Raw genomic sequence first — 102,284 nt, 5'->3', positions numbered from 1 at the left:
GAACCCATGGGTGGATAGTTAGAAACCCAACTAAAATAAAAGTAAACATGACAGCACAGACCCAGGGCTATCCAATCAGTAGGTTCCCAAAAGCTCATAGGCTAAGTAATTACCAATGTATCATGACGTCATTGGACGTCGGCATGAGTGATGGATGAAGAAAAGAAGGGTGAAAAACAACTGTCCAACTTACAGGTGAACTCTTGGGTGGATAGTTAGAAACCCAGTTAAAAACAAAAGTAAAACATGACAACGCAGAAACCCGGGGCTATCCAACCAGTAGGTTTCCGAAGAGTTCATAGGCTAAGTAATTACTAAGGTGTAATGCATCATTGGACGTCGACATGAGTGATAGGATGAAGAAAAGGGTGAAAAAACAAGTATCCAACTTACAGGTGAACCCATGGGTGGATAGTAAGAAACCCAGTTAAGACAAAATAAAACTTGACGACACAAGACCAAGAGCTACCCAACCAGTAGGTTTGCATGGGATCATAGGCTAAGATTATTACCAGTGTATCATGACGTCATTAGACGTCGCCAGGAATAATAGAATGAAAAACAAAAAAGGCCAGGTGAAAAAAAAAAGAAGGAAAAGAAAAAACTGCCCAATTTACAGGTGAACCCATGGGTGGCTAGTTAGAAACCCAGTTAAAAACAAAAGTATAACATGACAACACAAAGGTCTCCAAAAGTTCATAGGCTAAATAATTACCAATGCATCATGACGTCATTGGACGTCAACAGGAATGATAGGATGAAGAAAAGAGTGGTGAAAAACAAATGCCTAACTTAAAGTGAACTTATGGGTGGATAGTGAGAAACCCAGTTAAAAACAAAAGGTGAAACTAGCACATAAGCCCAGGGCTATCCAACCAGTAGATTTCCGAAAGGTACATTTAAGCTGAAATAATTACCAATGTATCAACCAACACCAATGGATATATCAACGGGGATTAAAGAAGGGAGAACAAATGGGGTGAAAAACAACTGCCCGACTTGACATATGAACCCATGGGTGGATAGTTAAAAGCCCCAGTTAAAAACAAAAAGGTAAAAGATGATAACGCATGAAACCCAGGGCTATCATCAACCAAGGCTTCCAAAGGTACGTAGGCTAGAATAATGAAATGGCTAATGTATCAACGTCATTGGATGTTACCAGGGATTAAAAGGAAGGGAAAAAACAACATAGGGTGAAAACAACTGCCCGACTTACGATGTATGAACCCATGGGTGGATAGTTAGAAGCCCCCCCAGAGAAATGAAAGACAAAAATTGCAACTTGAAACCAACAAAGCAAGGGTACGCAAACCTAATGTGGTTCCTTTCCACGACTAAGATTGCCCATGTGCCATGACCAGCAAAACAAACTCAGGGACGTACACGTACCATCAAAGTAGACCATGAAAGATACCAAGATTTGATTATGTTGGAGAGGGGGGAGGATGAGAATAGAAATTTGAACTTACAAGACTGTTCACTTAACTTTCCATTTTGTTGAAAGACCATCCAATGAAGAGAATGAAGACAAGTGCATCTGGGACTGTGACTTCGAGGAGAACGAGTACGCAAGTAACAAACGTGTGTGGATGGGAGCTTCTTGGATATTTGGTTGTCATCAGTCAGCAATCCAATGTTTATTGTTTTTGAAGGAATTCAGCAGTAGAATAGCCAACAGCAATCATAGAGTGTAAGGTAAGGACCAGCAGAGCAAACATCCATTGAGAGTTATTGATTTATTTAATTAACTATCCAGACTTTTCTTTGACACTTGAAAACATGGTCTTGGGTCTGCTGCACATGTCGTCCCAACAAATTGAAAACACAAGAGTAAGAAAGACTAAGCGTGGTTTCACTCCCGTATAAATAGTGATACTGGGATTTGAGCAATGGCTTCTACAGTGCGTAGAATGATGGCGGAAGGGTGTATTGCGGGCGTTAATTTGTCTTCCTTAAAATTAACCTAACCTAACTAAAGTTAGCTCTAAATCAAACTCTATTCTGTACTTTATCAAAAGTGCGCAGATGTGAACACAGAAAGAAAATGAGTGGTGGCAACGCAAGATGGCGGACGTTTAACTGTCAATCTTGTGAAAATTATTTTTGAACATTGAAAAATTTGATCACGCAACGAATTGCTGAAAAAGAATCAAGTACAAAAATGTTCAAAAGCTGATTTAGAAGAAAACCATGATTGCAGAAGCCGGTGATCCCGCCACAGTAAACAGTACGCATCAAGACGAACCGTCTGTTCCATGTGTAAAGTGTGGAAAACTGTTCCGTACTGCTAGAGGTGCTCTTCAACATCAAAGACAATGCAAAATAGTCACAGATCGAGTCCAGTTACCACCAGAACCAGAAGCAGAACCAGAACCGCAACCTCAAAACAACATCGAGCGAATCCCAGAGAGATTTTACTGGGGAGATATCAAAGGAACTGACTTTGAGAGACTGATAAACAATAGTTATGAAAAGATAGTTTATTGGCGAAAAAATCTTTTCAAGTTACCGAGTGGACGTACAGGCAAAGATTTCATCCGAGAAGTGACAAGGCTACTCAATGCATGGATCGAAGATAGTCCTCTCGGAGTTGTATCGATGAAAGCTGTCCATATAATGCCAGCTTTGCTTCTTCAGAAACCAAGCAAAACTTCCAAAGCCCACGATCACGTCGAAGCATTAGAGAGGAGACTGCTCCAATGGCGAAGAGGAGATATCGAAGCCCTTGTCAAAGAGGCCGAGACGCTTCAATCGAGATTGCCAAAGCCGGTCGAAAAGAAAACTATTGAAGCTCTATCGAAGCAATTTAAGATGAAAATGGAAAAAGGCGATGTTAACGGGGCAATCAAACTACTCACCAACAACATGAGTGGAGGCGTGCTACCACTGGACGATCAAACGATCAATCTCCTTCGACAAAAACATCCTGAAGGTCGCGATACCAATGAAAACAACCTGCTCAATGGTCCAATTCAGCATATAGATCCGATTGTTTTTGAGTGTATTGATGAAGAGATGGTATCGAAAGCAGCCTTATCGACACAAGGTGGATCGGGACCATCGGGTATGGACGCAGATGGATGGCGTAAACCACTTACATCGAAAGTTTACGGCGATTGTGGAAAGGATCTTCGAAAATCGATCGCAAAGCTAACGCGAAAACTTTGCACCCAAGAAACTAACGATGAATCATTACAGGGTTTCTTAGCTGCACGACTAGTCCCGCTTGATAAACAACCAGGAGTACGACCAATCGGCGTAGGAGAGGTTTTGAGGCGCATCAGTGGGAAGCTCGTAATGGCAGTCGTTAAAGAGGACGTTATCGTCGGTGGCAGTAGAGTACAGATGTGTTCCGGCCAGAAAGGTGGCAGTGAAGCAGCAATCCACGCGATGCGATCTGTATTTGAAAACGAAGCAGCCGAAGCAGTAATACTAGTTGATGCTGCTAACGCTTTTAATAACATTAACCGGAAAGCTCTACTTCACAACGTCCAGGTGCTATATCCAATATTTGCTCGCTATGTAAATAACTGCTATCGCTCTCCAGCTAGACTTTTCGTTATCGGTGGTGTCGAGCTTAAGTCAAATGAAGGAACCACTCAAGGAGATCCGATCGGTATGGCAGTGTACGCAATTGGAATAACACCTCTTTTGAATATAATGCTATCAATAATTGCAGATATCCCCGATAAAATGGCAGCATTCGCTGACGATATAACTTCTGTTGGAAAGCTTCTCTCGTTAAAACGCTGGTGGTCACGAATTACAACCGTTGGTCCTCACTTCGGCTACTTTCCACAGCCGACTAAATCGTGGCTTATCGTTAAAGAGGAATACCTAGACGAGGCTGAAGAAATTTTCCGGGAAACGAACATCCAGGTTTCAAAAGACGGTGAAAGGCATCTCGGTGCAGTTATTGGTAGTATAAACTTTAAAGACCATTACTGTAAAGAAATTGTTGATAAATGGTGCAAGGAACTTACTCTTCTTTCAGAAATAGCGGTGACTCAACCACAATCAGCATACACGTGTTACACCAGCGGTTACCAGCATCGTTTTTCGTATTTTTTAAGAACAATTCCAGAAATGGAAAACTACTTAACACCCATCGAAACAATCGTCAGACACCAACTCATTCCAGCCATTACAGGGGGTAAAATTGTAAATGACTTAGAAAGAGACTTGTTATCATTACCACCTAGACTGGGAGGCCTCGGTCTCAAAAACGTATGCGAGATCGCACCCATCGAACACGAAAACTCGAGACAATTCACCAAACATCTACAAAACCAAATCTTGAACCTCCAACCACCAAATGACAATGAAACAAAAACAAAAGCAGCGATCAAAACTGAGAAAACCCGAAGAAATCAAGACAAACAAGATCGTATCAGGGCGGAAATGACTGATGATCAAAAACGAATCCACGAAGCCAATTGCTATACCGGAGCATCGAACTGGTTGACCAACCTTCCAATCAGAGATCAAGGCTATGATCTTAACAAGGAACAGTTTCACGATGCACTGCGAATTCGTTATGACTGGAGTATCCCTCGTCTACCAAGTGAATGTGTCTGTGGTAATCGTTTTGATATCAGCCATGCTCTGTCCTGCAAGAAAGGAGGCTACGTTACTCTTAGACATAACGAGGTACGAGATATCACTGCTAAACTTTTGGATGAGGTATGCGTCAACGTACGAAACGAGCCGAGACTAATCACCCTTGACGGCGAAGGACTGACGCACAAAACCGCGAATACGTCCGAAGGAGCACGACTTGACGTTAGCGCAACTGGGTTCTGGACACCTGGCCAAAGAGCATTTTTTGATATTAGGGTCTTTGACCTAAGCGCTCGAAGGTACAGGGGTTTGGAGCTCAGCAAGTGCTTCCAAAGAAACGAAAATGAGAAAAAGAGACATTACAATGAACGTGTGAACAGTGTCGAAAATGGTACCTTCACCCCATTAGTATTTTCTACAAACGGAGGTATGGGACGTGAATGCCAAACATTCTACAAAAGATTGGCCGTGATGCTTGCTGAAAAACGTGGTGTACGTCTCCATGAATCAATTTCGTTTATTCGATCAAAAATATCATTCAGCTTGTTGAGATCATCTTTGTTATGTATTCGTGGATCCCGTTCCATTTGGAGTAGAGAACTGAATACAAATGATATTGAACTGACTAACTCTCGTTCAAGAGTTAGCAATAATTAATGTTTCTTAATTAATTTTTTTTTTTATAAATTTTATTGAGTTTTTATGAAATTTTCAAGTTTCTGTTTCTTTACAGCCCGGCGCAACTACTTAGTTGTGCTATTACATTCTTTTTCAATCGGTCATTTTCGTTAGATCCTAGGTTAGACTCATTGTTACTTGCTGCTAGCTACAGTCTAGTGCCACTAGCGGTTATTGTTTTCAATTATTATTTTATTTATTTATCAAACCAAATTTACTCTAATTTATTGCCCCTATTGTAAGTATATCTGAAATATAATATTCACGGATGTGAACACAGATATATATTTTCCAATGGATAAATGAAATCTGTGCTGCGGGCAGAAAGTATCTCGAGGGAAATTACGTAAAATCTCCAGCCAAAATCAGAAACTGTCTGAAATGTAGGCTCAGGTAATGCTTAGCATTAGTTTAATTTTTTTGGGGAATTTTTTTGCCAAATCTGAGCATAGAGATGGATATACTTGTAAGTGTGCTTACAAAAAACATGTAAAGTGGAGCGTCAACCTCGTCCCCGTGTATCCCAGGCTTTATTTACGTTACTAATTGACGCCAGAGAATCCCTGGTGTTGGCTGATGCGAGTTCCCCCTCTCAGAGGGGGAACTTCTCAAAACAATACGTCATAAAATATTCTGACGTTACAAAGTTACACTGCAATGCAACGACTTCAAAAAAGAAGAACGAATGAAATCTGACGTTTTGTTTTTGAATTACGTAATCTTTCGCGTTCGAAAACCAGCCAATGCCAGGGTATTATCTAGCGCTATCAGTAAGAATCAAAAATAGCTGATAATACGCAGGGATCGAGGTTGGTGGAGCGTATAAATAATCTTGCAAATTTGAAGTACCTTTGATTGTGAAAAATTACAAAAAAATCGCGAATTTTATATAGAGGGGTAGGCTGCACACATCCCCCTTCTGATAATCATCCCCTCTATATCAAAACTAATTTGGGGAAGCATGCAGCCTAGAGCAGGGGGTGTACTTTTACGGTGTGACGGGATTGGGCCTTTTTTAGTACGGTATTTTAAAATCAGACAGTGACGGTATTTGGCCTTATTTTTTGTCATTATGTCGGTATTTGAACCTATACAAACCGGTGTGACGGTGTTATAATTGTTTTCAATTTTCGGGATTCCGCAAAAACTTTGACGGGAAAACGGTATTTCGAACCCCTACAACCCCCCCCCCTATAGCTATAGAACCTTTCTCCCCTAGCTCCCAATAAAAAACTGAAAGTACTGAAACCGAAACTTCTAGATCTCACAAGGCTCAACTTCAGTAAAACTCATTATTATTAAAGATCGTTTTGGCAAAAAAAGCCCCCCAGATATTCACCCAAGGACAAGTGTGCCAAATCCGAACAAATTGGGACATGCACATACATATTCTAGCTCAACTGAAGTTGAGAATTTGCTGCTTTATTACTTTAGGCGTACAACTTTCGCGAAAGTAAATATCCTTAAAAAACCTAGGAAAAATGCTCGCGAAAATTCTTGACAGAATACACTCATTTTATTTATTTTATAAGCATACGGTAAATTTCGGCTGAAGCTCACTATGCTTTAAGTTAAGTAAAGCTCAATTTTGTGCCTCGACTATGCTTAACCCTATGCTTGGTAAAAAAACTCGGGGGGGGTACTAGGTTTGCGAGGTGACGGGTATGTCCGAGCCGAAAATCGAAAATCGACCCTTTGAGAGACAAATTTTGGTGATTTTGGGACCCTTTGAGAGACTTTTTCCTAAATTTTGGTCCATTTTTTCCAAATTTTGGTTTGATTTTCACCAAATTTGGTCAAAATTTTTGGAAGTCGTGACCCTTTGAGAGAAAATTTTTAGATTTTTGTGATTTTGGGACCCTTTCAGAGACTAACTTTTGAATTTGTACCCCTTTGAGAGACTTTTGAGGAATGAGAAAAGGTACCCTTATGGCTCGCACATACCCGGCACCCATTTAGCCAGGAAACCCTCAGCCCTCGCGAGCCAGCGAAGCTGAGGGCTGAGGGTTTCCTGGCTAGCACCCATTTTGCCTAAGTACCCCCCCCCCCGGGTAAAAAAAATATGAAGGGGGGGGGGTAAAAAATTAATCTTGAGAGAAATGAAGACATTCTTGTTTTCGAATGTTTACCATATGATTTCGAATCTTTATAGTGTTGTGTTCATGTTTCAAAAACAGACTGCTACACTTTCTCTCTTGAATTGGTGCTTTTTGATATTTTATAGTATATAGGGATTAATTTGGATTCTGTATAATACAGTACTAATAGTAATACCAGTTTTGATATGCATTATACATGTTTGTTCTACAGGGTGTCCCTAATTAAAGTATCGAGTCGAAACACAACTATGAGTAGAAAGTTTTATGTGCGTGTTCACAAAATTGTATTTTAAGCTCTCCCTCTTTTTTCTTTGTCATTACACGATTAATTTATACGTTGTAACGACAGATATCTGTAAAGCCCGAAGGGCTAGATTTGCGGCTTTTATCAAAAAGTGAAGCTCATCTTTGGAAGGATTTCCTACCAGAGTCACGTGACTAAAATATGCAATTTCACCGGTTTGAGAGATGTGAAATAGCGTTTGTCGCCTACGTTTTTTGATCTCGCGCTCCGAAAACAATTAAAATGCTAGATCCTATCCATCGGCACGAAATTTAAAAAGTCAAATTTTTGCTTCACTTTTTTTCGCTGGAGAAAGCTTAAAGTTGCAAATCTAGCCCTTCGGGCTTAGATATCTGTGGTTGTAACTACCTTTTGTAATAAGCCTGTGTGATGGAGAACGTTCTTATATTTTAGCGATAACACACACAAACTTTTCTACTCATGTTCAAACTCGATACTTTAATTAGGGACACCCTGTATATATTTTTCTTTGGCTGAGCCTTAATACCGTATTGTATAAGGGTTGCGAGGTCAAGTTTTCAAAGAGAAAATATTAACCTCTGAGGACAAGGTTGGGTTTTCTAATCGGAAGGCGCTGCATTGCAAAACGTTCGAAAATTGTCAATCGAATTTTGTTTTTAAAATGCAGAACACAATTACGTCACTCAAGAAAGAAAAATAACACAAAAATCGAATCAAAACAAAAAGAATTTCGAATGAAAAAAATAAACGTGATGATCAAACTGATTAAAAAGTTTTCTTGTCATATATCTATCCTGGCTGATCCGAAATATGGGATCTATCAATAGAAGAATAGCTACTGTCAGTTGCTGAAATTCAGAAGTGCTGCTGTGCTGCTAGTGCTAGACAAAAATATTTGGCTGGATATTTTGTTGTGGATTGGAGAATAAATTAAGGCAAAGACTTTGAGAAAGTCTAAATCTTTGGGGAGGGTGAATACTTCTAATGACACCCATAGCCCTGATGCAAAATGTTTCACTTGATCCAAATACTCAAAATTTGCTTTGGACCTGGAGGAGTTGGAGAGGAAATGTTTTAGATTCGATTCCAAACTTATTACTCCTTGACACTACAGTACAGTTTGCGATAAAGAAGTTAGAATATTTACTTCCAGTAATAGTGATCCATTCTTGGCTTGTTTGCTGTGTGTGTCAGGAACGATGAAGTCTTGCAAAAAAGGGTAAGTCGTTTAATATTTCAGAATTACAGCTGGCATGAATGAATAAAATCGCCCAGCTTTTTTTATCACAAATGGAATGAAACTTTTCTCCGTTTGAAGAATTTCTATGGGCCCTATTCCTAGGGAATAAAACACTCAATTTGTGTGCCATAATAGGGTATTTTCTTTTCTGAAGTTGAGAAAAACTACCAGAGAGTTTGTTTTGCGATAGTTGTTTCAATTTGACTCATCTATTAAGACAAGGTGAAGCGTGACGCTGCAGATCAAATCTGTGTTTTGACTGAACTCACCAACCTTTTAAAGGTACAGTCTGTTTATCGCAACAACTCGTGCTAAATTTAAAACCCAATTAGTGTGCTCCATCTTGCTTCATAATAAAATTGTTTCTTTAAACTTTTATGCTGTTCATTTAAAAAAATGAAAAATAGGGACGGTTCACTCTTCATCCTTGAAAGATAATCTGGAGATATTTTTTATGAAGAGAAGGAGTATAAAACGATAAAAAGGTTTTCTCGTTTGTGGTTTAAAAGAGCCTGGTATCTCGGGGTCTTTTGTCTTTATCATAAAGTATGAAAATGTTATCAAAAGGGACTGAAAAATTGCCCTCACTGATCTGACCCGTACGTCAGTTAGGTACAGTTGCAAGGAAAATCTAGTTGAGTTAGCAAGCTATCGCAAAGTTCCCTACTGACATAATCGTTCCGCCTTTCATTTCTCACGATTTTTCTGAAAAAGCAAATCAGACATGATCCGCAACCTCCTCTAAGCCAAACGAATCCAAAATGTGAAAAATATCTACTTTGCGAGCGTTTTTCTACAAGATCTTGTATTAAAAAAAAACTTTGTCTTCACAGCTCGAATTTATTCGCGCTGTGATACTCACGGTAGAGCCTTAAGGTATGCTTAATTTTTCTGGAAATTTGAGCTTCAGTATGCTTATAAAGGCCTATAAAACAAAACGAGTGTAGAAAATCTGTAAAACTTTAAACTTTGAATAAAATGTAACTTTTAAAGGCCGCTACCCACTCAGCATTTTATGGTCGCCGAACAAAGTGCACGGCTCGAGCTCTTTGTTCGCTGAGCGCTTTTCTCATTCCACTCTGCAGCACATTTTTTCTCTTTTCTTTTGTTCATCATCTTTTGCACATGATACACATCTTTTGCACACGATACAAGAAGAAAATACTCTTTTCTGATTGGTTGATTTTAGAAAAACAAAGGATGAGCTGTACAGCTTCGCGAAAAAAGTTAAAAAGTTTCAACTCTTGTTGCGCTCAAAGCGACAGCCTTTGAATGCTTGATTTATGTAATTTATGCAATAATTAAGCCATGCGCCTTGTTCGACGACCATAAAATGCTGAGTGGGTAGCGGCCTTATAGTCCAGGGAAAGTGTGCTAAAAATGAATACAATTGTGCATTTTTGACTAGAAAGCATGAAATTTGGTACAGTGGTACCTTAGGGGGTAAGAAACATTGATTCTAAAAAACATCACAACATATGTCTGAAAATGGACTGGGTCCGAGGTAATGGGCCACGGAAGTAATTTACAGACCAGTCTGCATGCCCGAAAAAAATTTTTATTTTTGTTCCAAAACATGTCATATCATATACCGTTGGAAAGGATTTTTCATAGCGATTCTAAAAATCATCATGATATGCATCTCAAAATGGACTGAGTCCGTGAAATAAGCCATAGGAGTAATTTACAGACCAGGACGGCATACAGACTGGTCTGTAAATTACTTCTGTAGCTCATAACTCGGACCCAGTCCATTTTCAGATATATGTTGTGATGTTTTTTAGAATCAGTGTGAGAAAACCTTTCCAACGATATATCATATGACATGCTTTGAAGATAAAAGTTTTTTTTCTTGCGTGGTAGGCATTCTGGTCTGTAAAATACACAAACAGGTGTTTCGGAAGTGGGTCAGAGGCTTAAAATGTTTCTTACCCCCTAAGGTACCACTGTATCAAATTTCATGCTTTCTAGTCAAAAACGCACAATTGATGCACACTTTCCCTGGACTGGCACTTTTTAGCCTGCTAAAAGACTAATAAGTCAAAGGACAAATGCCAATCCAAGAAGTATTTGTCCCTCTAAGCCATTTTTTTTCATGTGAAAATTCTCAATGTTTCGCGAAAGTTTATGCTCGCGTTATTTTTTCGCAAAAGTACAGTCGTGAATTTTGCCCTCGCGAAAGTTTGTTGTACGCCTAAAGTGTCTAATCGCACGATGGGTTATTTTTTCTTATTTGGCACTCCCTCAAAGAGAGCAATTAATCGTTAATCACACTCTCCAATGCGGCGCCAATGTTTACAAAATTGATTTTAATGTTTTTTCTTACATTTTTTTTGCATCGAACGTTTTAATTGCATTCGAAATTTATTTTGTGAGAAAGAAAATCAAAAAACAACATTAAAAGAAAGACACAAAGAGAAAGAGATACAACTCTCAGTGTAATTTCTGTAATTTACTTTCCTAACTGGGAAAAAGTAGTGACAGTCATTGTGCGATTAGCTCGTAATCACATAATAACTCGTACAATTCGAAAATTGCACTCGTGATTTTTTCGTTTCAAATTTTCCTCGTCCTTTCGGACTCGGCAAATTAATAACAAAAAAATCACTCGTGCAATTATATTCGAATTGCACTCGTTATCATGTGATTAGTACTAGTAATCGTCAGCCGTGCAAAATTACTCGAATCTGATTGGTTTAGAGGAGTGCGATTAATCGTTAATTGCACTATTACCACTTTTTGCACTCTTCGGCGGGGGGACACTTTTGTCCCCTTATTCTTTTTGCTCCCAAGTCCTGTGTCAGAGACTTTTTTTTACTATATAATAAAAAACAAAGACATTTTTTTTCTTCAATATAAAAAAGAACAAAGAAATTTTACGTTACAATAGCTTCTTTTAATTGAAAACAAAGAAATATTTCACTGCAATGTTTTCTTTTTAAACAAAAGAAAAAAAGGAGGTTTTCGAATGTTTACTGACGATTACCTCGGAATCGTATGTTTTGTCGTGCAATTAACGATTAATCACTCGTAACAAAGGAGAAAATACCGTAATTTGCACTCGTCCTTCGGACTCGTGCAAATTACTATTTTCTCCTTTGTTACTCGTGATTAATCGTTAATTGCACTCCAAACCATACGATTACTAGTACTAATCGTATGGTTTGGAGTGCAATTAACGATTAATCACGAGTAACAAAGGAGAAAATAGTATTTGCACGAGTCCGAAGGACGAGTGCAAATTACGGTATTTTCTCCTTTGTTACGAGTGATTAATCGTTAATTGCACGACAAAACATACGATTCCGAGGTAATCGTCAGTAAATAGTTTTGAAAAAGAATCTTTTTCTAACTTTTATATTTTTGTAAACATTCGAAAACCTCCTTTTTTTCTTTTGTTTAAAAAGAAAACATTGCAGTGTAATTTTTCTTTGTTTTCAATTAAAAGAAGCTATTGTAACGTAAAATTTCTTTGTTTTTTATCATATAGTTAAAAAAAGTCTCTGACACAGGACTTGGGAGAGAAAAGAATAAGGGGACAAAAGTGTCCCCCCGCCGAAGAGTGCAAAAAGTGGTAATAGTGCAATTAACGATTAATTGCACTCCTCTAAACCAATCAGATTCGAGTAATTTTGCACGGCTGACGATTACATATATTAATTATCGAAATTTCTGGATTTAAATTTAATTTCGTGAAAACAACCGAAAAATAGCAATTTTTTTGCCACGAATAGACTTTTGGACAGGTTACTAAGTGAAAATGCAATGAATTTTGTAGTAACTATTTAATTTTGCTAGTCAGTAATCTCACGTGTTTTGGCAAGTTGATTCGTTTTCTATGCTAAAAGTTAAAAACAACAAAACCAATGAATTTTATCAAATCAATATGTGATGAAAACATAAAAAGCCTCCCATATATGAAAGAAAAAGGTCTTTAGATCCGAGTTTTATTTTTTTTCTCAAGAAAGTTTCCTTGCTTTAAATCAAGTTTTAAAACCTCCAAGGATCAACCCTGCCAACCTTCATGCTCTCATCATTATCTGAAGTATTCTTACGTTTTTGTGTGTTATCAGACCTCCCATTAAAATCGTTAGAAAGCAAAGTTCAGTAGACTCTAACCTAGTTGTTCCCAGGATTACAGCATAAAACTGAGATTATAGTGTGTGTATCTGGAGACATGAAAGAAAACAATCTTTTGTTGTCTTAAATAAAGATCTTTAATTTATTCATTATCATCGTCGTCTTCCTCTTCATCATTGTTGATTTGGAAGTATCTCAATTCGTAGTCGGTGTGTGTTGAAGCCACAACTCGAAGCCAGTCACGAAGGTTGTTTTTCTTCAAGTATTTCTTGGTCAAGTACTTCAAGTAACTAAAAAGGAATAAAAACATGTCTAACGAGAAAGTCTTCAAAAGTAATCTGCTAACAAGCCTCTTTTGTCAAATTTAGGCAAAGTTGTTTAAATGATCAGTTGGTGGTGCATGAACTCTGTCCACATGGATATTCGGAACAGGTCTGTGGTTCATGAAATCATCATCTCACTTTTTAATTAAAGACATATAGGCTCAATTTGCTTGATAGTTGTAAAAGACAGAGTGAAAAACTTTTGAAAAATGGGGAGGGGGTAGGTACCTGAGAATAGGTTTTGTGAATTTGGTCAGAAACCTAAGGATTAGATGGTCATTTGAATCAAAAACCCTCTTACTGGCAGGACGGAAATGATATATTTGTATCCATCTACAAATAAAACTTCCCCGGACCTTATTAGGACTCCCCGTTTATTAATTTTTGAAAAAATTTTAAGCTACCAAAAGGAAAGTTCCTCGTTTTACTCTAAAAAGCCTAAAATTTTGTCTATTGACCCCTTTCTAGGGCTTTTTAAGGTCGATTTCCAACCTCCAGTACATTTAATTTGAAACATTTTTCCAACCCCGTTTATTTGGCACCTAAGAGTGAATTATATGCTTTCAGTGAAGTTTGTGGACGGAATAAGAAAGAAATGACTGAAAAGATGTCCCAATACTTGTTTTTTTTTATCATTATGTTTTTGGACCCCACCCCTGTATCAGCCCAATGCCAATAAAAAAAATGTTTTTGTCAAGGTTTCCTTAAAAGTCTTTCCTTATTTTAGCAGATTCAGAAAATAGCATAATCCAGCCCTCTTACTGCCCAGTAAGGTATTTCATACCAATCAGTCTTATTTTAAACAGGAAATTCAATTTGTTTCGTTGTCAGAACTATGTGATCAGTTGGTGGTGCATGAACTCTGTCCACACGGAAATTCAGAACAGGTCTGTGGTTCATGAAATCATCATCTCACATGAATTAAGCCCAGGATATATAATACTTGCTTCTGTAGAAATAGAAATAGTTTTCCTTATGAATAAAATTCATCTTACCGTTTTGAAAATTGTCGGTCAGCAGTAATGGTAACTTTGTTTTTATTGACATCTAAACTGATTTGTTCTAAGTTGTTCAATTTTCCTTCAACTTTAATCTTGCTCGACAAGAAGGTTTTCTAAAATAAAAGAAATGGCGAGTGCCATATTTCTTAGGGAAGGTGACCCTAAGATGAAAATGTTTAGAATAGTCTGCTCATGATTAAGCAGAGAAAGGCAGTATGTGCATGTAGTGGTACAGTGACATTGTGGTCAGCCTCCTCCTTGATTCCCAACAAAGTAGACTTTAAAAGTCATGCAAAAACCATTTGATTTTCCCCATAACCACTAAATCAAAGCCTTTTTGAAAAGCTTCAGAAAGTGCAGTTTTCAAATTCAAAATACACACTTATAATGTAAACTTACCAAGTCATCAACTTTCATGATTCCATCTTCAACTGGAAGGGAGCAATCAATGTTGAAGATGAGAGTAGACTTCTTCTTGGATTTTCTTGGCTTCTAAACAGGAAAAACATTTCTTTACAACCACCTCATATAAACAACATGGTTCCAGAGAACAAAATAATATCAAGAAATTGCCTCAGTTGCTTTTCTCATCAGAATGTTCTCAGAGAGCTGGGATTAGCAAATCTAGCCTGTGCTAGTCATCATTGGCAACACTAAAATTAAATCAATACAATATGCAGTTTTTCTTATAAAGCAAGAAACCTACTTGAATCTTACTTGTCCATTCTAAAGATAACCCGTAGATGATGGCATGTTTTGCTGAAAAGTGTGCCGTGGTTGGGTGAGAGCTCCTATCTAAGTCACATGACATTGCAATTTCAGCGCTTGACCAATAAGAAGTTTTACAAGTTTTCAAAAACCTAGCAATCATTATTCACTTCCTTTTGCTTGGAAGAGCTTAACGCACGAAGACAAAAAATCTATGGTTTGTTCAGGAAGATTGTTGTCTTGCTCGAGTGTATAATCCAACATTAACATGACCGAACAAACTAAGACCTAAATTTATGTCATGGATGGATCAGAAAAGTTGGCTTTTTATTACAGCATTAATCAGCTTAGTCGATAAGCTGGGGAAAAAAGATAAGACATCATATCCACTCAAGAATGGAAAAGTAAAGTTCTTGAAACTTAGGTGACAGGATCAGAATATCTGGCTTATAATTCAGCAATGTTTTTCACCACAGTCGATAAGATGGGGAAAAAAGAATATTCATCACATCCTAAACAATTCCAAACAAATTTCAAGGTATGTTAATCAAAGAGAAAATTTGGCTTTTTATTACAGCATTAATCAGCATAATCGATAAGCTGGGGAAAAAGATAAGACATCATATCCACTCAAGAATGGAAAAGTAAAGCTCTTGAAACTTAGGTGACAGGATCAGAATATCTGGCTTATAATTCAGCAATGTTTTTCACCACAGTCGATAAGATGGGGAAAAAAGAATATTCATCACATCCTAAACAAATTTCAAGGTATGTTAATCAAAGAGAAAATGCTGGAAGTTAACTTACTTGTGCGACCATTTTGAGAACTTTGGAGCTTTCGTGGCTGCTCTTCTCTGCGATGGTTTGGTGAAAGGAATGATTTCACAATTTATGACATGCTTTACGCCGATCGAAAGTTTCTTAGACGGGGGTAAAAACTACTCAATTACTTTAGAATAAATCGTTTATTTATGTCTAAAATTTATATTATTTCCAAAAATCCTAATTTTATTCAATTTATAAGAAAAGAAATAATAATATATTCCTTAGATAAAAGATTCATTAAAAGCTTTTTTCCCAAATAACGATATTGATAGACCCCCTGGTTTACCAAACTCGACCGAGATCTCTATGGCACTCTCTGGTCCTGGCACTGCCGGGACGTTATAAGCGGATATATCGGTCACATCGGACCCTATAGCAAGTTTGTTTTTCAGCGACGGAGACGGTAAGGTTCTAATTTGAGTAGACCCTGACCAGCTGAGGACCTCGCTTTTGCGGGGCGGAATTGCGGGTTTTTCCAAATCGCTTCAGTCACTCTACCGTCCTCAAAAGTGCAAATACATAAACTCGGTTATTTTGCCGACGAAACGGTACACCCATTGAGTTTAATAAGCCCGAAGAGCTAGAGTTCAATCTCTAACCTTTCTCAGGCAAGAAAAAGTGAAGCTTTAAAAAATGCGCCGTATTTTGGACGACAGATTGAATCTAGCAATTCCTTTGTTTACGATTGATATTTTTTTCGAAATTTAGCGGTAAATTTTAGTTTCAATCTGTCATTTGGGTAAAAACCAGGCGAGCCGCTCAAGGCCGCGCAACTTTGGTAGGACTTATTGGCTTCAAACCCTATTGGGTACACCACCACGATGAAGCTGCCTACCCTGAGTATCAGAGGTCAAGTTTTCAAAGAGAAAATATTAACCTCTGAGGACGAGGTTGGGTTTTCCAATCGAATTTATTCGCGCTGTGATACTTCACGGTAGAAGCCGCCCACGTACACCCTCTAGCGTCTACACATTAAAGTGGGCGGAAAAGCGAAAACTACTAGAGTTGTGTGTTTGTGTTCACAGACGACAGAGGGATCCCTGCTGCAAAAAACTTTGACAACTTTTTCCGGCTAAACTACGTCATCCAAACCTTCCAGATGTTTGAAAAATTCTCCAACCTATTCAGAAATCCTTGGTGTATTCCATCATGATTCCATTAATTGGAAAATTCAAAACTCGAGTCGAGAGATATAAAAATATTTTTCTGGCGAGCAAAGTCCGCTACAAGCAACAAAAGCCCCTGCGGGGCAATAAACTCAGGCGAGTTACGTTACCGTGAGTATCACAGCTCTCGCTTCATTTTTGTCACTCAAAATTTTTTCGACTTCTGTGTTCTGGGTTTTATTTAAAAATAAAATTCGATTGACAATTTTCGAACGTTTTGCAATGCAGTACATTCCGATTGAAAAACCCCTACTCGTCTTCAGAGGTTAATATTTTCACTTTGAAAACTTGGCCTCTGTTACACAGGGTAAGTTACGGCATGTCCAACTCCAATGCAAACTAATAGCACTAATTTTAGGGTACTCATTCATACATCAAAAAAGAAGCGTATTCCAACGTACATTAACAAAATTGCTGTGTTGGAATTATTTTTTGCAACCAAAAAAAGTTATTATCCAAAAACATGGTTTTTGACATCATAACGATGACGTCATAAAAATTTAAAATTTAATATCTCGAGAAATACTCATCAAAATCACTTCAAATTTTCACAGAAAAATAGTATCGATTATTCGATAAACTTTTTCGATTGATATGATTTGTTTGATATTAAAAATTTTCAAAATTTTTGATTACGTCATCAGAAATTTAAATTTCTCATATTTTTTTATTTTTTGCTAACGTCCCAAAAATTTGCTGTATGAACAAGAGCAGCGCTGTATATATATGCATGTTTTTTGTTTAAAACTACTACCAATATCACCAAAGGAGTCTTATATTGAACAAATTAGACTGAGTGAGATTCCACAGTAGTAAGATTTCAAGTATGGATAAGACCAACGGCAAGCAAAACAATTCTCCAAAACTACGTCAGAAAGGTCGATTAACTTTAACTATAAGGCAAGCTCTTAAGCTGAGAACGCGGTCAAAACATCAGCCTGTAGGATGTAGGATTTGCAAAATCAAAGCGGGGATACTTAACTTTAATTAAGACTCCGCAACTAAATAAATAAACTTAAACTGGTTTGAACCCCAGGGTTTATTTATGCTAGTTACTGCATCAACAAAAAGCTGATAATACGCAGGGAACAAGGTTGTTGGGGTTTCGGTCGAGTTTTTCAATGTTTCTATAATTTAGGCGTCGTTTTACTACTTCTTACCTCAAACTCGTACCCAGGGCCTAATTCTCACTTTTTTTTTAATTTTGATATTTATATTTTTGATTGTGAGAGTCAATTTGCTACATCCTATATGAAAAGTAATTCGTCATGGGGACGAGGTTGGCCTTTACCTCCCTTTGCTTCGAGTATAAAAGTCATATTCCTACTCCTACTAGTAGACGCCTAAAGTTTTAATATACCGAATTAAAGCCCAGTACGGCGTGCACGTTCGACTATTCGCTTTGGGCGTCTGATCCTGTCGATATCTTCAAGTGTAAAACTGTAGACTTCAAAAAAGAAACAATAACAAACAAACAAAATCACATTTTTCACCACTATCTTTTGTCTGAAAATCATCATTATAATAAACTTAAAATGGATGTAATATAAAAGGGCAGGACACCCATAAATAATAAAACTGATCATATAAAAAATTTGCATAAAATATAAATCCAAAAAAAAAAATATTAAAATTGTATTAAAAAATCCAAAAATCAAAAAAAGGGTAAACCCTCTTAAATATGCCTATTCATAAAAATCCTTTTCAATCAGCTTCGAGTTCCATGACATCTTTCATGATGCTTTCCATAGCATTCATTTCTTCAATGTCCACATCATAAAGACTGATGTCCAACGATCGAAAGTTCTGTGATATGTGTTTTGGGTTTGATGACCTGCTCATAGAAAAATAGAAAACTGTGGTTAGTTTCAAAACATATACGACAATATGGTTCTGGTTGGAAAGACAGGACCCACCGATGAGGAAATCTTTTACATTTTAATCAATAACGCTTATACATTAGAGTCACCATAACTCGAACACGCACGGGGAACAAAATTTTTTAGAGTTTTGGAGTAAGGTATAGAGTAATTCATTTTTAACTGAAGGGTTCATAAAACTCGTTCAAGTTTAGGAGGCATTCGAGTTGTAAAGTTGCGAGTTAAAGAGACTCTACTGTAATACAATAACGCATTTTGATAACACTATAATAGGGCATCTAAAGCCATAGATGAATCATGAGTGGTAAAATAATGCCAGCAGTGTAGCACATGCAATACAACGAAGAAGTAACAAAAACAACTTAGAAATCTTTTTAGATCAAGGTAAAGCAAATCAGAGCGAAAACTTTTTATGTATTGCAACAGGCCTTTTCATAAATTATTTTAAGTGCAACTACAATCAGTGACAAGATACTTGGCACAAACGGGAAATTCACCGGGAAGTTTTGAAACCACAATCGATTTGTAAGTGCTCTAAAGTAGGTTCGAAGGGTAGAGTTTTAACTCTGAGTTTTAACGCTAGACTTAAGACTAAAGTTCAAAAAATGGTCCAGGAGGGCTTGAAATATAGCCTAGAAACCAATAAATCCCTCCCAGATCGAAATAATCGATGAAATCAAGTTGAAGGCCTGAAATTGACATTCTCGCTCGAACTTCAATTTTCGTAAAATGGTAAATTAGCCAAAAGTGCCAATATGTTATGACACTGATTGTAGAGTCCCGTTTTGAAACCATTAACAAGTTTATATTTATATCACTTGAGACTTAAAGTTTAACTTTTTAAATGGAGTGAGCTTCTTATTAACTCCTCTGGGAAACAATAACCATAGCAATATTTTGAAGAACGGGGTAAGCGTTGCTCCTAACGTAATTTATCAAAAGGTCTATAGTAAGGGGAAATGTTAGACGATGTTATCGTCCGTTACACGGAAAGTAAAGGCGGAAAATATTATACGCGCGAAGTTTACAGCCGTATGGCGGTAGACGGGGAAAAATCGGCAGTAGAGTTTCGAAGAAACTGGCAAACCCTACCGGCTGTAAGCTCTTTCGGCAAAAAAAACCGTAAGCGAATTTTCTCCGGCTTTTGGCTTATTTCTTAGAAAGTGATTTGTCTTAGACTATAGCATAGTCTAGGGTAATACAAGCAGCTGAATAACTTGTATATAAAATGTTTAATAGAACTCAAAAAGTGTTCACCTGGGAATAACGGTAACGTTAACATGGATGGCCCATCTTAAGATGACATGTGACACAACATAATCGTAATGACCGGCTAACCCGGTGATCGTGTCAGATTCTAAGATAGGGTTGTAGCTCAATCCTAATAACTTCCAACGGGAACCTGAAAAAGAAGAAAGACGTTTTTAATAAAGATTAAGCAGTAGCACCCTTCTAACTCGATTAATAAGTGACCATGTAATATATACAGTGTCTCCGGAAAAAAGCGGAGCGAATCTTATACGTTTAATTTCCCGGGTAACTAAAGATGTTTGATAAAACGAAATCAAGCGATGAAATCGTCAAAATTGAGGTAGACGATGAGATTACAATATATTCTCTCTAATTCGATCTTCAAGGGGTCAAGAATATTCTTCGAATTGGTGAAAGATTCGAATTAGAGAAAGTATTTTATACTAATTCATAGCTGAGGGGACCAATATTTTAGTTCGAATTATAGAAAGATTCGAATAGTAGAAGTTCGAATTGTAGAGAGTTGTCTGTATTATAAATGCATCTTTATATCCCTCCATTTTTTCGGACGCATCGTTTTTTTATCATTTAAGGATAAATGGACGCTGAGAAATAGCGTAAAATATCATAATCCTCAAACCCTAGATTGTGTATACCACAAAATGCCACAGCCAAAAAACCCAACCCCAATATAGGATAAAATAAAGAGTGAACAAAATGTTACCTAGCGTTGAGAATCCCATGTATCTGATATTATATTCGGTACAAATCTCACGCGTATCTCGATCTTGGTTTAAAGGGTCAAACCAGTTCTGGATGACAGAAACAGGTTCCGCTGACCAATTCAACAACTCGTAAATTTCATCATGATAAATATTGGAGAATCCTAAACTTCGAATCTTTCCATCGCGAACAGCTTGCTCCATAGCACGCCAACTATCTTTCCAATCACCTTTTGGTTCGCCTGCAAAAATAACAAAGACTCTTTGTTCACTATAGACTTTCGAATACCTTCAGGTTCAAAAATACAAACGGAAAGTTGACAAACTGAATTCTAGCCAAAAAAACTTTCTCTTTTCTTTTGTTTTTCTGGTACAATCTCCGCCGAAATATATTGACACTTTTGGGTATATTACCGTTTTTCAGAAATCAAAGCTCGGGCGAGACTTGCGATTTTAGTACTTCCACTTTGTTTGGACTATTCGATTTGGACGGAGTTAAGTGGCTTCAAGGCTATACTCTCAGCCTTATTGGAACATTTTTCCAAACGTACTTAAAAGGACTTAAAAATCTATTGCGGTTTTAAAATCCGGAGGGAATTCTCATTCAGTGCCAAATATTACGGTGGCGAAAAAGTTGTGGAATTCATGTTGAATAGGAAACTAAACAGAGAGATACAGGTACGCAACTAAGCCCCTGTAACAAATTTACCTTCTTCACAAGCCAACAAGTATTCATCGCATTCTTTTGAATGAACCAAATACAGATCGATGTAGGAAATATTGAGACTCTCCAAAGATAGATCGATCGCTTTCAACGTTTCGTTGTATCCCAAGAACCGTGGATGGAGTTTGGTAACTACGAACACCTCATCACGTGCAACATCACTCTCTGCCATGGCTTTCGCGAAACTAACTTCTGCTAATGGATAGCCGTAAGCCAAGTCGAATAACCTGAAGAAAAGTAAAGAAAAATCTGTCAGTCAAGAAACGTAGAAATTGAAAAAGATTTGGCCATAAATTGATGTATAGGGGGCAGGGCACAACATGTCCATTCTTAGAAATAAAACGGTTTTAAAGATTTGAAGCGACGCTAGCATAAAAGGTCTCAAAAAATTCGATCATGCGATTGTTTTTATCCGGTAAAACGCCTTTAAATTTATACACCAAATCTGAATAATGCGATACTCTTAAAACGATTGAAAAAGGTTCCAGGTTCATATTGTTAAGGGCTTACAATATACTGTCAGACAATATATAGGATATTGTCAGAAAATTATATAGGAAAAGTGTTCGCATTATATTGTCAGCTCGATATGAAATATGCCAAAAATATAGAAAGATTTTCATACAGAAAAAAAATTCCTTTTTAAAATAGAGTACCTATTAGTTTACTCCGGCATTACGGTCCGCAAACCATATTATCGAATATTAATCGTCAATATATTGTGTAGTCTAAGAAGCTCTTGAGGAAAGGAAATTAGTAAATTTTCGGATTAATATCACTTTTGACAGCACTCTATATACCTGTATCCAACTTGAAGAGCATACTTGATCGAATCGTAGGTGGTTTCGTTCAGTAAAGCCGTTCCCAGCCCAAGCACTGGCACTAAAAAGCAAATATTATTGTAAACAAGGTGCAATCAGAAATTACCATTAAAACAAGTGATACTTTTATGAACCTACCTGGTTATGCATTTAACACATAATTAATATCTACGTGAGCGTGACCATTAAACCATTCAGAACACAAATAGTGACGATCTATTAAAATTAGTCGTTTGTTTCTTATAAAAAAGTTTTATTGACAATCGAATCATGATTGATGGTGGGAATTGCTATCAATGATGTTTTTTTTTTGAGAAAAATAAAGAAATGTAAGGAAAAAGCCCAATGAAAATCTGCAGAACGGCGATATCCGGCATATTTCCGGCATTTTCGGCCGGAAAAAAAAATGTTCTCAAAAAATCGAACTCTGTCATGTTTTGAGCATTGCGAATACGCATCTTTCTGCAAAAAATCAGATGAAACTAAAGATGAAAATTCGAGAAAATGTCAAAAAAATGGTTTTCCGGCATATTTCCGGCATTTTCGGCCGGAAAAAAATGTTTTTCGAAAATCGGGCTCCGTCACATTTTAGGTATTGTCATTTTGCATCAGTGTACAAAATTTCATAACAAAATATAAAGTACAGCTTGAGAAATTCAAGAAATACTGTCTTTCTGGCGAAAATAGGTTGTTCCGGCGATTTTTTAATAGTTCCGGATTCAAAAATCAATTTTATTGAAAATTGAAACATGCTTGATGGTGGGCATTGCTATTAAAATGTTTTTGAATGAAAAAACGACCAATCATAAGGAAAAAGTCTAATGAAAATCGAGAAAAAAGGTGATTTCCGGCATATTTCCGGCATTTTCGGCCGGAAAAAATTTTTTCTCAAAAATAGGACTCGGCCATGTTTTGGGCATTGTTAATACGCATCTTTAAGCAAAAAATCAGAAAAAACTAATGATGAAATCGCGAGAAAATGTCAAAAAACCGGTTTTTCCTGTATATTTCCGGCATTTTCGGCCGGAAAATGTTTTTTCTCTCGAAAATCAGGCTCCGTCACTTTTTGGGTATTGCCATTTTGCATCTTTGTGCTAAAAATCAGAAAGAACTAATGAGCTAATCTCGAGAAAAGCTGGTAACAGACGGACGGACGGACGGACGAACAAAGGTTAATTTATAGGACCTCCAGGTAGGTCCAAAAAGTCATTCATATCCCCGCCTAAAAAGATGCTTTTTTCTGAACTTAAACCTTAATCAACTTAATTTCCATACTTGAATCTCTTTTTTTCAATTGAGGACCTGCATAAGATTAGTTGCACGGTCATAACCAATACCATATCCGTAAAGCGATGTATTTGGTCAAATCATTACTGGACAGATTCAGAGCCGCATAATCCATCTTACTAAGGAAAGTTTATTTATTATAATTTATTTAATAAGACCCCTGATTTTTCAGGATCACAAAGTTCGAAATATTTGAACCCCCTCACTTTGACATAAAATCACAAACAGACAAAAAGAAGATTTTAAATGAAAAGGATACCTACTTTTATATCCACTAGCTAGCTTCACATCTTCCGGTTTCTTATTACGCCTTGGTATGCGAAGGTGCATAATCTTTTCGAAATTCTTCAAATCGATTTTCAGGATATCTCGGATGGGTATTCTATTGTTTTTGCACGTGACTTGAGAAGCATCTTGGTGAGCAAGGAAATCTTTGTAAACCTTAATTTCCTGGTTAGATGCAAAGGAATAAAATGAAAATTAAGCAAAGTTACTGAAAATTTTTTTATTTTATTTATATTGGAATTCCTGAAATTTAGCTATCAAAGAAAGTGGTAAGGGGTACTCGAAAACTAATGGGATTAAGGTGAATTAAAAAAGCCAGAATGCTGATTAGACCTACCGGATAATCGGATACACGTTTTTTTTTATAAGAACGTCAAAAATTTTTGAAGCCTTCGGATGTTCTTAGTTTTTTGGATTTGAAGCCTGAAAATGTTCTTAAAATGTTCTTATTTTCAGCATTTTTTGAGCATTTTGATGTAATTTCTTAAGAAAATGCATGTTTTTAAGTCTCCAAAGCCTTAGAATGTTCTTAGAATGTTCTTAAATTTTTGGGCCTCGAAGCCTTATGTTCTTATATAGTTTGTTCTTATAAAAAAAAACGTGTAAGTTACATGAACACATAACATCGAAAAAATGATTGAATCTTGAGAAAATTGTTAAAACTGGTTTTCCGGCATATTTCCAGCAACCCCGGCCGGCCCGCCGGCAAGATATTTTTTCAAAAATCGGGCTCCCTTACATTTTAGGTATTGCCATTTTGCACCAATGTGCAAAATTTCATGACAAATAGACGAGTACAACTCGAGAAATTCAAGAAAAAAGCATTTTTTTCCGTCGAATCTCGGCTGTTCTGGCGATATTTAGAAAAACCGACTACCAGAATCAGTTTCTTTGAAAAATGAACCATGCATAATCGTGGGCATTCTTACAAATTAAGTTTTTGTTTGAAAAACTAAAGATAACATAAACTGGAGTCGTTTATAATGCATGTAATACTAATAATACCAATACTAATAATAATACGGGATTTAGTTTGTATAAACGACTGGAAGAGTCCGGTGTTCCAGCCTTATAGATACCCCGGCTAGCTACGCAGAAACTTGCGTAGCGAGAAAACAATTTTTCAAGCAACAACAAACTCTCAAAACGAAATCAACTCAAATGAAAAACTTTCAATACACAAATCCACACACATTTTTTTTCTCAAGAATTATTTTGAGCGGGAAAAAATTATAATTGCAATATTGACACTTTTCTTTTGTTTGGAGTTAGTGCACAAAGGTTTCTAGACGACTAAAATTGTTCCCTTCATTACTTTTTGCTTTATTTCTACTATATATGAATTAGTCGTCTAGCTTGCTAGACTAAAGATAACAAGGATATAAAACGAAAAAATTCAAATCTGCAAAAACGGCGATTCCAGGCATATTTCCGTCATTTTCGGCCGGAAAAAATCTTTTCTCGGAAATCGAACTAGGTCATATTTAGGCATTTACATCTTTGTGCAAAAGTTCAGAATAAACTAATGATAAAATCTGTAGAAAATATCGAAAAACAAGTTTTTCCAGCACATTCCCGGAATTTTTGGCCGGAATTATTTTTTTCTCAAAAATCATCAGTGAAATGAAAAAAATATAACGAAAAACTCGAGAGATTCAAGAAAACCTGTTTTTCCGGCGATTATCGGCTGTTCCGGCGACTTTTAAGTGACAAATGATGAAGCATGCTTGATGGTGATGCACTGTTATCAATAATGTTTTTGTATGAAAAAATTGTATGAAAAAACAAAGAAATTATATATGTACAAAATTATAAAATAATAATAATTAACAATAATAAAAATAATAATAATAACAACATAATAAATACACCTACAAGAAATAAGTCCAATAAAAATCATCGCCATCCGCCATCGGAATATCAGTCAGAACAATGTCGATCAAAGTCAAACTCAGACGCAAGTAGGTAACCTTTGAGACAAGGCACACTTATTTGTAGTAACCAGTACCATGCTTTTACATCCAGCAAACAAAAAATTATTTTCATTAAGTTAATATTTAGTTGAATAATTTTTTCCTTGTTTAGGTCTAGACAGGTCTTTTGATATTGCCCAGCTCATGGGGCGTTTTATTTTATTGTTTTCGAGATCTGTTAACCTTATTTGGAGATTGCTCTATTATGACACAAGGGAGGGTTATTGTCATGCAAATGAAGCCCATTCTTTCTCACTGCAAATGAAATTTAGATAGTAAATAGGGAACCTTTGAATTTTTTAACATCAGTTTTCACTAATTCAGTAAGTGATTCAGCTGTTATCAAAATGATCAGAATTGTACTGCTTGTGGTATTTCTTGTCATTGCTTCTGGTAAGTTCATACGACTTTTGAAACTATTTGGCATTTTCAACGGATACGATCTAATATCCATCCTAATCATCTGACGAGTACACGTTTTGTTTATAAGAACAATTTTATAAAAACACGAGGCTGAAAATTGGTCAAAATCTTAGAAATAGTCGAACGTGCGCAACGCACTGGGCTCAACTTCAGTGGCTTCAAATCATTCATAGGACCGATTGTAGCAAAACAAACTAACTTTAAAACTCATTATTGAAGTCACAAAAGATAATTCCACAAAGATTATAACAGTAAATATTTGTCAATGCTAGTTTTAATTAAATCATACAATTCTAATCCGAGCTGAAAGAATATGAGATGGAGAAAACCAAGCAAGCATACTATCAGAAAATTTACATGTAACTCCAACTTTAAAATCAATGTTAGTACCTTAAAAGAATTTATTTTCCCAAGAACTAAAATATTTTTGAATAGCCAAAATCCAAAGAAAATTCTTCACTGAGAACTTAGTTTAAGCAATTTGACGACTTTTAGGTTTTTTTGTCAAAGTAGAAAAAAAAATTATTTGAGCTATAAAACTAGTAGTGTTCGGCAAATCAATTCATTTTAAGTATTAAAAAATGGTTAACAGCCAAGTCATTCAAACATCTTTACAGAGGTCTCTGTTTTTAAAATCTTCCATCATTGCTTTGCAGTCGCTATCCATGGGGAGATTCAAAATATTTTGGTTGAATGGTCTAAGGATTGTCAAATCAGACAATCTTCTAATCCTACTTAAAGGGACATAGACAAAACTAAGATCGATCCTCTTCATCCCCTTTGGAGGAATTAAGTCAATGACAATACTGCTCAAAGTTTGCCCTTGACTTTTATGAGCTGTGCAAGCAAAGGCAGGGACGAGCGGAAAGTGATTCCTTTTGATTGTGAGACTTTTCGCTCCCGGTTTGATAGTAAACGATCCATGCGCAGGGAAGACTGGAACATGATTGCTATCCAATCCCGTTAGCCCATGTAAATTGATACGATTAAACTCCACAACAAGATAAGGTAATGGTTCGTTTAAAACTACAACTCCAGCATGGTGAGAATTTGTTTGATTTTTGGGAGTTGGAATTGACCTGATGACTCCTGTGGCGCCGTTTGTCAAGCCAAGCTCAGTTGATATATTCCTCGTAAGAAAGACAGGCATTCCTTGATACAATGGAAGTTGACCAAGAAGACCATCAGTTTTAGTGCTTGGTAGCGATTTTAATGTGGATATCTCATTTTCATCTAGCTCTTTTTTTGTGACATCGACAGACTTTGAAACATAGACTGTATTTGATTTTGCATAGTCATCAATAAAAAAATTATTGATTTCTCGAACTAGCTGATTGCCAGGAACAATAATTGGATCTTTGGTAGGAGTAACGGGGCTTGAATTGCATCCAATCACCCTGGACGATAACACCATGTAATCCTCGAGTGTAGATTTCCCTAAAAAAAAGAAAACATCCGCGGAAGAAAGAAGATCATGAAACAAATATTTCATATGACAAAACATTCCAAGTGTTATCGGTTATTAGTAATTATTGAAGAAGGGATAGTTCTTTTTAAATGATATTAATGGTCAATTTTATGCAAAATATAAAAATTAGGCGAGATTTGGCTTTTAATGCTTACCTGTTCGTAGGCGGTCCAACAATTCTTGGTAAGCTTTGTCGGTAATCCTCATCTGCTGATCAAGAAGGACAATATGAGTTAGTTGTTTCCAAATTGATCTGCCCAATTCTCTTTGAATAGATGACTGGCTAGTTGAAGAAGGTATTTCATTGCTGTTGTATCTCCAAAACAGAGGTGTATCCAAGACAGGTGGGAACTGGGTGAAATCCCCAAAATAAATAATGTCGATTCCACCAAAAGGGATATCTGGATTACTGTGTTTTGCACGTGTGACGTTGCTGCTAAATTTAGCCAAAAGCCGACAACCAACCATCGAAACTTCGTCAAGCAATACTGTCTGAACATGCTCCCACTTATCCTCAAGTTTTGCTATTTTGGTGTTTCTTAGTCCTGCCAAAGAGGTTATTGTGCTACCACCAATATTATTTGCTGCAGTCCCCATGAAGGCGCATAAACGAAGTTGATGTCTTATCTTTAATTCATCATGAAAATAAACGATGGCCTTAATGACTTGGCTTTTTCCTGTGCCCCCAGGTCCTCCAACATACGCCATAACTTGTTCGGTATCTTCATTGCGTATTCTTTTGACGATGTTAGACGTTGCAAGTCGAAAAACTCTTTCTTGTTTCTCGTTAAGAGAAAACTCTAGCACAACATCATCGATGACATTTTCAATATCTGTTTCTTGACGTTCAACATTGAAGAGTATAGAGTTCTCGCGTGTCCGGTTTGAAGCATCTACATCCAGTGTGGTATCTTCACAAGTATTTGCAAACATGCTTTCCATTTCTTGTTCATTGAGAGACTTAATTTCCTTCTTCCAATGAAGTTGCTGTGATGTTGAAGCGATAAATTCATCGAGTGAAGAAGATTCGTGCGATGATTGCGACTGACTGGCCCACCCACTAGATTCAATGATATCCAAAGCTTGGGATGTTAGCATGTCTAATTCCTGTGATCGAATAAGTGTAATTTCATTTCGAGTCTCCTCAAGAGTGAAATCGATTTCTTCTTCGTTATCATGGTTTCCTTCAAAAACATCAGGGCTACGCACTTGAATGCTTTCTTCTTTTTCTTTCATACCAATATGCATTTCTTTGATGTTCCAAATAAAACCAATACTTTCCTTAAAGTCAGTGTTCATATAAGTTTCTTCCCAGCTAATTCCATTGTATAGCTGATCAAAATTCGAGAAAGGTTTGAAGAGTAACAACATACAAGTGTAAAATTTTTCCTTGTCACCATCTTCACTGGGTGGTAGGAGTGATAGGGCTGGGATGACTGCTTCTGCCCTTTCAATTTGTAAATGGGTTTCTGATTGAGGGTGACCTTCGGCAAAAAGGTATCGTGGCTGCGGTTTGCGTCCCCTGCCTCCTGTCTTTTTGGAAAGTTTTCTCTTTTCTTCATCTGATAATTTAGCTTTGTAAATTTTGGAGCAGTAATTATAGAGACAAATATCGGATAGCTCTGACCCTCTATTGATGTAGTCAACCATTAGATTAACCAAAACCAACCCCTCATTTCCAAGTGTTATGTTATAGCCCACTTGTGTTTGTTGTTCTTCATCTTCCTCGTTTTCGAATACTTCGTCAAGACAATCGAATCGTCGCATTTCTTCGTGCACCCATGCTAAACTGGAATGCAAGTTCAATCGGACAAAAGAATGAGACGTCTTCTTGTCGGAATTTCCCAATAAAAAGTGACAAACGTGCGACCCTGATATCTCTACTTCTGTAGTTATCCTATTAAGGCATTTTGTAATCAACATCTTGGAACGGCTTATATAATCACCTGGTACATTAGCGATATCCATTTTTTTCCTTGAAGCTGCAATAAGCGGAAGCATTTGGTGGGTTGAGAGTTGCGACTTGGTGGCATAATCAGTCATATAAAACACACAAGCCTTACCGTCCTTTCCACTAGGGATAAACTTGATGTCGTGGTTGCTTCTGATGCATGTCATGACGATCGGGTTGTAATTGTTTATAATTGGGCTCGTTCTTTTTAATTTGATTTCGTTCTCGGTTATAACCGTTTCAGGGTAAAGGTCACGTGGAAACCCAAACCTGCATTCTCGTGATTTACCATACTTGTAACAGGTGAATGTATGTCTGTGCGTATTTGCGACTTTTACAAGCTTATTGACATCATTGGCAAGTTCTTCAGCAAATTCTTCTGTCGAGGGGTTCACGGGTCTCCGCAATGATATTTCAGAAACTTCTACTTGAGGTACTGTTTGAACATCGTCCATGTAGCCTTCTTTGATGATCGATTCTAAATAATTCACCAAATCGTTCTTGAAAATATCATTCTGTAGCTCAGTCTCTAGATCAGTAATTGCTTTAAAACCTACCAGCCAGACCAGCATGTGAATATGTAACGTGCCAGTTCCTTGCTCCTCTATGCAACCATAGTATGCTGATGATGTCCCAAAGATACCACCACCTGATTGGTGATATCCTAACAAATACGAAGTGAAAGCATTTACAACGATATTGAAATATCTAGCAGCAGAGACAGGGTCATTTGCTACGTATCTTGCTCTATCAATAGTGGATGGTAGATCTGACGCTGATATCCTGCTGAAATCGATTTCATTCCCATTTAAAGAGAGGAAAATTGGTGAATGGACAACTGCGGGGCTTATTGTTATCCATAATGGTGGCGTCCCATAACGTATCATCAAACCAAAGATTTCCCTCCTGTAGCTTTGCTTGCAAAAAGGTGAACCTCGAATGTGTGATCCAGTTGAAGAAAGACTTTTCATGAGTGTTTTAATGTTTGGATCTGTAATTGTCGTTTTATTCTCAAAAGATTGCAACATCTGTACCAAATTTCCTTGCGTGATTCTAGCAATATCAGCCGCTGAAGAATGAAAATTGGGTCTTCTAATCAAAAGTGAGGTGTGAAGAGAAACGTCGCGCTTCTGAAGAACATTGAAGATGTGGAATTTAAAAGAAATATCCATGCTAAACCTTTTATCAGCAAGTAGTAACATATGACGGATGTATGTTTTCAAACTAACAGGTGGGTGGCGCTTGATTTCTGGACCCCCTAATCCATAAGGAAACAACCAAGGATAGGCACCGACCCATAAAACAGGGTTATTGTAATCTGTGACAGGTAGAGCGCCATGCGGGACGTACATTGCCCCTTGGAGTGAATGGACTGCAGCAGAAACTTGTTCTTTGGAATGCACAGATGATCCATTGACATCAACCACGCCAGATGATTCCATAACCACAAAATCAGAAGTGGTGCTTTCATTGTCAGCCTCACTGAGGTCCATCTGTGGTGTGTAATTTGCGTGTTCCTTCCCGTCCTCATCATCTGGATCTTCGTGTGATGTTATGGTGGATAGAATTGCATCAGGTACATCATCGTCAGGCAGATCGACAGACGATAAAATGACATCAGAGTAAAGTGGGTGGTTGGAAATTAAGAAGTTCAATGCATCATAAATCTTTTGCCGCCTCACTTTGAATACCTTTTTTAGAAGTTCTCTTGACGGAGCACCATTACCAATAAAAACAACCTTCAAATGGTCTGCCAAAATTTTTGGGTTCGCTGGTAAACTTTCAGCAATCTTGGCAACGTCTTGAGGAAATGTGATTGTATTTCCTTTTATTGCTGATTGTGCAGTTCCTGGACCGGCAAAAGACCAAAGCGTTGTGACATACATTTTTGGGCGATAAAATGCTATCAATAATTTTTCTGGTAAGGTCAAGTCGCAAAGCTCGGGCGGTGCTTTTCCAAATTGAAAATGATTAGCAATACTTAACGGTGGTAACTTTCCATTTTGTAGATGATGCAAACATGCTTTGCAACAGACAACATTCTGTTCATCGGTCCCACTAGATGATAAGATCAAAGCATCATGTTTATATTCTTCTAATATCTCACCGTCAAACGAATCTTGAGATAGGAGTTCTTTACTTGGTACGTCTTCAATGAAGAATTTTTCAAAGTCTTGAACTGATTCAGCACATACGGCGCATTCAACTACACTCAGGGATTCATTTGATGTTGCTTGGATGAATTTTGTCAGACAGCTCATTTTATGCTCTTCAGTGACTTGAGGAGGAAATGTTATTTCAGATTCTTCTGTTTCTTTGTTTCTGCTAGCTGCGGTCTTTGCTGCATTTTTCTGTTGTCGCTGTTTCTTCTTTTCTTCGGTTTCGTTGTTCCTGCTAGCTGCGGTCTTTGCTGCATTTTTCTGTTGTCGCTGTTTCTTCTTTCCTTCTGTTTCTTTGTTCCTGCTAGTGGCGGTTTGTGTAGCATTTCTCTGTTGCCGCTGTTTATTCTTTTCTTCTGTTTCATTGTTCCTGCTAACTGCAGTCTTAACTGCATCTTTCTGTTGTCGCTGTTTCTTCTTTCCTTCTGTTTCTTTGTTCCTGCTAGTGGCGGTTTGTGTAGCATCTTTCTGTTGTCGCTGTTTCTTCTTTCCTTCTGTTTCTTTGTTCCTGCTAGTGGCGGTTTGTGTAGCATTTTTCTGTTGCCGCTGTTTCTTCTTTCCTTCTGTTTCTTTGTTCCTGCTAGTAGCGGTTTGTGTAGCATTTTTACTCTTTCTTTCTCTTCTTGTCTGATATGATTCAGCAGATCTCTTTTCTTTTATGTATAAGCTTGCCTTTTCCTTTCTTTCTTCAGCTATTCTTGCGGGTTCTCTTCTTCTGTAATCGCTCTTTCGTTGAGCAGAAGTCTTTGATATCTGATTGGAAAAGTATGATGCCAAATCTTTCTTGACCACAGGATGCATTGATTGATTTTCCTCTAACAAACGATCTATCTGACGACTTTCAGCAGAGTTACTTTCCAATTGTTGAGTTGGGACAGAAGACAGTATTTCACGGTCAATGACTTCAGATTTTTGATAAATCAACAAATAGGGCGTTGAATTATCATTTGATGTAGAGTGAAACTTGTGGAACTCTCTGATATCCTGATCATTTGTAAGGTACCATTTCCCATTCCGTTTGACTGATGAAGTGTAATGTCCAGTATTCGGGTTCTGTCCACTGTGCCAGATGATACATTTCAAGAAGAAGTTTTCAAATTGGATTATGTTTTCTTCTATTACGATGTTGGGGAAGATCTTCCGGCTTTCACCATAGATATCATATCGGAATAATTTCAGCTGTATGACCAATGATTCGGAAACATCTGCAAGAAGTGACGCTTTGGTACAGTGGCCACGTTTACCACATCCACCATATCGCATGTCACAAAAATAATCTTCTTGTGGAGTATGTCGTAAGCTTAAAAATTCTAATTATAAAACCCAAAAAATTATTGTATGAAATTATTACACTTTGAAATTTGCACATAATGGGAGACATCGTTGAACCTCGTTTTAATGGGTGGGGCGAGAGACAACTTAGTCAGGGATCCAATTCCTTCATCTATTGCTTTTTCTTTTAGAAATTTATGAATTTCATCAAATTTCTGTATACTTTCTTGAAACTTTGAACTTCGCTAATTTTGAATATGTATTCAGAATTTGCGTATCTAATTCTTTCATAGATAATGACAGCCGCTCACTGCTTTAGTCTTAAACCTGCTGCTTCAGATATCACAGTAGTAGCCGGTGCACACAACATCAGAATTCATGAAGACTCCCAACAAACAATCACGGCTAAAAGTTATGTAGTGAACCCAGGATATAATCCCAACAGTAATGTAGCAGACATTGCTTTGATTGAATTATCGACTCCATTGAAATTCAATAAGCGAGTTGAACAAGCTCGTATTCAAGCAAAAGACGAGTATCCAAGTCTGAAAAAAACTTGTTCTATTGCTGGTAAGAACTTGTTATTTTGCTTATCAATTAAGACCAGCATTTTAACTTTTCCCATTGTCCATAATTGAGTTAAGTATGATCCAGTAGATATAAATTGGCATTATATTATGGCTCACTCTCGAATTCCTCCCAAAAATACAAAACAAGCGTAAATATGGAAGGATCGCCAACGATAACTGCAAGGAAGGAGGGCGTCAAAAAATTATCTGCTCAGGAGCTGCGATAGCCTATACTAGACTTTTTCCTACGCAATAACGTCTAGCCCAATTTGTAGTCTACACAATAGACAGATCCAGGCTTTTAGGCCTTACTCTTGGTCTATAGGCACTGCTATAGGCGGCCACTAGTGACCCCCACCGGGAATTGCTTATCAATAGGTTTAAACATAATAGACAACATTCACAAAAGATGTTTATCAATAGAGATTTTAAATAAAAAAAATTTTAAAACACAGCTGATTGGCTTAGGTTTTGAAACTCTCTATTGTTCATTAAAACCTCAGTGCGCATGCGATTTATCTGGAGATTCAAAACAAGAGGAGTGCTCATAGCCCGAAGAGTAGGAGTTTTACGCTCGAAACGAAGGAAGATATGACGTAGCCTACTCAATTTGCGACTTTTTAGAAAGTCTTGAATCAAGGTTTTCAGACTCCAAACATTCGATTTTTGACGTCACTTTGAACTTTCGAAGCTATTGTAGCAGGGAAAATCGAATTTGCGTCAGAACACTTGAAAGGCTTCTATTTTTCGAAAATCATCAAAGTGGGACTCACTAAAAAACATTATATATACATTATAATGTATATTCTTACAAAGAAAAGCGTGTATATGGAGGAAAATTAAAGGCTAAAAATTATTTTTCTCTTTTTTTTCCGGATAGGCTGGGGTCAAACCAGCGTTGATCCAATTGTTAGACCTGATACATTACAAGAAGCACAACTCCCAATCCTTAAAGAACGTTTCGCCTTAGAAGAATTTATCTTCGCAGGATTTATGGACGGTGACAAGAAACCTAACGCATGCTATGGTGATTCTGGTAGTCCATTGATGTGTAAAACAACCTATCTTAGAAGATGGGTTGTTGAAGGACCAATATCTTATGTCTCTCCAGAGTGTACCTTTGATACTGCAGTTACACCAGTGGCCAAGTATTTGAGTTGGGTTAAACAGTACGTTAAAGATCTGAAGACTCAGAATTGATTAATATATGATATGAAATAAAAAGGAATCTTCTACAGTCATACGATATTTTTGTTTTTACTTTCTGTTCTATATGGTTCTATGGACTTAGTTAAAAGTTGAAGATTTACTATGCATCCACGGAAAAACGTCAATATTAACTTTCGAAGCCTTCTTTATTTTGTTTAGCGTTTATTTGGCAACTGCAGAACCTAAATCCTCCCAGTATATTGTGGTTATTTTTACATATTGTTTAGGACTGAGCTAAAGGATCATTTTATAATCATCATAATTATTAACAAAATCAGATTTGGCTAAATAATGACATTTTGAACTCACCTGCATATAGACTAAGATTTATCACCTTCCCGTCATTAGACATTTGAAGTCAAAAACCATAAGGAAACTAAACCTACATAATTATTGAAGTATTCAAAAAATAAACAGAGAAATAATTCTCAATTAAAATTGGTAAATCGGGTAAATTGTAACCAAAATTAAGTAAGTCTGTCAAGGGAAATAGACGCAAAAAATATTGAGGATGGTTCTCTGTTGAAATCGAAACGTCTATAAATTTAATGTTTTTCAAATGAACACCAAGAAGCTTGCTTCTGTTATCAACAAAGTTTTTACTGGGTGTTTTTCCACTGACGGCTTAAACTAACAGGATTAACGAAACGTGTAATAAAACTTTGAATAGTCCAAAATCATTCATATATGGATGAAAAGAGATCAATATCTACCACTGGTCAAAATTTCACTTGAAAATCTTGAGATTTAAAGGGGATCCTCGACCCAACCCCAGGTGCCACCCCCTACACTAAAAAAATAGAAAGATGCTCGAAGTGTTAAATTGATTTATGTGAGAATTGGAAAACTTCTAATGAACTGAAATACGCTCTATGATTACGAAAAAGGGGAAAGAAAGTGGTTCAAGCTAGTATAAACTGGTTTAAATCAGGTATCCGACCGTTAATTCAGGTCTTCGGTCGTTAATTCAGGTCTTCGGTCGTTAATTCAGGTCTTCGGCCGTTAATTCAGGTCTGCGTCCGCTGACGGTAAAAAAATTGCGACGCCCTTCCCCCCCTCAACGCTTGTAAATTTTCGATTTTTTTTCCCAACCCAATATTTTCAGCTGTCAAAGGAAGCGTCCCTTGCAAATTTTCAAAAATAATTTTGGCACCTTGAATACACTCTACGAAAACTAATACACGTTTTTTTTTAATAACAAGTGATACTTTTATGGACCTACCTGGTTATGCATTTAACACATATATAATTAATATCTACGTGACGTGAGCATTAAACAATCATTCAGAACACAAATAGCGACGATCTCTTAAAATTAGTCGTTTGTTTCTTGAGTAATTTGGCTGAGAACATCAGTAGTGGTAAACAAAGTAAAGAATGAATCTGATTGGTCGATGGAATATGTCCTTCAGTCTAAAGAATCTGCTTGAGCCATCTTTTACATACTTTCATGCAAAAAATCAAAAAACAATGGTCCAATATTTCACAAAGTCCAAAAAAACCTTTTTTGGCCGTTTTTTTAGCTGAAATTTACCCCAAATTTTTCCCCAAAAATCAAGCTCCGTCACATTCGAGGATTTATAGTTATGCATCTTTGTGCAAAAAATCATAAAAAATGAAAGATCCAATCTCAAGAAAAGCTAATACCTAAGTAATTGATAATGTGCTTATAAAAAAAAGTTTTTCTATAAAAACACGCCAAGCAAAGTTATTCGAATGAACGCGGAACGTTCAATCAAGCAGCTGGCTTTTAATGATGATAAATATACAAAGAGAGGAAGGCCTGTGAGAACTCTACTTTACCAGGTTTTAGATAATTTAGATATTTCTATTGACGAGCTTTGCACCCTTGCCCTTAAGGGCAAGAATTAGAATTTGATGGAGAGATGTGTGACTGAGAAAACAGGGACTTATCCCAGGTTTCCTCTCCTTGCACATCTCTCCATCTTTGTTTAACCTAGGAATAGGGATACAGTAAATTTTATATATACCGGGTGCACCAAAAAAAAGTATACAGGTTTGTCGAGATATTGTGAGCTTCATGATTTAAATTTTTTGTTCATTCTTTTTTTATCGTAAAGAGGAAGCTCTAACTTGAATTTTGAGCTATCATACTTTAAATTTGAAAAAGTAGTTCGAAAGTTATTTTTAAAAAAACTGACTTTTTTTCCATGTCGAAATTTCAAAAATCGGGCTCTGTCACATTCGAGGGTTTATAGTTACACTTCTTTGTGCAAAAAATCAGAAAAAACTAATGAGCCAATCTCGAGAAAAGCTGGTAACTAACGGACGAACGAACGAACGAACGAACAAACGAACGAACGAACGAACGAACGAACGAACGAACGAACGAACGAACGAACGAACGAACGAACGAACGAACGAACGAACGAACGAACGAACGAACGAACGAACGAACGAACGAACGAACGAACGAACGAACGAACGAACGAACGAACGAACGAACGAACGAACGAACGAACGAACGAACGAACGAACGAACGAACGAACGAACGAACGAACGAACGAACGAACGAACGAACGAAGGTTAATTTATAGGACCTCCACCGGGGTAGGTCCAAAAACCTCCTCACTGAGTTCATGCCAACTGTTGGTTCAGTAGTTTTATGTTCAGATGAAGTAAAGATGTTTGCCAATGTAGAGTGACCGAAAAAAGAAGCTTTGGAGTTTATCATTACCTCATGGTGTTTGATGCTTTTCCTTTCAAAATTGAAGCAATCGAAATGGAATGATAAGAAATTGAGATTTTCAGACTCTGGCTCCATATGATGCAATGTCATCTTTGGAATATATAATAAGTCACCTAAAGCGAAAAGAATTATTACTTACTTTAGCTTAAATACGATAGAAAAGCAAACAAAACCATGTTATAGACGACTATGTAAGTTCCAGCCAAGATCGACAAAAGTTACTGTCTTAAGAGCTCGCAGCATTAGATTTGAACAATCTAACCGAGTTTATTGATTTAATTGAGAGATTTTGATTTTTTAATTGAAAGATGTTCCTACCTGGCTTAACAATGACAACTTGGTATGGAGTATTTGCAAGGTGTGATTTCTCTATTGACGATGAATCTCCAAAGTCGACATCCTCGATGTCAACTGCGCTGAAAATCTTGTCCGAACCAAACAAAAATACATTGATTGGATTGAGCAATGGTATTAGAAGTATATCTTTGTCATGACTTGATATTCCTGGTTGGTGTGTATTAAAAGTTGCCCTGATGTTCCTGATACCTGAGAAAAAAGGAACGAACGTTTACTTAAGCTAATATTGTAAAACCTGATTATACATTAAAGGTTTAAGGGTCTCTCTTTTAGACTATCTCTGACAGGATGGCAAAATCACTAAATATGCAAAATTAGATCTGACCGTATCTGGTGAGAGGGACCAATTCGGTCAAAGTTATCATTATCATTAATCATTAAATTAAATTATCACATCATTATTAAGACTGAAATTGAAAATGGTCCACATTTTACTACAAAATTGATATTTCAAAATCTACTAATAATGCAGTCAAGGTCATTGTCATCTCAACAATCAGGTTTCATTAATAGACATACCTGGCACAAATTCTTCACACTGCAGAATAAGAGGAAGAAAAACATCATCGGAAAGCGGATTGGAATTAGTGATATTGGACGACACTGATGATTGCGCTTTCAATTTTTCAGCGATTCCTGATTGATCCTCCTTTAGTTTCCCTAGTAGGTAGTCTGCGATACCCCATTTTTGAATGGCAGGCCAATGATTAACAGTATCTAAAGGGAGAAAGTATTTCGATCATGGTCTATTTGAAAGAAATGGATTGGCTGCAAAAATTTAAAAAGGAATTTCGAGGCTGAAATTCTCTGAAAAGAATAATAAATTATCCAGGCTTTGAGCTAAGTTAAGTTTCTTATAAAGAAAACGTGTATATCATATTGTTAACCGGTTACTTTTTCGAAGCGGGCTACATGGCTTTTTGCGCAATGCAATTGGTTCTTTTCTCATGACGACGGGCCTACATTGTCCAGAGTTGCCCGTCGTTAGGAAAATTCATTGTGACGTCACTTTTTCAAAGGAAAATGAACAATGCGTTTACATCATTTCTCTCATTTTTTATTTCTGACGTCAGAAATTATAGCAATTTTTTATCTCTTTTCGCTTGTTTTTTCTGCTTTATTTCGCTATTTTTCCTGGATAAAGCGATAAAAATCAATCAAAGTTGAAGGAAACGGTTAACAAATACAATAATGGCCGGTTTTTTTCGGGCTGTACTGGAAATATTGCCCTCGGTAAACGCAACAACCTCGCAAGCTCGGTCGTTACTTGACCTCGGGCAATATTTCTCAGTACAGCCCTCACTAACCGGTCATTATTGTATTAATAAAACCCCATTTTCCTTCAAAAATACAGAAACTGAATATATTCTTTAAATACAAAAGAATATTTTCCTTTGAAAATACGGATGAATAGAAATATTTTGGGAAATTGCCTCTGGACAGGACAAATAGTAAATCACTAAGGCTCAGTGACTTTTACTATATATAATGAAGTAATAATAATAACATATTAAATTGAAAAGAACTGCATGGAAGTCAGCAGGAATTGAAAAAGGGTTTTCTAAATTTTAATTGTATTATCAAGTATTAGCCAACGTCCCATAGTACTGAATAGTTGGTCTTTTGAGTCGATTTTAAAGTACCTTGTATCAGGAGTGGTTTATACTTCAAAATGTACCGCTCATAAAAATCAGCCCCTCCAGGTGAAAATTGTAAAACTTCGATCGATGTAGGCTCTGGCTTCCTCAAGTTTTGAATGAGCGAACATCCTAGAAAAAGGAGAAAAGACAAAATATTCAATATCAAATACTATGATATTGTGAAAGCTCTGTATCAAGCTGTTACAGTTGGGTCATAAGGAAGTGTTTTGACGAAACAAAGAATTTTTTGCAAGGAAAACAGCTGTGAGATATTTCATCAAGTAATCTATAAAAATGGCCCACGCCACGATCCGGAAAATTGTGGGACCAAAAGTATAGTTACTTAGGAGGGGCAAAAATGGTTTGCCCAGACAGGAGAAAATTTTGATTTTGACCCTCTTGTATACCTTGAAATGGCGACGCTATTTCAGACTGACTTTGCCCAGAAACCAAGTTATTGAAAGTATGAACTGTGACATTATTTCAAAAATAACATTAAAAAAAGGGATCATGCCCTCCCCTTGAGCTTCCCAGTAGCGTGGGCGCTGAGGAAGAACTGTAAGTGGAATTTACAAAAAAATATATTGATATAAAACATAAATTTACCAACTTGAAATCTCCAGTAACACCAGAACCAAGAAGCAGGAACAAACTTTCATCTTTAAAAAAATATTTTCACTTTATTTTTCACAGAATTTGATAAGAGTACATCAAAGCCATGTTCTCACATGTTTTATCTTTCTCTTTTCATTCTCTTTTGAACATTATCTGCCTTTTGTTGATACATAGATGAAAAGGCTTATTAATTTCTACTTTATATTTCTGTTTATCTATGAAAAAAGCAGGTGAATATTTTTTATGAAAACTTCAGGCCTAACAGATGTTTTTATAGACTTAAAATTTTAAAATGGTGAAAAATGTGAAAGCAAAATGCACTATTTCTTCTATTTAGCATTGGACAAGGTCAAAACATTTGGTTAAGAATAGGACCTTTCTTAGGAATTCAACACTGGGGCTTTAAAAGCTAAATCATACCAGATTGTTAGAAAGAGGCTGTTAAATATAATGTATTTCATCATATTTAAAACAATAAATCCCAGACTTTTACAAGCTAAATCTTGACAAGAAATTAAAAAAATAAAAATTTAATAATACTGGCATTGACAATTGGGTATTTCACAAAACAATGATAGCTTCATAAAAATAAACAGGAAAAGTTGAAAAAAATTTGAGATTAATCTGGTGGATCATAAAGTCCAAATATAAATTTGATCTGTTACACATTTTATTTTTTATTAGAACCCAGTTTATGAGAACATTGAGGCTGAAATTTGTCGAAAAAACTAAGAACATCATAAGAACATGCCCAGCCTCAGTTTGAAAAAAAAAATGACAAGAAACGACAATTTTTTTCTCTTTTCAAGCAGTTTTAACAGAACTTAGGGATGGATTTTCTCAAATCAAGAGTCAAATATTGTCCAAATTTTACCAATTTCAAGTGCTCTTTATTTTGCATGATATTGTCGATTTAGAGTAGTCTGAAAAATTAAGAACGCATTTAAGAACATTGTAGACTGAAAACTGCCAAAAAAATAAGCACATCCAGGCTCAGCCAAATTTTAGGTGTTGTAATAAAAAAAACGTGTATCACTTTAAAAAGAATCAAATGAAAATTCAGAAAAAAATGAAGTGAACATTTTTCTAAAAAAGCGATGCATTGTGGGATTGTTTCGGGATTATTACAATAGAATTCCTTCACTTTTTAAGAAAAATTAAAAACTCTGATAAGATCTATTGAAAAAATATATGACTGAATATGAATGAAACAAAATATAACAACAAAGAGAGTTCCTTCATTGACATCAAGGTACGTGTCACACTTGCAATAAAATAAAATGGATCTCTAAGAATACACCCCTGTGTCACAGTCCCACTGGAACCCCAGTCACACTGGGAAATTTGGCAAAATTTTGTCCTTGATAAGAAAATACCCCGTAATGTCAGCCATACTGCAAAATTTACTTTGATTTCATTCATCCCCATTCGAAATTCAATGTTTAAAAATTGCACTACAAAACCCACTGGATTTTTTTAACCTTGGAGCAAAAAATGTACATGATTTCTGAAAAATTTGTCAAAATTTGTCAAATGTAGGATATAATTTAAAGTGATGTAAGAGTATTGAATAAAGACTGTCAAAATCATCTATCTACAACCTTAATTGGAAAATAAATCATATAATACTATTTTTACATGAATGTTAAATTTGATTTGATTTAAATTTAACATTTTTTAATTTTTTGTCTCCTGAATCGTTTCCAGTAAAGGAAAAAGAGAATATTGACAATAATAGGCCAAAAGGTCCATATCATCATAGTTTTTGAGGGCATGTATTGTTGCCACCATGGTACTTTGGGTTTGGTGACAACTTTTACTGTCTCCTCAATCGAATCCAAACGCTCAATGATACTTTGCATATTATCTTCCATTCTTTCAAGAGAATTTACAATCTTAAGTCCGATAGTATCATTACTGTATGAGCCACTGCTGACGTAGGAGTCAGTGCTATCGCTGTGATCACTAGGTGGATTGTTACCTTGAGACTGTTGTGATGGGTGGTTACTTGAGTGTGAAGGGTGGGATACACTATGTGTACCTGCAGGCGGGTGTGATCTTTGATGTTGATGGTGATGGTTTCCATTGTTTCGATGACCATTGTCGCGTCCATTATTCTCATCCAACCTCTTGTGGCGACGCACATGGTAGCTCCTTGATATTCCTCCGTTACTGAAACCAGTTCTTTTGTATTGTCCTCTTCTTGGTTTATGGTATGGTTGCTTCAATTCTCTTGATACAGGATCATGAGAATCAGAGGAAGATTCAATAACTTTTGATCTTTTTCTGACGACTGGTTTGTTTGTTATAACAGTTTCGTTGAAAGTGACTCCTGAGTCAGTTGTTGTTAGAGAGCTTTCAGTAACTGATTCTTTCTCCATTGGCATTTCTGAAGGATCAAGTGGATCACAAAATATTTCCTCTTCTTCATCTTCATCTTCTTTTTCATCACTACTTGTTTCATCCTTACTCTTATCGAGCTCCACAATCTCAATCGATTCATTACTGCTCACCCCCAAGGGACCCTCTGGTATACTCTCCTCATTCAATTCAAATTTCACATTTTTTGATTCATGTGTTTTTTCAAGGAGAATAGAATGTTCATGACCATTGGTTTCTAATTCACTTTCATCATCTGTTAATATATCATTTCCAGTTTTAGTTGCTCCATTACTTACTGAAATGTTTGCCTGACTTGAGACAATGCTGGGCATTTCAACATGGTCATTCATTTTGTCTTCTTTCTTCACCATATCCATGAGTTTTCGGCTCATTGGGATATGGTTTGCTTTGCAAAAAGGGATCAAAAACTTAGCAAATTCATGTTCTCTTTCTTGGAATTCTTCAAGTTCTTTCACCCTGACAAAGAGAACCTTTATTTCATCAACATAATTTTGCATTGCTTTCTCGCGTGGAAGGTCACCAAGGCCAGACCAAGCATCCCATTTAGCACGGTTTATGTAATCCCAGAATCCTGGTTTAGGTATATTACATGGTCCAAACTTTGCTTGCTTGAAATAACTGTATATTCTTGCTGCTTCTGCATAGGATGGCTGAAAAGAACCTTTCTGAGGGAGTGATTTCACCAATTGCACAGCTAATTCAAAGTTTTCAAGAACTTCAGATTCCTCTGTTTCTGGTTGAAGATCTTTCATTTTGCCAATCTTGATTATTTATTATTTCTTAAAGAACAAGTGATACCATTATGGACCTACCTGGCTGATCAACAGAAAAAACTAAATTCAAAATAAACAAAACGTCAGAAAAAACTATAATGCATTCCCAAAGGGTTATCCCAAAATACCACTTTTTCAGCACATTTCTATCATCAAGGGACAAGAAACAATTTTTTTCTTTGAAATTAGGCTACATTACATTTTAACAACTACTAAGTTGGTTAACTGTGAAAGAAAATCAAGGAAACCCATTTTTACGCCGGTTTTCGGCTGTTCCAATGAATTTTAAGGAGTTCCGGGTTAAAAAATTACTTTTTTCAGGGATCAAAGGATGCAAAGTCTTAAAGGAATATCGTTAAAAGGAATATCACCTGCTTTGTATTTTTGATAAAAATGATGTCACTGTTTTCATTTCTCTAAAACAGCTTTCTTTGAGCATTTAAAACTGTTTTCAAAACCTGTTAATTTATATCCACGTGTACTATCAGCATCCTATTGAGCATGAAAAAACATTTTGTTGTAAATAGGTGAAAAAGCCTCATATTTTGTGATAACGTCATTATTTACATAATTTTAGTGTCATTTTGTCATTTGTGGCTGAATAGAATATTTTGCATATAATATTTTCATTATATATATTTTTAGTAACTTATGTTATGAATTATATATGTTACAAGTGCATTACAATTTTCAGGTTTATATTTTGTTTGACCTGTGACCTGTGTTATGACCTGTGACCTGCTTTTCAAACTAGCCAAATGTTTTTACTTTGTTTTTAGATAACATTCCAACACTAACACATTTGTAAAACAGTGCAATGACTTCTTTACCGATGAAGTTTGTATCCATAAATTTTGTATGGGTAAATTTGTATCAGTAAATTGAACTGATAAAAGATACAGGTAAAAGTTACTAGTTGAATTTTACTGATAGAAAAGCATTAATTGAACTGGGAATTTTAGCACATGATTGATAATCTACCATTAAAAACGTTGGTTAGATTGTTCCTTTTCCCATGGAAGGTCATGGCCATGTTTTGAGCATTGCGAATACGCATCTTTCTGCAAAAAATCAGAAAAAACTAGTAAGGATAAAAATTCAAGAAAATGTTAAAAAACCAGTTTTTCCGGCATTTCGGCCGGAAAAAATGTTTTTCGAAAATTGGGCTCCGTCACATTTTAGGTATTGTCGCAAAATTTCATAGAAAATATAAAATACAGCTCGAGAAATTCAAGAAATACTGTCTTTCTGGCGAAAATAGGTTGTTCCGGCGATTTTTAAATAGCTTCAAAAATCAATTTTATTAAAAATTGAAACATGCTTGATGGTGGGCATTGCTATTAGTAATGTTTTTGAATGAAAAAACAAGCAATAATAAGGAAAAAGTCTAATGAAAATCTAGAAAAACAGCGATTTTCGGCATATTTCCGGCATTTTCCACCGGAAAAATTTTTTTCTCAAAAATCAGATTCAGCCATGTTTTGGGCATTGTTAATACGCATCATTGAGCAAAAAATCAGAAAAAACTAAAGATAAAATCTCGAGAAAATGGCGAAAAAAGAGTTTTTGAAAATTGGGCTCCGTCACATTTTGTCCATTGCCATTTTGCATCTTTGTGCCAAAAATCAGAAAAAACTAATGAGCCAATCTCGAGAAATGCTGGTAACAGACCAACGGACGAACAGACAACAGTTAATTTAAAGGACCTCCAAGGGTAGGTCCAAAAACTCCTTGAAACAAAAGCGGAGCAAATAGAAAATGATTTCATCAACCTTGTTCCCAGAGTACTATCGGCTTTTTGACGTTTACTGATTAGGCGCCAGATATTCTCTGGCGGGCGGGGGTACTTGGAAAAAAAAGTGTTTCAACCAGTATTCCAACGAAGCCATATTTTGCTTTGTACAGAAATTTCCCCCGCTCAAATCAAAACAAAAAAATGGTCAAACTCACTGAAGCAAAACATTGCCGCCACAGCATTTCCCTGGATAAAAATTCTGGTCACGTGACCATCCTTGATTTTAGACCAATGAAAACACTTCATTTCCCCGGATTAAAGTTGTGTCTACACTAACACGCGGGAACTAGCTAGAAAAAGAGTGAAAAAACAGGGGGTCAAATTGAATTTTTCTCCCTTCTTGCGGCAAACATAAAAGACTTTAAGAGCCCATTTATTTAAGAAAGGGGTGTTATCATAAATAAATTATGTGGGTAAGCGATATTTTAAGTAATAAGTTCATTAAAAATTTTATTTTGAAGTTTGTTTTTAAAAACAAAACCCCCGTGCTAGATAATAATTTCATTTTCTTAACTTATGGACAAAGTATTTGTAATACCGATCATTTGGCAGTGTAGTTGCAGCCTATACAAGAATTGGAATCTAAAGTCTGAAGTCGTAACTCCTTGCCAGTGACCCCGCAGAGAAATTTTTAGTTGGCAGACATTGACTTTAAGTTGGTTTGGAAATCGTTTTATTTTGAAATGTTATCTTCACTTTAGATGAATACTTTTATTTATTTGGATTAATGAAAGGTTCAAGGTTTATTTACTTTTTATTTCAAATTATTTCATCTATTTATTGAGCTCCAATAGCTGATTGAAAAACAACGATTTTTGATAGTTATCAGCGTGGGCTTGGCCGCCATTACGAATTTCGATTTTTTTTCTCATGTACTCGGTAATTTAGAGGTTGTTCATAATATGCGATTTGGCTTACGTGTAACACTTGTGTTGGTTTGCAAGGTGAGGGGTATAACCGAGCCAAAAGTTGACAAATCGACCCTTTGAGAGAAAAAAATTGACATTTTTGGGACCCTTTGAGAGATTTTTGCCAAAATTTTGGGCAATTTCTCCCCTTAGAGGTAGCCCCAAAGCGGTTTGCGCGAATGCGTGAATGGGCTCTTTCGGTTGCATGTATGCATGAATTGAAAAAAACTTACATGAACGTGAAAATTTTCTTTTCAATTGCGCGAATGGGAATCTGCACTGTTTTTTGAGTGAATACTTGAATTTTCCCTTTTTTAACAAAACTTTTTGTACAAATTAATTTGATTTTTGAATATTTCCTCGATGTTTCCAAAAAATTTTTGAATTGCGAAAATTTTTGGCGTGAATGCTTGAGTTTTAGATCTGATTCTGGTAACCTGATAGCAGCTGTGGAGTTTGCTTAACGCGACACGCTGAAGCTCTAAAGAGCGCTAAAAACTAACATCTGAGGAAAATGGCCCTATCTCTACGGAAAATTTGAGTCAACTTTTTATCTCGGGCTGAAAACTTAAAAATTAAAATGGCGCTTCATGAAAAGTGCGTTTTACAGATAGGAATTAAAATTCTGTCCCACAATGCTTTGCGAGTGAAAAGGTTTCAAATTGGAGGCGGATTGTGAAAATGGATGTTTGTTATTGTTTTGAAACTCAAGTTTTTTGGTCTTTATACTTTATAAACTTCATAAAAGTATTCAGTAATGGTTTGTATTCATTTTCTATAGCTTCAGTTTTCTTCTACTGATAACATAAAGATGTTTGTTTATGATTTTTCTCTCTTTTTAAGTGATAGTTGTGTATGATGTTATTATACTTTATTTTTTCTTCTGTGATCAGTTTAAAGCAAAAAAAGATTCTTTTTTGAGCATATATTATTAATATTAAAGAACCTTGTTTGTGAAATACAATAATGTTTTGCATGCTTCTTTTCCAAAAAAGTTCTCAATTTGCTTTGAGAGAACTTGACATATCTCACGACCTAAAAGTTGTCTGCCATGACACCCTTCCCTGTTGACATTGCACTCGGACCTGTTCCTCTAAAATAAAATTCTTCAGATTGTATATTTTCGCCCACGTCTTTAGAGCTTCAGCGTACTGGGCCAGAAAATACACAATCTGTTATCAGGTTAGCTTCTGGGGGCCTCTTTGAGAGACTTTTGAGTACCCTTATGGCTTGTACATACCCGTCACCCTGTTTTGCCTTAATGCCTCCCCTATCAGTAAAAAAATAAATTCTGGGGATGGATACACAGGCACTGGGTTGGTATTTCATGTAAAGAGACCTATTTGTATTGTGCCCAAAAAAAATGGTTAACTGGAATAAAGGAAACTAAAATTTGCATGAATTTTGTGTGAATTTTTTGAATATTTTTTGTTGTGTTCTTTTTGCAAAATGATACAAAATCATGCCAATATAACCATGACACCATACATTAGCTTTGAAATTTAAAACGGTGAAGGCTTCTTCATAAAAGCAAAAGACATATTATATCTATTTTTCGGATCCGGCATGCGGGAATAGTGTCAGGACCTGCAGGTGAACTGGTAGGGTTGAGTATTGGTGTGGTTTGGGTGTGGTTTGGGTGTGGTTACGTATCAGATTGGCTAGGAATTGGGTTAGGTGGCAATCACAAATATCTTTGTTTCGCGTCGCCCGACCGACTCTCGAAAATTGAGTAGAATTGAGTTGGTGAGTCGGTAAATTTGTCGGACTTTTTCTGTCAATGACTTTTCATTCGTTCAAAAATTTTATTATTGCTGATTTTTTGCGAGCGATTTCTAGTGCATTTGCAGCATTTTGACTTTGTTTATCATTACATGCGCCATTTTGGGGTCGGAGGTCACAGTGTTCAAAGGTCATAATTTTAAACCACCCATTACAAGCGATTGTTTTGGCTGCTGGCTGGCTGGCAGTTTCCTCCAAGAATGCACTCCAAAAATGGATGGAAAAATGGAAACCCGATAAATTTTTACGACCGACCGACCGACTGACTCACTTTTTAGACCCAACGAGGCACGAAATGAAGATATTTGTGATTGCCGCCTTATTATCAGTTAGGGTTGAAGCTCAAAAAAAAGCACTCTTTTGTGATTTTCTCTTAATATAGTCTGGTCTGTAGTTTGTACAATAGACCTTTTTTCAAAGAGGCCACACTGTTGAATAATTATGTAGTCCAGCAGAAAAACAATGATAAAACCATGCATAATTATTACAATATGCATGATACAGTAATTACCGTAAGTTGGTCTAATGTCGACATCTGTCTTCTAATTTCGACACCCTACTTTGAAGATAGGAATGATGGGAAGGTGGGAATTTTGATGGAGAAATGTTTATTTCCTCTCTGATTGCTTCACAAAGAAAATTAGTTTCAATCAGCGATTCCGACCTTGCTAATTTTCCTATCTCTAAAGAAGGATGTCGAAATTAGAAGACGGGTGTCGACATTAGACCAACTTACGGTATGCATGGCTCTATCATTGTTTTTATAGCTGGACTACATAATCATTCAACAGGATGTCCTCTTTGAAAAAAGGTCTACATAAATAGCTGTCTGCAGTGGCAATCTTTCGGTAAGTAGTTCAGTCAGTTAGAAAACATAGAAAATAACTCACGTAGAACCAGGAAGTCAGAAAAACTACGAACGAGAGACTGGAAAGTATTGTAACTTGGTCTAATGTGGACACAACACCCCTCCTCTAATTCTGACACCCTTTTTATCAGCTGAAATTCATAGAAAGGTTGAAACTGTTTTTCTTTGCTTGGTCAGAGAGGAATAATCCTTTTCAATCAGTGATTCAAGCTTTCATATTATTCCTTTCTCTAAAGAAGGGTGTCGGAATTAGACGACGACCCTTGACATGGCCCGAGAATTCTCGGGCCTCTTTGGGCCATGTTCGGGCCGAGAGTCCCTATCAATTCTTTTGGCCCGAACATGACCCGAGTCATTCGGGCCAAGTTCGGGCCATGTTAAATGTTAAATTGATTCAGCATGTCCAGTCAAACAAAATAGTACCGTAAGTTGGTCTAATGTCGACATCCGTCTTCTAATTTCGACATGCTTCTTTATAGATAGGATTAATAAGAAGGTCGGAATCACTGATAGACTAAAGATTTTTCCTCTCATCGCGGTAATCAAAGTCAATCAGCGATTCCGACCTTCCTCAGTTTCTATTGTTCCTATCTCTAAAGAAGGGTGTCGAAATTAGAAGACCAATGTCAACATTAGACCAACTTACGGTACACAATAAGATTTGTCTGTTTTGTTTATACCGCTCAAAAAAACTTTACGAGCTTCCCGTGGACACGCTTCAGTTTAAAACCAGGACCAGTTTACTAGCAAATATTTCCACCCTAAGTATATTTATAACTATGTTTTCATACCAAATAAGACATTTAATATTTATATGAATTTACAACATTCATATATATTTTAATATAATTAAGAGAAACCAAGTTTTTCTCAAAGAAAATGTTAAAAAAATTCAGTCCTGAAATTACACGTCTGTTTAAATCATGTTTTCAAAAATTGAGTGTGGCCCGTGCGTGGCCCGGGTGTGGCCCGAGCACGGCCCGAATTCTCGGGCTTTACGCGAATTCCAATAAAAGTTTTGGCCCGGGCCATGTTAGCAACTCCAGAAGATTTTTTCAAATTTTAATTTTTTTTTCAAAACCTATCCTATCTTATAGAGCTTTGAAAAAGAAAGAAAATGAGGGGTCATAGGCCTCCAGAGGATAAGTGGTTGTAAAGATATTCAAATTTTAGTGTCAAAAATTTGACTGAAAATGTCAAAAAAAAGGTTAGGAAAATAGCTTGGAAAAATTCGAAAAATGTGTCAAAAAAGAAAAAAAAGAAATTTTCCATGTCATGCTTCTTCAATTTTGCATATCTCTTTTTCTAGTGTAGCTAGAGACCTGAAATTTGGAGGGAGAATTCTTTGATGGTGTTAGAATATTATTATATAAAAATATTTGTAAAATATTTAGTAAATTTTATCAAAATAATGAGTAAGATATATCTTTTTTTGAAAAAAGAAGACATTGCATTGTTTTATTTTTGTTTTTGAAGAAAATTAGCTTGGAAAAGGTTGAAATGAGTCAAAAAAGGTGGTACCTTATTGGTATATATTTTCGCGTGTTACAAATTTTCGCGAATCGCGAAATTTTTTCGAAAAAACATGTTTCGCGTGTATTAAATTTCGCGATTGCCGACTTCTGGAAAATTTTCGCGTGTATTAAATTTCGCGATTCACTAAACCAGGTATTTTCAGAAAGTGGGAGTATAAAGCAAGAAAAAGACTGATTTTGCTTGAAAAACAACGTTTTTGATGTAAAAATACTAACAAAATACTAAGAAAATTTTTTTCGCGTGTATTTAATTTCGCGATTTTGTAATTTTGAAAAATTTAAACAGTATTAAATTTCGCGAAAATTGACCAAAAAACTCGCGAAATTAAGTACCCGCGAAAATTTGTAACACGCGAAAATATATACCAATAAGGTAGGACCCATTTTCAAGGGGTCTCTGGAAATGGAGGAACAAAAACTTATGAATAAAGAATAAGTTTTTCTGAAAGGAGAAACCCCAAATGAAAAGAAAATCCATTTCGGCAGAAATAAAAACTTTTTTTTGGGACATTCCCATGCAAAAGAAGCAAAAAAGTGAAAAAAACTACATGAAAATTATGAAAGAATTAGAATTAGCGATTGTGATTTTTGAATTCCTCACTCTTTTTTTGATAAACATACAAAGTTTCAGCCTTCAAATACATTTTCCTCCGTTTCCAGACACATTTGTTCATTGACAGTTGGAAATTTTTTTTCTCCCGTCGGCAAACAATTTTCAAAATGTTGCAAAACGTTCGGCATTTTACCAATTTGACGCCTAGCCCGTGTCTACAGTGTTATATACTGCTGGAAAGCTAAGACCACGGGCTTTCATTTAGTAAAAACCGGAACGCTTTAGCATACATAGAAAAAAAGTTCGAAGGGTTCAAAGTTCACGGAAAAATGAAACATTTGGTTTGACGTCAACGAAAGTTGCATGAGTCGCTGGAGTCGCTAGCCATGTCGAGGGTCGTATTAGACAAGGGATGTCGATATTAGATTAACTTACGGTACAAAATAAGTCCAGATATGTCTTTTGTCTTTGTGAAGAATCCACGACCATTTAAAACATGCTTCTTCTTTAGTGATATAGAACTAGCATTCTGTACTTCACATCATGAACAAAATTATTTTTCGGAAAGATTATGACTGCGACTGACCCACGACACCCTTGTGAAAAATTCCATGAGAACAGAGAGAAATCACACACCAAACTTTCAAAACATGAAAATTGAAATATATACTAGCAAATATTACAAAGTTAAAAGAATACAAAATGAAAAACAATCCCAAACCTTTCCACTTTTTCCAAGAGCAGGTTTTTGTTTTGCAGTTTCGACGAGTCTTGACTCGAGTTGAAGGAGTCCGTTTGCGACTTTATCCGGTATCAGGGGGGTTCGGGGTCAAAAATGCGAAGCACGGAGGCCGTCGTTCAATTCATAGAGGTCGCCGTAGAAATCATCGATGTCGTCGTCTATTACATAGAGGTCGTGAGCGGACTATAGAGGTCGTAGTGGGTCGTAGTGTAAAATTCAACATTTTAAGATCTGGTCTTTGATTTATAACATTAAGGTCTGGAAAATAAACGAAGGTCTGGAAGATGACAAAATGAGGTCGTCGTTCAATCATAGAGGTCGTCGTTTAAACGTAGAGGTCGTCGTTCAATCATAGAAGTAGTCGTCCAACCGTAGAGGTCGTCGTTCAATCATAGAGGTCGTCGTTCAACCGTAGAGGTCGTCGTTCAACCGTAGAGGTCGTAATCTGTAAAATCGATTATAGAGATTATAGGAGAGGCCTGGAATCATCGAGTTAGCAATTTTCGAGTTAGCTATATTATGACGTCATAAAAGTACAAATTATGACGTCACTTGACTCTAACTCGATTTTTTTTTTTGAAAAATCTTCTTCGAGTTAGAATTAACTTGATTTTTTGTTTTCTCAAAAAGTTTTTCAAGTTAGCTATCTCGGTTTTCTTTTTTTGTGCTAAAGTTTTCGAGTTATCTTTATCTTCCTTTATTGCAGAAAAAAGTCGTCCAGGGTGATTTTACGCTAATTACTACAAATAAAATTTAAAAAAGAAATGCAACACGGCATAGAGAATCTTTTTACGGAGAAATCCAAGATTAATTTGTTACTAAATAATACTGAAAGTTTAAGAGTAATGGACAAAAAACAACAAATCCTGAAAATCGGGGAAGTCGGGGACGTCTATACGGTTGGACGACGACATCCATGGTTGAACGACGACCTTTACGGTTGGACGACGGCCTCTACGTTTGGACGACGGCCTCTACGGTTGTACGACAGCCTCTACGTTTGGACGACGACCTCTACAGTTGGACAACGGCCTCTACGTTTGGACGACGACCTCTACGGTTGGACGACGACCTCTACGGTTGGACGACGACCTCTACGGTTGTACGACGGCCTCTACGTTTGGACGACGACCTGTATGATTGGATAGTGACGTGTATTTTCCAGACCTTAATGTTATAAATCAAAGACCAGATCTTAAAATGTTGAATTCTACACTACGACCCACTACGACCTCTATAGTCCGCTCACGACCTCTATCTAATAGACGACGACATCGATGATTTCTACGGCGACCTCTATGAATTGAACGACGGCCTCCGTGCTTCGCATTTTTGACCCCGACCCCCCCTGATAATCCGGACTCTATTCAAGTTCCGTAGCTCCGCCCGGGCGCACCATATTTCCCCGTCTTGAAACCGTTTTTCCGATTTTCATTTTCCCGCGAAAAATATTTTTTGAAAGAAAGACATGTGCTCATGACACCATGTACCATGGTAGACTGGTAGACATTCCTGGTAGGCAGGTAGGTAGGTACTGTACATACATCCATCTTTTGCAGAGTGGGGCTGCTTAGGCTCAAGCTGATCGATGGGCTGAAGGGAGTTTGTGTGGTTGGTAGACTGGCTCTCTCTAAACTAAAATAGCGATTGTGGTCCATGTGCAACTATCGCGGGACGCGAGCCGAGCGACACGCAGGGGGCAGAGGGGGAACTGCCAGTACTGGTACTAGGTTTGCAAGGTTACAGTGGTATCCAGACAGTCTCAATTGAACTAATTGAAAACTGAACCCCAGACTGAATCAATTGAACACAATCAAATAATTGTGATTTCTGATCGATTTGATTGTTTTGTTGAACCAGTCGATCGCAACCAGATCGTAATCATATGTGATTTTCAAAATATCTCTGATATAAGGAACACAAGATGGTGCAGTTTGAGGACATAGACCATGTATGTTCAACACATAGACCTTTTTTCAAAGAGGCCACCCTGTTGAATAATTATGTAGTCCAGCAGAAAAACAATGATAAAACCATTCATAATTATTACAATATGCATGATACAGTAATTATGCATGGCTCTATCATCGTTTTTATGGCTGGACTACATAATTATTCAACAGGACGTCCTCTTTGAAAAAAGGTCTAGATTCTCGGGTGAAATTTGGAGCAATTAGTTCCAGCATTACACCCCCTTGGGCCCTTGTTTCCATATTTCATGAGTTTGGTTTAAGCTTTTGGGTTGGTTTACTGGCAGTTTTTACCTCAAATACCGTGCTTGCATTTACCTTTATAACATAAAATCCTCATGTCGAGGTTGTTTTCAGTGTCTGGTTTGGATCTTTAGATTTGTCAGAGGCTTGAGGGGCCCCTGCAGATTCTGATTTGAGCTTTGTCATAGTGTCCTCCCCCCCCCCCTTTATAAAGGGGGGGGGGAAATCAATTTTCCAGTTTTGAATGGGTGAGGGGGGAAAATGAAAATTTGAATAGTAAATGGGGGAAAAAAAAGAGGGGGGAAAACATCGATAGTTGGCAAATTTGGTGGGGGGAAGTGTGAAATCACTTCAATTTTATCTCAGCAACCAAGGTCAGTCCACATGATATGTGATTAGATCATGATAGAAAATTAACCAATTTTCGTCTATTTTGTCTAGTATTCCTTTTGCAGCAAAATTTTACGTCTGTGTCAGGTTGAAATTTGAGAAATTTATACGGGTATATGGGGGGGGAAATGATATTTTCAGAATTTTCTGGGGGGAAAGCAAAAAAGAGGGGGGAAACTAAAAAACTGAAAAGTCATAGGGGGGAAAAAAAGAGGGGGGAGATTTAAAAAAATCAAGAATTTGGTGGGGGGAACAAACCCTGGAGGACACTATGTTTGTATTGTTCTCAAGTTCTCTAAGAAATCTTTTTTTCATGAAATCTGTTCTTCCAAATCAGCATCATCAAGGTTTCTGCTTGATTTTGGATCGTTGTTGAGAATAACATTTGGTGTATGGTGTAAGTGGTATTTGTGACATTGTGCAGTCCCTTGGAATTGCAGGGAGGGACCTTTGCCGTTGCTGTTGAGAGGGTAATGATGTGGCTGAAGAGAGGTCAGCAATACTTTTGGTAGGTGAGGGTGCAGGTGTTTGTTTAGGAGAGATCAATAATCATGACAATTGTGGTGTCATGTGTTGTGATTGTTTGTGAATGTGTTTTGGAGTTGCTTTTGACAGTATTGACGCTGGTATTTGAAGCTTTGGTTCAATTTTGTGTGGAAAGTGGATTGTTTTTTCCTGACACTGTTGACAAAGGTAAATCATACAGGTATTTGATATATCATATCTCTCATTACTTCATCTTGATCCAATAAAAAAGACGAAAGTTTTGGAATGCTAGATTTTCAAGAGAAGGGAAAGTCATCACTCTTGACTCTCCACCCGCTAACCAACCTGATCCGTTTTGAAATACAGTACTTGATGACAAAGTTAAACTGAGGTGAAACTACTTAGAAAATCTTTGTATCTTAAAATTCTTAAAACGGGAGTTTTCAAAAATATCAATAAGAGCTCATAAAACCAGAAAAGGTTTGGTCAATGCTGATAAGATAACACTACAGTACTACAGTGCACTGTGTATAATTCGAACTCTCAAAATTGTGACTTTGACAGATGCCAATTCAACGCCTTGTCCACTCAGCCACGCAGTCGTGAGAACTAAGTTACAATGATTAATCATCCCATACCTTTTTTTGCCATGACCTGTATAATTTTACCCTGTCAAGATATTAACTTCTTAAAGAAATGATTTTAGATTATTTCCAACATGTACTAGAGCCGATCGATCATCGCAATTTTCAGGACTCTTTAGTTGAAGAGGGACAACCTTGTCCCCATGTGTATCCCAGGCTTTATTTACGCTACTGATTGACGCCAGAGAATACCCTGGTCGTGGCTGATGCTAGTCCCCCCTCTGAGAGGGGGAACTTCTCAAAACAATACGTCATAAAAAATTCTGACATTACAAAGTTACACTGCAATGCAATGGTTTCAAACCCAGGAACAAATGAAATCTGCTGTTTTGTTTTTGAATTACGTAATCTTACGTGTTAAAAGACCAGCCAATGCCAGGGTATTATCTAGCGCTATCAGTAACCATAAAAAAGCTAATGATACGCAGGGAACGAGGTTGGAAGAGGGAGGACTCTTATTCCAATTCAGTAAGGGGACTCAGCAAACGGGCTGTAAACCAGTGTAAACCCTGCTAATGTCTATTAAATTAGGAATTTCCATCTGAGGGGTTAGGACACTCTCCAATCTCCTTTAAAGTCTCAAAAGACTGAAAAGAGGAGCTTGTTCTTGCATACAGTACAGTACCCATACAGCAGACAGAGCGTACACGCGCGGGCGATTAAATACGATCGCAAAGGATGCGGGTAAAAAAATTCCCGTGAGCAATCTTGTTATTTATCAAAAAGTACTGACGCTTATTTGTAGCCATGGTAATATGACTTTTTTTATCATTAAAAAATCAATCTTTTCCTTGTGTCATTGGCTGTATTTAGTCATTTTTGCCTGACTTTGCATGTTATTCTAATGAATATTTGAAAATCCAGAAGAGAATGCAGACGTACAGTGAAACTAAAGGTCAATTTACGTATATGTCTTGCACAGGACCTGAATTTCTTGGTATTTACCAGAAAGTTGTATATCATCGATAAAATCGATCATTGATTTAGATTTATAGATAATAGATATTAATCAATCAATCAGTTATCGATTAAAATATGTAATTTTAGACAAATTTACATTCTGGTCTGTAAAATATCAACCAGGTACAGTAGGCGGCCAACCCAAAATCATCTCCGATCATCCATATCTACCACTGATTAAAATTTCAAGTTCATAGCACTTGTCAATCTTGAGATTTTATGGGGGTCTAGAGTGCTCCCCTTGGGCTGGCTCATAGAAAATTGAAAAACAAATTCAAAATCTGAAATACATACTCAAAGAAGAAGAGCTGTATACAACTTCGGCTTAATTCAATGATTTTTTAAGTCAGAATGCTTGATGTCTGCTTGACCCCCCTTCTGGGCCCACTGTGTATCAATAGTTCATCGATAGATAATCAATGGATAATCGATAATAATGAATCACAAGTGAATCACAGCACCAAGTGGTAATCAAACCTGGACCTCCTGCAAGGAGGTCAAAACTGATAAACATTACACTACTGTGTCTCTATAATTATCCGTATTTTTAAAGGAAAATTGCTCTTTACTTTTGAAGGAACATGGTCGTATTTCTACATGAACCCAATTCAAGCAGTTTTTAGACCAAATTTGTTTTCCCAGACTACTTTCTATTTTTCCTGTTTTAGAGCAGTGTTTCTAATCCGCGGATACAGCCATAATCATCCATAATCACCCATAATCCCCCATAACCACCCATAATCAGCAATCGGTTACCTCATTGGCTGTTTTTTCGTATATAAAGGAATGCACTCGCTTGTAAAATCATTCTAATACACCTTTCATGGGGTGTTGTTTGGGATTTTATGTTTAAGTGTTTCCCTTAGATATAGATTATTGCCTTAGATATAACTAAGATAGAACTAGATTAATTATACCTCACAGAAAATTTGACCAGCTAAAAACACCATACGGCCGGGCAATTGTCCGTATGGGGACGTCCTGCAGCGTACCTTGCATGGCCCATAGCCTGGTGACCAGTGACGGTGGAGTGATGAAATTTGGCATGCTTTCCGCTTTTGATATGCTTGACGTCTCCAGAAGGTTTCAAATCGTGAGACTTACCCAGTCCGGCGCTAGGGGAGGGGGTCATTTACGGTCCCGTAGCGCCCTTCCGTCAACTTTTCAGGACTTCGGACCTATTTTTCGGAATCTACACCCAAAAAAACATGAAGTATCAAAATCTGGAAAAAAGTTTTAAAGGTGACCAGATTCGATCCTGGGATACCTAGTGCGTGAACCAAACGCCTTATACCACTGGGCCAACTCCTGGCTGTTCTCTGGTGAAATTTCTCAAGGATGTCATACCTTCGCTACCTTGGCTTGGGCCAGTGCTCAATAGGGACCCTCAGAGTATTTTTTAGACTTGGCTGAAGGTGTACGTCAGCACCAAGTGGTTCACAAGTTGTAGAAAGGTCTCACTGCTTTCCATCCCACCGGGGACTCCAAGCTGGTCTGGTACGAGTTCTAACCCCCCTTTAGAGCCTTCCCATGAATTTTTCAGGACTTCGGACCACTTTTTTTGGAATCTACACCCAAAAAAACATAAAATATCAAAACCTGGTTAAAAATTGGGACTTTGACCCGAACCCTGGACGGGGAGCATGTCTGGAGTGCTTTTTCTGGCTATTTATACCTTGCCCAAGGCCCGACGAAGCAGTCAGGCAAAGTTCCCCAGTGGGACAAATTGAGGCTTCTACAGCCCTCCATACAGCCAGGCCTCGTTTTCATGTAATTCTATTTCTAGTTATATCTTAGTTATATCTAAGGGAAAATCCCACACAAACCCCGGGAAAGGTGTATTAGAATGATTTTACAAGCGAGTGCATTCCTTTATATACGAAAAAACAGCCAATGAGGTCAGCCGATTGCTGATTATGGGTGGTTATGGGTGGCGATGGGTGATTATGGATGATTATGGGTGATTATGGCTGTATCCGCGGATTAGAAACACCGGTTTTAGGCCTAATTCCCATCCAAAATTATCCCATTTTTACCGTATTTTTAAAGGAAAATATTCTTGTGTATTTAAAGAAAATTTTTATTTTTGAAGGAAAATGGGTTTTTATTATGATATAAGAAAAGAAGTGTTTTTGATTTCTTTTTATATCCAACCGGTCATTCTTCCTTTATTATTCAAGGAGAAGGAAGTTTTAAAAAATTTGTTGAATACTCCAATTAAAAATGACCTAATCTGGGCAATTTTTCAGACCAAATTTGTAAGCAAGATTACTGGCAAAAGCTGCCTGGAAAATGAGATCTTCTCTCAAAAAAGTGAGTGGGTATACACAGAGAAATGGAAAGGAAAAGAAAAAGTGCTTCTCTGATTACCCAAAGTGTTGTGATCGTTTCTATTGAAAACTCCTTTGTTTTAGCTTTAAGGGAGTGGTCAGAAAGGATCTGCTAGGAGGGGGGGGGGAGTGGAGGATAATTCCAAAAATCAAAAAATATTTCGCACCCCCACCCCTAACCTGGGAAATCTTTTCGAATCTTAATCATGTAAAGCCTATTGCGATTGCCAATTTTAAGATAAAAATTTTATTGGTCAATTTTTAACGTTTTCGGGCACTTTCTGAAAGTAACTTCTTTATTCAATTGAGCATAACTTTTGATCTAATCAACCGAATTTTATAAATGACCTATCAAAATTTAAGTTTATCTTTCTTCTTTCCAATGGAACAGACATAGTTCTTTTAAAATTTTCAGATTTCAAGAAAATCAGTTTCAAAGAGAGAAACCTTTTTGTGGCGCACCCGGTAGATTTTGATTTTGGACTCCTGAATTCCTTCAAATATAGCTCTTTTTCGGACTGATTCTGCCCAGAAATAAGGCTTTCAATGTCTGAATCATATGGAATTCAAAAGTAAGGATTTTCTTTGCATATGCAATATATAACGGGAGTAATATTTTGAGTTGGGTTTAAAGGTAATAATTATGTTATCAGAGATAAAGGGGGTGCAACCATGGTGGCGACAGGAGAACAATTTCAATTTTCAACCACTTTGTTTGCTAAAAGCACTGTATTTTCAGCTATCACAATGATATTTCATGAATACAGAATTAACAGTAATACAAAATAGAACATTTCAAATCTTCAAATGTGTAGCCATGAGATTTGACCTCCTGAGTTATCTCTTGAGTTGCCCAAAAAATTCCCTCTTTCCATTGAAAATATTTTGGAACCACCCCCCTAAACCCTAAAAAAAATTCTTCCCTGAAATGCGCCCCTAGTAGATACTTTCTGACCACTCCTTAATTAGGTAGTTAAAAAAGTTCAGAGAAAAAACAGCTTGTCATGTGAAGAAGGCTGGTTTCTATATGGCTATGTTTTTAAAAAAGGATTGGAATTTTTTTTGATCCACGCTTTTTAAACTTCCAGTATCCAGTAACAATTTTTACAAATAACTTGTAGTCTGAAAAATTCTTCTTACTTCGAGAAAATTTGCAAGAAATTCATTAAAAACAGATTTAATTTCTTGTTTTCTCGCACTTTAGCTTTTTATCTAGCTGTTGTGATGCCGTTATATCATTAGAGAGGCTTGACTATTCTGAGCAAGAAAATATAGGGATTTTTTGGTCTGAGCGAGTTGTTCCCAAAATATAAGCCCCTAAAATTTACGCATAATTAGACCCAAAAAAATGAATCTCGTCACATCGCGCTAATTATGTACATTTTTTTTATCAACAACAAAAGAAATTCATTAACCGAAACAAACTCCCTTAAGGGCAAAGGACTTGGTACATGACGAGCTGTATTTCCATTGTTTTCAAGAAGCTGTTTTTCTTTCCTTTACACTTGTCTGGTATACATAAAAAAGAATATCCTTTCATGTCAACAACAGACTTGTACACATTATTTTAAGCAAATCATCTCTAAAAGCAATTTTTTTTTAAGCAAATCATCTCTGAATTTTTGCTTCATTGTTGCAATTTCAAAATTTTATTTGAAATTGAGGGTTTGGCAGGTTTCGCTGACTGGTATAAGCATGAACTTGAACTTTGGTGCACCAGAGACCCTGAATAAAACATTCTTTCCAGAACAGTCAGGCAGCCGAGTAATACTGAGCCATTTTTTTAGCTTGAGTTCGAGGGACAGAATCTTTCAGAAAACTGGAATGCCATTCATTGCATTCATAGACTTTTTGCTATTGGACTAGGAATTGTTGGATTTAAAGACTTTAGTTGAAATTTATACCCGAATTTATATAAAACATAAAATCATATGATCGACAGGTCTTATTGGGTTGTAGGCTAATTTTTGTAAACAGTCTAATTCAAATCTCTTGAAGTCACAAAACTTATTTTTCACTTGTGTGAAATGGGGCGTGAGGGGAGTTAGCATGTCCAGAGTATTCAATTATTGTTCCGTTTGAGATTTTTTTTATCTGAAGAACCCCCCCAAAATCATAGATTGTTATGTTTGAATCGTAGACCTTTATAGATGTACTCCCTATATATCTATAAAAAACTTTTTTCGCTATAGGATAAGCATAAGCCTAAGATTTTCAGGCATTGTAATTCTGCCTGGGAACTAAAAATATCTAAAGCTTTTTAAACATTAAACATTTAGATTTTAAATCAGCAACCTCAAATTGACCGAAATTAACCGCAACAATTGTGGGCACTTTTCATCAGGGACCAATCAGCTGACGATCAATACTCTTTATTTTTAACAAGTTTATGCTCAGGAGAGAGTATTTCGTTTAGAAAGAGAACTTCGCCCACGTGTTCTGAAAGGGAAGTGAGGTACACCCACACAATTTTTTGATTAAAGGAAGGCAATGATAAAGGAAATAAACCAGACAAATTTTTAGCCACTTGTCTTACCATTGAAATGTACATCCATGCCAAAACAAATTTTATCAGAGTTAAATAGGGGCAGATCGAGTTATTTCGCTCTAAAGGGTCATAGGGTGTTTTGACTCCTCCCAACCGCGTCTCACTTTTGAACGAAAAAAAACTTAAAATAGTCTGTGATAAAAATACATCTAAAATTACATAAGTCAAGCACTAGAGTCAAGGGTATGTATCACATCTCATGTCAAACAAGTCTTAATTCGTCATCGGCTACTTTGATTGAGCTTTGTAGTTTACCTTTCTGTATTGGACCAGCTGGATGACCTCAAAGCTTTTTAAACTTCTTATGATAAATTGCCTCTGAATCTTGAAGTCTTGTGTAGCACTTAATAAAGGGCAAATTAAGTTACAAGTTTATATAATAGAAGCACGCTATTCAATGAAAAACGAGTTGAAGATGGCGTAGATTTATTTGTTTGGTGAAGAAGATTCGACTACTTTCTCCAGCTCCCCAAAAATGTTCAAAGATTGATTTACTTTTACTAAAAGTATTTATCGATCATGAGGTCTTGCACTCAAATGTTCAATGAAACTTGAGTATTTTTAGTACCATTGACGAAGCCTTAATCGTTTAGGATAGGTCCGTTTACTTAAGCGCGCCTGAAATATGAGAAGTTCTTCAGAATATCAACAAGCTGCTTGATTTATTTTTGTTACCTTATTTAAAACGTCTTTTCTCTAAAAGTAGTCTGTCTTGAAAACATTTCCTTTGCAAAGCGACTGACTGAACACCTACGCGTAAACCAACTTAACCGCTGTCTACATGGTATGCTATATAAATGGTGCTAACGGTCGAAGTTTTCACCACACAACAAACACAACCAACTGCTACAACAGCTATCATCATCAACTGAGCCTCAAAATGAACAAAGCTCCATCGACGCTTCCAAAGATTAACAAACCAACAACAGAGAAAATGAGGACGCAAACGATCACTGACTTACGAACAAACAAGCAACACAAATCAACAACCCTTCCGTCCCTGCAGAAGAAACCGACCTCATATTTGCAACAATACACTCGCTTACGTTCAAGAAGTGAAATCCTTTCCTCCTCGTCAATCGGTCATCACAAAAAACTTTCTTCCAACAAATTGAACCGTCGTAGTTGGAGTACCATCTCTGAAGAATCAGCCTGTTGTACTAAACAAAGACTATCCCTTAAAGTTCCATCAAGCCCTCAATTTCGTCAGGTGCTTCAAGAACTTGCTCATTAAATCAGCATGGCATTAATTTTGAGCCGTTATATTACTTTTGTAAATTTTTGTACATAAAAACTGAAAATTTTGAATTTGTATTATAGCCATAGATAGTTTTCTTTAAAGAATTTAGAAAGCATAAAGTATTATGTTCAGTTTTCTGCCTTCTAGCGTCTTTGCACACTTTTGAGGTGTTCCAGCTCGCTCTTTCATTAAACGCCATAGGGAAATCGGTCAAAATGTTCAAAACCCTTGACCTTTTTAAAGAAATTTCGAAATTTAAACTCTAAAAATATCGAATTTAGGATATTTAGATTTTTACCGAAAAAAAATCGAGAGTTAACTAATTTTTTGATAAATTTCAAGACAATTATTATCATTCGGTACAGTTCCAAATAATGTTTGATTTTTTTCACAATTTTAGTTTTTGAAGAATTATTGTCTCCAGATGACCAAAATTTTCTATGTCAAATTTGGTCGAATACATTCGACCTTTGCATCGGAAAAGATCCATGTACACTTCCAGTTCTCTAATAGTTCAGCTAATTCAATTAAGTTATTTTAAAGGATATGAAATTTAAAAGTAACTGAATTTTGCGGTTAAGCTTACCCTCTAGATTTCAAGCTTTTACAAGATTTAACTTCGCGCGGATGGCACTAAACAAAGGCATGGGAAACGCTTTCTCGTGTCTCCACCCCATTTTTCATTCAATAACATTTGTGCTTCTCTCACTTTTGTCCCAGGGACAAAATCAGCGTGTCTTTTGGGTATTTCCCTCACTTTTTGTCCCATAAAACAAAAAAAGAAACCATGGGACACGCACTTTTTTTCTTGTGTTGGTGGGATGGAGCATGTTGCGTTGTACCAACGCAAAAAAAACTTCTCGTGTCCCCAAGTCTTTAAGGTAAAAACACGATTCTTTTACACTTGGGTAAGAATAACCTTCTCGGATTTTTGCATGACCTTGCTTTAGGGCGTGTCTTGATACTGTTTCTTTATTTTAGAGCTTTTGTACTGTTTGATTAACTGGACATAAATGTGTGGTAATTAAATCAAAGGCTTTTTACAAATTATTTATAATTACGGAAATACTAATTTGCCAATGTAACGCGATTTAATCTAAGCGAATAATTCCTGCGATGACTTTACAGTATGTCCAATGATGTAAATATCACTACACCCGTTTCCATCCATTTTTTTCGTGCCGATTTTTTGTCGCTGATCGCCGAGAAAAGTCTGAGAAAAGTTTAACCGAAGGTAATGTTTATTTAGAAGCTTGTTAAATCTATACGTAAGCATGTTTGTAATTTAATATTGGATTTACGAGAGATAGTGTTTTATTTCACAATACGATCCTTCGTGGCCATGTTTGTGATTTGTATTGGCAGCTTCTTAAAAACTGTCCTCTTAACTCGGCGTACTTTTTCACCAAGAAACTGAGTGAATTATTCTTATAACGTTGATGTTATTATTTCCCTCTGTTTTCGTGTAAAGGATAATGGTATATGTATCATCAGGCTTTGTTGTCATAGCAACATTAAATTGATATCAGATGATTTGTTAATAACCTTATAATTTGTCTTATTTGTTCTAGTTGTTTAATTCATTGCATACACTCATCATCACACATGCTTGCTTCCACCCTCCCTCATCGTCAGCACAAAAAGCGCCTGACGTCGAAACAAGACAGAGTCGGAATTTCCCATAAGAAGAATAAAAAAGTTCGAATTTCAAGCCAACAACGACAGGGTAAGCAAGCTTTCAATTTTCTTCGCTTTGTAGTTTAACATGCTTGAATGACTAAAGTTGAGAGAGAGAGAGGACACTGAAAGATTTAACTAACATTACCCCGTAACAGTTATCGTATTATCATAACACCTTTATTACTGTATTATACGTACCACTTGTATGACTATTTACCATAATCATTTTAACGTCTAGTGCCGTATACTCGTTTTTATAAGAAACTCATTTAATCATTCTAAATTATAAGAATAAAACATAGATCTTGGCCATTTCGTATTTGAGAAAAAAATGAACAGAGAGACAGAATTTACACTCTAACAATACTATGGCTGTTGTCTTAAACTTTCTCTCCTGTCAGAAAATCCACACCCTTTTCAATAAAATAACGAGCACTTTATGAAAAGGGTCTTAAAAGCATTCTAACCTATAAAAAAAATTAGTGCATATATTACTAAATAATATGCTATTATAAGATCCTAATCCAGTAATACAAATTTTTGACACCTCTTTTTCAGTGACCCGGTGAGGATTATTTGCCAGTGATGATAGATAAAATAGGAATTTACATGCTGGTTGGGACACTATACAATCCTTTTTTGGATGGCTGGGGATTTCAAAGTTTTATTATTGTGTATTTCCCGGTGGGAAGGGGAGGTTACTGTAGTTTTCCAATAGGAATGGGGTTTCAGGGCACCTTTCCATCGGAAACGGTTTTTGGTCATTTGGGCGGGGTTCCTTTCGGTTTTGAGACAGTGGATATATTTTCAACCCTAAGAATTAAGCAAATATCATTATAAGGAAAAGAGGATTTCTAATAAAAAAGGACGGTGACTAAAAAGTCATCTCACATTCTGATCACTCTAACATTTCAGGCGCTCAAATCTCATTCTGGTGGTATAGAGCTGTTGTTTATTTAGAATCGACTTTATTAGACTATTAAAATTGTATCCAAAAACCTTTTTTTATTTAATCATATAAGTTGGAGTCGTTGGACAACCAGAAAATCGATAAAAATACCTTGGAGGGTAATACAATTTTTTTATAAGAGCATCCAAAATTTTTGAAGTCTACGGATGTTCTTAACTTTTTTAGTTTTAAGTCTAAAAATGTTCTTAACATGTTCTTATTTTGACCATTTTTTAAGTATTTTTGACCATTTTCCTAAGAAAAAGGGTGTTTTTGAGTCCACAAAGCCTTAAAATGTTCTTAACTTGTTCTTAACATTTTAGCCATTGAAGCCTATGTTCTTATATAGTTTGTTCTTATGCTTCGATGGCCAAAATGTTAAGAACAAGTTAAGAACGTTTTAAGGTCTAACGTCTTTACAGACTCTTTCTTAAGAAAATGGATAAAAATGCTCACGAAATGGTGAAAATAAGAACATGTTAAGAATATTTTTAGGCTTAAAGCTCAAAAAGTTAAGAACATCCTAAGGCTTCAAAAAGTTTGGATGTTCTTAACGTGTACACGCTTTTTTTTTATAAGAATACACTTTATAAGAATGTCCATGATGAAAATGGCCAAAAAATTAAGAATATAGTAAGAATATCACCATCATAGAATTTAGCCACTGAACCTAAGAATGCCATTTTAAATGCATTTTAACCTGTAGATTGCCAATTTCGATCTTAACTTAAGAATACCGTAAGAATATTTTTGGACGATTTTCGCCAAAAAGTTAAGAATACCCATGATGAAATGCAAAAACACCATTCTTATAGAAAAAAGAAGCGTGTAACCAGTACAGTGTACCATCTTCTTAGACTTTTCACATCGAGGTCACAGAACGTGTTTCATCTTTCAATAAACAAGCTTCAATTTTTCACGAGCTTCTGATTTACGATATGGTTGCTGTTATTTCACATTTTTTTAATCTCGACAACAATAAGGTTTATTCAATCGTTCTTTTATGACGAAACAAGATAGCAGACCTCTATGTTTTAAGAGCAGACCGAAAGAAAGAGGGAGACCTCTCAGAAATGAGGAAGGCAGACAAGCTAGGCAGGAGGAGCTCTCACTCTCAGTTACTCTAGTTAAGTAGGAAACAGGGGTGGATACGACAGGCTCCTTCTAAGAGATTTTTCTTTTTCTTTAGAGCAACTAAATCAAGATGGCAGCCAGTAGGAATACAGCAGCAGCCAACACGACAGAGAGTTCAGTTGACCCTGATTCCACTGCAGAAACGTCTCGAGGTATCTCTTCATCCACCCTGGGGTCATCTACTTCACAAGACAACTCTTCCATGGCAAGATCAACCTCCACATCTGCACCCTTCAAACGCTCGAAACCTCCAGCCAAAACTGCCGGCAAGAAGAAAGTTTCAACTGCTGTTAAAAGGTAAGGGGTTTCCCCCTACTGACCCTACATTTTCTTTATGGGATGTTTTAAGTTGGCTTCTTTCTCTACTTGGAATATTATAACTAAGGGTTTGGCATAGGAGAGAAATCTTTTTGGGTTGGGGTCGCTTAAATGAAAATAGATTATTGGAATTAAAGAAAGTTGAGGTATTATATAAATTTCATAAACTAATTATTTCATCTATTTTCAGTTCGTAACGTTATAGTTTTCATTAAGTGAAATTTAGTGCTTTAGACTTTGTTACGATTTTCAAAATTGCGATTCTTTTAAAAGAGTATATTGTATTTGAATACTTTACACCAGCACCCCTGTATCAGTGACCTGTTGGATTTCTAAGTCTTCTTTTAATTGGACAGAATTTAAGATTTTCTCGTTCACAGATAAAAACCCAGTGAGTAATTCATAAATTTTCTTGTAGCTGCTCTTTTGCGAACCAAAAAAGCATTTTCAAAGTTTAAGAAAATTTCAGGGGATTCGCTTCTCAAGCTAAATGATTTTTAGCCGAATTTTCCATTTGTGGGGGCCCCACCGGTTCTCTGTGATACAGGGATGCATTACAGTGCTAGGGAAATAAGTTTTGTTCAAAGGTAACCTTTTTAAAGGAAGGAGTCCTTGATATAAAACTGTCAAGATAAAAATATTTAGTTTTACTTCTTTGTTTCTATTTTTTCTTTTTTATAGAAAATTATTCCCCCTTTTTTCACTTCAACATGAATGAGAAACGCCCTTCCTCTCTTCAACCCCCCTCCCTAGAGCAGAGAAACTTTTTCTTTGAAAATCTCTAAAATTGAAAGCAAGATTTCCTGGTAAGAAATTTTCAGTACATGAGGCGGACAAAGACAATATCTGCCATTTTGTTCTCAGACGAAAAAATGTCGTAAACCCGGGGCAATTAGATATTGAGATTATTATTTGTTTTCGAAACCCGAGGTTAGTTTTGCAGCTGCGAATCATTTTTCCCTTCTAGAAATTTCTCTTCTAACTTTCGTTGCATTAGCTTTTTGCATTTAATCACACAAAATCATTAGACAACTTGCCAGGTGAAACTAATTTTTGATAAATTTCTTCACCTTTCATCAAAATAAAGTTCATAAAAACATGGCTTTCTAAAAAAAATCCGACATTCGACTATCAACACTTTTTTTAATGTTTTTATGTGACGTCATTCATTTACTTAACAACCGCTGACCGTTTTTTATAATTTTTCACATTGATATTATAAGAACTAACCCTTGGATATCTTATAAGCCAGTTGAAGACTTACATATCCATTATATAATGTCTTAGTTTTCGGCTGCATTGTCACATACACGTTTTTTATAAAAAATGAAAAACTTTTGAGGCCTTTGAATGTTCTTAATTTTTAAAACCTAAAAATGTTCTTAAAATGTTCTTATTTTCACCATTTTGTGAGTAATTTTATCTATTTTCCTGAGAAGTTCGGTGTTTTAGAGTCCACAAAGTTCGAAGCTTTATAGTTTGTTCATATAAAATTAAAAAAACATGTAAGATGTAAGATTCTTTTAAACTTCCATTACTAGTTATAATGACCTTGTTTTAATTTTCTTGCCAGATTTCAGATTCTTTCCCTAGCATTGCGAATCTCGTTTTCCTAATGGAAATAAAACTATTCCTATGGGAGAAAAGAGCGCTGACCAGGGGGCATAGCCCCCCCCCCTCAATAATTTTTTCAAGAATGGTTATTTTGTAAAATGCAAAGTTATATGTTGTTTTTTCTCGAAAGCATTTTGTTTTGAGTGCATTTTCAAGCAATCTAGAGCTCAAATTTTCAAAATTTTCCCCCCTCGGGCCAAACCCCCCCCCCCCCAATATGAAAATGCTTCCTACGGCACTGCTGACTCAATAAAGATAAACTGTTACACGCTTTTCTTTTTTTATAAGAATGGTGTAAATCCATTTCATCATGGATATTGTTAACTTTTTTGGGAAAATCATCCTAGAATATTCTTACACCATTCTTAAGTTAGGATCCTAATTCAGACTAGATTAAACATTTAGTACATACGTCTCAAGCATAAAATGGCATTTTTGTGAAAGGGGTGAGCCTTAGCTACTTGAGGGTAATTGACAATTTATAATTAATTGAAAATGCTCTAAAAATGGCATTCTTAGCTTGAATAGCAAAATTTCTTGCTGGACATATTCTTAGCATATTCTTAATTTTTTGGCCATTTTCATCATGGACATTCTTATAAAGTGTATTCTTATTAAAAAAAGCGTGTAGTCTGAATCACAGACTCTTCGCAGACCTCTTTAGAAATACTTGCCATAATAAGAAAGTGTTTTCGCTAAAGGATGAACAGAGGCCTAAATAACTGCGTGCTATTTATTGTGTTAAACCCTAGTGGTTGTGTACCCCTAGAAATGGAAGCGTCCTACTGGTTGAAAAGTATATCACATGAACTTTCATGGGAAAGTGTTCATGCGACTTTATCAGCTAAAAGCGACATATGGGCTGTTCTAGAAAAAATCCGTTCATGGGGGATGGAGGATGAATTGTCCAGGGGTATTGAAAAAATACCAAAAAATTGCAATGTCCAGGGGGTAAATTCCAATGTCCAGGGGTAATTTTTTGTGTCCACGGGGTTGATTTGATGTTTGTCCAGGGGTATAACCCGTGTCCAGGGGGTTAAAAATCCAAATGTCCCGGGGTAATTCATGAAAAAAATAATATATCCTCCACCCCCCATGAACGGATTTTTTCTGGAAGAGCCCATTGTTCTACTGGTAATATATGGAAGGCGTTTTGAATTTTTTCCTAACACTTTGAGCCACGATGTTTTCAAAAACCTTTTGTTCTCCAACTTATACCGTTTATGTATTTTGATCACCCTCCTACTTATACATTGCCTTGGTCTAATTGGTGAGAAAGTTTTTAGTTCTTATATTTCAATGATTTTGTGTGTTTAGCTGTGAGTTACAGTGTTCTTTTCTTCAGATATTCTCCGCCAACCCCTCCGCCCAAATGCCACCCTCTGCATGATTGTCTTCAATGTGATGAATGTAGAGCAAATGTGCTTTTTCTTAGCTTTGAACAATGTAACTGACTGATTTCGGTATCTGTTTCATGTTTGTATGCCTACAAAGCCTATTGCCTGAAAAGTTGATTTATACCATTCTGCATTCATGCATGACCCGCGCCATGATCTCCAAATTAAAAGGGCCAATGTACTTGATTTTGGTTTGCGGCAAATGGAGAAATTCCGATTTCGCATCCATAAGATGCATCCAAATAACCCTATTTGTGGAGAATGAGTTTATTTTCGAACTCTGTATATCATGTTATTTAAATGCTTTTCTTTTTTTGCAAGAAAGTGGTAGCGGACCTTCGATTAAAAGAAAGGTATGGGACAGGCAATAGTGAGGGCGTAGTAAAAATAAGTAGCAAGAAGTTTTGTGTTTAATTTGTGGCCAGACACAAGAACGATGACGTACAATGCGACAACTTCAACTTTATCACGAGCTTCTGAATTCGGGCAATGAATAAATCATGAAATGTGCTGTTATGTTATCATTTTTTATTAACACTCTTTTTTATAAGAATTTACTTTCAGACCGCTTTATATTATCCCTTCTGTGTTTGTTACTTTCTATTACATATTGGGCTTCTTTTGTATGTTTTAAAGTTCCTACAGTTCCAAACTAGCTCAGAAGCCTGGGTGCAAATATCTTGCACGAACGTCAAACTTTCTCTGGTCATTTTGTAAACCAAATATATTCTTAGCTCAAAAGTAGAGTATGTCGTTCTGACATCTGAGAGGATTATTTCTCCTCACAAAAAAACCGCTGACCGGTTCCCAATGAAACCATACATAATGAAATGAAAATCGTCAGATAAAATAATGGATGTCTAATTATTTATGAAAATCAAGCATACTTAAATACATTAAATAAACAAATTACATTCTGTTCTGGACTTCCCTAACTTTGTAATGTGTTACCGAACCCTGTTGTCTCCCTGTTGCCAGCACTGGAATAGGGGTGGTAAGTGTTCAGGGTCAGGGGGCCTTAGGGTCTTAGACTTTGGGGCTGGTCGTATAATGTAGGCAGACACTAATTTATGATAATATTTTAGCTAATTAACTTGAATTGCCTGGGATATGAAGCTTAAAGACATTAAACACAAAAGAGAGAGTTTAAGACTTTTTTGTTAGAACCAGTATATGTTTGACGAGACTCAGCTGTTCTTATTTTTTAGGACAAAACCGAGGTATTTCCGGTTTGATATTTTTACTAATTGACTCTTAATTTGCTTAACAACTTTAGGCTAATGATTGTTCTTAAATTGTTCTTATGAAATTATTCTTAGAAAAGAAAGAATGCATTTTGAAAACCCTGGAATAACTGTATCAAAAATTATTTCTTTTTTTTATTTCAGAATTCAACGTGAATTGACAGACATTACTCTCGACCCTCCGCCTAATTGCAGGTACGTAATCATCATTATCTCCCTATAATTATCTCCCTTGACTTCAAACGCATTCCGCATTTAGAAATACTTAATTATTTGCCATATTTTGGTGGTTTTCTTCTGATACAAACGTTTTTATAACCTGTTTATAACTACACCCTGGTCTCGCTGAATTTAGTAAAGGTTTGATATATATGATGTTAATTTACTGCATATCATGACTTAAACTACTGAAAGTAAAATACGAAAACACATACTTTTTAATTTTGAACCACGTTTGTTTCAGTGCTGGACCAAAAGGCGACAACTTGTATGATTGGGTGGGTACCATCCTCGGACCACAAGGAACCGTCTATCAAGGAGGCGTGTTCTTCCTGGAGATTACTTTCCCTTCAGACTATCCCTTTAAACCGCCCAAAGTGATCTTCAGAACGCGCATTTATCACTGCAACATCAACTCGCAGGTAAGGACTGTCTTTCACTCTTTCCCTCCCTGTTGAAGGTGGCTGGAGGGTGTGTACCCAGGATCCGTGCTCGAATTTGGGCTATTTGTATCTCTCCAATTTTAATTTGGTTTTTTATTTGTGTTTCGTAAATATTTGTTGATACTTCTTTTTTAATAAATCAGATTCCTCCCATAGGGTGGTAGTGTTAGTGGCACAGTAGATTGCATAGTAGCTTGCTTCAAATCTCTTCTCAAAAAGAAGTTTCATAATAATTGTGGTCAATTCGCAATTCTGTTTTTGGTTAACAAGAAATAGTTTTATACCTCTCCGAAAGCCGCTATTTTTTCAAGAAATTTGGTAGTTTAAGTTAGCGTGGAATGTGCTAAACCACTTTCAATTGAGCTAAGATCTGATAATGTCTGTCTGGGCTTACACTTAGGCTTCTCTCGATAAAAATACTGAAGTTGAGCCCAGTGCAGTGCGCACTTTTGACTATTCACTAAAGTCCGCTACATTTCCGTCCGTAGTTGGCCACTAAATTGTATCTTTCCTTTTCTTAGGGTCAAATATGTTTGGACATCTTGAAAGACAATTGGAGTCCGGCATTCACCGTCTCCAAAGTACTTCTCTCGGTGACGGCACTTTTGACCGATTGTAACCCAGGTAACAAACAAATTTTCAAATTGACTAATTTACTTTTCTTAATATCTGAATTCTTCATACAACTTACCACTACCTACGAGTCGCCATTGAGAGTTCTCGCCACTCTCGAAACTGTATAACTAAAAAACGCCTACAATTTTATTCAAATTTGTCAGGTTTTACTATTGTACTTTAAGGGATGAAAATATGAAATCTAAAAATCTTGGGTAAAAACGAATGTAATGGCAATTAATCAACGAAAAGAAGTTTTGTCTCGTGAAATGTCAAAAGTAGTTTCCTTTCTAAAGTACGCTGCTTCTTCAAATTTTTAAAAATACGAGACGAATTTTCATTTTTCAGCTGATCCATTGGTTGGAAACATCGCACAACAATTTCTTTCAAACCGTGAAGAGCACGACACGATCGCCCGTGAGTGGACCCGAAGATACGCTACCTAAATGCTTCCCAGCAAAATCTGTTTCTCAAATCATGTAAATATCTCTGTTAAACAGAAAGTGATGGAGTCGAGTTGGAAAGGGAGAGAAGCTTAACTGCTGTGAAGTGATGTTATCCAATAAGAGTTGTTTGAACTGACGAGGATGTGTTCTGGAAGGTTCAGCTTAGATGACGATAATGATGTTGTTTTCTCTCGACTCTGGCGGTAAATGAATTGACATCAATGTAAGTGTTAATGACAGTCACCAAGCTCCTACAAAGCAAAGATTGAAAAAGAATTGAGAGTATCAGTCGAAATATGAACAAACACTCATTAAAAACTTGATCGCAGTTTATAGAAGTATGCATGCACGCTTTTCGCTTTCTACTCGGGGAAGATATGTTTCAATTTTCATGCCTTCCGGCTGAGTGGAATACCATCACTTGTACCATCACAGTTGAAGTAATTTCAAGAATTTTAATCCTAATTGCCCCCGCAAGGAGCGCAGCGACTGAGGAGGCATTCATAGCTTCACGCAATATATTGAACTGGAATCTCGATTTTTTGCGAATTGTTTTTGTTTTTGTGTTTGCGTCGTAATCGGCTTTCCGGCCAATTAAGTGTTCCGCAAAAATATGGCGGTAAATTATACAGCGGTAAATGTTATATATATTTTCATGTTACACTATATGCTATAACCATTATTGCGTATTACATTTTATTAGTTTTGATTTAGCATTGAAAAAGCTGAAGCGAGTGTTATAAATGCAAATTATAGAAAAAGTATAGTGATTACACCATAACACGAATTACAACTGATTACAATATTACTTCTGCAAATCAAAACAAACAAAATGGCAGACTGGTTATGATGATGAGCTGATTCATTTTGACTGGAAAAATGAAAAAGTGTTTTGTATGTCAAATTTTGTTTCTTGTCTTTGAAACTGAATACTAAATACTGTAATTTAGTCAGAAGTTCATTTCAGCAATGATGATTCTTTTTCTTGGAAGTTTTTCAGCTAGAGTTTGCTCAAGTTTTCAAATGTACATTTGATATTTTTGTTCAAACTGTAATTTATCTTTGTCTGTTATTATATATAAATAACTAGCTTTATTGAGCTTCTTGAGCTTTAAAGACCATCATATGGTCGTAACTCGAGAAAGTCTTTCTTAACTTGGTAAAACAAGATACCGGCAAAGTACAAAAGGGTTGAATGTACACATAAGTAAAGTTGAATCCAAAAGTGGTTGAATGTGCTGAATGTCAATCAATGTTTTTTTTTGGTCTTCAAAATAGATTTACCTCACTTAGAGTGTTTACACTGTTTGTTCAGTGTGGTAAATCTATTTTAAAAACCTGAAAAAAGTTTGTTTACATTCGTTTAACTTTACATGCGCACGTTCAACTTTTTCATGCAGTTGTGATAGCCTAAATAACTTACGCTCCAGGAGTTTGGTGAAATAGCTCCAATTTAACGGTGGTTAGACTAGGCACACAGACAGTCGTACAGGAACACCATAAAGTGAGAATATATAGCTAAAAACTCAAAAAGTCTAGTTTCCTGAAGGCCCGTCTCTTCATTGTCTGCACTGCAATCATATCTTAATGGCTTCAATCCTTTCAGCTTGAAGAAAAGATTGCGTCATGAAAAAGTACTATGCACTTGAAAAAAAATAGGCACATTTCAACTTTTCGACTGTACGTCTGAATGGACCACAATGACATTCCTTAATTTTTCTTTTGACTGCAATCACAGCGTACGCAGGTGGAGCCCGGGCCTTAACTAGGATTGGTCTATTTCAGATGGCGCAGAACTTTTTGATAAATTTGAAATTTTATACGCAGTATCATCTTATCATCTTACTATTGTTTATTAGGCAAAGTAGCAATAGCGAATTGTTGAAATATATAGCAGCCAATGAAAAATAAGCAAGCTATTTCTGATTGGTTACCTTGTTGATTTATTCACCGCTATATATTTTGCCTACAATCTAAGATGTCTGCAGCATTGCCATTATCGGAAAAGGTCTATTTAGTGAATGATCATGACATATATTGTTGTAAGAAAAAACAAACAAACAAGGAGATGTGAAAGTCAGTAAGATAATGATACCATGATTTTCGAAATATGTTTTTGAGAAGCTTTTCCAGCTTTTCCTTGAATTTTATTTAATTGTCAAGCTGCATGAATTCTTCAAGTATTTTGTTAATGGAATATGATTTTTTTTCAATCAATCAATAAATAATTAAATTAATCAATTATTCCTGATTATTTTTTATGCTTTAATTTTTAAAGCATTAAAAGCTTTATAAGTGCATGACATGACCTTTCTGTGGGGGCATTTAGTGAAAGCTATGACTAGTAAGATAATTTAGCTCATTATGAAATTACTTTGTTAACAAATGTATATACCTTTTAGGTGTAGATTCACTCTTACTATACCGTTTTAAGCTCCCTGTTACTGTCCGCTATTTTCATCAGTTTGATAAATAAAATTTTGTAGCGATTAATTTTTGCGGATTTCACGGATTTGGAAATTTGTAAGACTCGTGGAATATTTTTGAACATAAAAAAGGGGAATGTCATTTTACCGCCATGTTAATTAATATCAAGAGTGGAAATATGGTACAGCCAATATGCAAAATGTTTAAAAAGCATAAATGACGCCTTATTGCAGGAAATATATTTTTCAATACCAATAGTGTCATACGCGAAATTGATCCATTCGCACCGCAAAAAAAGTTATGATTATGTGGATAAATATGCCAATCCTTGTGAAATTTAATCCCATTAGAAAGGAACAGTTAATTTTATTATTTTTTACTTAAGAATGCCAGGAATGATTATTTTTAATCCAAATTTTAAATAAAAAAAACATCCCAAATATACGAAGACCTTCATATTTTTCTACTATGGAGATAAATGTGCCTAATATCAAACGACTTTTTAAGGGTTTCACCCTCGTGTTCGTCATATATACTACCTGCGGTTTTGTAGAGGTCTACGATTCAGACTAGTTTCACCCCTGTATCTCAGCTTCTTAGATATACATTTCTCCTTCTCAGATCTGAATTTCTACTTCTCAGTACAGATCTGAATAGATCTCTGCATGAATTTTAAAGAAATCTTCTATACCCACAAAGAAAATTATCCTCAAAAAAAAAAAATAACTGTCAAAATTTAAAAGAGAAAAAGCATCTATTAAGAAGGGTGGCTGAGATTCAGAAAAGTAGTGAAAAGAAGTTTAAAAGTTGATTTGGCCGCAAAAGTACATTCATGGGGTATGGTATATATCTTGTACCCGCTTATCGTTCTTATCGCTTGATTTAAAAGACCCTTTTGAAAATATTTGGGTCTCTGCCTTGCAAAGAACGCAACGATATCTTTTGGATACTTTCTGACAAAATTTTCAGACTTTGCGTTTCTGATATTCTTTCTCAACTCATAGTTCAATCTTCAATGCATAATTTCAGACCACTGACCTTTATAAACTAAGTATGGACAATCCTGTATCCACCATCTTTGATGGCAGTTTTTTAAATATCCGATCAAAGGTTTTGGTTGTCTCGAATCGAGAAACTGCGCCTCCAGGACTCATATAAAGCTTAGTGGGTTGATTAGGAATTGTATGTAGAGGTTGCCATTTTGAAAAAATTTTCGCACTTAAACGTATCACGAAAAAGTATTAGCTGGACATTTTCAAAAAGGATTGGTTGTAATAATTTGCAACAAACCTAAAAAAAACACCAACAACTGCCTTGCCGATTGGTGGTGTGAAGGTTTCGATCACAGTCTTGCACCCACATGGACTGTATTCGAATCCCAAACACTTCCAGACAGGATGTTAGGGAAGTACGGTGATAGTCTGTTTACCTTTACCCACTAAAAAACCACTTACCAAAATACCAGGCCATTTAGTTCAAGCAAAGCAACCGTGTTGGCGGTTACTTGATACCAATGTTTTCTCATATCTCGTTGAACTGTGTTCTTTTACCAAAACAAGCTCATTGGGCTCTTCCAGAAAATGTTCGTACACCCCGGGTGGAGGATATATTTGCTCTGTCCGGGGGTAGTTTGGGTTGTCCGGGGGTCAACTGATGCTTCTTATCCGGGGGGCTAAACCCGTTGTCCGAGGGGCCAAAAGTCACTTTGTCCGGGTAAATCACTGTAAATCGCTGAAATTGTTATATCCTCCACCCCCTATATACATTTTTTTTTCTGAAAGAACCAATTGTTAGTTTATAATTGCGGTGCACCGTAATAAGAAGAGATTTTTGAAATTTTCAGTTCTATCTTTTCCTCCCTATTTTTTTTAGGGACAAGATTGTCATTTTTTTCACTTTATTATACTTTAGTACCTTATTGTATACTATTTCAACGTGTTTTCAATATCATTCGTGTTCTGATGTGGGTGTACCCCAACGAATTGATCAACACTCGAAAATTTCATTTTTTGACCAGAGTCGGCCTTCTGGGGCCAGTCAAGGGTCCCAAAGGCTACTTTTTAAATTCTCTTTTTTACACTCCAATTCCACATTATAAAATGAAGATTTCCTCCAAATTTGAAGTAATTAGCACTATTTGATCAAGAGTTATGCCATTCACAAGTTTGCCCGACCCCAAAAAATTGCGAAAAATTTTCAAATATTATTGATCAACCAATCTTACATTTGACCCTGAAATTCAAAAAAAGCTACCGATTTGAACAGGCCGACCAACTTTTTCCATAACTAGGATATCTAAGGATGCCAAAAAACCACCATAGGCTTACTCCCTCTCCGGAGCCGAAAAATCTGTCTAGCTGACCGACTAATAGGCCCAACCGCGAAATTTAATCCCCGCGAAAGTTTATCCCATTAAAGTAACAGATCATTCTTTCTGCCCATACCACGCTCCACTCTAGAGGGATTTGGTGATTGTGACGATCTGACCTGGTTGTTCAGCCAAAACATTCAAAACCGCTGGATAGAACTGTTTTTCCACCCCCTCAGCCCGATATCAATGTTGCTGGTTGAGTCGTGAGAACGTGCACAAATATAATGACAACATTAATTTTGGCGAGGGAGGGGGTACTTGCTGGTAGAGTCGTAAGAACGTCATCAGACACCAGCTCTTATCACGATTATAGGTTAGTGACTTCCAACTAAAGACCATTTACTTTAAGTGCGCAATCTTTATTTTTTTTGCTTACATCGCTTACCAACGATAACAAACAACAGTGCACACAAATAGCCCCCCCCCCCTACAAATAATGTCGAAAGTATACGTCCGTCAGCGAATTTATACTTTGCCTACATGAAAACACCGGGGATGGGGAAGTTACGAGAGAACCCAGCGCGTAAATATTTCTTTGAGCGGAGTAATTTGTAAGTAGCAGTAAGTGTTAATACTTTTCTCAAGCGCCTCTTTCATGAAGACTGAAAGCCCTTGAAATTACCGCCACCTAAAAAATAGTGGGAGTTGTTTATACTTAAAAAAAAACATGATTTGGAACGATGAGGGGAAATGTAAGAAACAGATACTGTATTACTTCGAATCAACGTCTCCCCTCTAGGAGGGGCGTTTATTTGAAACAAGTAGCTGCGAGGAAGAATTATATGGATATAAACTTAAATATGTGTTAATAATTATATTCTTTCAATGTTCAAACTCATTTTCACCCATTTTCACATCTCTTAAATGACATTTTTGAACTGAAAGAAAACGAAAAGGCAAAAACAAGGTCCCCGTTTATACCCGTTTACACTTTATTAAAGTGACCTTGGTTAAATAAAGATTATTTAATAAACGCCACTCTAATAAACGACCGGGCCGTTTGTTCGAAGTAATATGGTAAGCTTAAATTACAATGTATTTTCCATTTTTTAATTGGAATTTCAGTTTTGTGTTGTGCCCAAGTAGTAAGCACTTAAGCGCCTCAGTATTTTCAAGGATTTTGAATTAGCGGGAAACTTTGAGCATTTTTTTAAGATATGGGTAGCCAAGAAGGCACTTACTAAAGTAGTGGGATCATATCCCCTTCAGCACTGTGCTTTTTACAAAACAATTTTCTAGACATACATTCCGCACGTCGATTCATTTCCTTTCCACCACAGCTTCCATGTTTTTGCCTTTCACTTCTCTTGTTGTGTTGTATGTAGACTGGGAATCCAGTCGTTTATAACGTTTTTGTTGAAAGCGGGAAATTTTTATGTCGGGATATGGTTAAAATAAACGACTGGGCTAAGGTGGTTTCCGTAGCTTACGGGAGTTCCAGCAGGGCCCGCAGATTTCTGCGGGGTGAGAAAACAATCATATACAACAAAATATATAAACAAATAAAAATTTCAGCCAATGAGAATTTCTAAGTGAAAGAAAAAAAAAACAAACCAAATCAAACCAACAAGACCCCCTGAAAAATGTTATCCAAAAGCATGAAAAAAGATAATTTTTATGAATAGTTTGTTGTGCACAAAATATTCTAGACGACTATATTGATGCTCCTGTCAAGTTTTCTACTTCCTATTTTTTACCGAGTTAAGTCGTCTAGCATGCTAGACTATGTTGTATGTCAAAAATAACCCACTTACTGTACGTGAATCAGACAGAAGTCCCGAAAAATGTGTCGACGTCAAAAACACATCAAAATTTCTCACCGTCTTTCTCCTTGGAAATCTTTCCCAAACAAACGCTGGCTGTCAGATTGTGGTCGCACAGACCAAACGAATGATTATGTTTATGATCCCACCACCTTTTCTTCCATTCATTACATCATCCAGGTCAAACGTACTCTTCTCAAGAGGCACTTTAAACAAAAGAGAATTTTTTGTTGACCCTCGCACGTTGAACACGTGACTGTGATGTCACGTGACCCAGCAACCTTTCACTAATCGGGATAAACTCGAAATTTGGTTCGCTGTACCATAAAAGACACTGATGGTGTTGATAAGTGACCCGGTGTAATATAATATGGCAGACTCATTTTTTGCTTTGCCCGTGACACCCCCTTCTCACAAACCCATTAGAAAAATTGTCTAAAACGTTGTCCCCGGTGAAAAATTATCCTCTAATTTTTGTTCTCACTGAGAATAATCAAATAAACTAATCCTCACTGCAAATTATGATGCTTTTTTTTCCGATCCCACTGAATTTTCTGACTTGAAAACAAAAGAATTGAAATCTTTATACTAGATGAGGCCCTTTTTAGATAAAAGGAAAATGGAAAAACATCACTAATTGACCATATTCTTTCAAATTTTGGAGTGATGAGATTTTAGAAAATATTCCATTATTGTTTGGTATTTTATATAATTTTTTAGAAACGAAAGTGAAAGATTCCAAGATGGTGGAATCCTCCGCGACTGTTCTCGACCTTGACTCAGCGCCAAAAATGACGTAGATAAATCAACAGCTTTTTGTCCAATCAGCGTCTGTTCCTCAACTTGAAAGGTGAGGCCCTTTTTATATTCTTACGACCCTATCTCACAATGATACCAGCAAAATCAAGGCTTTTGAAATGATCAATATTTTATCTGGCACCCAGATGGTCAAATTTTCATCCCACACGCTAAAGCTCTGAAGGTCGGGAAGATTTTCAATATCTGGAAGGTTTACATTACGGAATTTTGCGAGACCGCGTTAAGAAATTTGCAGCGGGATGTCTGGTAACCCAGCCCTCGATTTCGGGGATTGGTGGGTCCAACCGAAATATTTATAGGTTTATGCCTAAGGGCTGTTGAACCCGACTGGGGATGCGGCACATCAAAGGCCGACTATCATTCCTCTCCGATGGGAAATTGGCCCGCTCCTTTAGGGCTTTAGTGTGGGCGGCCGCCAATCCGCCATCGGAATATCAGATAAATCAATATTTTGCTTACTATTGCCCGTTGCGCGTGAACGAGGGGATAACCTTAACAAAGAGGCTTATCAATCCTGAATCACGAATTCTCGGAAAACTTGTCGACTTTGTTTTGCGACTGAACATAGCCGCCGAATTCTGCATTATCTTTTTAATAAGAAATACCTTATCGGGGAAAAAATGTCGGGAAAAGTGACGAAAATTTTGAGCGGGTAACGAATTTTTTACCCGATTTTTTTATCCCCGACCAAAAACTTTTACCCAATTTTTTAAACCCCAACCAAAATTAAAATCTAAATTTTTCACACCTTTATTAACCGAAATTAGTGCTTTAAACGTCGAATTACAAGATCTTTTTTCGAGCTAGTGAAGGAAACCATTTCATTTGGACAATTTAGTTGGATGAAAGTGACTAAATAGTAATTTTGGTCGGGGGAAAGTGACGAAAATGAAATTTTTCCCCGACGAAAAAAAACCCCGACTAAATAAAACTCCGACATTTTTTCCCCGGTAAGGTAGTCTGGTACCGGGCTATTTCGTGTTCTATGGGGCACTTTTAACATATTGGTATTACTTTGAAAATGGAGATTATCGATAGGTTGAGTTCAGGTCCTTTATAATCTGTTAGTCAAACCGGAAATAGATTTATTTTTGCGATTCTTTATTCACTCCTCTTTTTCTCACCACTCACTCCATCAAAAAATAACAAAACAAAATAGACGGCCACTTTCAACAGCAAAACAAACAGAGATGGTAATTGGACCTGCTTTAGGCCTTCTTCTTCTGGTCCCAACACACATGACTCCCTCCCCCCGTTGTCTCGCCTCATTCTTCCTTGGTCCAAAGACGATATCTTTGGCATTGGAGTCTTGCAAAGCCACCTGTTAAAATATGGTTCTTTTGAAACATCTTGTTTCATCAATATGTCCAATTTTTTTGACACAATGACTGGATGACATTTGAAAGTAAACAAAAATTTGTGTTTATGTTGTCATAAAAAGCCCACCCGTTTCTCTCACTTTCTTGAAGACGAGTTCAACACTATAGAACAAATTGAAGGTTGTTTAAAAGTAGAAGCTTGTGGTGTGGAGTGAGCGAGTGCATGAGCGAGACACGTTGCAAAGTCTTTGGTTTCAAGCAGCAACAACTATTTTTTCGATGACGTCTGTTCGTTGGAGTTCCAAGTGATTCTTCATCCCTTAATCTGCTGTTGACGTCAGCAGCTTTTTATTTGTAAAGGATTTTCGAGGGATCTATGAAATATTTTCTATGCTCCTCTCTCAAGTTTTTCTTTTCCGCTTATAGACATAAAGAGAGCTTTTTTGCACATCTTGGTCTTGTCCATGTCATTTTGTTAGTTTTTTTTCAGTTGGTTTTTGCTAAATCAAGTTCGAACGGGTCAGTACAGCCGACGTTCTCTGATTCGAGTTTTAAGGGCGGGAATTCGATTTTCATCGAATAAAGAAGCGTATGAAAAAGTTAAGAGGGTTTCACGTTGAAGGTGACTTCTAACATTATCGTAAATTGGAGCGTATCGAATATAGAACGAACGTCGAATTAGAGAGCGTCAACTGTATTTTACGAAGGCTCTGTGGGTGGAGGACGAAAGTTAGTTCGAATTATAGAAATAATTGTTACTATTGATTATAATTATTGAATATAAGTTTGGTCTCCAAAGGACCAAGAATTTTCACCGATTTAGAGAAAGATTAGAATTATAGAAAGATTCGAATATAACAATTTCGAATTAGAGACAGTTGACTATATTAATATTTAGATCCTTTCGGTAAGAATAGGTGAGGTTTATCACCATTTCTTTTATCAGTGAGCCGTTAAGGATTTATATCTACTGAGTAAGGGTGAAATGAATTTTGGATAGAGATGTCTTGTTTGTGACTGATGGAGATTGAGTCCTCTTTTTCTACCAATCGGAATTCTTGTATGGATGGTGGTTTAGTCTCCAAACTATTTATTGCGTTTCTCAAATTTCATGACAATACTCATACTGTCGACTATTTTTGAGTGGTGTCCTACTTAATTTGCTGAGAATATTTCTTCCAGAGAAATTAGCTCACTCGTTCCTTTGTAGATGTTTAACCCTTTGCATGAAAGATAAGAAATTTGTCAAAAGGAGGCATTTTTTCATTTCAATTTTGTATTTCCTCTCATTGGCTAGACTTGACTAACACATAAATTTTTCACACCTTGAATGAAATTAGCCAATCAGAAAGCATTGCTGTGAAATATTAACCAATCAGTGACCGCACTCAGTAAAATATTTACGATGCTGGTTTCCTTTCTTTGAAGCCTCAAGGAGGAGAAGAATTTGAGTTTATGTTGCGGTGAGTGGCTTTACGTCAAATGCAGCTTAAAGTTAGAAAAAAGAAAGTAAACAAATAGTAGAAGAGAAGGGAGAAATGAAGTCATTCCCTATTTTGGAGTTTTGCTTCATTTATATCGCCTGAAACAACGGAGTCAGACGTTAGATAGTTTCAATTTTTCTATCTTTGTTGGAAAGTTTCTCGGCTACTCCATAGATCCGTCGAACTTTAGAAAAAACCTGCTCAGCTTTCCTAATGATTTTGAAAGCGTTTATTGATTGTCGATTATGTGAGTATTTATACTAGAATTTCTCCAATGAAGCTGATTGGTTGAAATAGAAGGTGACATGGGATGTCAGAGAGTTCGAAAGATTAGTTCTAAATAGTTTCTTAATGAGGCTTTCTTCTACTATTTGTCAAAGACTGACAGTCCATTGACAAGCCAAAAGCACCAAATTATGCAATGTGTGAGAAAGACCCTTAAAAAAACTCTCTTCGAGGGAGGGATGTTCTGAAGCACTCTTAACACTTCATCAAATTTGCGATCTACAAAAAAATCATTGTATTTACTTCAACTTTTTAGGGAACATAAAATAACAACAGTCACTCTTTGCTTTTTTTGGTTGTTGGTTTTGTTTTCAAATATGGATCTCTTCGCCGCGTTTTTCATGTTGGTTTGGGTGATGGAAGCAACCTTTGGTCGGCCGTCTACTGAAGATATTCCCATGTATAACATTGGAGGGAAAAAGTATACCATTGCCACCATTGACCAATTTTCTAATGATTTCAAAGGGAAATGTAAATTACACAAAGCCCACATGGAGTTTGGTGTTAATAGAGTTGTGGCGGACTTTTGTGGCGGAGGATGTGAGGGCGTGGATGCCGATCGCTGCATCGCATGTCAACCAACCCCTAATGGGAAGAAATCGAAAAATGTTACAATTATCGATAAGAAAGGAATTTCCAAACAAAAGACAATCCAGGTGATCACGGCTTGTCATTGCGCAAAAGTGAAAGACTGTGTTGCTAGCTAAAAAAACCCTATTCAAAGACTTGAAATCTTAATGATATGGGGACGCCTTGGAGAATATTCCAACTCCATGTATTAAACAGCGAAAGTTTATTGGAGCTTTGTTGGAGGTTTTAAGTATGATGGAATGCCTCGCTTGATAACCCGCCCGATGACCCGCCTACGTTTGGGCATAACAAGAATTGTTACTAGCAATGCCCTTTCAATAGTGCTTTCAATGATGAATGTGAAAGAACTTTTTCTTTGTAACATATGTATTTCTTTTGGATTTGTTTTTTTAAACAGTGTACAGATATTTGATAATTTCGTTTTTAAGTAAAAATAATTTGTAAAAAGAGAAAAATTCGTTGGTTTGATACATCGGTGCGGATGTTTTATGTGTAGTGACATGTACTTTCCAAAAAATAAAATGTAAATTCGCGACCACAACAATAGACTACTGAAGTTAGTAAAAAGGGCCTAGTACTCCCTTTCCAAAAAAACAAACTATCAGTTTGCGACCACATCAAAAGATTCCTTCGAAATTTTCTGTTTTCCACTTTTACTTTTTTCATGTTTTCACAAAAATACCGGCCAGGGGAAACAACAACATAATTTAAGATTTGTTTTTTGGGTTACTTGACCCACTCATGATCAAGGTTACAAAGGACCTTTGGTTCGTTGCGAAGGTCAATATTTGCAGTACCTCCATACCATATCAATCAATACTATACCATCGCCTTTGTAATCTGATTTCTTTTACGATTTTATAGCTCGATAACACCTGTCTCACAGCCCCGGTGGAACTTCTTTCCTACAGTGGGGATGAGAATTTCTAACGAAATCCCAATTGGGATAGAAATTTGTTTCCAGGTTAAAAAATCCGGTAGGTACGGTTTCTTCCATTGCATTTCAAATGGGGAAGAAAAGAAAGTCGATTTTCCAGTGAGGCTGAAAATTAGGGTATTTGACTCACCTGAACGAAATTTAGCCCAATTTTTCAGTGGGTAGGGGGTCCCATCGGGTCTGTGACACAGGGGTGTCTTAAAATGTTCTTTAGAGTTGTTTCCAAAGTCGCATTTCTCCCTTGAATATTCAGACTGTACTTAATTTGTTTTTTTTAGTAAAACGTAAAATTGAGGCCCTTGTGTCTTTTAAATATGAAAACACTTTAAACTACCCGTGTCATGCTCATAGGTCCAAGTAGAGTCCCTTACCCACTGGAAAAGTATGCCAAATAATTGTTTCAGTGACAAAAGTGATCACGTGACGGAGCTGAATGTTATTTAGCTCTAGTTTAGACGGCCCACTTTTCGCCCTGCCCATTCTAATTGTCAATTAAAGTTGGAAAATAGTTGGCTGTCTAAAGTCAATTCATTGCCCTCTTTTGACGTCAATGCAATGTCTTTTTTTAACCTTTTCCAAGCAAAGATTTTAACTGCCAACTTTGCGCCCACTTTTCGCCTACTCAAACAATTTGAATAGACAGGGCAGAAAGTCGACCGTCTAAACTAGAGCTGAGGGTTGAGGATGTTATTTATTGTTGATATTCATGACATAATATTTTATACGGAAACCACGAAAAACACCGGGTATTTGTAACCAGTTTCATTGCTTAAATTCAAAACTGGTAGCAAACGCCCGGTGTTTTTCGGGTGTTTCCGTATAAAAGATTAGGTCACGAATATCAAGAATTGTTGATATCTCAAATTATCCAGTCGTTGTTCTTGAAACTTCGTTTTCATTCTCAGTGAGAATAAAATTGAAATGTAATTGGGATGCAATTCGATGAGGGTGTTTCTTAATGGGGGCAATAGTTCGGGGTATTTTGCCAAATGGGTCCAACTAGGCCCGGAAGGAGGATAATAGAGAAATGTCAAATATCAAAATACCACAAATACTCGCGTTCGTCTTCTTATATACACTGATGTTTGTGTCGATGCTAAAATGTGAATTTTTCTTTTTTCTTAAATAAATTATTTTTAAAAAGCTATATTTACACTAAATATTTACACTCCAGTTTCTGAATTCTCGGACGTTGGTTTACCAGCGACTGAAATTCGGACAAGTTCCGTGAGTGCCATCATACCAGATTTAATTTCACTGATCTCATTCCTCAGTGTTCCCAGCTCACCCCTCATTTGATGAAAGTGTTCAGGATCGATAACGGAATCTTGAGAACTGTTCAGTGTCGTGTCTTTACTCAAAGTGGCCTTCGTGAATCGGGTCACGTGATCAAGCCATTCCGTTAAATGTTCATCATGCACCGATGAAGTCATTGCAACTGGTCTTTCGTTATACACACTTGAATCGGAGCATAGTGAGTAAATACCCTGATCTTGATCATGGTTAAAACTGTCAAGTAAATTGGTGTTTCTTATCGGGGAAACATCGGGTCTATTTTTGGAATCGTTCGGATTGTTATTTCCGTCGTACTCGGTATCTATAACAATACTCGGGTATCCGTTGTTTAATGTTGTTGTCTTGGTAACGTAATTACTTTGTTGCGGGATGCCTTCTTTTTGAAGGAAATGGTTTTTGGAATTATTGTTTCTTTTTCGCAATCGAGGTGTGCTTTTTACGCGGTTTTCTTTAGGCTGCGCGATCGTTTGTTGGGTATGCATATTTTCGATGATTTGAGGAATCTCTCTTTCCCTCGTCGAAGAGTCCTGTGAATCTTCCTCAGGACAATGATTTGCAAAGTATGAAGCAGCATATCTGCTACGTCGAAAACCAGAACCATTGTTTGCTCGTATTAAGCGCCGTTTTGTTGCCGGTGAAGGTTCCACTATGTCAAAGTTCTTAATGACCGAGGTTGAGTCGATGGAAATGGTGTCTGTTTGCACCTCTTCATCTTTAGTGTCAACGGCCGTGTCATCAAAACTTTGTTCGGCTTCCGGTGATTTTTTCAACTTGCACACGATTTCGGAATTCTCACTACACGTGCTGGAACTTTCCAGCTTCATTAAACGAAACTTCAAACTCGGTGACGGCGAATTGTTCAACTCGTTTTGAATTGAACGCAATTGCCACAATGGTAACGAGTTCTTCTTTTTTGTGTTACGTGGTTTGTTGGTGACGTCATGATAACTCTCTTCGTCACTGGATGACGTCATGCTGATTGCTGATTGGCCCTCGTCCTCTTCGACTATCGAACCCAGGCCTATTGATGGTTTTTGCTGAAAGTAAAAACAAAAGAATCATGTTGACATATCCAATTTCGGGACTTTGTATTAGAGTGTCTAAAAAGTAAAAAATCTGATGGCGAGAGTAAAATGTGTAGTGATAAAAATTTTTATTGAGTGTTGGCCTTATCTTAAAATTAAAAACAACTTGAAGTTTAACTCTCATATCTTTCAATGTACCTTACCATTTTGACATGTGAAAGATCAAATGATAGTTGAAGTAATCTCGAAAACGTTTCGCCAAAGTCTGAGTAAAACCTGACCACATCCCTCATAGAGTCACGTGATAAAAACAGCACCTCACAATGCATCAATGCTTTGACGTCACCGTTCGAACGATGATTTGATTGGCTGCTTTTGCAAATATCTTCGCCGAAAACATCTCCTGAACCTAAACAATTATGGATGGGTTTTGGGTTAAAGTAAAGTTTCAAAATGAACAAGTTTCATAGGTTGTGCGTTCAATCGCCAGACGGGTCATACCAAAGAAATCGTACTCATGCAGTGATGCCTCACTCGTTAGTGCTCAGCAATTAAGGGAAGGATTCCTCCCCTACCTCCGGGTGGACAGTAGCGAGTTTATGTATTTGAACTTTTGAGGACGGTAAAGTAACATTAGCGATTTGGAGTTCAACGGTGAGAGAACAAGGAGTCCTTGGGTCGCCCTCGACTACAGTTGCAAACTTACTTACTACTACTGAGCTAAATAAACATACGCGATCCAAAGATATCTTACCAAGAATTGCGACGATGAATTCACGTTGAACGATTTCCACAGTTCCTCTCTCCATGAAGAACAAAGTGTTGATCGCATCTTTCTCCTTGATGATCAATTCACCAGGGCTAAAGTTGGCTTTACGAACTTTGCTGGAGATCGACCTTAAACAACCGCGACTGGCATGCGAGAAACACGGCAACGTCAGAAAACGTCGGTATAAATGTAGACAAATGTCGGCTTGTAGTTCACTTGGAAAACTTTCCAACATCTATAAAAATAATATTTGAAAATGCTTGTCAAGCTGTTTTATACAAACGAATTCGTGAAATCTATCTTTTGTTGAAGAGAGCTCGCCCACGCTCGGCTTAATGAAAACAGCGGGGGAAATGTCTTGAAAGACATGTCAATCACACAGAGCACTTGAGTACTTGGAATGGGTAAAATCATCATTTTTATACAAGACAAGAGTTCATTTTCGATAAATAGTCGTTTTATTTATTGATCTGCTTTCCAGCTACTATATGCCTACTAAGTCTAGAGTACACTTTTTAATCGACTAGATGACGCGATTCTTCTCTTGACTCAATGTCAGCGTCTTCAAAAATTATCAGAGAACAACATAGTAATCTCTAGTCTATGGAAAGCTTTGTACATCAGTAAAACTCTCACCAAGGAACCACTCTAAATTTTGTTTTTTTATCATATTCATTTAATATTCAGTTGATTATTTTCAGTTTTCACACACCCCTACATTTTTCCCGTCTAATAAAGAGAGCCTTTAAAAAGTCCAACCTCTTCAGTATTGACACCGTTACTAACGGACCAGTAAGAAACGAACCAGCTCTCAATCCGCTTCTGCAAATCACCATCAATTTGGTGGTGCTGTACAAACTGTTTGATTTGTGACGCTTTAGCGTGGAAGCGCGCTCTTGATGCGTACAGTTTTTGTATAATGGCTGTCATGTTGCCAAAAATGGCGGACTGGACAATCGCTGAAAAAGATGGAAATAAGCCATTAAATATTTAAAAATTTGGTCCTTTTGAAGGAACTTCTTAATACGCGATGAGGAAAAAAGAATTTCTATTGCTTGACTTATACTTTAATCGTAGAAATTTTAGCGAGACTAATTTTAGCGTTTTAGCGAGTTTTCCCTATTTTCGCTAAAATAAATCTCGCTAAAACACACCGAATTGCCAGATCGCTAAAATTTATCCACGCGAAATTTCTGGTTATATTGCCTTGACACGTTTTTATCAATAGGAAGGGTTTTAGTGCAAAGAAATGCTAGAAAACGAAAGCAATCAATAATGTAATACGAGTATTCGCTAAAATTAATCCACGCGAAATTTTTTGAAATCGTGATTCGCTAAAATAAATCCAAAAAAAATCAAGATTTTCCTGACTCGCTAATATGCGCTAAAATTAGTCTCGCTAAAATTTCTACGATTAAAGTATCAACCTTTCTGTTTAGCAGCGGGTGTCTTTCTTTTCAGATTCAAAATACACTTCCCTAATATGAAGTGACTGCCCTCGTCTGAATCATCCTCAATGACTCACCTCCGAGAATCAGCACTATAACAGAAAATACTTTCTCCGCCACAGTATTGGGCGAGATATTTCCGAACCCAACAGTTGTGAGGGAAGTGAAGATGAAATATAAAGCGCTAATGTATTCTTCAGAGTACGAAGGACCTCCTCTTGTCTGGTTCCTGTATGGCTTCTGTACTTGGTCGCCTGCAACGAAAAAAAATTTCATCATTGGTTGCGTAAAGAGCTAGCGATGGCATCACCAAAAACCGGCATTTTCACTCAGTTTCTTGATGAGTTCCGCTTTGATGATTTCGAAAAAATGAGCCCGAAAACGTGCGCTCCAAACATTTGCAAAAGCCGCAAAGTGGAATAGACGTCAATTGCGTAAAAAAGCGCGGGTGACGTCTAGTATAGGCTACCCGAAAACGTGGGCTCCAAACATTTGCAAAAGTCGCAAAGTGGAATAGACGTTAATGCCGTGACGTAGGCTATTGATTGACTCACCGAGTTTCATAAGCCATCCAGTGGTTTGACCGGCATGTAATTCTTCAAAACCAATCACATACCAAATACAGGCCAGCCAATGAGATAACAACGTGAATGAGAACATCATTAGCACTAACAACGTGCCCGTATACTCGATTGACCGGCTCACTCGCCGACCGATGCGGAACAACCGTAATAAACGGGTCAGTTTTAAAACTGCTACAATGTACGCCTAGTAGAATAAAAAGTAAAGTGATCGTATAAAGTTTTCTGATACTGGTGATGCTTCCCGGCTGGCACACGACGTTGTCTCGACGTTCATCTAACGTTATATGGACGTTGTGAACGTTAAATAAACGTTGAAACAACGTTGTGTGCCAGCTGGGTTACTATCTATGGTGTTTGAGTGAAATTGCGGTAGGAGAGTTGGTACTTATTCTCTTTCTCGGGAAGAAATTATGCTTTCTTATGAAGTAATTCAAACCATACAAAGACCTTTACCCAATCATTGTGGCAGAAATAGATGACATCAAACGGCAGCACAGCAATCATGTCTAAAACAAACCAATGTTTCAGATAATTGAAAGCGATCTGTTTTGGGTTGGTTACCAAGCGTCCTGTTTTGGCATTGATGTAGGTTGTCCGAAAATTAAGTATGATATCGGTGATAAAGATGAATTCGAGGCAGAAGTCAGCGATGAAGAAAGGTTTTAGATTGTGATGTTCTTTGAAAGCAACGTTGAACGGGAGAAGGATAGAAAGATAAGCCACCAATAACAAAATAATCCAGTCCCAAATCAATCGTAATCTTCCGAAATGAAGTAACATCAACGAGGGAAGGACTGTGTTTTCAAGTTTGTACTCTGGAATGAGTTGAGACTCTGGATTTCCAACCTATTGGAAGAGAAAGAGAGGAACAATTTGACTTGGAATAATCAAATTCGTTCTTTTTTCCCTTGGGAATTCTGTTTCTCAAGGATTTTCTCAAGGTCAAGTTATCCGTAGATATTTCCCGAAGACGAACGTGTTTCCTGAAGCTTCTGTTCGCGCCACGGATTTTTCTTCTACTAGCTTTTGACTGAACAGGAAAGAAAATTACCGAGATACTTCTGACAACGTGGTCAGAAACTTTGGAAGCGGAATTGGCCGCAAAACCGGACGATACAAACATCGGAAGAAGAAGCGTGTTGACGACAGACTTTCTGCGTTGCACTTCTTCCATGAAAACATCCGAATCTTTTTGTGAACCAATCCCTTTAACGTTGTAATAGCTGTTCAATTGTGCCATTTGATCTACGCATGATACTTTTCTGTGAACGCCCTCAGTTAAGGCGCTGACGCCCTTCCGTTTGGGCGTGGTCTCGTTTTCAGTAGATTCAAGCTGTTCATTGTTATTAGTTTTGTTATGATGTTTTCCCAACCAACTTATCATAATTTTAAATATTTGGCAAATTCATTCCTTGATAATATGAAAATATAGTTTGTTATATTACCATTACATAAGACAGCAAACTCTCGATAGGTCAAAGAAGATGTAAACATTTTTTTCTCATTCAAAATTACTTTATTTCTTGATCCCCTGGCACCTGTTGACGATTAGACAGCAAAAAAAAACCATCGAAAATTCAACTCCTACAGTAAACCCTTCAATGGCGTCACAAAGAACACTAATTCAATTTTATCCTTTGGTTTGCTAAAGTAAAAAAAACCTCTTTCAATAAATTGGAAATTTTATTTTGTACAAACTACAATTTATTTGACTATTCTCAAACCTTCCCAAACCTCACCATTGTATGCCGTGTAATAGTATGTTCTTCATAACGAAAAGTTTTCACTTCAAATATAAAAGGGGGTTCTTTAAAATCTAAAGTAGCGAATTTCCTCGCCTAGGTATCTTTTTCAATTTCATTATTTTTGTAAACCCTTTCGATTATTGCATTTTCATAATACATAATAAATTTATCTTTTGAAATAAAGACATCTTGCTTTTGGTTTTGAGGCTTCATATGCAACTACATATACCCTCTATTTGAAAATCCCCCTTCCATATATTAGAATTCATTTTTCATCACATTTACTAACATTGTGATTTACTCTCTGAATTTCCTCAAATATTTTTGACCGAACTGAATTAATGCAAGATTCGCTGTCGTCTATCCAAACAGAAACATCAACGGTTTGAGCATATTCAAACTTGACCTTTCATTTCCTTGAGATATCTTTACTTCGAATGATATTTATCCGGACCTCCTGCTCGGCACAAAATCAATTCAATCGACTTCCCGCAGCTTGAATTTCTTGATATCAAAGTCAACGAATATGATACAGCAAAAATTTCACAAAAAATAAATTAACAGTACCACATGTTAGAGTGGTTTCAAAAACTCCCGTATAATATTTCATTTTATAATTTTATATAGTAAAAACAGAACTTGATGAAATTCATCTCTCCAACCCTTCATTTACAATTTTATTGACAAATACCTTACCGAAAACTTCATGTCTTAATCAATTCAGATGTTTATCAAAAATATATATCTCATTGAATCTCTAAGAAGAAGGAAAGCTGGGGCTTAAAATAGCAAATATGGTCACTCTATCCTTTTCTTTCGAGCATCGTTAAAATGAAACTCCTTAATAGAATTTTTAAATTTCACACAACGTTGTTTTAACGTTCAAATTACGTTATTTGGACGTTATAAATGTCACATGGACGTTGTTTTGACGTTGTGTGCTTATCAACGACTCCGATATCAGGAACCTTTACCGATTTCCCAGAACTCAAACTCACTTGAAAGATCCACTCAAAGTCGAAATTGGAATCAAAATTAAAGATGGTTATTAACACGCACCCACCCATGGAAACCAGATCTCACGAAATAAAAAATCTTCAATTTCTCATTTTATTTTGAATCAGGATGCCAACTTCAAGCAAGAAGAAGCGATGAAGAAATCTTAAAAGACCAAGGGTTTTATGGGAAATATATCTCCCCCTCAATTATCGAAAACAAGATTCGGGGAAATAACATTTAGCAACTTGATCAAAAGAAGGAGAAAAAAAGAAGCAAATATCGATAAATATATATTTTTATTTCTCTTCGAAGTGAAAATGGATTTTAATGTCCTTTTCATTCAACGCCAATTTAATACACCTTGATTTTCCCATGTTATTTAATTTAACACCGCCTTATTAAATGTTTTTAAAATTACAAAGGGAATATTTTAAATACCTGGCTTGTTGGCGATTGTGAGTTGCCTTGATATCTCTTCTGTAAATGGAATAAAACATCCCGGCTAAATTTCCTTGTCTTTGTAACCCCGCTTGGTGGTGTTGGCTTTAGGCTAACTTCACTCTCTGAAAAAGAAAAGGTCATAAATACATTACGGAGTAAAAGGTGATAAAGTGGTATGAGAAGATTGACATATGGTGGAAACCCTCTCTGATTGCAAGCGAGGGGGCTGGTTAAAATACTCTTTGATATCCTGTCAGGCGTGTCAGGCGTGGTGAAAATACATGTTTTTTATAAGAACAAACTATATAAGAACATAAAACTTCGATGATCAAAATATCAAGAACAAGTTAAAAACATTTTAAGATTTTGTGGACCCTAAAAACCTATTTTCTTAAGGAAATGAACAAAAATATTCACAAAATGGTGAAAATAAGAACATGTTAAGAACATTTTAAGGATTGAAGCTCAAAAAGTTAAGAAAATCCAAAGGCTTCAAAACTTTAGATAAAAAAGGGGTACTCACTGATTGGCTGATGGGGTTTGTGTTGAACTTCTTTGTGTGACACCAAAAATAATACAACATCTCCACTTTCGTTCCGTATAGGTACCGTGTCCAAAACACACCGGAAATGACTCCCTGAAAAACAAAAAAATTAAAAGGCACGTGAGAAGTTACCGCACCGCTTTTCGCTTTCAATCGATCACGTGTATTTTGACTGATTGACGTCACAAATAGCAACACGTTAGGTATAACAGATTATCAACTTGGGATGTAGAGAATTTCACTTACTGAAAAGAAAGGGGGATGTTTTTGAAGATCTTTACTTTTCTATCTCGCAGAGGAAGCTATAATTATTATTGGCGTAACTGTTTTTATCAACGGGTAAAACTAACTTTTGATCCGTATTTTTCCAGCTAGGACAGGACTGTAAAAACCTGAAATAAATTCTTCTTCATTGAAAGATAACGTTAAATTCGCCACGAAACGATACGGGGTCATAAGGAATGGCTGATTGTACCCTTTAAAAGTTACGAGGCTCGCAACATTTTCTTAGATTGAGTTGATGATACTTGAAAGAATGTTGTTTCATACCATCTTTCTTAGCGAGATCGATCTCTGCAGTTAATTCTTTTTCTTGTCTCAACGCATCTTTGATTCTGTCCACCGTTGAGTAGTCAGTCTGCAAACTGTACAAAAAATCACAATGACATGAGTTTCCCATCACTTCATATCGGTTGTAACCGGTCAGTTCGCAGAATCCATCACTACAATACACTATTGGATAGTCGCGTAACGATTCTGCATTCCCCAACACAAAGTTGCTCACTGAAACCAAAAAAGAATACATTAAAAATTGCTTATTCAGTAACTTATACTAAACTAAAGTAGGAGTTAACATATCAATTAACCCTAAAGGCCGGTCTCCATATCGCTTCTTTTAGCTTCATCATTTTTGCTTGAAAAAAGCTTACGTCATAATAAGGTAGAGCGTGCTTTAAGAAAAAAATTCGGTTGCATTTCGACTTTTTCAAAAAGAAGAGTTGGAAGCACATCAAGAGCCTGTATCTTTCCCAGCTGGCACACAACGTTGTTTTAACGTTCAAATAACGTTATTTGGACGTTATGAATGTCAAATGGACGTTGTTTTGACGCTGTGTGCCGTTGAGACCCAGCCCCTTCCATGTTGCTTTTGACGAAAGTTTTTAAATTGCGATCAGTGAACTTTATCGTAGTGCGTGCAGTCGTGAAAAATCGTATAAAGTTCTTAAAAAAAACTAAAAAACGTAAATAGACTTTGCTTACCACTGCGATCGAATTTTTCAGTCAGACTTTCCAAGAAGGTGTTTCCAACAGGAATCCCCTTCTCTTTGAAAACCATTTCAGATGTCGAAAGACTGTCTTCTCAAATCCAATCAAGTGAAGGAACCAGTTTCTTTTTCAAACTATTTTTTTACTTGCCACCCACAAAAGGAAAAGCCAACCTCAAGCAAGCAAAATACATAACATTTTATTGATCTTTTTAACGCGTTTGTTTTTTGTCATCAGAAGCAGCAGATGGCCTCTTCAATATAAACGTATACAATAGGGTTAAGTAAAGAAGGTTATGTGGCCTAGAAAGGCTGCACTATAAATTTGCTTGATTGAAGAGTCTAGTTAACTTTATTTCCAATTAATAATAGAATTGTTGCGTTTGTGATACAAGCAAGGTTGACCCTCCTGTTGAACTTCTCAAAATCAAAATCAATGTTATTTGGAATAGATTATCTAAACTAAACGTTATTTTAAAAACTAAAAAAATATCCAAGAATCCAAATAAAAATTCATTACCTAACCAGCAACTAATATCAATTTACGAAGAAAAGAAATTTTCTTTTCATGGATTATATATATTAGTAAGACTATGATGATAGGAGAGAAAGTAGAGAGCTCATTAAGATAAACACAGCATGGTATTCATCAGATAATCTGACCATCGCAAATTCACCTCCAACCTTCCAACAACTGTGATAACGTAAAACAAAACTCAACCAATAGTTTGTTTAAAAGATAAAAGAAGAAATTTTTTTACGAAACATGCCGTTATCTTTTGCTGGACAACTGATCAAACCTTGTTTTGTCACGTGACAAGGCCTTCTTGTTTCCTTGTTCGCTTATGTTATATATCAAATTATTCCTTTAGAAAATACTTATCTTTTTTTCCAATCGCAATGTTTTCCTTGTCAAACCGCTATCAAACAAATCCATTAAATAATGGTCCCGAGGGTTTCGATCTATTTCCGCTACTGATAAAATTTATGTAATTGTTACGTAACAAAAAATATGAAATTTCCATCTTGTTTACTTAGAATATTTTTATGGTTTTGCTAAAAGCTAAAATGACATGTTCACGCCCTTAATTGGCCTCGTTTTATTTTATTTAAACCAAGAAAGTGATTTTCACACTGCCAGAAAAACTTTTTGATGATTTCGTTTTTCCTCTCTTTTTCTTTCAAAGGGAGGTTTATCCCTATTCCAACACCCTCGACCGTTTGTACAGCATTCTATTACTTTATCGTTCCTTCAAATCATCAATAACTTAATTTTTTATTCTTTATAAAATATCCATGAAGATTTTTCTATTTACTTCTTATCAAGAAAAATACAAGAAAAAATTCTTCTTAAAAGTACGTTACTACATACTGCATCTAAAGGAATCTTTATTTTTGAAAATTTTTCCAAACAGACGTTCCAATAAGTTTATGCATGCTTATCGAGAATAATAATGAAGATGAAAAATTATTTTTCATTTATTTTCTTCCTTGCAAGACTTTTCCATTAAATTCCCATCAAAATCTTTAGAAGAAGTTTTTTCAATCATTTTTATTACCTTCAAAAAACTCGTTAATGATTGATTATACAGTTGACGCTCTCTAATTCGACGTTCTACTATTCGATAGGCTCCCTTATTCGATGAAACTTAAAGTCCCCGTCAACAAGAAACTCTCATAAACGACGCTCCCATATTCGATAAGCTCCCTTATTCGATGAAAATTCAATTCCCCTTGAAGATCGAATTAGAGAGCGTCAACTGTAGTTCCATTCAATATGATTAGGGTAATCAATCGTTAACAAGCTTTATCATGTTTTTGAAGGTGATGCGAGGTGATGAAAATAATCAAGTCATCAAGAAAAACCCTTCTTTCAAACAATACAATTCCGTGTAAAATTCAAAAATGCTGTTGAAATTTAGGGTGGTGAATAACAATTAACCTCGTCGTAACAGAAGGTTTATACGTAAATAATCATACATTTTGAAACTCTTAAAACCGAGAGACTTTTAATTTTTGCAGGGCGGAGGTGGAAATATCTAAAAATGATCATTTAAACCAGGCAAAACAAAATATTTGCAGTCAATCAGGAAAGAAAATAGAAATTGGAAATACCTGAGCTGAGCTGCGCTGAGCTGAGCTCTTCATGGCCCCCGGCGTGCAAATCGAATTGAGGGGGCCAAAAAAATATGTCGCTCACCTTTTGGGCGACGAAGAAAATTTTCTACTTTTTACCCTTATTTCACCCCTCTAAACGGTATATATAAGATTTTTTAAAGTAAAAAAAAAATACTTTGCAAAATATTGGGGGGGGGGCATGCCCCCCCTGGCCCCCCGGTGACGGGGGCCATGCTCTTACGTCCAGGATCCTGATTGGACAACAACAAAAAGCCCTGAACTGGACGCCCTTAATGAGCTGTCTAGGTAAAGATATGGAAATGTAACTTTACTGTGCTGGTCATCATGAAGTTTTTTGTATTCATTTTATCGCTCTGATATCACTGCTGAAATAATTGATATTTTCTGACTTTTTTGCTTTGTATGAAGAAGAAGCTTTAAAGCTTGTACTGTGTGTGTCCCGGAGTTCAAAAAGAGGAAAGCGCCAGACAACATTCGTTAACGCACTGCTAAGTGAAACTGGCAGCGGGAATGAAAGTCATTGTATGTATTTGAGTCTAGGTAATGTTCTAGTTGGTGAGTTGGGGAGTTGAGAAGTTGCTAGTTTCGAGTTGGGGAGTTCGTAAAACTTTACGGCGACCGAAAATTTTCTAATTTAAACTAATGTAGCCCAATGTACAAATTTCAAATTAGCCAATACTAAACATATTATTATTGACTTTAAGATCATGAAAATGGTAAGGTGCTGGCTAGCAAAGCCAAAATACTTAGTACTATTATGTCATTGTCATAATGCTGACAACATTACACGTTCTTGTAAAAATATTGACAAAATCTTTAAATACAATGATTGTCAAACAAATTCCCCAAAAATATTGATCATACTGCAAGTGATGCTTATTGTATAATAGGATATAAGTTGACAGTCATCTTATGCTCAAAAAATTCGTAGAGATAGCTTATAGAGCTAGAAAAATAATGACACTTTCTTTTGTCATTTTATCATTGGAATTGGCAATTTTTAATAAAAATTTTGATCATATTATAAAATACAATGGTTCCAAAGTCACTTTAATCAAGAATTATATATATACTAGCGGTACCCGGCGTCGCACGCCGGTTAAGCTGTAGCTGAACGCACTAAAAGTCCTTTGGATGTTGAAGCTGGCTTAAAAAATGATCAAATTAATAAAAAGATATCTTCAAAGTTTGACTCTAACCCTCCCCCGAAGATCTTTTTCTCGCTTCGCTCGCATTAAATACTTCATCCAGTTTTCGACAATTTGAGAAAATGTCATGGTAAAGAGGAGTGAAATGTAGAAATGACAATTCTTTAGGAAAAGGCGGGAAAGCCACAAGCCACAAAGAATAGTGCAACTTTGTTTTTATCAGATTTAAAAAGATAAATAAGTCAATTCTAAATTGCTTTTTTTAAACCCTTGTCATAACTTTTCGAAATTAAACATGTAAAATGACGTACACAGTTTTTAACAGTATCAACCACTTGAATGTTTTTATATGAAGAAAAAGATGGACTAATTTCTTCTCTTGCTTTTTATCGCCCTTATTGTTCGACAAACTTTTTAATTTTTATGTTTTGATTTACATTTGAAATGTTCTTTTCTATAAAAGAAACTTGTTTTGTTTTGAAAAGAATTCGAATGTCATTAAATAAATCGAGAAATAAATACGATCGTTAAATACATTCGCGAAAACATTTCAAACAAAAGAAAAGAAAAAACAGGATGGGCCAAAGCTGGGAAATTTCAAATCAAAGGCTGAATAAAGTTTAAACCATGCTCTATTCGATCTGTCAATCAAAACAAACTTATCGAGAACAAAACATTGCTTGCAAAATCGAAAGTGTGCAAGTGGCGCGAATCCAATAGAACAAATTTGTGGAGCAAGAGACTAAAAGTCATAATTTTAAAACACAAACAAAGCGAAAACGAAAGTGGTGACACACAGACACACAAAGCACCGCTATTAATATATAGAAGACTCAATGTGATGCAGGAAATATAAATGGATATGAATTGACAGTAGAAAATAGCTTTCCATGCTCTCAGCGCACGTGTTTAATAAGGCAATTAAGCATATTACAGGTGGTATATGTATTATACGTATTATATGTGTTATATATTACTCTCATATTACATTTACTTTCAAAATCGTTTTTGATGTATGTGATTCTTTTTCGGTAGCCGGTAATTTTTTAACTCCCCAACTCGAAACTAGCAACTCCCTAACTCGCGACTAGAATAGTTTCCAAACTCTATGTATTTTTGAAGGAAAATAATTCTGTCTATTCCTGAAGGAAACCTATCTCTTTTTTTTTTAATAAAAATCACTTTTCGTATTTTGGAAGAAAAATATATGCGTATTTGGGAGGAAAATTGATCCGTGTCTTATACGAAAATCATTCTATTTATTTTGAAAAAGATCTACTTTAAAACTTTGAAAATTTCAAAAGTTTTATAACTCGTATTTTCTTCAACTCGAACAATTTCGCCCCCCCCCCCCCTTGTAGCTCAAGTTATGAAGTTTTCCAAAAGACTTCATATTCTTTTCTTTCACAAATTTTACTCATAATTTTCAAATTTTGAAATCCAGTATTCACTGTTGTATATACCATGAACATATAAACGACTGGACATCTATCTTTTATTGTCTCTTTGAAGCGAGCTTCGTTGCCGCCTTTTTTTTAAAATTGGTATGAAAAATCCTACAATATTCCGTCATAATTTTGAATTATTTAGGTAAAAAGATTGATTGAGGTTGAACATTACTCCTAATGCACAAAAAATTATTTTCGAATTTTTTTACAAGTTTGTAATATATTTTATCAACATTTTCAACTCTGAAATGCAGAATTTCAACTGCATGTATACTGTTGAATCCCTTTTGTCACTCCAATAATTTTTTTATGACTTGAAAAAATAGCTTGCCAAAGTTGAGAGCCTGTGTCATAAGAATATCAAAATTAGAGTGACACCCTCTAAAATTATTAGACACTTTTAAGTCAAAATTTGGAAATATTAGTCGGAGTTTTGACAAGCTGACGATGATTTTGCCTCTGTTATCTTTGTTATGATATAGATAAAAGACTTGAGAGGAGTAGAACCGCAACAGAGACTTTTGTCGAAGTTTTAACGTTGTTAACAAGGTATTCCCAAGTGGTATATCTATTGTTTCATTTTATGCTTTTAACGAGGCGGCAACGATGCTAGCCGTGTTATCTTCAAAAAGACAAAGGAGATGTCGTTTATATGTTCATGTATATACACAAACTTCAATTATAACAATTAACAAAACACCAGATAATGAAAACACCCCCTTCTCACCCCTTCCCACTGGAACAAATAGCCAAAATGTCGTCCCGTTGGAAAATTAATCTCACATTTTTGTCCGCACTGAAAATAATAAAATAAACCAACCCTCACTGCAAAATATTATGCTATTTTTCCTACCCCCACTGAATTTTCTGACTCGAAAACAAAAGAATTGAAATACCCAGCCACGAAAAATATGATATCAATCCCATCGAGTTTCATACCGTTTTTTTATCCCCACAGAGTGAAAAAATTTTAACGGGTCAGTGAGAAGGGGGTGTAGAAAAACACTTCAAAGATACGTAAGTGAAAGAAAGTACGAAAAGAAAACAAAAGACCGAAATAACAGTTCATATATTTTTGGCAGAGCATAAAATTGGTTTATTCATTACATAATACCTTGAAGAAAAAATCAAAGGTGTCTCCATTCTATTGATCAAGTAAACACCTTTGAAGCATTTTTGGTTTTCCTTCCTTCATCATTTATTTATCACGCTGTCGCGATTCTAGCTATACACCTTCGCATCAAAAAATTCCCTCGATTGCCGCTAACAAAATCCTTTTTTAATATTCCAATATCATTTCGGAGATCCTGATCATAAAGGGGCTTCTTAAACCTTTACTCTTAGGTTCCAAATAAACGCCCCCCCCCCCGCTTGTTAAGTTTTTGAAAATTTTCCAACGCCCCCCCCCCCCGGACCTTATTAGGACCCCCTCCCCCCCGTTTATTTATCTCTAAGAATATTTTCAGCTGTCAAAGAGAAGGTCCCTTATTTTGCTCTAAATAGCCTGATTTTAGCCTATTTTTAACTTATTTTTGGGTTTCAGAAGTACAATTTCCAACCCCCCGGCAATTAGGTCCCCCCCCCCGTTTATTTAGAACCTAAGAGTACAAATAATTGACACCAAGGTTATTGTGATCTGATGTTGACGACTCTTTGGTTGGGCATGCGTATGTGAAAGAAGCCTGAACTTTATACTGTAAGAGAAGGTTCGACACTCTCACTGAACACCACAGACGCACCATAGATTGTTGACGGAATCGGGTATTTTAATGTTTTTCAGAATTTAAAGCTCGAATCGAACGAGAATTGCGATTTCAGTATTTCCACTTTGTTTAATCGGATTTTACGATTTGTGAGAGGTTAAATGGCTTCCAGGCTATATTCTCGGCCTTATTAGAACACTTTTGAACTTTTACATCCTGAGATCCTAGAAGTCCTACTGTACTTAATGTTTAAGTCTCATGTTAAAACTCTACTTTCTAACCGTATTTTAAAGCACTTAACAATCACTTGTGGTTTTTAAAATTTTGGAGAAATTGCCCTTTTGTTTTGTGTCAAATATTACGGTGTAGATTCTTGCTTGGGATTGTAAAAAGAACTGATGCATTGTGCTATATAACAGAGTTCGATTGTTTCTAGTTTGATTTGCGACCTGAGTGCGATTTTAGGTTGTCGAGTATTCTTTCGGTTGACGGAACGAGCTCCTTGATTGATTCAGTATCATTTGGGCCATCTGATTTGTTTGTCGCTGTCGTGTTATTTTGCGAAACATCATCACAGGTGTGTCCATACAACATAGTACTAATAGTAAGTAGTTGCCGTCGTCTTTGATCGTTACAGATTCTACTTTCAATTTTTCAATTTCTTTATCTTAATAAATAGGATTCGGAACCCAAGCAATACCATAATGTTATTTGATTTCCCTAGCATATTATTATTGGCTTTTGAGGGTCTGGCATCAAGTTTCAGTCTGGGATACACGAAAAGAGTTTAGCGTCAAAGCGCAATCTGGGAAGATATTCTAACCATTGAGTTTTAAACCGAACACCTAACACTGCTAGAACGAATTATACTCCATCAACCTTTCCAATTATAAAGTATCTTCGAAATCTTGCATAGGAAATATGTGCGGCTCTTCTGACCATTTTAAGGGGAAATATGGTCAGATTTTACAAATTTTATAGTGCACTTTTTCTGATCTTTGCTCATCTCGACCCATCTCGATCCTTACAGTGCACTTTGGGAAGCTCGGAAAAAGGACCATTAAGGACCACACGTACGGTCGGTCGTTTACCTTGAGTCCCCCCGGTCGCTCTAGCGTACGGCTATTATACCCTATTCTATTGGCTGATTGGCAGCCATCCAGCATCCCCCACCCCAAGCAGCCAGAATTTGAATTTGAGAATGAATGAATCGGTCGTGTCTATTTTTCCCGTAGCCACC

At 36.4% G+C, this 102,284-nt stretch overlaps 7 protein-coding genes and 3 non-coding genes across 11 annotated transcripts; 3 read left to right on the top strand and 7 right to left on the bottom strand.

Annotated features, from left to right (window-relative positions):
• Positions 1 to 2,193: 2,193 nt before the first annotated feature.
• On the top strand, positions 2,194 to 5,220 carry LOC136818904 (uncharacterized). The gene has a single exon (XM_067075144.1). The coding sequence runs from the start codon at positions 2,194 to 2,196 to the stop codon at positions 5,218 to 5,220; it is 3,027 nt and encodes a 1,008-aa protein (XP_066931245.1).
• Positions 5,221 to 13,038: 7,818 nt separating this feature from the next.
• On the bottom strand, positions 13,039 to 15,859 carry LOC136818884 (large ribosomal subunit protein eL22-like). Its single transcript, XM_067075115.1, has 4 exons — positions 15,765 to 15,859; positions 14,649 to 14,741; positions 14,244 to 14,362; positions 13,039 to 13,215 (listed from the first exon to the last, which is right to left on the bottom strand). Exons 1-4 carry the CDS (start codon positions 15,774 to 15,776, stop codon positions 13,068 to 13,070), a joined length of 372 nt encoding a protein of 123 aa, XP_066931216.1. The 5' UTR covers positions 15,777 to 15,859; the 3' UTR covers positions 13,039 to 13,067.
• Positions 15,259 to 15,351, bottom strand: LOC136818924 (small nucleolar SNORD12/SNORD106). The gene has a single exon (XR_010848381.1). It is a non-coding gene; the product is annotated as a small nucleolar SNORD12/SNORD106 (small nucleolar RNA).
• Positions 15,382 to 15,475, bottom strand: LOC136818926 (small nucleolar SNORD12/SNORD106). Its single transcript, XR_010848383.1, has one exon. It is a non-coding gene; the product is annotated as a small nucleolar SNORD12/SNORD106 (small nucleolar RNA).
• LOC136818925 (small nucleolar SNORD12/SNORD106) lies at positions 15,622 to 15,715 on the bottom strand. Its single transcript, XR_010848382.1, has one exon. It is a non-coding gene; the product is annotated as a small nucleolar SNORD12/SNORD106 (small nucleolar RNA).
• Positions 15,860 to 18,428: 2,569 nt separating the features above from the next.
• Positions 18,429 to 40,482, bottom strand: LOC136818866 (uncharacterized). Its single transcript, XM_067075094.1, has 11 exons — positions 40,261 to 40,482; positions 39,654 to 39,779; positions 38,530 to 38,727; positions 37,972 to 38,199; positions 37,642 to 37,766; positions 23,897 to 24,083; positions 22,326 to 22,407; positions 21,511 to 21,752; positions 20,804 to 21,043; positions 20,086 to 20,230; positions 18,429 to 18,782 (listed from the first exon to the last, which is right to left on the bottom strand). Exons 1-11 carry the CDS (start codon positions 40,307 to 40,309, stop codon positions 18,653 to 18,655), a joined length of 1,752 nt encoding a protein of 583 aa, XP_066931195.1. The 5' UTR covers positions 40,310 to 40,482; the 3' UTR covers positions 18,429 to 18,652.
• On the top strand, positions 33,461 to 34,974 carry LOC136818901 (granzyme F-like). The gene is made up of 2 exons (XM_067075140.1): positions 33,461 to 33,734; positions 34,614 to 34,974. The coding sequence occupies exons 1-2, from the start codon at positions 33,461 to 33,463 to the stop codon at positions 34,931 to 34,933; spliced, it is 594 nt and encodes a 197-aa protein (XP_066931241.1). The 3' UTR covers positions 34,934 to 34,974.
• Positions 40,483 to 41,742: 1,260 nt separating the features above from the next.
• Positions 41,743 to 43,570, bottom strand: LOC136818865 (acyl-CoA-binding domain-containing protein 4-like). The gene has a single exon (XM_067075093.1). The coding sequence runs from the start codon at positions 43,418 to 43,420 to the stop codon at positions 41,933 to 41,935; it is 1,488 nt and encodes a 495-aa protein (XP_066931194.1). The 5' UTR covers positions 43,421 to 43,570; the 3' UTR covers positions 41,743 to 41,932.
• Positions 43,571 to 64,006: 20,436 nt separating this feature from the next.
• LOC136818861 (ubiquitin-conjugating enzyme E2 E1-like) lies at positions 64,007 to 72,960 on the top strand. Its single transcript, XM_067075086.1, has 6 exons — positions 64,007 to 64,161; positions 66,254 to 66,495; positions 70,916 to 70,966; positions 71,235 to 71,412; positions 71,955 to 72,057; positions 72,397 to 72,960. The coding sequence occupies exons 2-6, from the start codon at positions 66,269 to 66,271 to the stop codon at positions 72,492 to 72,494; spliced, it is 657 nt and encodes a 218-aa protein (XP_066931187.1). The 5' UTR covers positions 64,007 to 64,161; positions 66,254 to 66,268; the 3' UTR covers positions 72,495 to 72,960.
• Positions 72,961 to 85,561: 12,601 nt separating this feature from the next.
• On the bottom strand, positions 85,562 to 94,863 carry LOC136818863 (potassium voltage-gated channel subfamily H member 6-like). Of its 2 annotated transcripts, XM_067075089.1 has the most exons (11): positions 94,602 to 94,863; positions 93,891 to 94,124; positions 93,321 to 93,434; positions 92,795 to 92,919; positions 90,066 to 90,458; positions 89,583 to 89,796; positions 89,106 to 89,282; positions 88,340 to 88,539; positions 87,566 to 87,815; positions 87,015 to 87,220; positions 85,562 to 86,823 (listed from the first exon to the last, which is right to left on the bottom strand). In XM_067075089.1, exons 1-11 carry the CDS (start codon positions 94,675 to 94,677, stop codon positions 85,654 to 85,656), a joined length of 3,159 nt encoding a protein of 1,052 aa, XP_066931190.1. In that variant the 5' UTR covers positions 94,678 to 94,863; the 3' UTR covers positions 85,562 to 85,653. The 2 variants fall into 2 exon arrangements, with proteins under 2 accessions (XP_066931190.1, XP_066931191.1); XM_067075090.1 differs by lacking the exons at positions 92,795 to 92,919; positions 93,321 to 93,434; positions 93,891 to 94,124; positions 94,602 to 94,863 and adding an exon at positions 90,664 to 91,100 and having other exon boundaries at positions 85,580 to 86,823.
• Positions 94,864 to 102,284: the final 7,421 nt, after the last annotated feature.

Source organism: Clytia hemisphaerica, unplaced genomic scaffold, assembly GCF_902728285.1.
Source record: "Clytia hemisphaerica strain Z4C2 unplaced genomic scaffold, Clytia hemisphaerica genome assembly, whole genome shotgun sequence".
In the NCBI taxonomy this organism is placed as follows: domain Eukaryota; kingdom Metazoa; phylum Cnidaria; class Hydrozoa; order Leptothecata; family Clytiidae; genus Clytia; species Clytia hemisphaerica.
This window is presented reverse-complemented; position numbering and strand designations above follow the sequence as displayed.

What these genes read in the sequence shown, in the direction of transcription:
- LOC136818904 (XM_067075144.1), top strand. Translation starts at nt 2,194, where the DNA reads ATGATTGCAGAAGCCGGTGATCCCGCCACAGTAAACAGTACGCATCAA.
- LOC136818884 (XM_067075115.1), bottom strand. An exon ending in TCATGAAAGTTGATGACTTG is followed by an intron (nt 14,363 to 14,648) that starts GTAAGTTTACAT and finishes CTTTTATTTTAG; the next exon opens with AAAACCTTCTTGTCGAGCAA. An exon ending in GACCGACAATTTTCAAAACG is followed by an intron (nt 13,216 to 14,243) that starts GTAAGATGAATT and finishes ATTCCTTTTTAG; the next exon opens with TTACTTGAAGTACTTGACCA.
- LOC136818901 (XM_067075140.1), top strand. Translation starts at nt 33,461, where the DNA reads ATGACAGCCGCTCACTGCTTTAGTCTTAAACCTGCTGCTTCAGATATC. An exon ending in AAAAACTTGTTCTATTGCTG is followed by an intron (nt 33,735 to 34,613) that starts GTAAGAACTTGT and finishes TTTTCCGGATAG; the next exon opens with GCTGGGGTCAAACCAGCGTT.
- LOC136818866 (XM_067075094.1), bottom strand. Translation starts at nt 40,309, where the DNA reads ATGAAAGTTTGTTCCTGCTTCTTGGTTCTGGTGTTACTGGAGATTTCA. An exon ending in GTGTGAAGAATTTGTGCCAG is followed by an intron (nt 38,200 to 38,529) that starts GTATGTCTATTA and finishes CTTTTTTCTCAG; the next exon opens with GTATCAGGAACATCAGGGCA. An exon ending in AAAGCATCAAACACCATGAG is followed by an intron (nt 24,084 to 37,641) that starts GTAATGATAAAC and finishes GCATCTAACCAG; the next exon opens with GAAATTAAGGTTTACAAAGA.
- LOC136818865 (XM_067075093.1), bottom strand. Translation starts at nt 43,420, where the DNA reads ATGAAAGATCTTCAACCAGAAACAGAGGAATCTGAAGTTCTTGAAAAC.
- LOC136818861 (XM_067075086.1), top strand. Translation starts at nt 66,269, where the DNA reads ATGGCAGCCAGTAGGAATACAGCAGCAGCCAACACGACAGAGAGTTCA. An exon ending in GACCCTCCGCCTAATTGCAG is followed by an intron (nt 70,967 to 71,234) that starts GTACGTAATCAT and finishes CGTTTGTTTCAG; the next exon opens with TGCTGGACCAAAAGGCGACA. An exon ending in ACTGCAACATCAACTCGCAG is followed by an intron (nt 71,413 to 71,954) that starts GTAAGGACTGTC and finishes TCCTTTTCTTAG; the next exon opens with GGTCAAATATGTTTGGACAT.
- LOC136818863 (XM_067075089.1), bottom strand. Translation starts at nt 94,677, where the DNA reads ATGGTTTTCAAAGAGAAGGGGATTCCTGTTGGAAACACCTTCTTGGAA. An exon ending in CACAATCGCCAACAAGCCAG is followed by an intron (nt 90,459 to 92,794) that starts GTATTTAAAATA and finishes CTCTTCCAATAG; the next exon opens with GTTGGAAATCCAGAGTCTCA. An exon ending in TATAGTGCTGATTCTCGGAG is followed by an intron (nt 88,540 to 89,105) that starts GTGAGTCATTGA and finishes CATCTTTTTCAG; the next exon opens with CGATTGTCCAGTCCGCCATT.